The sequence below is a fragment of the Falco rusticolus genome, chromosome 6 (genome assembly GCF_015220075.1).
Source record: "Falco rusticolus isolate bFalRus1 chromosome 6, bFalRus1.pri, whole genome shotgun sequence".
NCBI classification, from domain to species: domain Eukaryota; kingdom Metazoa; phylum Chordata; class Aves; order Falconiformes; family Falconidae; genus Falco; species Falco rusticolus.
The window spans coordinates 3922581-4036791 of record NC_051192.1 but is presented as its reverse complement, the minus strand read 5'-3'; the positions used below and the strand labels follow the sequence as shown (position 1 = coordinate 4036791).

The window sequence follows — 114211 nt, the reverse complement described above, 5'->3', positions numbered from 1 at the left end:
TTTCTGGGAACAAAATATGGCTCAAAACACAAAACATTAAATTTTGGATTGGTACAAAGGCTGTGTCACTAACAGCATAGAACAGCTAATCAATTAATTGAAAGCTTGTAAGCACAGACAGATCTTTCATGAACACTCAGGAATGTCTCAATGAGGTCTTCTCACTGTTATTGTTGGTGTGCTAGTTAAAAATCGATTCTAGAATGTAAAATTTAACAACTCACTGCAGAAGCATTTTAAAGACAAATTCGTAATAAATTTCACTCAGTTACATAGATTTTACCTGTTTTTTACCATGAACTTTACAAAACTTCCTACTTTTGAGTCTTCCCTACCTTAAACACATTAATTTCCTTCTGATGGTAGAAAGAAGCTTCTAAAGTTTGTGAGCATTATTTGTTAGTTGTTTGTCTATTTGGTGTCTTATCAATAGGACCAACTACATCAAGTGTTAAAGTCTTGCTTACATTATGAGTAATTGACTGTTCCATTTGGCGTATCTTTACCAGCCCTAATTTCCCTTGGGCTTTGTATGCTTGTTGCATGTTGTGTACTATCAACTGGGGACAGCCCGTGTGTCTATTTTTAGCAGTGACATGTTACACAGCATACACAAGGAAAGATGCAATAGCTATTGAGCAAGAATACAATGTGATTGAATAAACATCTCCCACTGACCTGTCCTTTCTGGAAAAGTTACTGGTTATATCCATTTTCTCAGTGTTTACAGAAGAAAGGCACAGCTTTGCCAATCACAGGCTTTAAAAGCTTAGGCTGGAGTTTTCAGTTCACAGCCCGGTAAGACTGCATTTAGCCTGCCAGAATAACTACTGCAACATGTTTCTCAGGAAGCTTCAGGTTATTCCTATCGCACTTCCACATCTTAAACTACACCACACAATCTGTTTCTCGAGTTTTATGTTGATATTTCTATCAACATTATCATTATTACCTGCAAGGCTAAGCTGTAATTATTAAAATGTCCAATGCTGAACAAGCCTCGTAACCAGTATATACACATTCCACCTTAACAACCCCTTGTTACATCATCTACTGTGTTAATTAGTACAAGGTCACAAACCCTTCTGGATCAAAAGCAAACTACTAACTACAGAATACAACTTGACTGATCTCTGAATTCCAAGTGGCAAAATTCCTCATTAACTGGGTGTCATTAAGAACTAAGTTTCCTTCTGTTTGTAGTTGTTTGCTATGATTTTAATATAGTTAAGTAGTAAAAATGTAGGCAATTGCCATCACAGTCATGTAATTTTCTTTTACAAGCAGACGGATAGCAAAAATGATGAGAGCCATTAGAAAAGACTTGGCACCTCTGAAGTTACAATCAATATACAAGCTAGATATACTGATGCTTTAATATGGGATGCTAAAAGCCATTTTCTTGGCAACTCCTCTAAGAAACAGTATTTGAAGAGTAGAAGCAATACCGAAAAAGTTCTACTTGATAGATGTATCCATGTGGTTCATGAATTAAATCAGTCTTGGGGGGCGGGGGGGGAAGAAAGGACAAAAAAAGAAGAAAAAAAAATCCCCACAACCCCAGAGTCTGGAATTAATTGGAAGAATATGCTGTACCGTGGACCTTCCAATAAGTATGTAGTATGCATGTTCTAGCCTTCACCTCATCCAAAAACACGGATTCAAAGACAGGAAAACATAGGAAGAAATAAATCTGCCCAAATGCTTGCAGCCAATTAATGTAACTTTAAAAATTAATAACTTTATATGTTATATAGAGTTTTATAACACAAAACTATGTAAAACAACTGAACTGTGCAACATTTTTAAATGTCGGTGCTGATTTCAAACTACTTTTTATTACTTACTGTATCTGACACAGTAACTCAGTTGCAAATTAATGCACTTTCAGAAATGGGAAACTTCGCTATCCCACCAAGATAGAAAAGTAGTTCCTGTAAACCCTTCAGTCTCAAAGTTAGCATAAAAATCTTCCATTGTGAGAAAGTCTAGCATTTTAAATTTTGAGCAAATTTGCAGTTTTGCTTTCTCTTTAAATAGCATTTATGAAGGTTATTAAACTGCAAATATTTGCCTAAATTTATATACCATTTTCCTAGTTACAATTTCTGTCTTTGCATTTACATGAATCAAAAATAAGTGAAGAGATGCTAGCTCAATTTTCCATCAACATGTTGGGGAATACGGCAAAGGCAGATACGCAAAGGAAAGGAACACAAGTAGTACAAGGTTGGTTAAAAACAATAACTAAAATGCATCAGAAACCTTTATAAAAAATTTAAAATTTCAGTGAAAGTTTGCACTCAATATTATTCTACAGAAGCTTTAAACCTGCAGTAGCAGGAAGTATGGAGTAGATTGCATTAATTAATCAAATCCAAACCTACTTCAATTTTACTCCCCTGTATTCAGGTACACCAGAAATTTTCTTTTTTTTTTTTCCTTATCTCCTCTATTGATACCAAAACCATTGTTACAGTGACAGCTATTGTTCTCTACATTTCACATCTGTGATCAGGGCTAAACATATCGTTTACACATAGACTTAATGGCAGAGCTCTGATTAGCATTAAATCTCCTCATTTCGAGTCCCCAGTTTGACAATATTCGTCCACCTAACAGACTCCTGCTGTTAGCTTGGGAGTCTCTGCACTGGCGCAGTAAATGCTGTTTTCCAGCATCATCACAAAAAAAATCACAGCAGATAATTGCCTTTTTTCAGTACATTTGAAATGTTAGCAGCAACACAGTTAAAGAAGCTTATAGAGACAGTGGTGGTCTTATTATCTTATGCATTGAATACTTCTCCTGGTATGTTGATGTAAGACATGTCGCTGCAACAAGAGCAAGGTATTTGATTCAAGGTGGTGGTGACGTGGGGAGAATCAAACCAGGAGACACTGCATTCTTGTAGACCAGTAGATAACAAAGTTGTCATCTACTGAGACTGAAAAAAGGTGGAACTGCTTCTGCTAATGCAAGTTTGCCATTCATGGTCAATTTATAATGCAAGTTACCCGAAATAGTTAGAGATGTAAACAGAAAGAAAGCGTCAAACCTTCACGACCTACACCAGAACACCAGTAATGCTCCGAGACAGGCTGCAAATTAAACCTCAGCTTTCCCAGTAGTTTCATCATAATATTACAAAGGCTCAGCAGCAGCTTAAACAGATAGCTGCAGCCTACCTAGCAGAGCAAACCGAGGCTGCCTGAAGTAAGTTTTTCTTTCGTAGTAGGACCTGCAGGAGGAAGACAGATGAATGTTTGTCACATCTATACCTCACATTATACTTAAGAAATGCAATTCTTTGTTTGCATTGGTTTGGTCACTGCTGTTTCCAAAGCCTGAAAAAAACTCAGCCTTTAACAAAAAGGCATTTTATTAACTTGTGCTCTGCTAAAAAACCTTATTTTTGGCCTCAGCTCTTCCCAGAGGAGACAGCATAGATCAGAACTAGTACAGCCTGCCAGCACGTTACACGACGACACAACAGTTACATGGTAAGACAGGAAGAGAAACTAGGAACAGGTTGCATTATGGAGTACTATGACTAAAAAGAGAATTTTAATAGCGTATGGTTTTGAAGGAAGTTATTTTGTACATATAATACACATTAAACAAATACATATTGACAAAGGTTACTGGCAAGATGACTTTATTTTTTTTTTCCAAACTGTTTATACAGCACTGAATGTTCTGGTGACTTTGTTTTTAGACCTGAAATAAGGTAAAGCCTATATGCATATAGGTGTTCATGTATTGTAAACTAGAATGGGCTGCCCAGTGTTCTTTTCAAATTTTCGAAATTAAGAATTGTTATGACTTTTTCCCCAGAGATATAACAATCTTTAGTTTAAGAAAAAACCTCAATACCAACTTGCAGTTGATGTTTTATCATGATGTCATTACCTTGTCTTCTATTAACCCACCACTATTCATTAATTAAATTATATTGACTTTAGACTGCAAGGCTTTTCGATCAGGAGACAATACAACATATTCAGTGGTTGTAAAGACCTACATAATCTGGGAACCTGTGAAAGGATATTCAAACCACTGACCACAGAAATCATAATATTTGGTCTCTTATTTTTTGTAAATACTGTAAATACACAGCAGCGTAACAAAAAGTTCCTTTTAAGTGGTACATCCAACACAGCAGCAGGTCACTAACATGGCTCCTGGAAAAAAATGTAAAAGTGTGTCCATTCTAGATAGGATTGTGAGCAAATAACTGTGAATCGTTACTTTCATCCTGCGTAGAAGGTCTCTTGTTAACTGCTAAATTTATTTTCCTGTTTGGACAGGAAATCATCTAGCTGACAGTATCTCCGATTTCATTTAAATCATTTCTCGAAGTAATCTTCCAGAAGCAAAGGTGATCTTCCAAAAGACAGCAGCTTTAGATTTATAAATTTATGTTTCTTATACTTTCAAAGGCTTCATCATGGAACCAGGTTTCAGTAAACATACTAGAGTTTTGCAAAGCCTCAAAAAGGCGCTTATAGTCTTCTGGGTATAAGCTACGCGATTCAGCATTTTCTGGAATTTCTAGCTCTCTCAGTAATTTGCCAGCATTGTCCAAGCTCCATGAACTGAAATAAACAAACAAACCATAATAGAGCATTTCTTTCTGTGAAAAATTAAGACTAAGGAACAGTATCTAAAGGTCCACTCTTCCACAGCTTCTAGAAGTTAACACGTTCCTACAAGACAAGTTACTTTTTTGAGAAATTAAAGCCAAGGTCATTTTCAGGAAGATGATTCAGCATAGCAGGAGTTAGTGTGACTTACACCTTCCAGGTATTTTCTTCTATATATAAACAGACATATCCACCGCCTACATCACTGCTGTGAAAACTAGACCTTTTATAAATGCATATTTACATCAACTATTTCCCAGACAAGAAAATGGTGTATAAATACACAGAATATGCATGTTAGAAGCCTCCAAGGTTAGTTCCACTTCCTGGCCAGGGATCGAGTGGAGACTAGGTACACCACTGAGTTTTAAGAGAGAAATCCATTAAGGCTCCTTGCACTTGCCTTTGCTAAATGAGTTCCTAAATTTATTAGCTTCCTCACCACCCCACTTCCTGGAAATTAACTTTCATAAACTAGAACCAGCAAATGAGATATATATTAATTATTTTCATTAACAGGTTGAAGGTCAAGGCTTTCAGACTGCAAACACTTCCCATTTATGGGAAAGAGAAATCTACTGATTATAAAGTGAATAGTTCCAATGTAATACCAAAAAGAATAATTAAAGAGTTGCAAAATTGGTAAGTAAGTCTAAAGCCTAGGTTTTTAATTAGATAACAAAGTCATTTGAGGACATCCCCACTCCACCTTCAATAACCTTCAGTTGGTTTTGCTTGTGTTACTTTGATGCCTGTTATAAACTGAAACTCTTTTTCAGCTTTTAATTTCTATACCTGCAAAAATCTTGCTGACTTTATCATTATGTCTGTAAAGCGAGTGAAAACTTCTTGCAGATACATGACCTCACCTCCACTGGAGGTACAGACAATTACTGCACATCTACATTCTAAACACTTGTCAACCTTCCTGTCAAATCAAGTTTTTGTCATCTGTGAATACAGGCTAGAACAGTCCCTAAAATATTGTATCGTGGGTTGCAAAAATGAAACCTTCTATTCTACATGTAGATAATTACAAAATTTGTATTTCAGCTGCAAATAAATACTGCTTTGAGAATATATATTTTAATATTTTCCTGTATTTCTCTGCAGAAAAAAATATAAAAACTGTAATTCTTTCTTACTTACTTAAATTTATCCATAACTCTAGACCTAGGTTTAGCAAAACACTGTTTCACCATGAAAATAAAATTTGATGAATTTGTGGGCTTCAAGCTTCCTGTAAATAGGTTTTGCTGAGGAGTCAGTCGTATCAAGCATAAATGGTCATTTGGCAGCCACTGCAAGAAAAACAAAACAAGTCACTGAAAAGTCACTTCTAAGACAATCTCTCTCTTTAGCTAAGAGTAAGCATTTCATCTGTGCCACCAGTAACATTTCTTAAAGAGTTTTAGATGTCTTACCAAGATGATTTCATTGGGAGCTGAGGCTTTAAAATTTTCTTCTAGAACAAAGATGCTTTACCTCCCCCGCCCCCAAACAGGAAAGGAAACAAAACAGACGTACTATCGCTTCAGTTTTATTTTTAAGACTGAGCCTTCTTAATTGGCATAGGCAATACAGACTTAATGTGAGTTTTCAAGAGATTAAATGGCCTATAGTATTCCTATACTATGCAAGGTATCAGATCACATCACTTCAACTACCTGCCTTTTGTATATGAAGATGGAATTATTTGAGTGTAACACTAAGACAATATTGCAATTTGAGAATTTTATGAAACTGAGAAGGAGTGGAGTCTCTAATGGAAATAAATGTACTTCTGCATTGGCAGCAATGGATCTACTGTCCAACAGATCTCACATCTGTACTTCTCCTAAGGCTGCCACAATACATCTTACACAATCCACCCGATATGCCTCTCTGTGTGGCTTTACAGCAACACACCTAAGTGCGTAAGGCACACCCTACTCACTTAAATTCACTTAGTCACTTATACTGCACAGTAACATTTGAAACAACACTCAATAAACTGCCATAGCAGTTTTCTGGGGAGGGTGAAACCAAATACTAAGTAAACTTGCTTTTATTTTTTTGGTATTAAATAGAAATATTTTTTATATTATACAAAGGAACATCAGTACTTCTTTAAAAGACAGAAATAAAGAACTTTACACAAGGTATTTTTCCACTTCTCAAATTTAAGCTTTGAGACTCACACTTTTCAGCAATTAACTAGCACACGGAATCTACACCGGACATGTGAATAACCATTTTAATCAAAACCAGCAGCATACTGATTGTGCTATTAATGGTGGTAACACTTGTTTTGTTCAAGCTGGTAGATGGACCCTGTCAGTAAGTCCTTTTTCAAAACTTTATCCGTTCACATCCCTTTATACTCTTTATTCACTATATTTTTCCATCACAGACAATAAAGATACTAATTTCTAAGCTAATAGCATTAATTCACTCCACTTCTAATGCATCTACGTGCTGCCCATAAGTTTTAATTAGAAGAACACTTCTTAAAAAACACGTTTTATAACATTTATAAATGCTTTTATAAAATTATTTTAACTTTAATTAAAGTGGTTTAGTTGCATCTCCAAAAGAAGAAAAGTACACACAGTGATCTTACCATGGTTTTCGGTACCGCCAGTGCCCCATTTTTCAAATTAGTTATAAATGATGACCAAGGTTCCTATGGGAAGGAGCAAATATATTAAAGAATATAAGTGCTTTGATAGAACAGACCAGACTATTTCAGACGAATGGGACCTACAACGATCATCTAGGCCAAATGCCTGACCACTCAGGGCTGACCAAAAGTTAAAGCATGTTGTTAAGGGCATTGTCCAAATGGCTAAAACACTGACAGGCCTGGGGCATCGACCACCTTTCTAGGAAGCCTGTCCCAGTGTTTGATCACCCTCTCGGTAAAGAAACACTTCCTGATGTCCAGTCTAAACCTCCCCTGGCACGGCTTTGAACCATTCCCATGGGTCCTATCACTGGACACCAGGGAGAAAAGCTCAGCACCTCCCTCTCCACTTCCCCTCCTCAGGAAGCTGTAGAGAGCAATGAGGTCGCCCCTCAGCCTCCTTTGCTCCAGACTAGACAAGCTCAATGTACTTAGCTGCTCCCCACAGGACATTCCTTCCAGCCCTTTCACCAGCTTTGTTGCCCTCCTCTGAATGCATTCAAGGACCTTCATCCTCTTAAATTGTGGGGCCCAGAACTGCACACAGAAGTCCAGGTGAAGCTGCACCAACGCTGAATACAGTGGGACAATCACCTCTTTTGACCAGCTGGTTATACTGTGTTTGATGCACCCCAGGGTGCAGTTTGCCCTCTCGGCTCCCAGACCATGCTGCAAACCCATGCCGAGCCTGCTGTCAACGAGCGCCCCCAGACCCCTTTCTGCAGGGCTGCCTGCCAGCCACTCCTCTCCCAATTTATACTGGTGCCCAGTGTTACTGTCCTAGCTGCAGAATACAACATTTCTACTTGTTTAACTTCATCCCATTAAACACTGCCCAATGCTCTAATCAATCTAGATCCCTCTGCAAGGCATCTTGTCCCTCAAGAGAATCAGCAGCACCTCCCAGTCTGGTATCATCAGCAAACTTGCTTATGGTGCATTCAACTCCCACATCTAGATCATTGATAAATACCTTGAACAGGACTGGCCCTAGAACTGAACCCCAAGGAACACTGCTGCTGACCAGTTGCCAACCAGGTGTAGCCCCATTCACTGCAGCCCTTTGAGCTCTGCCCTTCAGCCAGTTCTTCACCCAGCACCGTGGACCTGCTCATCCCACAGATGGGCAACTTGTCCAGAAGGATGCTATGAGGGACTGTATCAAAAGCCTTAGTAAAATCCAGAAAAATTCCATCCACCACCTCCCCTTCATCCACCAGGCAGGTAAGCTTATCACAAAAGGATATCAAATTAGTTAATCAGAACTATCCTTTGTGAATCCATGCTGACTGTGCCTGATGATTGCATTATTCTTTAAATGCCTTTCAATAGTACCCAGTATAATCTTCTCCATATTTTTTCCACATACTGAAATTAGACTAACAGGTCTGTATTTCCCTGGGTCTTCCTTCACACCCTTTTTGTAGACTGGAATAACATTGCTGGTTTCCACTCAGCAGAAAAGCCTCCAGACTCGCAAGACCTCCAGTAGATGTCTGAGAGGGGTCCTGCCATAACATCCACTAGCTCCTCCAGTACTCTGGGATGAATCCCAGCAGGCCCTGTGGACTTCTGAATATTAAACTGATACAGCTGGTCCCTTACAAGTTCAGTGTCCACAAACGGGGAGTCACTGCTCCCACACTTAATAGTCCTCTGACTTAGGGGACTGGGCAGCCCAAGGTCTATCAGTACTATTAAAGACTGAGGCAAAAATGGCATTGAATGCCTCCACTTTTTCTTCATCCCTAGTAGTCAGGTGACCATCTTCAACAAGTATCATCTTATTCTTCAACTCCTTAATATATACTTTGTGGTGTAAGGTATTTGGAAGACAAGAGATAGTGAAACTTCTGATTTTAGATTAGCAAAACATTTCAAGTACAAAGGTAGTTCCTAGAAAAAGAGAGGACAAAAAGATAAATCTAAAAAGCATAAAGTTAAAGTTGATGGCCATGTGCTTATAGGAGGTGGGGGGTCAACATAAACTTTATAACTAAACCGTAGCACATCTGACAAGGTAAGGTAGTTATTGACTAACAGGAGAAACAGGCTTGCTTTGAAAGGAAAGGCAATGAGACTCAAAAAAATATTTCTGCGGAACAGTTTAGGAAGTCAAAAGCATGCATGATGGCAAAACACAGAGTACATAGCAAGGAGCAGGCTATGACAGATTGGAAGAACAGTCTTCGGGTCTCACACAACCCTCAGCAAGATGGAAAAGACTTTCCTGTTGCGCAAATGTCTCTTTCTTATTTACCAGCTTCTGAGAATAGATGTTGAGTACAGTGGCTTGTAATGAAAATACCGACATCACAGCTAAAAAGGACGCTGCTTAACTGAAAGAATTTTACACAAAACATGACTGTTCCAGGTTTTTACATCCAAAAGTTTTAAATAGTTCTCCAACTAACTTGAACACCAAATTAGCTTCCAATTAGTTTATGACAATAGACCACTACAAACTCTTTTCTAGAAACATATCCATAGCATTAGACCACACCAGCTGGTACAAACAAAACTTACGCTATGCAGCAGCTCAATTTCACATCCTACTTGCCAAAGTACAGTAAGTGCTTGGTAAGCCCTCACATCCCCAGGCTTTGCCGTTAATACCTAATGGCAAAGAAAGAACATTTGTGTTACAAAAACTACGATTGCTTCTTTATCTAAGCAAAATCCTGATCGATAGATAGAGATATATACATATAAAAAGTGGCAAGAAATTCAGTTACGTCTAGAAGTCCAAGGTGAAGTTAAATTAGGCCTCAAATACATAATCTGTCCTGTTTTAGTACACCTTGTCAGAACACATGATTAGAAGACATTCTGGCAGTCTAAGTATTTCTTTGCAGCAGTTATTTGGATAACTGAATTGTGTTGGAATTCCCAGCTTATACCTTCTGGTGCCTTTTAAGGCAGAGAAGTTTCACACAGAAGAGAACCAGGGATTCTATTTTGTATAAAAAGCTAACATGGGCAGAATTAACAGCTTGCACTGCTAAGATAATATTCCAAATAAGACATACAAGTAAAGCAAGCCAAACATTAGGTGACCTCACTGAGCATTAAGCAGCTTGCATAGTCATCACCTTCATCAATATTACAGATCAGACAACTCTCAGGGAAAAAAAAAAGAAAAACTTGAGGTTATACTCAAACAAGGCAAAGAAAAAAGTAAATTGTAGCATGGAGATTTAACTTCTCAGATTTAGAGAGCCTTGTCATATGATCAACCAAAAAAACCACTAACAAAACCACCCACAAAAACGAACCAACAGTGCCCACTAAAAGAAGGCTCCAATTGCTTTTTACTTAGGTACACAACTCTCATTTAACAGGGTTCACAATAAAACCTGAAAACTTAATTAAAAACCTACAGTCACTGCATTAAATGAATACGCTGCCCCCTATTTGCTCAAAAATCTGGCCTTTAAAAATATACCATTTAAGTGGATATTTCAGTGGTGTCCAACCTGTCATTTCACAGAAGAATAAACATTTGATTTTTTCAGTAGGGTGTTAGACACGAGAGCTTGTGCAAGCACACCTGCAAGTCTTTGCTTACTTCAAGTAATTAAAGGGTTGTGGCTCTGTATGAACCTCACAGTTTTAAGGAAAGAAAAGGTACCCTTGAACTATAAGCACAGTTCTAAAGGTTTGGGACAGCATCACTTAGAAACACATAACCCAGAAGGCTGCTCTGCACCTTAGTGTAAAGAACCTTAATAAGAAGGTGTGTAAATCACTCATTTTGCCTCAGTATTTTTCAGTACTGCACACAAAAGTGGCTCAGAGGTCAAGTGCATCTCACTGAGTATGGTATTTAGCAACTCTGAATTCTCTTCACAAGGAGGCATTTTAAATTCAGTCTTCATTGATTATTACCTGCAACTAGTAAACATTTTTTTGCAAAAGCCTGTTACAGAATTTTAACACCTCGCAAGTTACAATGTAAAGCAGGTAATCTGCTGCTGCATACCCTTCTCAAGCCTTCATGCTTGTAAGATTTGTGGTTATGTGACAGCAGAATGTTTCTTGACAGTGCTATGACTGCATAAAGAGAGCAAGTAGGAAACAAGCAAGACTTAAAAATTCTGGCAGAAAAAGCAATTCACTAGCAAAAACATGAACTACACAATACAAATGTTACTATATTCTGTGAAGTACTACTTATTCTTTACTACCTGTAAAATCTCTTACACAAATCTCTTACCTTGTACTCTTTTTCACTTACAAAGACGTTGAGTTCTACTCTTCCATATCTGTATATCGAGTTGCATTCATACAGGGCAAAAAGAAGTCTCCAAAGTACATTCCTCTCCTTTTTTTGCGGTAAAATTCCAAAAACTTTTACAGGTAAATCTGTTTCAATAGTGGGTAAAAGCATCTTTAAAATTTTGCAATATATACTAGATAATCTCATTAATGCTAATGTCTATCTCATTAATGCTAATGTCTAAACTATGAATAATTAAGAAAAGAAAGCACATCAGCTCATGTTCAAGAATGAATACGATTCAAGCTTTAGTCAAAGCTAAGTCCAGTTTGTTAGACTAAATCTTTAACGAAGACAATCAAATATCTGAGATTTCATATCGCCACAAGGTTTTCTTGAAGCTATTAAGAACCTAAATAAAGCTGAAATGTAGGAAGTAATATACATTAATCCAGCATGTATATAAAATAGAACATATACCTCAAGCAACTCCCAAAGATTTTGCCAAACTGCCTATGCGCCCTTCCAGTGTATTTGTAACATGCATGATCATTTACATATACCTGCCCTCCAAGGAACTGCTGCTACGCCCATGGCTTCAAAAAGTTTGTCAGAACACACAGCAGGTGGTTTCACCGTCCCAGTCACCAAAGGATCCAGTCTGAAGAAGTCACCATAAATTACCTTTAATTGTCCATCCAGGCTATTCTCTAGAGACTGAATAAAATTAGTTTCAGTTGAAGAAATCTGGATGCAGTAACCTGTCTTGCAAACCACCCCACCCAAACAAAAAAACAATGTTCAAGCCCTACTTAAAATTGTTACCCAGTCAACAAGAGTCAAACCTCAGAGCTGCTTCTTAGAGCTGATAAAAAGAATATTTTCCTTCATTGTACAGAGCATCTTGACATTTCTGTGCTGTTCAACTGGAGCTTTAAAACACATTCTTAAATTGTTATGATGTTTTGCAAAAAACCCTATACTCAGCTAAACAAAGCACCGCATTTAACGATTTACAGCTGGAATTCTCCATATACACAGAGAGAATGCATTTTATACACATTTCAAGTCAGGTGAGTCTTTGGTTCCAAACTTCTACTTTACAACGCCATAATACAGCCCTTCTAGCGCAACTTCTGCAGCTCTGTGTCTGACCACCCTTGAATCCACACAAACACAAGACAAACACTAGAGGACAACATGTGCAAGTGTCTTAATATCACCAGTCAATTGCAGGACAACAGATTAACACTGCAAGATAATCAGAATAACCAAGGCTATTCTTATAGGTTTCTTCAAGCTATATGCAGACATCTTTCTTAAACATACGTAACTAGGATGACTCCAATTAGCTTTAGCCACAAATTTATGCACGAAACTATTCACAGCAATACTACGAACTTGAATTTCTACATACACAAAATGTCACATCAGTTGATTATTAAAATGTCTGTGGCTGAACGTGCAATGTAAACTCAACCAATGCTTACTATTATTGAATGTTATTTCAAATGTTACAAGTAACAATCACTGGCTAATTGCTTTTTGATCCAACAGCTATTATACAATTTTATGTTAATTTCTTATTTTCCCTTTGATTGAATTTTAGCTATGCGCTACCAAATCAGAAGTGTACCTGTAAGTTTGGAAGAAAAGCTGAGTTACTCTCCAGAGCGACCACTCTAACACCTGCATTGAGCAGAGTTCGGGTCAAGATTCCAGGACCTGAAGGGGAAAAATAAAAAAAGTTTTTAAAACTGGATTTTTTCTAAGTCATTTTCCCAACACAACACTTGGAACACACCACCTTCAACAAGAGATAATTTGTGTCTGTTTAAACATACTTCAAGAGTTAGAAAAAAGATTTACAGGCAACCTGCCTGAGATTGCTCAGCAAATTACACATAAGCACAGCATTACAATCAGATACTGAGGAACATTATATCTGATATTTCAAATATTTCTACTCCTTTTTCTTCTGTCAACTGAAACACACTTTGAAACTTTGCCCATATTATCTCTACAGGAAAACTACCCTCTGCAGGGGTATTTTATCTGTAGATATGTAAATGCAAAAAAACATTAGGTAACTGCAGGAGGCTAGCTGTGTTAACGGCCCACAGTCCTAAGTGTGCTTTTACTGACAAAGTGTACCTACAAAACCAAAAATATTACCTAGACAGACACGTTACTTAATCCATACCCAGTTTTAACACCAGTGACTCAAGCCTCCAGCCTGAGCCCCCGCTCACTCCCCAGCCCTGTGCAAAGACCCTGCTGCCACCCAAACAGTGCCAGGACACCCAGACGGTCCCACCAGTCGCCAGCGTTCGCCCCGCGAAGGCACCAGGGCGACGGGCCCGGGCACCGGGGCAGCCCCCTGCACCCCTCCAGCCCGGAGCGTCAAGTACCGGAGCCCCGAAATCCCGGGAGCGGCGGGGTCCCGCCCGCTCAGCGCCAGCACCCCGGGGACCCGTTACCGCCAGCGGCGAAGGCGGCGGCGCACACTGACCCTGCTGGGGCAGGCCGAGCGGTGCCACGTCCCAGGGGACGGCGGAGCCAGCCGCCGGAGGGCAGCGGGAGGGCGGGTGGAAGGCAGCTTCGGGGCCGCTTACCGGGCGCGCACTCCAGCACGACGCACTGAGCGCCAGGCCCGGCTCCGCTCCGCAGGCAGCGCTGCACCGTGCGCGCCAGCTGCGGGCAGGCGATGAAGCGGCGCAGCGACGCACCGGGCCGGTGCAGCTCCTGCACCAGCCGCTCCGTCTCCGCCGCCTCCGGCACCCGCAGGCCCGGGCTGGGCCACTGCCCCGCCGCTCGCCTCGCCGTCACCCACCAGCACGGCGACAGCCCGCACAGCAGCGGCCGCAGCCCCGCCGCTAGAGCTGCCTCAAGGAGGCGGCGGCAGCCCGCAATGCCCGGCGGGGCCCGGCCTGCAAGCATCGCCATGCCGCCGGCACCCACCCAAGCACCGGGCGCGCGATCGCCGCGGCAACGGCAGCGTCACTTCCGCCTCCCCACGGCCTCTCTAGCGCTCTTCCGCTCTATCGTCGGAGGTCTCTCGTCCCGCCGTCCTCTCTATGGTGCCAGCCCTGCACCGCCGGGAGCCTGCGGCAGCGCGGCAGGACCATCCCCCTCACCTCCACGCCATGCCGGCTGGCGGGTCCCGGCCGCCTGAGCTGCAGCGGGGCTGAGGTGAGCCGACAGGGGCTTTAGCTAAGGGAAGGAGGAGGGGAAAAGGAGATGTTTCCCCCCGGCTCTGCGCACCGCTCGTCCCGGCCGTGAACGGCGGCTACGGGGCGGCAGGGGAAGGAGGGGTGAGGGCCGCTGGGCGGAGGGCGGGAAGGTGCGGCGGGGCCGGTACCTTCCCGCCCTCCGCCCGGCGGCGAAGCTGGTCTGTGAGGAGAGCGAGCGCGCGCGGGCGGCGGTTAAACAGCCGCGGCGCGCGGAGGCCGGTACCGGGCGGGCTGAGCTCTCACCTCACAGGAATTACGGCAGGTGCCGGCGCCTGCGATTCCTTCCCCCACCCCCCAGGAGCAGAACCTGAGGGGGAAAAAAAAAATAAATGCGTGGCGACAGGTACTCGTTGAAAGGAGGAAGGTTCCTGCCGGGTGGAGCGATGTCTGGTAGGTTTTGTTGGTGGAAGTCCCAGGAGCTACGTTATTTAGTTTGAGGTTTGCTTGGGTGTTTCATGGGAGGCTTTGATCTCCGCGTCTGCAGCTAAATAGTCACTTCGGGACTCGGTTCTTTCTATCGCCCTGCCGCCCTCAGCAGGTGCAGGATCCTGCTCGATCAGATCCACGACATCAGCCCCTCTCAGCTTCTTTCTGCCCGGTACCGGCTTGCAGCGGGGTAAAACCAGTAATTCGATAGCAGCGACATTATCCTTTCAGCAATTTCCCTAATGCCTTGACGAGAAAGAACTTTCGAAACGTATTCGAGGTCTGTGGAACTGGAGTTCATCCTTCAGGGATACTGTGCTCAGACCTGGCGGTGGCGGGTGAGTGACCGCGGTGTGATGGAGTTACGGGGAGGGGAGAGAAAATCCTCCCAAACGTGTTTCCCTGCTCCCTGCCTAGCTGCTACAAAAGGCAAGAGAGAGCTGGCAATCGCAGAGTGTACTGATCTTCGAATTAACGGCTTAAAAGTCGACTTTCTGCATGAGTTTGTGTAAATTGCTTAACTTCTTATATCTTGCTTCTCTGTAAAGTGAGAAATTAACGTGTGCCTACTTATTAAACAGAGTAATTTTGTTTGACGTATCTCTCTTATTAAACAGAACCTGGGACAGAAAATTGTGGCTTTGCTCTTCTGTGTTTGGTGGATCTGCATGTGGCATGAAGAGGGACTGGGATGAGTTTAGGAAAGATTGCAAATGCCTTGTCAAATGTGGCAGTTCTTCATATCCACAGTGTATTTTTAAATACTCAGCTCTTTTATACTGAATGCTGTAATAGTTTTCCCTGTGCCTTAAGGGAAATGGACAGACTGTTCAGCTGGGATGATGGGATAGACCTCAATCCATTTTTAAACGGGACTTTGTTTTTAATAGCTTTTTTCCTCTCTTACTAATTAGTCTGATAATTCAGTAATTCATAGGACTTCTAGAACGTCGAGCAGAACTTGGTTTTCGTCGAGCAAGTGTTTAGTAATGTCCTAATTTGACATTCCTTATCAAAGTTTATTGATAGCTATGGCCACAGAAAGGTTAGGTATAGTTACTGTATTATCATGTTGTATTCCATGTATTTTAAGATTAATTAAAGCATTTTGAAATATTTTGTTGCCTGTCAGAGCATTCAGGAGTGCTAGGGTTGTCTTTGAACCGGCTGTTCAGAGTAATTGAGATTATTTAGAGGGGTGTTTGCTAAGTAAAGCCAAAATGCCCTAACATTCTTCATACACTGGAAATTATACACTTTTCTTCATTTTTTAATTCACTTTAGCTTAGTGCTTGCCTGCATTGAACCATAGGGTAAATTTATGACTTTTTTTTTAAATCCTTGAGAAACTGTTGAAACATTAGGAAAATGGTAAGTTTTGTACATTTTATGTTTAGAATTACAAAGAAGAAAGTTGTTGAATACATTAAAGTGTATCCGAAGGACATTTGAACAGTTATTTTTAAGTTAATGACTTACTGTGGCATATATTTTCTAGTGTAATCCAGTTACTGCCGCATGCAAATATTTGAATTTACAGTCTTACCTCACAGAGCCTTATGTCTCTGTAATTTAAGTGCATTGTTGGGTACTCTGAAGTTGTTTCCTCCCAGTTAGTGTTTTTTGACGTAAATCAGGGAAGGAATCAAAAGGGTTACCTGTTTGATTGGATTCCATCCTGTGCTTGAATCAAAAGAGCTCATTAGTTGGATGGGTCAAAAAGATAAGTAAAGAGATAATTGTTCTTCTCAGTGGTTCTTTTCGTATTTATTTTTACTTGGTTCCATTTACAGTTTTATCTTTTGAGTTAATATTAAAGCATTGGTTCTTTATTGTTATTTTGCTAAGTATTAACCACTTAGCTGCAGTAAATATTGACAGGCATTTCTAAGTAAGGGGGAAAATTGCAGTAGTACATGGATCTTGATCTCAGTTTTTCAAACTCTTATGCTGATACTTTATTTTAAGTACAAATTCAGTAGCATTCTCATCTTGCACGTAAATCCCCAAGGGGTGTGTGAACAGAAGTTCGCAGGATCGTACTTTTTCTTGCCCCGGTAGCAATACTTAACGTTAGTGTCTGCTGTTTGGCTTAGAATACAGATTAAGTTTGTTAGCATCTAATTACTTCAGAAATTCTTTATCTTTCTATTTTATTCACTATATCTTGTTATATCATTAACTCATTTGTAAAATTTAAGATTTATTCTTCATATTGACTGTTCTTTTTTTAAATTATGCATATATTGAAAGGCTTACCTGTTACCAAATACCACTTCTAATGTGACTTTTTTTAAAAAAGCTTACAACAGAACTGATGTTCAGGAAAAGAGCTGAAAGATTTACTTAAGCGTAGTAGTTTTAGTCATGTGAAAATAAAATAACCTGCTACATGCTTGAATTGGCAGAAACATCCCTGTGCCTTGCTGAGATGCAGGATGTCACAGAATTCTTGTTTCCACTTATTTTATTCAGCATACTTCAATAATCTTGTTGTAATAGTGTGGATGGTGACCAAGGAAAATAGTAGGAGTGGTAAGAGATTTCTTCAAAAGTGCTGTAAGTGCTGTGCACTCAGGAAAATCGTCTCTAGGAAGAAGTGTTTTTGAAAAATCAGTCGGAGAGTGGCATTGTTCTTTTGTCCTATTCCCTCGTCATCTCTGACCCCCACTGCAGGGCTATACATGCACAAAGGAAATGTCCCAGGGACTGAAGTAGTATTTAATCCCATGTCACAATAAGGTTTAAGAACCAGTAGTTTGCAACCTGTGGGTTGTATTGGACATCTTCCTTCAGTGTGAAAATTGGTCTTTATAATGAGGTCAGCAGTTTTAATTATAGAGCCATTATGCTCTATGAACTTTAGTTTACAGCTTTTCTGTGTGCATTCTGTGGACAATGAAAAATGGCTGGACACTTGCATTTGAGGTGGGGTGGGGTGGAGTTTTTCTGTTGTTTGGCCAAGCTATTAGTATTAAGGGAAATAAGAATCCAAGGTTCCTTGGAAGCGTGCCTACTCCATGTGACAGTGTAGCTTCCAGCCTAGCCTGGAAACGTGATTAGTAGGCAATTGCTGTCCATTAAAAGTCTGCTTGATCAATTGTGTCTGGAGAGTGAGTGCTCAGGTACCAATTAAGTGAAACATAGCAAGTTAGTTCCTTGAGATTGTTTCTGAGTGCTAGGTATATGGTCATGTATGTTAATATAAGCTTATTTGGGAAAAAAAATTGTTAAACCACTCCTCCTTTGCTGTTTTTCTGGTGTAATAACATGCTATTTAATAGGAAAGCATTTTCACACCAGGTGCAAATTGACTTTGTAGCCTTACAAACGCTGCAGCAAAGTTCACAGCTCACAAAAGAGCCATTCAGCACAAAAGTAAACATTTTTTGATGAGCTGATACCTTCAGTTCTGTCCCTAGTGATGCTAATAACAGTGCCCATGTCTTATTTTCCTCTTTTAATGAACACTAAGCAGCAATATTTTTGACATTTTCAGTGGAAAGGCAAAGGGTTCTGTTGTGTGAAGACTGTTGCATAAGCTGTGTATTGTAAGGCATTTTGGCAGGGGTACAAACTTTCTCACTGTGCTATATCTGCTCTGTGTATACAGGGAGACTCAGTCCCTAGGGCTATCAATCTGGCATCTTTCATCAGCCGTAAATTTACTGCAAATATTTTTTGTCTGCATGCTTAAAGAAGTGCTATTAAATCTTTGTGGACAGGAGTAAAAACATTCAACTAGATGCATCTTCTGTTTACTTCTCTCTGAATTCCTCTTCGTTGAATTCTGATGAGCACATTCTGCTGACTCAAATTCACTCACCCCATGTTTGTGTATATGTCTTGTCCTAAGTCTTTATTTTGAACGCTTTGGCTATGTTATCTTGCTCAAGAGCTTGTCACGCTAAAGATTTTTTTACTTCTTTTTTCATTTTTTTAAAATCTACTTACTGTATAACTGTGATATCTTTAAACATGTGTTGCTAACTTATAAGGAAGGTGTAGAAGAGAATGATGTTAGTGTCAAATATTTCTCTAGACAAATTTTGGTGTGTTGCATGCTTGCTTTTTAGGAATGGAGTTGCTTAGGAGCGTGAAGTTTTTTCTGCTGTTGTTCTAATACACTGCTCCATCTGTCCAAACTGAATTGCTAATGTGTGGCCTTACGATGTGAGCTTTAACACTGCTTATCTCTGTCTATGGGATTGGTTTAATTTTCATGTTTTATTTTGTTTGGACAAATAATATTACACTGCAGGGCAAACTGAGATTAATTCATAATAAGTTTGGGATTTAAAAAAACCCTGAAACTAATCCTTTTATTTGTTCTATCTTTGCAATATGAGCATTTTAGGAAGACTTTTAGGGTTACTTGATGAATATCTCATTGAAATAATATGAAAATGTGGAGTACACATTTTGGAGGTTCTTTCCTAATGTTTAATACTTGGAATTTTGAGTGCTTTTAGCCTCAAAGTGAGGGCATGGTGATCTTACTACTTTAGACCAGTATTTCAGCTGGACCTGCATCACAGTTCAGGTTAGTTCATTCCATTACAGCATTACAGTTGACTCATGGCAAAATAAACAATTGGGGTGCATCTGTCCGGAAAGTTAGAAGTTTGTAAGGTGTTCAGTAATATTTTGGCATCTTCCTTTATTCATGTCTTTATAAAATAAAGGGACGTTCACAATGCAGAGCTTACACATTAGATCCCAGGAAGATTTTATGACAGCTGGCATATAAAAATGCCCTCTATACAATGTTGTCTTGGTAGCTGCTTAGTTTCTTAGCTGGATTTCTCTTTTTTTTCCGAGGAAGACTATTAAAGTCTACTATTTTAGCACTGACATCATTAGTACAAGGAGAAATGGTAATCATTCACTGTCTCTGTACGTTGTAAATCTCCTCCTGTCTTGGAATCATTTAAACTATCTCACTTTGGATTTTAAGTGAAATTAGTTTTTATCTTCTTACAGCCCTGATGATAGGTGTTATTAATGTTTGTGATATTTGGGACTTTCTAATGGAGAGATGTTTGTTTTTTAATGGAAACTGCTACTTAAAGTGGCCTTGATAATAAGAGTTTTCTAAAAAACTGATCTAAACCAGATTAGATGTCTGTAAACAGACATCTAATTACAAACATACATTTAAATTCTAATAGAAAAAATGATACCTCTGCTCTAGAAAACGTCTCCAAGATCTATTAATCAAAAGTATGTGTAAAGTATTAGATATATCTCATATAGTCAGCATCTATTTACACTATTAGAACTGAAATGAGTTACCTTAATAACTTTCTGTTGGAAAGGGGAGAGTTGAAACAGCACTCAAAAGCTAAATTCACCACCGGGTTCGAGTGGTTGCAGCTTCGTTGACTTCAATTAAGTTACACCAGTAATTAATTTTGGGGGGATTGTGATTTAACATCTTAAAGGTTAAAGGTCTTTTCCGGTTTATACATGATTGAATTGTCAATTGCACATTTAAAGGCAAAAAACTTGAACAAAACAGACACTTAAATTTGGTCCTCTTTACAGTCCTTCTATGATCCCCTTTACGAAAATATCTATTGCTCAGTTTTTTTAATGTACTCATCTTTGTTACATCCCTGTGAAATAAAACAGTATTTTGTAGTTAAGAACTGCATTAAAGATGATGTAACAGTTTGACCGAATTCACGGAGGAGGTTCAAAAAAAAGAAAGGATTGATCTCAGTCATTTGTATCTGACACTCAATAATGTAGAAACTAGACCATCCTTCTCTTCTGAAATATAAAACCAACTGATGCAACATTTTTGTAGAGCTGCTGGATATTCTAATTTTCTAATGATGACAATTATTGAGCTCTAAGAGTTTAGCTCTGTTCTTAATTAACCTTCTGATTGAACCTACAGGTTTGATAACAAAGGACTGCAGGTATGTAATACTTGCAGAAAAGAACTGTTTCATAAATTTTATGGACAGATTTCCATTCTATTTGTGGTTGCTTCTGGCCTTGATTTAGGATCTAACTGATATTTGACCATGCTAATTTTTTTTTTGTATTGATGAGGGCTATAAACTTGCTCATCCCTCAGGTAAATTGTAGAATTCAATCTCACTATGAAATTCAACTGTCAGAAAGTCTTGAATGCTCTCATTTCTAAAGATGGGCAGTTTTTAGGTAATTGCCTCATTCTTCTTGTATCTCCATTTCAAGGGACTGTATTCTGTCATTTCTGCCTTGTCATATATTTTAAAGTTATTACCTGAGATCATGAGGGATTTGTAGATCATTGTGCCTTTCTTAGCTAACTCTTATGAGGTTATAGGATGTATCAGCTTTCTCAGGACCTTGTAAAGTAAAGATTTGGATAAGAGTGAGCTGAGCTGAATAATTCTCATAAAATAGTCTGTACTTACTTGCAGGACTTTTGTTGGGTTTTTTTTCTTAATAAGGAAAAAAGTACTCATCCTAGAAAGGACGCATAAATTTGTCTAGTAGGAGTTTTTAATTTTGTTATACTTTGTAATCAAACTTGCATACATGTTCTGAAGTGTAACAACAATCTGAAGAGTTCTTCAATTCGAAGGAAAAGGTAAGAATCAAAAAGGCAAATTTCTTTCTCCTCATAAGACTTAAAAGGAGTTTGCGCACCCTGAGGCAGGACCAGTTGCTTATAGGTTATTCTTGACCAACGTTTGTCTAGACTGTTGATGAAAGTGTGGCAGTGATGAGAATTCTCCATCCTCCTAAACCAGTCGTTCTACTGCCTTTCTACCCCTACCTGAGATTTGTCTGCAGCAGATCACCAGAACATGAACAAAAAATGACACATCAAAGGGTGAGGTCCCCTTTTTATCCCTTTCAGTGAAATTTGTCCTAGTGAAGCTTGAAACTCAAAAACTCTCCAGACACTTGGGGAGCTGATCATTGTGTATTTTGAGTGCTGAAAAAGAGCTAGTTTGTGTGAAATTTTTGTCAGAACTCTGCTGTATGTTCTAATAAAAGATACTATTTGTTCCCAGACAAACCCCTTGTATTTAACTGCTGACTGAAACATATTTCATAGTAATGTTAAATGTGGAAGAGTAGGTTATGCCTGGCGGTATACGTTTATCATTGTTTATTAAAGCTATGAATAAGCAGTATGACTAGGAAGCGTAGAAGTTGAAAATAGCATGTGGAACTTCCTCTCAAAACCTCACCATTCCTGCTGTTTATAGTTGTAAAGATCATCATGCCTTGAAATGCCACTGCCACTTGAGAAATGTCACTTCAGTGTCAGAAAGTGCCAAACCACCAAAGTGTTCATGCTCGAACATTTCAGTAAATACAGTGAAATTTGATAACCCACTCTCACATCTGAATACTACTCGGAGAACAGCAGACTTAGCACGTTTGAAGAGATAGACCTCCGAAACTATGTATCTGACAGAGAAGCAGAAAACATAAAGATGTTTTACCTCTAGTGCATTATTTCAAAGCTGAGCTTAGGGCAAACTGAACAGTCAGGAGAAAATGAGATTCTTTCATAGCGAGGCTATCCAGTAATGGGATTGTATGTAAGACGATCTTGTGACATGACAAACTACTAAGGAGTCTGTGCTATAACACAGCACAACAACATGGTAGTTTTTTTCTGCAGAGATGGCAGATTGGGTAATGGAAGCATACACAGATTTGTATTTTCCTTTCTTTAGAAACAGCAGCATTTCTAACCATTAAGTGTTGCACAAAACACAATTCAGAGCAGAATTCTGCTATCTGGAGGTGGTCTGGCTTTGTGAGATGATTATAGCTAAATGAATTGCCTACCTTCTTCATCTGCTGTCTCTTTCCTTCTGCAGCAAATGGTGTGATGGTCATGTACGCCTTCTACAACTTGTACTTTTCTCTGGTTTTCTTTGTTGGCTGTGGTGAGGCAAGGCATTGTAATGCGATCTGGTGATAGTATGCAGGTTCTTTAGGTGTATCTTGTCTTTCACATCATCAGAAGCAAACAGATGTTTGCAGAAATTGCACCTGCATTTTCTCAGAAAAACATAGGGACTTTTTGTTTGTTAGCTCCTGTAACAGCATAGTAGGATTCCTCTTTTTCTTGCAGGCTAGTGCACTCGCAATGGTATGTTGTATGTAGTTTTCAGATAGTGCCATATAGCTACTCTGTCATGTAGAGTTCGCTGCATCTTCATTTTGGTAGTAAATGTAATTGTTCATAAAATGAGATCAACATTCTTACTTGGATGTGGAAACTAATGTGCAACTGTAAGAATTTGCAATACGTGTTTTGATTTTGTATTCACATTGGTTTGTATTAATTTTTAGAAGATTCATTATTAATACGGTAAATTAAATGTGGTCTTGTAAAGTATCTGTACACCAGCTATCAGGAAGATCAAGAGATTTATTCTTTTTAAGAAATATATGTTTATATATTTCAGTGTTTCTACAGTTTTCCTTTTTTGTTGTAGTGGTAGAAGCATCAACTCTGTAAAGACAATGGTATAAAAAAATCCTGTTTCCTTTTCACAGAATCAGTGTGATTATTTTTTTCTACTTGTATTTTTTTTTAAAAAGGGAGAAAAACAACAAAACCCCTGCAACAATAAAGAAAATTAAATTCTCTTAGTCCTAGGTACTATCTAGTTTTTTACCTGTCCTTAAACCTGAGACTTGCTTAGCTTCTTCTGTGAAAGAATGGGGATTCCACAACATCTCTAGACAGCCTGTTTGGTTGTTTATATGACAACCTTTTCTAGGCTAAATAACTGTTACTACATGTAGTGCTGTCCCTTCCTCTCTAAAACTCTTACCTGCCTGTGATCTAGGTTCTCATATTTGTGCACATCTTGTTTTGTGTATATTGTGCACGAAACAAAAATACGGGGCTGTAATTGATTAGTGTCTGGTAGGACATAATGAATTCTCTTGTGCTTGTAATACCTGCTGTATTGGATCTCAGGGGGGTGGGGGAAACTCTTGGACTCACAGTCAGTTTTCTGTTTGGTATCTCTTTACGATATGGTTTTCATCAGAACAGAATCTGTGATTCTATGGCTGGTTAATCTATATTTCATATAGATGTGCTTCACTTACTCTAAAATATACGGTGTGTTCTGTTTGTCCTTAGTGAATTTCACATTACTCCTTTGGAGCACATATTGCTACAATTAATTTTGAATTAAATCCTCCAAAATACTTATGACTGCTGTTAACTGCAGATTTACATAGCTACTGTGTTTTGTCATCAAAATGATGAAAGATTCAGTAGAAGCAACACTGGGAACCAATCTGAATGCCATTCAATTTGAATAGAGCAATATAGGTGATATAGTGGGGAAACTGGCTTTCAAAGAATTAATAAGACTTGAATCTCCCTACTTAACATAGAATAATTAAGTGGCATGGAATGAGAGAGGGAAAATAATGTCTTTGGCAGAGGACCTATATGAACGCAGTCAAATGGAATAAAAAATTATTTGTCATAAACTTCTTGAATGTTAGAACATTTTTAGCCTTTGCCAGCAGCTATGGTGTTACAAACTTGATCTCTAACATACTTCTGATATCAGTCAATGAAATAGTATGCTATATATCAGTAAACATTCACAAAAACCACCTTACAGGTTATCCAGCTTTCCAGGATAGAGGAGCTGTGTTAGTGTGAGGTATGGGGGATGCAGTGTCATTTGTTGTGGCTTTGGTTTGGTGTTTTTTAATGCTCTCTCAAATGTTGGCTGTGCCAGCTCAGGAAAGATCCCAGTTCTTGCTTTTTTTTAGAACACAGTCCACACACTGTATTAAGCTTACGTTTCCTTGGTAAGGATAGATGGAAGAAAGGCTCTGTACACACACAAAAATGAGCAATTAAAAAGTTGTTGAAATTACATAAGTTACATGAAGTACATGAAAGAGAACACTGAAGAGCTCAAGCTTTTTAAAATCGAAATTGACCTAAAACAGAAGTACCATGGTATTTATGTAATGTACATATTGTTTGTTCTAAAACAAAACGTTACAGCTATCTTCAACTCAGACTGTCTTGTAGCTGCTTGACAAGTATTTGCCACCTTATTTTCGATTTATGCTATAATCACCATGATTATACATGCCAATTGCATGAATCTATGTGGCAACTGGAACTGAAGCACTTTGATTCATTGGCATCTTTTAACAGAGGTCAGCACAGTTCTACTCAGTGTTAGCTTTTATTTCAATTTTGGGCATCCAGTGAAGGGAGGAAAGATGTGCCTAGGAAGAAACAGGTTTTATTCTTGGCACGATCTTTGTGTGCACAGTTCATTTCAATGGCAAAACAGTAAATTCAGTAACTGCATGTTAATGGTCGGTTAAATATAGTTCAAATCACTAGTGTCTAGTTCCGTTTTTGTTTGTAAATAAGTTTTCTACTTGTTTTTACACAGAGCTAAAGTTCATTCTTACAGGATTTAGTTTCACTTTGGTACCTGCCTTGTGCCTTGGTAAAGTCAGAAGGAATTGCAGATATCAACATTGAAACCAGGAAGGAAAAGAAGCTTCATCTGGGGAAAAAAATCCTTTTAAAAGATCAAGACTGATCTAAATTCTTTGAGCTGGCTCTTCCTGGATTTTCATTCTCTAAGGAGTCATAAGGGCTGTAGAAAGGAATATATTTTTCAGGGCTATTTATTTAGAGAAATACTGCGTTTCAAACAATAAACCAAGAAATGTTGATCTATGCTAGGTGCAGAAGCTCTCCAGCCTCTCAGCCAGAGAGGGACTATCATTTTAGCCACATGTTAAAAGGAAATGAGTTAATATTTTCTATCAGAATGCCAGCTTCCTCTATAGAAACTGTCACTTGTCAAAAGCATCTTTACCTCATTTTGTATAATCTAGTAGGAAACATTGTTCAAATGCATTCACATTTCTGTTTCCCTGTGATAGCTGTTGAAAGGATAAACTGTTGTCTACACTACGCAAGAGTGGTGGTAGGACATCCTGATTTTTAATTATTGCTGTTAAAATGAATTCGTTGTTGGCTTTGGGCAATTTAATTCAACCTCTTTTGTTTGATATATCATTTCATCTATGAGCTGGGGAGGGCAGCAGTAGTTAATATTTCATATGCTAGGAATAGTAAGTGAACCTTTTAAGTTCAACATAGTGTTTGGGGTTGTTTGGTTTTTTTGATGCTTTAGAACAGTATTAATAAATCAACATAACTATAGTGTGGGTGTCGTAAAGAGTATCTTCTAGTTCTCATTCTTGCTGGTTTGACTGAAGTTCTGTCCTTTTAACCTTTCATTTTGTGTTTATCTCCCTTTGAGAGAAAAGGGCTTGATTAAGAAACATCCTTCTAATGAACAGATGCATTCTTCAGATATGTATCTTCTCTAGAGTTCCCTTCATTGTCTTTCTGGTGCTCGAGGAAGGCAAGCCAATTCTCTTATTTGGTTGCCAAAGGAAAATACAACTTCCATCTCTAGTGTACAATTCGTTATTCTTCTAGAATAGAATAGACTAGACTATTTCAGTTGGAAGGGACCTACAGTAATCATCTAGTTGAATTGCCTGACCAATTCAGAGCTGACCAAAAGTTAAAGCATTTAATTCATTAAGGGCATTGTCCAATTGCCTCAAACACTGACAGGCCTGGGGCATTGACCACCTCTCCAAGAAGCCTGTTCCAGTGTTTGACCACCCTCTCATTAAAGAAACACTTCCTCAACTCCAGTCTAGACCTCCCCTGGTGCAGCTTGTATGTTATTGGACAGGCAGTATTTTTTGTTAAACTGGTACAGCTGGAAATGGTTAATAAATCCTTCAGGTTGGAAGCAGAGGTGAAGTTGTCCTAGTTGGTGCTGACTTTTGCGTTTCTGTTGCCTGGCTGGTGGTGGCTTGTCACCCTCTGCATGCTTCCCTGGAACTCCTCACTGTCTGTTTATGCAGCCTGGACTTTGTATGCTTGTTTGTGAGGACGTTATTGGAGACAGTGTCAAAAGTCTTACCACAGTCAGGGTAAACAGCATCCATTGTTCTCCCCTCCTCTGCTGAAGCCAGTCACCTCTTTGTAGAAGCCTATAAAGTTTATTAAGCACTATTTACCCGTCATAAATCCATGCTGACTACTCTCAGTGACCTTCTTGTCCTTTATATGTTTGAAAATGGTTTCTTTTTTCTGAAAGGATTACTTGGTATATCACCTTTCAGGGACTGAGATGAGGCTGAGCAGCCTGTAGCTCCCTGAAGCCTCCTCCTTGTCCTCCTTGAAGATCGCAGTGACGTTTTCTGTTTTCCAGGCCTTTTAGCAACTACAGAGGTTGTGGAAGAATAATATTGGGAAAATCTTTTTAGTAATCATTAACAGAAATATGTTTCTGTGTATGAAGGAAAACCTACTTATTCTCTTAAGGCATTTTTTCTGTTTTTCTGCAGTTTGAATTCTTCTAGCAAGTAAAATTAAACATTATCTTGCATATTTAGCAAGTTTGTATTTCAGTTACTTCAGTTGTATATACTGGGACATAAGACTGAAGAAAGCCTGGTGGAGACAGTTTTCCTTAAAATGCCTTTTCATTTAAAGGAAAGGATAGGAAGCTGCTGTAGGAGGCTTGTCTAAGCTTTTCTATAATACAAGAGTGCTTGCTGATTTTTTGGCTTCACTACTTAAAATATGTGAGCTAAATCTAATGAGATGTACATAATGGAGCTGTATTTCATCTATATAGTCGGTAAGTTAAACCAGCAGTACTGCCGTGCTTCTAAAAGCCAAAGATAGGAACTGAAACAATAACAGTCCTGTATAAGTACCATGTAACTCTTCTGCTAAGTTACCTTTTTTTTTTCCTGTGAATATGCATCTAATTGCAGCATTGATCAGAGGTGCATGTTCACAAAAAGGGAAAATTGACCCCTGCTGAGAGTAGGTGGGGGATTAGGTTTTTTTATTAACAAACCATCTGCTTCTGTGTATACTGAAGACATGGTGAATGTTTTCTTGAAAATAGTGAAAATCTGAGTCAATAAACAGGTTCTACTTGCATCTGATTCTTGTAACAGTTACTCTGTCAGCATATTTGATATGGTACCATCAGTGACAGAATTAAAGGTTGTTCTGCTTTTATTCCTCCCTGTTTTATTTTTATTTCATGCAAACTATGATCTTATGTGACAAGAATGCTTTTGGTTTAGCTATGGATTTAAAGGGGGGGGGGTGTCTGTTTATCTTTTTGTTTTTCTTGTTACCTCATCTGTAATGCTGAGCACTGCTGTAAAAATCAGGTCAGGTAACAGATTATAACTGAATAAAAATACAAGTTTATAGATAGTTCTTTGTATGTAAATATGCTTTGCTTTAAGACTTACAACAGGGCCATAGATTACCGTTTGAAATAATTTTCCCATTCTTTTAAAATGTTATCACTTGGCTAATGTGATTCTTTATTGGCTGGCATTAATATGAGGTTATTTATTCATTATAGTCTACATATTATAAATACTTCTTTTGTTTTTATGTTTTAGGTCTAAAAATATTTGGAGGGAGATTAAGTGGTTCAACAAGTAACGCTCTAATGGATGACAGAGAATTTTCACCAAATGATCTACAAATAGACTCAAAGGACAGTCTTCCTGCTGACTATAGGGTGGAAAGTTTGGCATCTCATTTGGTTTCTTCAGCGGATGAAAATGAAAATCAACTTGACAGTGATGGGAATGAGGTTCTGACTAGTAGCAGCATTGCTATGGGACGACAGGATAAAGGTGAGCAGGACAGCATCAATAATAATGAGAATATGGACAGTGGAGACTGTACCCCAAGCTGTAAAGAAAGTGAGACTGAGAGATCTGTGAATGTCCATATGGACCCCCAGCTGGAGGAAAAGCCTATTATAGAAAAACAACCAGGTGGAAAAAGAAGTCCAAGAAGCAAAAGAAGTTCCAGTAAAAAATCTAAAGGTATTTTATAAAAAATGGTTTTGTTCTCTTTATTGAAAATAATAGCACTGTAATTATAATCTGTGAACGAATAAGAAAGATATATTGTAGTTGTCATACTAATTATTTTAAAAATTTCACTAAAGGTGGTTTTCTGGTTTTGGTTTGTTGGTTTTGGGGTTTTTTTTCCCCAGAATTGTTAACGGTTCTAAATCAGATTCAGCTCTAGATGTTTTCACCTTCTGTATTTAAATGTTGGCTATGTAGCAAACGGAACATCAAGGAAGCACAAGTAGAGGGAGGTGCAGAATTTCAGTATGGAAATTGGGCTGACTTCCAAATCAGAAGAGCCAGAAATTCAGGCAGTATGGTTTTGTTCATTTGAACATTGTGCTCAAGTGCAAGATTTTGGTGTCTTGATTCACTGTCAAGGTTTTGAAATCTTGGTATGTGTACCAAATAGTTTCACCTTGGCCTGCTGTTGTCAAAATTTACTTACATTTTTCAAATTTTAATAAATAGTCCTAGGATGTTTTATTTATTACCCTGTTTGGGGTAATGAGCTGTTCAGAAATGGGTTTGTACCAATTTTTTGTGTTACTTCTCCTTCAGATCTTTTCAGTATGAATTGGATAAGGAAAATGCAAATGTTCATTACATGCTCTTATTTGAGATGCTTCTGCTGTTTTTGAATGAGTAGGATTTGTCTGCATCAACACAATGTGTTATTATATTAGGTTTTTGCCATAAATCATAAAGATTATATGTCATAGTGCTGCAAATATATTAATTAAAATCAGTGTATTTCATTGTATAGATGTGTTTGAAAGTTGCTTGAAACACTTAGAACAGCTGAATCAAGCCAGCTTTTTTTTCTTTTTTTTCTTTTTTCCCATCTAAAGATTGAGTAGAGAGGGAATTCAGCTACTTAAAATAGATAATTTTAAAATAAAATTTTCTGGATAAACAGCATTTTTTTATGGCCTAGTCTGAAAACTGATGATGATCTTAAAGAATAATAAAATAAGTAAAGAGAGAAAGGAAGGAAGCCTTGCGTTCCATGTCTTGTACATATAGGCAAAATCTAGAAGAGAAAAATTTTATTTTCTAGTAGAGATAAGAGGATCCTGAAAACTACCATCATCATAAGGATGATGAGTTCCCATTAAATCATGCAGAAAGTCATTAAGTATAAATTTCAACTGTATATTTAATGTTTAAAAATAGAAGAAAATACTTACTTCTGTCAATCTCTTTTTTTAATTAACTGAGAACCGGTCATCTGTATGACAGGTATAACAAAATAAAAAGTTGATGAAATGTGATTCAGATGTGTGGACAGAGATGTCTGAAGGACCACAAAAGGAAGAAAATGAGAAATTTGCCCAAACACTGGAAGTTAAACTTTGCTTGTATTGTCTCTGCATTAGTTTGTATTCCTGTTGAGAAATGCAATCAACTAATGCAGAAAAACAAGCTGTGCATAGTAGATCACTGTTTTAAGGCACAAAGAAGAAATCTGAAATACAGATAAGTATAATACCACAACAGAGAATGTCCTGCTTTTAAGAGTTTGGTTGAATACCTATGAACAAAGTTTTACTACTTTAACAGTAAGAACCTTGACTATTACAGAAAGGAAGATCAAAATATAAAATTGCATTTATCTCCCACTAATTACAGGTTAGTTTACATTTAGCCTTTTAGATATTCTCAGATGATGGTTCTCCTGTTTCCACACAATGCGGTGATTGTGTCACAATTTCTTGATGTTGCAAATGTCTTTATTTTAGTGAGAATCTTCCATTTAATTTTTAACACTAGCTATTTTAAACAATTCCTGAGTATTCCTCTACATAAAAGAACCAAACTAGCTTTCTTGACTTTATACCAACTCAGAGATAAAGGAGAGAATAATCAAACCAGAGTGGAAGATCCCTGAGTGGGTGACAGCAGAGTGCCACACAAGCAAGCTGGAGTCACAGACTAAATATCTGTATGGCATGTATTATGGTGATATTTTAAAAAATTTTATTAACTATTGAGAAATCACGGATGAGTTACTTGGACTTATAGCTAAAGAAGAGATTTATGAATCTTCTCTTTCCCTGTAAGCAAACCTGTTATGGTCTCTGTTAAATGTTGCCATTCTGGAAAATAGGAGATTTGACTTAAAAAGCATGTTGTTCATATTCCTTCTCTTGCTAGTGATTAAAGCAATGAGCCTGGAATATGGAAAACTACATTTTTGCTTTTTTTATTTATTTGGGACTTACTCAGCAGAAGATTGATAATTGTTAAATAAGTTAATCTTCAGAAGAAAGAGCGAGTGCTTACACGTGCAACATGTTTGAAACCCTCTAAATAGCTGCTTATAAAGCATAAACACTTCTAAGAATTTGATTATTATGTTTCTGTATATGCTTGGAATGTGTTAGGGCTAGAATTATCCTAGGTCCTACAATCATTGGACTGGAATGCAAGATTATGAATAACTATATGTGGTTGAAGGTTTACCTAGTTCAATACCTTTCTCCTGACAGTAGCCAATAAAGGATGGGTAGGTAAGAGTATGAAGGACAAGGCAAAGAGGTAGTGATTTGTTCATGTGCTCTCCTTGCCATCAGCAAGTATCCATTCAGGGCTCCCCCAGGTGGGAACTGCTAGACTGCAGTAGCTTACAGTGAATGTGTCACCTGACTTGCAGTTGGTTTCTTGAGTCCATTTCAGTGTCCTGGGGTAAGTAGTTCCAAGATTTCACCTATGTGTTGTTTGAAGAAGCACCTCCTTTTAGCTGTCTTGATGCTGCTGTAAACATACTAAGAATGAATTGACAAGTCTATAGCTTCCGGATCCCAAATTTCTCTCAACGTTCTTTTTGTATACTAATAATAGTTTTGAATAGACTGCGATTATATCTGTTTGAGGACACCTGATGCTCAAGAAGTGAGGTAAATTTAAATTGACAAATTTAAACTTTGACGATTATTCATACTTGATTTCCTTGTAATGAATTGTACTAACTTTAGTGCAGTAGAGATAGTGATTCATGAGGTGTCATCTGCTTCAATGTATTTTTGTAAATGTGGACTTCTAGTCTCTGTAAATAATTTCATATTTTTCAAAAGATCAGTCCTGGCATAACTAGTAACTTGGTGTTGTAAAATCAGTGTGGAATTCCTTAATATAATATAGCACAGTTACTTACACTTCATCATTTTACCCTAAGTTAAATTCTGCAACATATGCTTTTCCTGTAAATTATTCAACTTATTTCTTGAAGCAGCTTGAAGGTGGAAGAAGAAAGTGGAGTGACTGGGATGAATTTGGTGTTGCAGCAAATGAAATATATGAATATAAATTAGTCAAATTATATGAAAATTCTAGGAATGTTATTTTATTTAGGGTTCTGTTCCACACTAAACCACTAAACAAGATTTTGAGCTTGCTCAGGCAGAATTACATCTTTACCAATACTACTGTCTTAAAAGCTCTTTTTTTTTTTTTTTTAATACTTGCTGGTCTTTTTTTCTTTTTTTTTCTTTTTTTTTCTTTTTTTTCCTTTTCCTTTTTTTCCTTTTTTCCTTTTTTTCTTTTTTCTTTTTTTTTTCTTTTTTTCTTTTTTCTTTTTTTTTCTTTTTTTTCTTCTTCTTTTTTTTCTTTTTTCTTTTTTCTTTTTTTTCTTTTTTCTTTTTTTCTTTTTTCTTTTTTTTCCCTTTTTTTCTTTTTTTTTTCTTTTTTCTTTTTTTCTTTTTTTTTCTTTTTTCTTTTTTTTTCTTTTTTTTCCTTTCTTTTTTTTTCTTTTTTTCTTTTTTCTTTTTTTTTCTTTTTTTTTCTTTTTTTTTTTTAATGGTTTCTGAATGAATCAGTCTGAACTAGCTCTCTGGTATTGAGTACCAAGAACATTTAAAAAAAGGGATTACCATATGTTTTCTGTACTAGAAACTTCTGTTACAGCTGATTTAAGCTAATGCTACTGAATGTGAAAATTAAAATTTCAATGAAAAAAAGAGGACAATATCCATAATTTTATTTTGATAGCAAATACCTCCTACTTCCACCTCTGACTCATTCTCAGGCAGGTGGCAAAGCATCTCTAATTTCATACACTTGCAGTACTGACGAAACACAAAAAGGGTGGGACATACTGAAAAATGCATTTATAATTTTTATTCACAAGATCTGTCAAAATTGGATCTTTTTGCAAGCATGGCACTGCTTCGGTGAACTCTTAGGGAAGCTTTGAGAAAATTTCCTTCTCCCCATGTCTTGGGAAACATTGGCATACCCAACTGGATATGCCAGCTGAAACTCCTCTGAGTCTCACAGAACAGAAACCTGATCTCAGCTGTCTGCTACATTTCTAGTGCATGCTCTGGCTATTGGAAAGTTGATATTTTCGGTGTTTTTTCACACTTATTTTCATAAAAATAAATTTCCATTCTAGTGTGGAACCAAATGTTAAGTTATAGAGTAAATATCAATGCTTTGCAAAGTGAAAAAAACTTAATCCTTGCTTCTTAAAATATCAGAAATAAATGTAATTAAAAAAAAAATCTGCTTTGGACAGCAAGATCGATTGATTCCAGGAAGAAGCAGTGTTGTGTGCCATTTTCAAAAACATAGTGGAAAAAAAAATAAATAGGGTTCTTAGCCCATAACACCTTTATGATGAAACAGCATTACTAAGCATTGCTATCTCAAGGAAAATTCTTGTTACAGTGCCACTGAGGCACAAATGCTGTCTTGTGTTTAAAATAGAAGAAGGTAGAATTAACCTGAATGGCTGTAAGGCCTTGCTTCAGAATGAGGGGAGTAATTTGAGGGCAGAATTTGATTCCAAGTGAGTGATAGCTCAACTATATGTAGGAGTAATACACAGTTTATAAATTATGTCTTAGCAAAGTACCACAATAACATGAAAATGAAGGTTTTTCATGACAGTTGCTATTGAGCATGTTTCAGTCAATAGTCATGTTTTGATGTGACAGGTGATTATTAACTGCTTATTTTATATATATATATACTTATTATAAAGTGCAGTTTGAAGTGATGGGGGATTTTTTCTGAGAGAAAAGGTTTGCCAGAACATGTGGACCCTCTTTTCTGGTTTCATGATCATGTGCTGAACAGAAAGCTGTATTTTTAAAGACACCTTAATTCCATCTCTGAAAATACTTCCTGGTTTGTGTCTTGCAGCCAGTTATGTCTCTTGTTGCTTTTGGCCCACAGCAAGCCCAAATAAATACTGGAAAAGCAGGCATATGCATTAATATTGAAAAAGCAATCTTAAATTACACCCATATTTTGTCTGGCAGTAAGCCCTGTGAAAATAGCCACCCACAGAGCTTATTAGTACTCTTGACCTGGATAGTTTACTTAATAAAGAGTTTAAAATAACCAAGAATAAAATGGTTGGACCTTCAGTGGACAAGCTAGTGCCTTTCTTAAGCCCTAAATCTTTCAGTTGTGATGAATCAAGGGGTTCTGAAATACGCTGCATGCCCAAATGGTAGAAACAGCGTGATGGTTACTTGAAACTGTGTCCCCCACTGGGGAGGGGGATGACACTTTTAAATAACATGATTTTCAGAAACTGGGTGTAGCTAGGGAATAATAACATACTCATAATAACTTGAGTTTATAAAAGTCTATTGTGCACGCTTCAGTAGCCAAATTTTCTAAATTGTTTCAAAAAATTATGGGATTGTTTTTTAAAAATTCGAGTCCTATGTAAATGTATCAAGTTCGATGTAGTTTCGTGGAAAAAGAAATATTAATCGGTGGTATAAACTGTAGTTTTCTGGTTACACCTACGACTGTGTGTTACAGGAAGCCATCATTTATTCCTTTTATTCTGTGATCTTCATGAGAAACTGGTCCAGTCTGTATATGGGTAATTGATTTCTCCCACTACTACTGACTGCTCTACACTTCTCTAATCTCATTTAACATTTCCTGATAACTATCATATTCATGATCAGCAATATACTACAGATATTTTATTTCTAACAATAAAATAGGGGATTTGCACCCAGTAACATTTTTGTACTGTTAAGCTTTACATTATCTATTGTACATATTGCCAGTCCTCTACCTGCATGTCTGACTGTTTTGACTTCTGTAGAATTGGAGGCAGGCCACAGTGGACTGCCAGGGAACATACCATGGAGAACCTAGTTTTCTGCTTAGCAAGAAGTTCTGAAGGCTAAATTCAGTGTACGTCATTACTACCAATGTAGGTCACCACTACTGGCTTATTCCCTGGAGTCTCAAGTCATACGATCATTTAGGTTGGAAAAGACCTTTGAGATCATCAGCTCCAACCGTTAACCCAGCACTGCCAAGCCCACCACTGAACCATGCCTCTAAGCTCCACATCTGCACATTTTTTTAAACACTTCCAGGGATGGCAATTCCACCACCTCCCTGGGCAGCCTGTTACAGTGCTTGGCCACCCTTTCCATGAAGAATTTTTTCCTAATATCCGACCTGAATCTCCCTGGCACAGCTTGAGGCTGTTTCCTTTTGACCGTCTGTTTGTTACTTGGGAGAAGAGCCCGACCCCACCTGCCTACAGCCTCCTGTCAGGTAGTTGTAGAGAGCAATGAGGTTCCCCCCCTCAGCCACCTCCTCTCCAGGCTAAAGACCCCAGTTCCCTCATAAGGCTTGTATTCCAGTCCCTTTCCCAGCTCCGTTGCCCTTCTCTGGACACGATCCAGCACCTCCGTGTCCCTCTTGAAGTAAGAGGCCCAAAACTGACAGGGTTTCCTTTTCTGCCAGGCTGAATGAACCGTCCAACTATCTAGGGAGGTTTTCCTTTACACTTAGCAGGACAGTCCCCCTGGACATATGTCCTCCACAGTAGAATCCCCCTCTGTCATCATCTGCTTCTTTCTGTCCTTTAAGATCCTGTCGTCTTTGGGAGGAGCTCCTGTGTTATCATCTGAAGAACAGGTCGAATTGTCCTTCATTCCTTCCTTCCTTTCCTGGGACATCTGGCTGTACAAGGTCCTTGGCAGGAGTGAAGAGGCAAACTGAGAACATTCACACTCTCCTTGCCTGCCTTCTTTTTTCCCTTTTTGAGAAAAACTGTTGCAAACAACCCAGCTTTCTGTCTCTGCTATATTTCAGTTCTGTCTTAGTGAAGTTTATCCATTTGGACCGAAGTATTGGGTTTTGTAACTGAAACTAACACCAGTCACAACACTCTTTATTTTAGGCCATCCTGGTCTCTTATTAATAACTCTGTAGAACGGTTTAGACCAGGAGGATTTTTTTGCCCCAAGTTAAAGTCAGGTCCATGTTAGAAATGTGCAAGTATACTTTATGTATGTTACCTTGCTTTTTCAGGTAGGTGAGCTGACACTGAGACAGATCTACCACAACTAATTCTGACAAGACCAGCATTTTATTTACATGCAGGGATGTTATTTAAGATACTAGGGTTTTATTCATAGCTTTTATGTTGAAATTTCCTAAAAAAGCAACTTGATGTATTTTTTTGAGTTCTAACCTAAGTACTTGTTCTTTTTAAAGGAGTTCCTACAGTGGGAACCACAGCAATCAAGGAGGAAAGTACTCTTACTACAGACACAGATTCTGCGCATGATGAAGGTGCTATTGAAGCAAATGAAAACCTTAACCAAAAAGAACAAAAACAGACGTTGCAGTCTCTTTTCTCTTTGCTCCGTGAAGAGGTTGAGCAGATGGATTCAAAGATACTGCCCCTGTGTCTCCATCAGGTACTTCCTATGATTCTGGGATGTTGCTCACAATTTTGTTTTTAATTGAGACCTTTATTCATTAGGAAAAAATGCATTAACTCAACATACACCAATATTCATACCTCGACGGGTTATTTTGATTTATAATGGGTGTTCAAAGCAAGTATCTCCTCTAAGGTCTTCTAATGTATTTAAAACTATAAATTGCTTTGAAAGTGTATTCTGCAGTTAAAGGAAAGTCTTAAGGATGGGGTTTATAATTCCTCAAATGATGAAATTCTAGTTTGGCGTGATGATTTAGGAAAATCAGTCTTCATACCTTAAATATGGTTTGTAAGACACTGGTATACGTACAAGACAGCTGATGTCTAGATAACATTTTAAATCTGGAATTACTTTTGCTGTTGCAGACTTCTTTCTAGCATGGATTTCATCATGAACACTAATATTCAAGGTTGCTTATTGTATACTTTTTTTATAGCACAGTTGCCATACCTGTAAGGCCAGAGGAAACGCTGAGTAAAAGATTTCTTTTCAAATCAAAAACTGACCAGGAGTTTTTCTTTCTGGAGATTATGATGTGGGATGAGTATGTCAATAGGACTTGATGCAGTATTTATTGGTAGTTTAGTTGTGTCAGACCAGTGGACTAGAAGAGCAGAATGTTTGGGTGTAGGGTGTAATATGAGCTGTATATATAAATAGTGTACAGCCTGTGATTTGACTTAGTTGCATTATTTTTAATGTGAAAAACTGGATGATTGTGATACTTTAAAGTTCTGAACTGTGATGACACTCCTGCATTCTTATTATCTTCAATATAAATAAGCAATTATATTTGAGAAATAGGTTTCTCTTTAGGATTGCAAATTACAGATAATTTACACTTGACATAGAATTTTATTTTTTTTTAATCTGTTTGAATGAAAATATTTGCTATCGTTCCTTAATTTATTTGAACTCTTTATTTTTGTTTGTACTTTTAGCCATGCCAAATTGGGTGGCTGTGGCTGTTCATGAGTCGGTACAAAGGTCTGTTTTGGAAAACAACAGAGTTAGGGCAGAAATTTCAAAATGCATTGCAAATATTACAGAGTGATGTAAAACATGGTGGAGGTGAAATCTGTTTGCTGCTTTTTAGATAAGGAAGCCAAACTGTAAGGGTAACAACCTGTTGAAAGTCAAACAGGAATTGTGACAGAACTGAGAACAGAATCTGCATTTCCAGATTTAAACATGTAATCAAACACCAGCTCTTTTTCTTGTAAGAATTATCAAGCGTTTTGAATAGAAAGCTAACAGAATTTACAAGGATACAAAACGCTTCTTTATCTGGGGAAAAAATAAAGGATTTTAAAGATAGCATTCATGTTTTGGTGTAAAGTGAGTCTATCAAGATTTTTTTTTTACTTTTCCAGTGAATTAACCTGTCATCTTCAGTCTTTTTTTCAGATTGCTAATACAGCCTGCCAGTAACTTTCTTTTGTGCCAAGTCTAGCAAATACTCTTCTATCATATTCTGTTTTTATTCTGTATGACAAAATTCAATGTAAAATAAAGAGCTGCATCAGATGTTCTGGAGTATTTACAATCTGCATTGTTAGTGGGAAGCCTATATTAAATATTTAAAGGCTGTGGGATATTAGGGGCTGTTCTAAGGGTGAACTTTTAATTAAAATAGGATGTAATTTTTTTCCTGTCTCAAATGGGATTCATGTGATTTGTTTAGCATTTGTTACAGAATCTAAGAAGCGCTGTATATTTAACATAAGTACAGAGCTTTGGCAGCTCCAAAAATCCTTCAGAGACTGCTGTAGATAGCAGACAAAATGTGAATAAAACCCAATGCGAATAAAAATTAAACCATAGAAGTGACTTACCAATTCTCTTTTGGAGGTACTGGGCTCAGAATCGTACAGTGGTTAGAGATAAGACTGAGCCAGGAATACACAGCTTGTAATCTAGACCCACTATCAAGTTGCTGTCTTTTTTGAGCAGTCATCTTTAGACTTTTACAAAAGCGTCCACTTGATAAGCCCTTCAAATTATGAGTGCCTAAACTGATACGTCCCAAGGATTTTGAGACTGAATGTTTGTGTGCACCCACAGAAGTCATGGAGTGTCAGCTGTGAGGTGTCTTAACCTGAATGTTTAGCTATCAGGGTACCTGCAATTACTGCACATGTTTTACAACCATGGCCCTTGTCACACCGTGCATGGAAATAGGAAGGCTGCCAACATTTGCTGTCCCTGGAGATGGATGAGTTAGTGCTTGTAAAGGTCACTGATACCGGAGAATGCTGCTGAGCAAAATATTTTTACTTCTGAGGTTTATATTTTTTTATTTTATTGTATTTACAAACGAACATCAGTATTCCTCAGCTTTCTAGGAAAGCCTGTCCAGTTTTCTTGCAAGCACAAATAAGTTGTTGCAAATCTTCAAGATTATTTGTCTGCAGGGAGTAATTAGAAGAAAAATATTTCAGTTACCATGTTAGCTTTTCTCTACAGTGTTACACCTTTCCATTTCCAGGTATCAGCTCTACCTTTTCTATAATACTCCTCACCAGAGTCAAAGTGAAATTCTGATTAGAAACATGCTTATTTTCTGACTGTCTTTAGGTACTTGCTTTCTTTGAGCTGGTTGCATAGACTGTAGTACAGTGGTGTCTTTGCCATTCTAGTCCGAGAAACAATCCTTTACTTCAGTTCTGGGGGGAAAAAGCACCCAAAAAGAAATCAAAAACCCCCAAAACAAATTAAAAAAATGGTACCTGTACTTGATTAACAAAGTAAGTTGTTTTTTTTTTTAACTGGCATCTTGACTTTTCTTCTGGAGCCACTTCTGTGCTTATCATTTTGGCTTTGAAATAGCTGGTTGAAATAAAAAGCATCTCTAGGAAAGGGATAGTAAATCTATTTCAGTAGTCTGTAATTAAAACATGTAGCTTTGATCTAGCAGTACCTTGGTATATGGGAACATAATTTTCCCTTATGTTTACATGCCTGTGTTCCTGGTTTATACATAGCTTCTCAGTGTATAAACCCTTGGTGAGCATGTATTTGCAGTGATCTCTTAAACATAGGCATTATAAAATTACCCAGCCAGGGTGACGTTGTTTTTTAAGATGTTGCATCTGGACATCTTGCATGCTAAGGCATGGAGATCCCTTGTTCAGGTCCTACCCATTGGCTAAGATAGCAGCTGTTATAGCAGCATTTAATGTCAGTTTATGCATTTTGTTAAGCTAGAAGGGCTGGAGATTGACTTAGGTGTTCAAATATTCTATATGTAATCTCTTTTATGTTTGATTTTCCTGGTTCTCAGTAACTGCTTTGGAATGACTTTTGTTCTTTATATTAAACCTCCTTAGCACTTTGAGGTCTAAAGGCAACAAGGAAAGTTTGCTTATTTCTTGTGTCAACTCCCTGCTATTTCTTTGTTTTGACGTATCTGTATTAACTCAGCATCCATCTAAGAGAACAAGGCTTGGAGGATTGTTGTGATTTTTAGGGTTTTTTTCCAATGGTCATCTTAGTGGCAAAGCTGTCATGTTACAAATCCAATTTTAATTGTTCTGTTACAGAAATGTCAGCCTAAGGAGGAAGAGCTGTAGATTTGTTCCATGTCTTAGCAGCGGTGGTACAAATCAAACAACTGCTGTCTGGCTTAACTCTATGACTTGCTCTATTGTTGAAGAGCTTTGGCTATCAGGATGTTAGGCTTAGTGAACCGACACATGAGGCGGAGGGTCTTTAAATCTTTAACACAGCAGAGCAGCTTCAGGAAAGGAAGTGGTAGAAAGCTGATGCAATGGTCTGGCTTCTGTGGATGGACTAGAAGTAATACAGATGACAAGAACTTGAGTCCTTTTACATTTATCTCATGAATTTCAAATATTCATACTGTACATATTTCAAATTCTATGTATTTTTTATATGTGTTGTAATTATATATTGTAGATAGACAGTAAGCAGGAAGGTCGTTGGTATATCTGATGCTGTGATATGTAATACTTTTAGTGTCTTTCATCCGAAGATTGTTCTTTCTCATCAGTCAGGAAACCTCCATTTCTCCATTTTATCACATTGCACTGTAATGCTCAGGAGAGCTTGCAATGATCCTAATTTGGTCAAACATAAAGAAGCAATGGTCAATAACAGAATTCAGACTCCTCAACTTGTATCAGTAAACACAGTTCTTCTGTTATAGGTAATTTTAAAAGTTTTAAAGCATTAAAAAAAATTGTGGAATAATTTTTTGTTGTTGTAATAAGATAAAACCCAACTAACATTTGGGCAAATTCGTATTTGTGTGAAGACTTAATATTTCTTTGTTGTTTGATACTCTTTTTGAACATCTTTCCTAGAATAAGAATATATGTATTTAGTCTGAATATTAGTATTTCACCCAAACTAAATATGAACCTGCAAACCAGATGTTTAAAACTATGATAAAAAGTTCATGTTATATCCTTACCACTCTCATAAAAATTATAGAATCCTAGTTTTCTCTTTTTACTTTTGCAGATAGCTGAGACCTATTTTCAAGAGGAGGAATGTATCCTTTTACTTGTAGAAATCGTTATGCAATATTAAAATAATCTGGCATGATAAAACATAAAAAGATAAATGCTTTACCATTGACCCACAGGTTGTGGGTCAGGATTAGAAAGAAGTGAACAGCAGTAATTTACTCATGAGTGAATATACAGCATGTTAGCAAGTCCTTAATCAAACAGCTGTAATATGAGTTAAGCAAACTGATACGATCATTAGTGGTTGTGCATAAACAGGGAAGTAAGAAAATATTTTCAAAGAAAATATTTCTGGGTTTATATGATAAGTTCTATTCTAAGTGTTAGTAGCTGGGAATATGTCCAATCTAGATAGGGTATGGATTCCATTATATCAAATAAGGCACTGTTATAGTCAGAACAAAATTATCACAGCAGTTGATTAGAATATGTACTACAAGTATCTAGATTAGAATAAAAATATCAAGCACACTGAGCTAAAGGAGACCAGCAACCTGAAAACAATAGCAACATGTTGTTTGGCAAATGCTAATTAGTCAAAAGTATATCAAGGTAGTTTGAGAAACTGTCATAGGAAAATATGGGTAATTGCTTCTGGGAACAGCTAGTTCAATGGTCCAATTCCTTTTGATTGTGCCCAGATAATACAAACAATTTTAGTAAAAAAGTTACAGTAGTTGAACTTCTGCTAATTGCTCTCATATATTTCAGTAATTGCGGGAAAGAACAATTACATTACATCTTAAAGTGAAATTACATTTTTAGAAAAGGTGGACTGGGTTTTCCTCTGGTTGCTGTTAAGGGAAAACGATCAGACTATAAAAAGAAGAGGCAAGACTGGTAAGCCCTTCAGGTATATGTGGTTCACTAAGATGCATCATAAATTACAGTATTTGTGCATACATATTATTTCTTTATTATGTAATTTGTAACAAACAAAATACAGCAAATAGGCAATTGTAATGGTTAAATAACAAAGAATAAGAAACTTGGAAAGGTATCCTTGAAGCCTAGCCAAATTATATTAGCCTGTAATACAAACCCAGAGAAATAACTGTTGGAATATTATAGAAACAGTATATAAAATAAAATATCCATCACTGTCTTAAAGACTGTATTTCTTTCTTGGTCATCTTACTTCAAAAGCATCCATCAGAAAATCCAAAATAAACAGCATAAATTAAAGGAATGGAAAAATTAGGCATGTAGTAAATTATGGCTCTGCAGGGGCAAGTACAGTAAATCTAAAATGCATTCAACAGCATGATAGACAGTTTCTCTTCCATAGAAGTTTCTTTAATCAAAGGCACTGTATTTAAAGCTGATCAAAGGAAATATTTTTAATGCAATGTAGACCTGATGTGTGGAATTCAATACCACTATATAATACATATTTATGAAGGATATCTCCTCCGTCCTCACAACCATCAGTTTCCTGAGGTTAATAAAGAACTTACTTGATCGTGTTGCATGGTATTAATTATCCATGACAGACATTTTAATTCATCCAGCGTAGAACTTCATATTAACAATAATTGAGGGTTTGTTGCTGTGATCCTCTAAGGCTATCTCTGTGATCTGTAATTCTGTTTCTAATAACAGATTTCTTGAAAGCAGGGATTGTTCTTTCCATTAATATTGTTGTTCATAAGCCATGCTATGTATATGTTGCATGAAGCTAACAAGAATAACAAGTACTGGTTGTGTTTTTGTAATAATTACTCCAGTATTTTAATTAATATGAATAATGGAAAATATTTTTTCTAATATTACTAATAACCTCATTCACTGTACTTCTATCATCATTGTACTGTGGAATTAACTTTCAAATAGCTGGCAAAACATGGCTTTAAACAGAAGAACTAACAAGTTGGGCTTGATGGAATGACAGTTATCCTGATTATTACAAAATATGTAACTATCAGTATACCTTTGTGAATATATTGATAACCTAAGGGAGGGGGAAGAGTTCTTCATATGGAAGAAAAGTAAGCAGCATCTTCAGAAAGAAGACAAAAGGTGAACTCAGCTATCCGGCAGTGTTGTATTCAGTGGTTGAAAAGGGAAGGGGATTTTTGGAGTTTGAATTGGGGAAATTTTTTAAATAGTGTCTCCAGCTGGTCAGTGGAAAGGAGCCATATTTTCAGTTAGTTATGGTTATTGGCATGTAATTTGATTTCTTGAGAGATACATGCTGGTATTTGGGTAATTTATTTTGTTTTTCATTTCCCAGAGATCTCATTTTCTGGTAAGAGGTGTCAGCATAATAACATTTTGCTTGTTTCTTTTCTAGAAAAACTTCTGTTGAAGTTAAGGCATGTGGGAAGAGGTGACTGCTGAAGAGAATAGGATTTTCATTTTTGGAGCTTTCCTCAACTTATTTTACTTCTTACTTGCTGTTTTCATGTCTGCTGCTATTTTCTTCCTTGCACAGAAATCTAGATGCTAGCCATTATTCATTTGTATTCGGTTATGTCAAATTTCAGGTACATAACAAATATGGTGCCAAATACAAATAAATCATAACATGTCCAGATATGTGTGAATTTTTCTTTAACCTTCCATTCAGATGAGAAGGCAATGAAGTTCATTCAGCTTGAACGACTGTATCATGAGCAGCTGCTCGCAAATCTTTCTTCTATACAAGAACAGTGGGGTGAGTAGAGGCTAAACTGGTGTGGTAGAAGAAAGAGTTAATTTGGTTTGTATTTCTAAATAACAGAGTATACATTCTGCCAGCTTAAAATGTTATATAGCAAAAGCAGCGTTTATTTCAGAATTTCTCTGAATTTGTTACGAGAAAAGTATACCTGCTTTAGATTTCTTCTCACACATTTCATGAAAAAAGTGCAAATAGTTTGTCATTCATTATTCTAGTAATTAAGACTCTGATTGGTCCACAGTTGTTTTGAGCTTATTTTTGGTTTAGGGTTGATGAATCTGATGTGATGAAAATAAAGTGTATTGTGAAAAAATACAATGCTTTTTTACATAGCCTGAAACAAGATTGTAGAGCATACACAAAGAGTTGTTAAATATTTCTCTGTTAATTAGTTTCACATATATGTTTTATGCTAAGCAAATACTACGTCTATAATATTTTGGGTAAAAGTGATTTTGGTTCACTTTAGAAAGAAAATGGAAAACAGCAGTTCCTACTCCAGTTACAACGCTGAGGAATTCAGCTAAAGAACTGAGTGGTGAAGAGCTGGAAAAGCTTACCAGAGTTTGCTCTTCACATCCACAGTAAGTATAAGAAAATGTTACTACTTTTCCAGTACTAATATGTTAGTGCAGCTGTGTCTATTTGCCAGTATAGATGTTTTAAAATAGTCAATGTCAAAATAAAAGTTGAATCCCATTGACTTCAGTGAATTTGGTTATAAAGTAGTGGTTCTTTTTGATATGTAACTAAAATGTTTCCATTACCATCAATTTTCACTGTTTTTATATGGTTTGAGGAATGTATAGGGACTAGATCTGAACTATTTTCAGCAAATTATTAGTATGCCAGAAATGGAGGTTTGAGTTTTAGTATTTTCAGGCAATGTAAAAACTGAGCAGTGTTAATTTAGACAGAGAGAGACTGTAAAACTGATGATGGTGCTTGTGTCTAGTACCTATTATTTTAGTAATTGTTTTGAAAGGGAATTGTCCAGCACCTCAGACTCCAGTACTCCCATCTACCCTATAGGATTTTATTCCCAAATTTTCTACATTTTAGGACAAATCCCTAATGCTTCAAGTCATTCTTGTTGCCTTCTGTTGATTTCATATAGGTTGCCTAACCATTCTGAAGCAGCGATTCTGTAGTTTCCCTAGTGTGGCAGTATTCTGAAAAGTGGTGGAATCTTAGTTCCTACCTGCTTTGCTTGATGCATCTCAGCCTCCAGAATCAGCATGTCCCAGTATCACACTCGTTTGGATAGGGTGCTCCTCTGGGTAGTACACACAGGAGATTGTACCCATCAGGAAGCGGATCTGTTATTTTATGGGTGAATGTCCTACCTACTAGGCATTGAGTTTAAGGGACAGATGGAAAAGATTATGCCATCTGCCACTGAAAAATGATCAGCCAATGATGATAATAGGGAAACTAACCACGTTCAAAAGCTGTGGAAAGTCCAAGCTGTGACAGGGGAAATGCTCTCTATCGATGGGGAGAGAGAACCTTTTCAAATATATTTGCATTGGCTTAGGCAGTCTCGATGTAACAGAATGCTTCTGTTGTTCATAGAGAGTATGATTTGGCTTCCATGTGTTTTTTTTTTCTTCTGGGTGACTGTACAGAAGTTTGAAAACACCAAGGCTGACTGCCAGAACCCAGGCAGGGATTGTTTATTTGTAGTGTGAATGGTTTGGGAGGGAGCCCTTGGAAAGCCCGTGGTACCACAGGAGGAAGGGGCAGCTCTAGCACGGTAGCATCATGTTTACATGTTTACAGCAGGCTGCTACTGAGAGATGGCACTCTTGAGTACCTGCAGGGTTCCTCAGCCTGCATTTCCTTGCACACAACCTTGCAAGCCCTCTGAAGGATTAAGATTCAAGTCTATTGCTGCTCTTCAACTAGCACCACCTCCCTACTGTCACTTCAGTTGTCGCCCTGCTGAGAATAACTCTGCTTTCTCCTGCTAATACTTTGGTGCAGCCCCACTTCAAAATACAAAATTTCAGTCATGTAACATCATTCCTGGTTCTGAGAAACCCTGCAATTAAAAATTAAGGCTTCTGTTCATTGGCCATAATTAGTTGTCTGTATTTAATATCATTAATCTTCTGAACTCTAAGCAGAACTCTTATTTGCTTTTATTGTTTCATACATTTTTTTCCTAAGCTTTAATCTCAGTTTATTTTGTAATTAAAATTACACTTTATTTTTTAGTGAATAACATGCAGCTCTTTGAAAACGTGAGGATTTTGCTTTTGTAATTGAACGTAATGTAACTTCTTCTGATACTCAAGGTCTAGAGCTACATACTGGACATGGTTGTTCTTTAAAGATAGTTTTGAGTGTCTCTATTTGAAGTTTAAATGGTAAAATTTAAAAGTCTTCACAAGTTTTTTTTAGAGAGTATGAACATAAGTACTTTTCCCTCTTGTCCTTCCTACCTTTTTTTTTTTTTGGTAGCTTTAAACAAAGTGCTCAACGTTTTATCTTTATCGCTGTATGAAAGGCTGCGAGACAGATCGTGCATGATAAAACACATTGTGCATGAATCTCTACCCAGTTTGCAAAGTCCTTGCTGTGAGCAGTGCTGACTCACGTGTGAATCCCAGTGGAATCAGTGGGAGCTGCTGTATCTTAGAGTACTCAGAAAACATGTCCCAGTGTAAACAGTTTGTGGAGAAGGAAATAGATGGGTTTTTTTCCATTCCTCAATCACATTTATAGTGATCAGTATTTTTAATACTAGTAGATACTAAGTCCCTACATGATTTTTAAAGTTGGTAGAGTTCTTTCTGAGCATAAAGTGTTAGAAGATTTTAGATTGCTTGATATGTTGGAGTAAATTTTTTTTAAACTGCTTTCTCAATTAGGTGGAGCAATGTTTGGGCTCATGGGTGATGATATTCACATATGGTACAGATCTGTGCTTGGAAGTATGCTAGCATGCTGACACTGTTTCAATGTAAGAAAAGTTCTGTGCTAATATTAGAGCAGAGCAAGGGTTTATAAGATGTCGATGACATTTGTTATGAAGAATGTTGCTTCTTTTTTTTAAGTTGTTTCTTTTTTTTCTTATTGCTGCAGGCCACAGGCATCCAAAAATAAGGTAAGCAGCTGCCTAATTGAATTCTGCTTTGTCAAAGATTGCTAATGAATATATTTTTAATAATATTTGATACAGTCTTTCCAGTTTAGTATAGAAACTGTTTGAAGTTTGGATGTTTCAAAAAATCAGTGTTCCTGTTTAATTCCAAAAATTACAGGAAATACTATCATATTTTACAGCTAGTAGCTGCAGAAAATACATGGGAGAGTGGTTGTTTGCTTCAGTTAATGGAATCAAAAAAATTAAAGGAAAGAGAAGCTACTGCTTTTAAATCAGGTATGTGTGTGTTTATGTGCATGCATAAGTTTGTTTTAAATATTATACTGTAATGATATATTCCTACAAATACTATGAAACTATTTCATTTGAAGCTACAGCATTTGTTGGATTCCCACAGTTTCATCCATTTGTGCAAATTTTAATTTTTTTCCACAACTGCACAATGGATGTACTATGCCATTTTAATTAGTCATTGATATTCAGATTTGTAATTAAAGTAATTCTAGTCTCCATCAAAAAAAATCTTTTAAATGTGCATATTTTTATAGCAGCCTACATAAGCTACAAAACGTGTAAAACTAGAGATAAGATAAATAATTTCTATGTATAAAATACAAGGTAAACTATCTGATGACAAATATTCTGAGTTGTGGCAATTCAGTACCATTAACAGAATTAGTAACTATTATAAATTACATGCAATACACTGATTTTTAGACACATTTTTCTGTTACAGCAAAGAAAATTAGGAAGCTTTTGGGGGTCTTGAAGAGAAAAGCATACTTCAGTTAATTTTTTTCAATACACACTTTTGTATCAGCTTCATTATCCTCCTCCTGCCTTGGGACAGTGGCTGTTTTGTTTGACTAATTTGTTAGAATGGCTGGATTCTTACAAAACATTTTTAATTGAATGAACTGTTCAAATGGAGGCAAAGGGGGAAAGAGAATTGCTAGACTACCAGGCTGTGCTTTATGTGTCCTCTCTTTCAGCAAAATGTTTCTGGTTTTTACGATGTTCCAGTTGCCAAAGTTGACCTAAACTGTGCGCCTTTCCTTGAAAGCAGCTAGAATCTCTCACAAGATGAGGGTTGGTCTATGTGACCTCAGGAGGTCCGTTTCAAGCCAAACTATCCTACAAGTGTGTATCAGCCAGCAGTTCAGGAGAGTCAGGGGTTAATGAAGATACAGAGTCAGTTCTCTACATGTGTGGATCCTCCTCATCTTCAGCCTCTTTCACCATGACCCCTGTACTGCCTTTTCTCTGTCTTTGTTCTTGTAACCTAACTAAACACAAAACATTGAAAACACGAAAAAAATGTTGTACAGCTCAGAAGGCAGATCAAAAGAGCCCTGTGCTTTTTATTATTGGATGGTTGGAAATTCCCATGGAAAGAAATTAGACACATGTAATTTTTCCATAGTTTTTATTCCAGGTGGAAACTAAAGCTTTCTGGTTCTGAACATTCAAAACTTCTGAATTAAAGAGCATTTTGTGTCAATGTTAAAACACTGTAGTACAACATATAGACATATTAAACTTAATGTAAAGTAATTAATCATGGTTGTCATGGTTTAACCCCAGCCAGCAACTAAGTACCACACAGCCACTTGCTCACTGCCCCCCACCCCCACCCCTGGTGGGCTGGGGAAAAGAGTTGGAAAAAGGTAAAACCCATGCGCTGAGATAAGAACAATTTAATATGAAGTAAAATATAACAATAATAACAATTGTAAGGGGGGGGGGAGGGAGAGAGATGGAGGAATAAAACACAAGAGGAACAAGTGATGCACAATGCAGTTGCTCACCACCCACTGACCGATGCCCAGCCAGTCCCCCAGCAGCAATCGGTGGCTCCTGGCCAAGTGTCCCCCCCCCCCCCCCCCCCCCGTTTATATACCGAGCACGACGTTCTGTGGTATGGAACATCCCTTCGGCTAGTTGGGGTCACCCGTCCTGGCCCTGCTCCCTCCCGGCTCCTTATGCATTTCCTCACTGGTAGAACATGGGAAACTGGACAGTCCTTGACTTAGGGTAAGCACTACTAAGCAACAACTAAAATATCAGCGTGTTATTAACATTATTGTCCTACTAAATCCAAAACACAGCCCTGTACAGCCACTAGCAAGACAATTAACTGTATCCCAGCCAAAACCAGGACAATGGTGTAAATGGAATTTTCTAAATGTCATTCTCTTATTGTAACTCTTGTCAAAATGTAATCAAAATCTTTGGGTTCCTGTGAAATGATTGTGAATTAATAAATTCATGCCATCCCATAGAAGGCAGTTCTGCTGGGAATTTTCCAGCAGTGCTAAATACTTTTACAGTACAAAGATATGAATGTTTCAAGCCTAACTCAAGTTTAAATGCTTAAGATTTGCAAAAGATGGTGTTCACAAGATCAGTACGTTCTTGAGGAAGGAATGACTTCTCACCCTGACATGTCTCTTCATCTGTTAAGGTGGTGCGTGGTCAGTTAGCTGCTGCTGCCCCTCACCAAGTCAATGCATCAGCAGCATAGGGCTGAATGTTTTTCTTGCAGTTAGAAGGTTTTGGGTAGGGAAGGCATCGGTATGAACTAATAGAGAAATTGGACAGAGATGATCCAAAACTCAGAATTTGTATACACTGCTCAGTGCTGTGCGAAAAATGTTTGAGTTGTGGCTGAGTGATCCAGCTCAGGGCTAGAACCAGTATGGCCTTTTGGGGCTGGTTCTTGATTTTGCCTGACGTCCAGCAGAATCCTATATTATAGTAACCATACAGTTCCTAATACTTAAACTAACTTCTTCAGCATTAGCCTAAATGCATGGGCCTTCTCACTGAAAACTTAGAATGCTTGTCTTCTGCTTTTTGTGTGGGTTTTTTTTTTCCTCAACATCATGAAAAATGAGAAGTAAATATGTAAACTTTTTCTTCTTCTCTTAGAAATGTATCTGCCAGTCTGCAGGGAGAGCTACTTGACTCAGCTGCTGGTAGTAGAAGTCTGATTTACAGTAAGACAGGAAAATGAAAACCTTAGGTTGTTTGAAGACTGTCCTTCATATGAATTCATATGTCTAAAATAAAATTTATCTAGCAACTATCAATAAGAAGTATTAGCTGATACACAATATATATACAGATATATATACAGATATATATTATGTTGTAGAGAGTGTTGCACTGTACTATGGTAGCACTTTGAAGTAAAATCACACTTCTTTACTAATCTAAAGCAAAAATTACTCCATTGACTTATTGCAGGCATTTGGGAATATAGTTTGAGCTTTTGTAGGCAGTCAATCCTAAGAATTTGTGACTTCTGTCTCGTGGGGATACAGTGACAAAGAAGCAGCTTTATAAGAACTTGTCTAGTCAAGATTATGGGGAGGGTCACTGAATGAGTTTTCTGCCCTTCTGAGCAAGGGCTGTGAATGGTCTGTTCTGCTACATTTTCCTTTCTGGCAGATTTTCCTCTTTGAGTTACCAACAGAGGGAACCTACGTCCTTAAAGCTATGTGTGTATATTAGAAGATGAGATTTGATACATCCTGTATCCATTAATTTCTCCAGGTTTTGGCAGAAAGCCTTAATAGCTTTAGTGTTAACTAAAGATCATCAAATTCATGTGTTTCATGAAACCTTTTCTAATTAAATGGTGAATTTAGAAAAACCACTAGCATAAGTTTGCAGTGTGTACATAAAGACCTGTTTCCAAGGTGGGGAGAAACTGCTTATACCGTGTTTTCTTTTAGATCATATGGGATTTGTTTTTAAGTGGGAAGAGGGACAATAGATGGTAAAGTGTTAATTCTCCTCTGGTAGAATGCCATATGTCAGCATTATCTCTGCTGGACTGTCTTGGATTAACAGGATAAAAAGGTGGTGGCTACAGGTTTCTGTGATGAAGAAAGCAAGTGTCAATTTTAAAGTAACTGTAAAAAAAAAAAATCTTAAATTACAGTAACTGCTTTTGTTGCTAGAAGATTCTCAGTAGACACTGTTGTATTTCTGACAGGTAAAAATTGCTGCCACATTGGTGGGTATGTCTTCATTTAACTCAGTAGGAAAGAGCACCTTTTCTAATTACGTGTTCAAGTATTTGTCTTAACTTTAAGTCTGCAGTGGGTGTGGGTTGTCTAAAGCAGGTGTAAAGAAAACACTGAAAGCTGCTGAAAATTTGATGTGGAATGTAATGATGATCATTACATCTCAGTTCCTGTACATCTATAGTTAGATAACAATGCTAGGATTATTTATTACTTTTTTAGGAACAGCCCTGAGCTCAAGGGCCACCTTTCAGGGTGAGTAATTTGATTTAATTTCCGATTCCATTTAATCTTTGTTGCAGTTGGGGCTGCCAACAAAGATGTTTGTTGTAATGTGCATGTATCCACTAGGAAAAATTGACAGATGGTAACCAAATCTTGTACCAATAATCCAGGCAGTGTTTGAACTCGTGACCTATATGTGAAGGGCTCAGTATCCCGTTACAAATCCCTTGAGCTACCTCCTCATGTGTGTCTAATTTTCAAAAACTCCCTGTCTCATACGGATTTCTTCTTTCATCATTTTACAGAAGTTAGGTTTCCTATACCCTTTCTATCTGTTAGTGATGTTCTGTGGGGTTTTTTTCTGCATTTTGAAATGGTTGGATATTCTCTTTTTCAGTTTCCAAGCCTGTCTTTTCTATGCTACCTTGTACCTTCCATTTTCTTTTAAAATGGCCATCGTTTAGAATTTAGTAAAACTGTTCAATACGACAAATTAATGCAAACATTTCTTTAAAGACTGATGAATGTGACCCTGTTTCATGTAACAAGTTCAGGAAATTGCTCAGCTTTTCAGTGAGGTTTTAACAGATGAGGAAGGGTAAGATTGGCATATAGATCTTCAGTCATTCTTGTGAGAATGTATAGTTAATAAGGGCATTGTTTGATCTCTTTGTTAATCTATTCATAAGACCTTTCTGCTTTTTGCTATGACCAAAAAGTCCAAATGAGTGTTTTCTAGAGTTATTAATTTGTTGATTGAGGCTAATACTATTACTGTAATAATAGTCCTACTACAGCATAGTCTTAACTTAATTTTCATTGAAGTATGGAATAAAGGACAGTTACTGTCACAGCTGGCTTGCTTTAGTATACTAATTCTAAACACTCCCTTTCTTCATAAACCTAAAAGGGGAGATTTGGCTTTGAGCTTCTTGCAATGGCTAATGTCTAATAATTTTATTGACAACTTGCATTAGTTATCTATTCCTTCATCAGCAGATCACGCCAACAGTAAGTGAATTCACAAGCTATGTGAAGCTCCCCTTGTTTCTTTCTGAAATTTCAGATAAGAAAAATCAGTTTTCATTTGTACTGTAAATGTGAATACACAAATAAGCTGCATCCAATTGCATTTATTAATAGCTAAACTAACTTACATACACAAAAAGTAATATATTTTTATGCAGTCCATTATGTAAAATATGGTAACTGGTTGTTTAATTTAGCATTAACCAAAGGAGCTACTTTTAAAAGGATTGAATTTTAAATGTATTAAATTGGTACAATTTCAGCATCTTTAAAGGAAATGCAGGTATCTCCCTGTGTAATAGGTAACACTAGCATCAAAATACATTTTTTTGTCATTAAGTGCATTTGTCTGAACTCCAGACATCCAGAAGGTGCGCTCACATAAAATACGCTTTAGAAGAAAAGCGGCTGTCCAGAAAGACGTTTACATACTTACTGTGCTTGAAGTATGGGAGTAACTCTTTTCAGGAGGACACTACAGTATGTTCTTTGCCTGCAAGAATGTGTGCAAATACTTTGCTGAATCAAGAGTCAGCTTTTCAGACTACTAATGGAACTTTATTCTGACGGGAGCATAAATACCTGCCCTTTATGGGAGTGCATTTTAAAGCATTGGGTTACAACATTATCAAATCACAGTATACTCTTTCACCCCGGGCTGATGCTTTGAATCATTTAAAAACACTGGAACTGTTTTTCCTGTTGCACTTAGGTACTGAAACTTGTCCTGGCACTGGACCAAAGAAAGAAGATAAACAGCTGAGCACTAGTTCTCTGGGTGAAAACAAAACTGAGAGACAGATAGAGGCAGCAAGTCTTTGGGTAGCTGCAGGAAAGGACCACATGGAGGAGCAGCACTGCAGTGCTGAATCAACGTTGAAGCCACACACCCAGTCCACAGGGACAGTGGGCAGGCCTTCTTCGGGCTGTTTATCATCTGGTGATGCCGGTAAAGATAACAGTTTGCAGCTGAGAGAAAGACAGCTCTCTAAGGATGTGGAAAAAATAGAAGGCACAGCTGGTGAGCCTGGGCTGAAACTCCCTCTTGAGCCAATGGTAGATGCTTTGGGTTTAACAGATGCTGATTATATGCCTACTGATTTGGTTCCTACTGATAAAGATGTGCAAGCTGATAGAAATCTGCTCAGATCAAAACATGCTGCTGGCTCTTCAGAAATTGCTAGTGGCCAGCTTGGGAATAGTGATTTAAAGCAGCAACAGGAGCAGCCTGATGATGGTGATGAAAAGTCTTCACGGGACGGAACTGCATCAAATGTATGCTCTGGGTGTAATAAAGTGTCTGAGCAGGAGAGTACTGCCCATTCAGGAGTGTGCAAAGAAAGAGAGAGAACAGCAGGGCAGGAGGAGAAGGTAGATAATGAAGAACAAGAAGATTTATTTCTCAGATATTTAAATGGTAACATAATAGACACTGAAGAATCATTTGCAAACTTAGCGAACCAAGAGGACTTTGACACTGTTCCAGATATTTCACCTGAACGAGCATCTTACAGCTCACTGGAAGCTTTATCACTAGATGACAGCTTTTCGTCTCTTGATGAACTCGCAAGAAGGATAGAGATTGCTGAGGTAAATACTGTGAATCCTATAAAATCTTTCATGTTTATCTCAATTAAAATATTTTAGATACTTCCAACTTCAACATGTGTTAAATATTCTTTCATATATCACTTTATTTTTAATCTGAAAATAATTCTATACTTAATTGTTCTGAGTTCAGAAAAGTTTCTTTTAACCTGTTTGCTTCCTTCTTGACCAGCAGTGCTCTGTGTTTCTAAAAATCAGATTGATTTTTACATGAGTGTGAACACCTTTTTTTCATTTTAACAGAGACTGTTAGATGAGCTGACAATTCCTGCTAAATCACAGTTTCACATCAGAGATCTACATAATGTCTGTGATGTAACATGTGGTTCGTTTCTGTTCATAGAATAAAAGATGCTTTTCTGTGCCTCTTCCATATAGATTGGAACTACATATGTCATAAGCTCTGTATATGAATGTATGGGCCTCTCATTTTGCTCAGTTTAGGCAGTTTTGTTGTTCAACCAAAACTTAAGAAAGAACTTCTAAGCCTGAACCCACCTTTCTGAAGCACTGCTGATCGGCCACAACAAGAATGAGTGCTTCATAAGCTAAATTGCTTTTCTAAAAATACAGAAGATTTATTGCTTTGGGACTTTTTTGAAGACTGTATGATGAGGTCTTCGCTTTATTTGTCTTCTGGTTTTGATGCATTTGCAACCGTGGGACCTTAAAAGCTTTTTCTTTGATTGAAAAAGTGGTATTATTGTGAAATGATGTGATTCTAGATGCTGGAGGGGGAAGACTTATAAAAAGGTATCTTAGTCCATCTCTATTTTTAATGTATTGAACAATACAGCATCCCTTGGCAATAAAGTAACTACTTCTCTGTAGACCAGAAGCTAATGCACAGTGACCCAGAACCCCCACGATCACTCGGGGACAGCAGCCAAGCAGGGAACTAAACACTGGGGATCCATGCTGATGTTATTACATTTTTGGCACAGTCTCCAGAGCTGGAAACAGAGCATTTTGGTTTTTCTCACCACCTAAACATCTTATTTCCTTTCCAAGATCTTTCATCCTGACCTGTCCCTGAAACACCTTGTCTTTCTGTGGGATGTCAGGAGGCATACCACATACCAGGACTGAGGGCCTTGTGCACAAAGATGTACACAAACTCTTGACAGCATGCAGCTGTGGAAACCCACACACATGTCCATCCATGTAATCAGACTTTTGCACTAAATCCGTTGGCTTGTGTTTGCTTAGAGGATGGCTTTGAAAAAGAGCGTTTTGTTGACAGCCTGTGCTACACCCATATATGTGTATAACAGAAGAGTAATTTAAGTATTGTCCCTCAAGATTAGATTTGTGTTGAGCCCACTGAAAGTTCAGCATTTTAACAGGAGAGAACTGTTCTGTTTCATGTAGAAAAATCCTAAATTAATCCCATAGAAACTATTTCTCAATTGCTGTGTTTGGCCATTTGCATTTCAGAGGATGGGATAGGAAACAACATACTGATACTGTTAGAAAAATTATGCTTGAATTGATTGGCCCAGTGACCGATGATGATGCTTTACAGGGAATCTAGTTTCATTTCTAGTTTGCTATCCTGATGCTAGGACTGCCAGTACTCAGATGGCAGAGTTAACTCTCTGGGGAGTGAAAAGTACCTTGAGTCTTTCCATAGTACTTTTTCTGGCCATATAAGGCATCGTGTTGGCTAGCACTGGTAGGATTCTTTTTGAATCGTCCTTAGCAAGAGGCCTGAATTGTGTGAGCAGAAGGTTTAAATAGGGGAGAAGAGAAGGATTAATCTCAATACCGATTAAGTTTTCTAATGTGCAGCATCTGGGGGTGTTTTGCAATACCTGAAATTTCTGGGTGTAGCGGGGTGAGTTAAGGACAGCACAGAAGCTTGTATTGTTTCATTATAGAATTATATTTTGTTTTTCCAGTTAATCTTACAACCTGTCATTACCCTAGGGGTTGCTTTTGGGAAGTGCTGAGCACCTACAGCTTTCCTGGAAGATGCCAGGAACTGAGAGAGTTTGGCACCTCTCAGAAAGCGGCACTGTTAACTTGCTCTTGCTGGTTTTGTTTCAGTGCTAGAATAGTATTTCACCACCGTTTTGACAAGCAGGCTTATCTTTGCACCCAGCATAAAGTTTTTACCTCTCTTGTCCTCCTGAGGCTGTGTTCAGGCTGTGGCCATCTAATAAGATGACAGTGTTTTCACACAGTACTTGTGAAAGAAATACCTAGAAAATGCGTTGGTAGCCACATGAATGAAATGAAAATAATTACATTAAATGTACCAATGTGACGGTAAAAAAAAATATCAATTTGTGGTAAAACTTGTCATGGGGCGAGTATTTACAAAATTGCCACAAATAAGTTAGAATGGAAGGTGGATGTAAAGATTGTCTTGAAATAACTTAGGTATAAAAATAGTACGGTAGGACAAAATCTCAATATTCTTCAGTGGAGATGTAATATTAATTCATTGAAAATGGGGAAGGGTAAGTACTTCTGTATGTATTTAGTTAGGAAGTTTTGTTTGACCCCATACTGAGGTCAAACAGTCATCTCATGTAGTTCTCTAATTTAGATCCTTTATGTCACGTACTTTTAGCCTACCATTTACAGTAACTAGTTACAAGACTGAAAATCTACTAAATTCTAACTCTGGCTTTAAATAATTGCAAAACTAAAATAGTACTTTACATATTGTACAGTCCCTTATACTCGGTATTTCTTCACTAGTACAAACGGTGCATGACAACATGCAAATGATGGAAAATCACTGTCATTTTATAGAAACAAGATTCATCCAGCTAACAAAGAGCTTTGAAGCACAGTCGGCAGGTGGGAGCAACAGTTACCAGAAGTGTATAACCGCTTCTTAGATATCATTGCTGTCATTTCTGTGAGAATGCGACGACACACCAGCAGTCAAACAAATTTTAACCTCAGTAATGTAAGTTGCATTGGCCACATGAAATAAAAAATTATTACATAAGCTTTTTATCTGAGTGGTGATTAGGGAAAGAAGTAAGGTCTTAAAATCGAAAATTATAATGTGAAATTTCTTTCAGAAAGCAGATAGTGAGACTCTCTACCACACCACAAGGTAGTAGCTTTTGGTTGGCACTGTCTGTGCAGCAAGACTTCTAAAAAGTACCGAGTATGTACTGACTAGCAACTGATTTGATTGCAGAAATGAAGTCTCCACCTATCTGTACTAGGGCTGGAGACAATGCCTTTTTGAGATCCCCTCTTCTCTTGTATGGCTTGGGTCCTGTAAGCCTGAGTTTGCAAGAATTATGTTTCCGTATGAAATGCTTACACAGTATCCGAGCTATTTATTGCTGTGTAAAGGAGCCCTGGTACTTGTATGGCAAGCGTATCCACAGAAGAATGGTTAGTATCTTACACTGGGCTATGAATACTGAATCTGTAAGTTAGCTCTTTTTCAAAGTGTAGCTAATGTATTTTATTAGTGAAGGGGTTTGTCTGATGCTTATAGCTTAAGGCAGGACAGTCTTTCTTTTTCTCAGTTTGTCGTATAGTTATGCACTACCGCTTTAAAAACATCTGGTATTGCTAGAAATAAAACTATAGGCATTTGCCAAATAATTGAATAAGGAATACAGCCCACAGCAGTATAAACAAACAAAACTCCTCCTTGAGTAGTTCTCTGCATTCAGACCAAAATACTTCATACAATTAACTTTTCTTTCTAGAACTCAGTTTGCAGTGCCTCCAGTTTTGGGGGGTTTAGTTACTTCTGTATGCTACAAGTTATTCCAACAGTCGAGTTCAATGTGTTTTCTCCAAAGTCTTTAAGTACAGGACCTTATTTTCATTAGTTTTGTCCAATATATTTATAAATATATATACACACACATCATATTTGGCAAAATATGCATAATGTGAGAAGGTTTTTTAATATTTTACTGGAAAACGCTGTTTAAAACAGAGGCGGAACGGGTAGTTTAATTAGAGCTTATTGCTTTCTTATTTTGCAGCCAGGATATTAAACTTTATCCAAAAAACTTTAAAACTTTTCTGTGAAGCAGCATCACTTTGATTTAATAGCGGTAAAAAGAGAAAAGCTAAAATATTTAACAGTGTCAATTAACCAACAGTCATTGCTGCTTTCCTTTTTGACTGTTGGTCAAAATGCCACCACATACCTGTATGCCATTTTCAGTTCCTGTACAATAATTATAAAAGCACCAATGAAAAGATTTTGTGAAGGCCAGCAGAGCTGAGTGAGTTCAGTTACACAGACGCTCCAAGAACATCTTTTGTTAATTATTTAATTCAGAATTAAGAAAATGTTTGATGCTTCAATAGGATCCTTTATGCAGCTCTTTTATGTAACGCAGAGCTGTTTGTAGTGCAGCCTGATGCAAGCCTATGTTTTTCCTCCTGTGGTCCAAGTCGAGCAGAAGCTTGACTTGTGGTCAACTGCATTAACCGCAGTTCCCTCATCAACTTCCAATTTAAATAATGTAGTCTGCCTTTTTAAATTCCTTCTGCCTCCTAAAGACTGGGATGGAAAACTTCAAGTCTTACATGGCAGCTAAGTCCCTCTCCTTTGATATTTAATTAATGGGAGATGGATCTAATACAATCAGTTTGTATACTGCTTTGAAATCTTTCTAAATGAAAGTATGGTAGACAAATACATTTACAGTTGTTTTAATTGAATGAGATTGTATTTGTAGTAAGATAGACCCTATTCTTACATGACAATCTTACAGTAATGATGTTTTTATGACTGAAAATTAGAAAAATGAAATGTGATGTTTGTACTGAATATTTTTGAGCTGCAGTTGGGAATGCGATAGATGAGATGGTGTAAAATCGCTTTATGCAGAATTCCATATGTTTGTATTTTATCAATAAACTGTACCCTGATTAGGTGGCATAGCTTTGTAGGTCCTTTGCAGAACAAACCAAAAACCTTAATTACATGATTCATGAAATTCAGAGGAATGTGAAATACTCTAGGTATGAATTACACATCATGTAAAGGGGACTTGTGAAAATATGTTATGGCTTTTGTTGAGACAGGGGAGTAACACAAGCCACACAGATTTTATTGCAAAATCAAAAGCCCTTGCTCCCCCTTTTAAAGCAAAAGACGTTCGGAATAGAGAAACCTGTCCTGTGTCAATTAGTTCTTCATACATTTAGAAGTAAATGCTGAAACATAGCCAAGCAGGCTGACAGGGAAAGTAAGTAAACTTTATTGTAGCAAGACTTTCATTTGCAAGCCTTTTATGTAACTGTAATCATTGAAACACACATTTCCGTATAATCCTGTAAAAGATAGCCCTCTGGTTTTAAGCTTGGAGAAGACAGTGCTTGTGCCACAGTCATTCAAAGACTACCAAAAGCCAACGGGCAAAATGAAGTGTCTCAGTCTGAAATTACTGCTTGCAGCGCGGACCATCACGTACTGCTCTTAGAGCAGACTGGGACAAACACCCTGCTGTGTCACCCAGGGTGACATTCCAGCCAAGTGCAGCCTGAGCCGCTTGCGAACATGCGTGGCAGGCGACAGCTAGCCTGCTGCGTGGGTGCTGTGGGACAAGCCATTGATCCTCTTTATGAAAGCAATGCCATACACAGAGGCTTAAAATAATCTACTTTTTTAAAGGACGTAATTTCATCTCTCCCCTCCCAAATAAATAAGTCAAATTGATGCAGTCCTGCATGAGCCCCTTTCCTTGTCACAACAAGGAAGCGTAAGTGTTGATTTTCTGGCTGGCCTGATGAATTTTGATGGCTGTTCTGCAAGGCTAGTGTAATGTTACCAGTCGAAGCTTCACCCTAGTGCACTTGTCTGTTGTGATGACACACTTGTGGGCTATTATTTCTGCTTCATTTGTGTCAAATAGTGGTCTTCCATATGTTGACTTAATTTGTTTCCACCACCTCCCCACTTTCACTGCTTTGTAGTACTTAATTGCCTTGTTTCATTAAATAATCCATTAAGCTTTTGAGCAGATAATCAAAAGGGAAAGTGAGTTTCAAAAGAGGAAGTGTGGCAGAGATCAATTTTATTCTTTCAGTTGTGATTTTGGGAAAAATTGTTAGACGTAGGCATATACCCGTAGTGGCCAACTGTGTGAGTTGTTCAGAGCGCCATTATTTGTCCAGTTGAGCGCTATAAAATACTGCCAGACTGGAGACCTGCAAATGTAATTGCCACATTTCCCAGTTAAAATGTTGCAAACACCAAATGCCGTGCTTGTGCGGTGCCTATTGGATTGTGCTCTGGGTTTTGCTGTGTTCGGTGCACTGGCGCTCCAATTACAGCATGCATCAATGCGCTCAATAAGCTTGTAGCATGAAGCCGGTTTAGGAGCATAAGTTATGAAGTCACTTGTTTTCTGTTTTTCTACAGCTCTTACAATTGCTATGCAAATGAGTTTTCATGCATGGTCTTCTAACTTGATTAGATTGTGGGCAGAGTTAAGCAGTCAGTTGCCTGCAACTACATGTTTCCTAAAGTTGCTTTTTTCCGCTTTGAATTTTTGTTAAAATTATAGGCATTTTGGGTCATCTCCTACATAGATGAGTTGCAAATTTGAAGCGTTTTCTTATCAGTGGCACAAATGTATACAAATTTTCAATTTAATAAATGTTATTGCCATTCCACAGAATAAGTGTTAAAAAGCGCTACTCAGATTTCTGAAGAGATGACTAAGAATCTTCTTCTGGTAGAGACGATCTCAAGATCAAAAAGGGCATGTCTAAATATGCTTCCTATTTTCATTTCTGTTTATTTCTAGCACACCGGGAACTGCTTGCTCAGGAAGGCATCTTTCTCCTGGTATTTCCCCTACTTTCATTTCTCTAGTAACTAGGAAATTACAGACTGCTCAGGCTGGTGTAACATCCTAGTATGGCTTACTCTTGCAGCTAAGTCAAACGCTGTAGCAATGGAAAGAGAAGTTATGGTCTATTGACTTGTTGATGGTATCGCTATTTGGGTGACCAGCCTGTAGGGAAGGACTTTTGAACTGGCGCTGTATGTGGGGAGCTTATTACAATGTGGAGCTGGAATCTATCCAGAGCATTGAAGCTTTCTTTTTCTCTGTTGTTACCTCTTTTTCATTTTGTGGCCCCACTGTAGCTTGTTTCCACCCTGGGGAACCAATTGCAGTGCTGGAAAATTAATCTCACAGTAAGGATTTGGTTGTCTCTGCAGGTTTGTATCTTGGATAGTCAGTGTGTCATTGACTTCTCATTGCCCTCTGATGATGGTGGTTTTGACACGAACCCTCCTCACCACTGCCCCAACCCATGTGATTTAATGACGTGAACTTACAAAGGAGCTGTTACAGTGACTACAGTGCATGATCCAAACAGTAAATGTATGTGTATTTAACTTTGATAGCTGTTAAGGGCAAGTAGCAGAATGATACTGCAGCTGTCCTGCAATGTTAAGGAATTGATGTATTCCAGAAGGAGGCTTCACAGGTGCTGCAGTGTTTAAAAAAGTAGAGTGGAAACCATTATTCAACTGTTTAGCTCATTTCTTCCTTAAAGTCACTGTCAAATAGATCCTATGCTTGCATGCCTTGCATCATTTGTGCCACTCACTGTATTTCCTGATAGATTGCCCCAGCGGAAGGATTAGTGTCTATACTAAAGAAGAGAGATGATAGGGAAGGAAAAACAATTGCGCAAGTCCAGCAAAGGCAAACAAAGAGAAGAGTGCGATTCCAAGAAATGGAAGACACATTGGATCAAGGTAATTTAAAGCTGTTAATTCATGGGTTGCGTTCTTGCGGTGCAAATGATGTTGATCTTTTTGTTCACAAGACCAACGTGGGCATTCATTTTATGTACTGCCTTGTTTCTTTAAAACTTAAGTAATAAATGAAGGTGATGCATCAAAGATTATTCTATACCAGGTTTGGGTTACAAGACTACAGAAAGATACAGTAAGTACATTTCTGTTTTAAAGCTTGGTTGAGACTGAAGTCAGGTTTTTTCCTCTGGCTGAATAATTTGCAAGTGACATGTAATGGACATCCCCTCATTAATGTTTAGGGCTTAGGGGTGGGAGGTGTAGGTTTCTCCCTAAATGTAATCCATGTAGGTAAAGAGGGATGCGAAAGAAACAAGTCTGTTGTGCTTTGTCCACAGGTAGCTTTCCAGCCCTTCCTAGTAGACCACAGGATTGGAGGGTGTCAGATTTTTGATGGTGCTTTACAATTAAACATCCATATATATTTGCTTATTGTCATTACATTTGGCTAAACACCTTACTGCCTTTTTGATGTGCTAAATTGTCTCATAAGAAATACCATATATATTTTTTTTGTTATGCATTTTTTGGAGTTGAAGATCTCTGTCATTCCAACTCAAGAGATTAGTAACTTTTGGTTACTAATGATAGTACTTCCTGTACCTACTGTGTGTGTCAGCCACTAAATGGTATTAATGGAGGTCTTTTGTACTAAAGTGTATTAACTGTGTCTCATACACTGAAAGGAAAATCCATTCACTACCCGAAAGGGAACTTGTCCCATCTTTCATTAAAAAAAAAATTATTTTAAAACAATTTATGTTTTAAATAAAATTTAATTAAAATTTATTCTGTGATGTTCTTTTCCCCGGGGATTTAGTGATTCAAAAGGGAAGATTTATTATTATTGTTATCATCATTGTTGGTTTTGTTATTGTTATTTCAAACACAGAAAAAAGTGCTTGAATTTTTCTTCTTTTTTTCTTCTTTTCTCCTGTTTCTTATCCCAGATGTAGAGTGAAGGGAGTTCAGAAATTTTCTTAGAGCTTCTTCAGTCTGACAGAAGACGCAGATGTTGTTCATCCATACAAGTTATCAAGGACAAGTGAGGTTGTGGGGATGTAGCAGCACCTCTGCAACCTCTTTGTTGCTCTTACTCTAGAATAAACAGTCATGCAAAGAGTTACACAGAATAACTGAGATGTAAAATAACCCTGCACATTAGCCTACCCTGACTGCTTTGTCTATCCTTGCAGTCAAAATAGGAGAATAAACACCAACAGTTCATGGTAGTGGAGTCAGTGTCAGTACAAGAAGCAAGAATGTTCCCATTTATTGTAGTTTCAAAGATTTCATTTCATTTCTGCTATTTCCATGAAGGAAGCTTTGGCTGTGCAACGTTCTTATAGTTAAGTGTATTTTGCTTCAGTGTGGAATGACTCTGCAAGTGGTATCAGCAAGGACAAGTAAGCAGGTTGCAGAAATTAAGCTATTTAATTATTTAGGTTTCTGGAAAGACAGGGTAGAGAAACATACAGTTCCTGGTATGTTTTATGGTCCCTTTACACGGTGAGCATTAGGTATGTTCACCTCCTGACCCATTCATGGAAAAACCTAGCTCAAGTTTTCTTAGACACATTTGCATTTATTTTTATATCATCCTTTTCCACCTTTTGTGCTCTTATATTTACAGATGAAGTAGCTGGTGGTTCCTGTATTTTGCTGATCCTGCTGTGCATCGCGACTGTTTTCCTTAGCATTGGAGGAACTGCACTGTACTGCACCTTCGGTGACATGGAATCCCCTGTGTGTACTGATTTTGCAGCCAACATGGATTTCTATTATACCCAGATATTGCAGCGTATAGAAGAACTTAAACACTGGATAGCCTTCTCATAGCTGAAGTGAGCGGAGACAGCACACTGGAGCTCACCAACGGTTACTGGAGAGGGTAGAAAAAAAGTAGTGATTTCAAGTTCTCTAACACTTGCCACATGCAGGTGATGTGTATTTGATGATGTACTTACACTTTTACTTAGAAATCCAGAAAATTCTAGTTTAGCAATCAGGTGGCAAAATGTTCACATTTTAAACTGTAGCACTGTGGTATGGGAGAATTAAAACATATTCTCTTCACCCTTGTGAGAGTAGGCAAGTAGCTTTTCGACAACTTGGGCAAGGCAAGAAGGAAGAAGAAAATTGACTGTCTTCTATATGCTCTCCCATTGCCACATAATGTGTAAGCAATCTCTGGAAGCTTAGTAAAAGGACAGCTTTAATTTACAGCTGTTTGTGCAAAGGTGTTGCCTCCAGCTATCATGCAATAAGTCTGTGTTTCATGGAAACATTATTTTTCTTCTAAGTCTTACTATTTTTCTCCATTTTAATTCTCCTGGTGAGCCATGTAATTATTTGGGTGGAGTGAGAAGAGCGCAGCGGCATTCACGGAGCCCTCATTTGGTGTTTAACAGGCTGACCCTGTATCTTCTAGCTTACGGTGAATATCATGAGTGGGATAAATCTGCTGGCAGATTTCACTAAATTTCCTGGAACTTTACTCACAGTATTGTGTGGGCTGTTGTAGAAATGGAAGGTTAAAAAGGAAATCATGGGTCTCACTAAACACAGAAACAAAAGTAAGATGTTTAGTAAATTATTCATGTTAAATATTAAAGTGACTTTGGCCAATTTTAAAGCACCTGGTAGCAGGTGTGGAGCTAGCTGGGTTTTCTGTCCAGCTATGTCACTGACTTGCAGTAATCACTTTGTGCCTCAGTTTCTCCTCCATAAATGGGGAATAATGATCCTTGCCTTTATCTATGAATCTTCATTGCAATTAGGGCTCATGTCTGATTCATCCCAGATGAGTGCACAGGATCACTGCACTGTGCTGCAGCCTCTCTCCATGAGTGAGTGCTTGTGTAAAGCGGGACTGGTCCAGCAGAAGAGATTCAGAGGCTCACTGCAGATCCGCGGCATGTTGGTAGTCCAGGGCACTCGTTCTAGCAGATAAAGCACATTTGCATCTGTTTGCCCTGCAGTTCTGAGACCTTTATTGTGTAATCTGTTCTTTTTCTATCAGCCATACAAACCAATTTCAATCAGTACAAAGAGTGATTTTAAGTGGGTATTTCTGTCACTTGGTGCTCAGCCCTCCCCGTGGTATGTGACAGGAACACTGACGTGACTGTGAAGGTGAGAAGTCGATAGACAGGCCTTTGGCCCACACTCTGGTCAAAATGTGGCAACGGTTCTTGCACAGAGTCTGATGGCCTGGCCCTGCTGAAGGTGTTAGTGTGAAATGATTCCTTTTCACCTCAGGAAACAGCGTTGTTGAGGGGTCCACTTCACTCCGTGATTTCCTGCTTACTAACGTTGTATGATGCAGTGTGTTCAGGTTTAGAATATTATTTTGTAAAATACTATGAAGTAAAATCTTCAAGATATTGCTCAGAATTTTAACATTAAATGATCATGCTTTCTGGCATTTGCAAGCAATTTGTCCCTCTAGTGAGCTTGATTGTTCCTAACGCACTGTTATACTTCACGGGTTTTTAAAGTGAAAGTTAAAATCACTTTTTTTTTTCCTAGAATAAATTGCATGTATGATTTCTCTTTTTTTCCACTGTGGAGGCTTAGTTTATTTATACCTTAGGGAGCCTCATGTGCAGCTTTATATTAAACTAGCAAATTTAGAATGCCCAAATTAATGAAAACTTTTGCTTTCAGAATGAAACTTGAGAACAGTAGATTGGTATATTTTTTGGTTGTTGTCCTCAGAGTATTATAATGCTGGGCTAATCTAAAGGAGAAAGGGAGAGACACTTTTGTATTTTAAAGTGTTACTGGCTGGTTCAGTTTATTATTTGAAGTCTGGGTTTGTTTATTTATTTAGTTTTTTCTTTTAAAGATAATCTTAATTTTCTTTTTTGGTAATTTACTCACAGAGTAAGTAAAAAGCATGCGTTCAGTTAAAATATGTATTTATAGTGACTATGTAGTTAGACTGTATTTTGGGTTTCTGTAGCTTTGCATTGTGTGTTTCAGGATATTAAGTTTATTACTTAAGAGACAACTGTTGTTTTCAGCTTAAAAAAATTGTTTATAAGTTTTTGTGCACTTCATCACCAAAAAGATCAAGAGGTATATATAGAACTATTTATTCAAAAGTATATCAGATATGGAGATCAAAGAGCCTCTACTTCTAGGTTCATTTAATTAAAACTATTTTAAAAAAATTATTTTATTTAACTGTAAAGCTATTTAAAGTTAAAGCAATTTTTAATAAGCAGTTCGGTTTAAAATCGTACCAGATCCTGGTATGTCCACTTTGTGCAATATTCCCAGTGCAAAGACTCGCTAGTAGCAGCAAAACTGCCTACAAGAAGATCGTGGAGAGGCTGGGCACCACTTCACCGCCATGTACGCAACGAAAAATGAGCGGCCAGGCGTTCTGTGTAACTCCACCACCTTACACTTGTGTGGTAATGTGGAGCATCTCTCCAGCCTTCCCAGCCTATGCCAAGGTACCACCCCTGCAAAGTCCCTCAGGATTTGAGGGAGGGGAAGGGGCACATCCACACAGCTGCCCGGTTCCTGATAGGAGCTGCTCACTTCTCATTTGCAATCAAGTGGTTGAATCTGGATCTAATTTCTGTTGGCATTCCTTTATAAAAAGCTGATGGTAGCAATTCTTGTTCCGTGTGACAATTCGGTTAGTGCCAATAGTTTGCATGGTCTGTAGGACATTATCAAACTTGCAGCTGCTGACCTAACAACATTTGCTTTGCGTTGAGCTCCAAGGAGTGTGTGGGCAGTCCTGGTGCTGCCTTCCCGTCTGCTCTGTTCTCTTCAGGTTGCTGGTGATGTTGCTTCCTCCTGGGTGACCTGAGGGGTTAGAATCTTAATAGGTAAATCCAAGCTAAAAGAAATAGTTTATTTGAACAGTTATTTCCCTTGTCTGAGTGTTTTGAGGTAAAATAATGCTGAGCAACAGCTAAGATTGTTATAAGGAGGAAGAAAAGAGAAGGAAAAGGCTTCCCACGCACATACTTTGTGCATTTTAAAGCTCTTGGTATGTAAGTTTTTATTTATTCTGTTTCCTTCCCTGCCACTGTCTTTATGACTGTTCTCCTTGGCAGTAGGGGAAACATACTAAGCTCGTATAAAAACATTTGTAGTTGGTAGGAAGATGCAGGGAATGGTTCAGTACCTGACAGTAGTTAAAAGTAATTTCTTAAAATATGACTGGATTTCAGGCTGATGGTGTACCTTCAAAGAAGTTGTGGCCACTTAATCACCTGCAGTGCTCTGCTAGAAACCCCCACCTTCTGGTTTATTCTTTGAGCGTAATTCCTTTAAAGAGATTCTTATGATAGAGCAAAACCAACAAGACTTTTGATGTAGATTCAGCATATGCTGCCAAAAAGGGCTTTCTGATGATGTAATTAATACCCTAACCCCTAATAGCCTGGAAAGGCACTGTGCTACAGTGGAGCCCCCCTATACTACAGGCTTGTTTTCAAAACAGTGTCAGTAAGGAAGCAGATATTTCACGGCCCAGATATGCCAGCAGAAGTTTGTAATCTAGACACAGCCCATGCTTTACGATTTTTCAAATGTCTTTGCTTTCATACTTGGAAAATGGATAGCCCTGGTAACAGGCAGTAGAAAGTAGCCTAACGAAAAGGGAAACTCTTGTTTAGGGTTTTGGGTAGTAAAGGACAAGCTTGAACTATCAAGCAGAGTAGATTGCAAGTCCAGATTCTGGTGTGGCTAGGTATTATTCCACTCAGTAGCCTCAAGGGACGTTACCCTCCTAAGAAAACATGTTTGCCTACTTTGTACTGTAATGTAAAACCAAGACCATCTGAAAGGACTAATAACTATTTGTAACAAATTTAACTTAAGCTTCCTTTAGCAAAAGGAGTAAATAATTGTGTTTGAAACCGGCACCCAAGCTTGTAATTTAAATACTGTAGCAAAAAAAAAAAAAAAAAAATAAAAACTGTCCCAAAGAAAATACATGAAGCTTTTTGGGTACTGTGATTTCTAAATGCGTAAAAATACTGAAAAGATTTTCTGTGAAATTCAACTAAATCAGCAGTACCTCCAATAAGAATTTCATGGTCAAACCCAAACTAGAATGGAAAATGAGGATAAACGTTTTGTTTGGGTTTTGGTGTAATGTAGTTTTCCTGGGTGGATTGGTTTGGTTTAATAGTCAAATGAAACCCCAGCTTCCTCACAGAGCTTGGTTCCTCTAGACAGGTGAGTTTAAAGCACTAAAATGTTGCCTTACTGCATCGTTCTGAAAATAAATTGACAGGTGGTACGTTTCAGAATTCCTAGGAACTGGGTGGGTGACCTGGATAGTGGTCACACGCCAGTCTGCTCTTTGAGTTTAATTAAATACATAATAAAAAAACCAAACAATTCCAACTCAACCCAACCCATCAGCCTCTGATTTGAACAGGAACATGCCAACACATTTTGGAGCACCCCTCTACTCTTGACTCTTCCCCCAAAAGCCATGGAATGAGGCCATCCAGAATTTTAAACTGCTGAAGAAGCAGCAAAATCCAAAGAGAAAATGAGGCGGTTTCATACATTTTGTTCTGGTTTTGTCAACTTTGTGTCGTTTTCAAGTTGGTTTTCACAGTCAAAAAAATTAAGAACTACAGTGAAAAAGTAGAAAAAATTGAGAATTTCATAGAATTTCATTGAAACCTGTGAGATAACATCTCACAGCACCAAACTATATTGTATGTGTCTGGGAGCCTGGAAGTGCGGCCAGGTTATGTGTAGTAGTAAATTGCTGTTGTAAACTGGTCTTCTGTAAAGACAGGTACCTGGTTTCAGGAAGACAAGCAGCTGATCTTCTGCTTCTGAGTCTTAATCTGACCCCTGACCAGAAGCACTGGCAATCTTGAGGAACCTGGATGGGCTTCCAGAACCAGTCAGTAAACTCTTGCCCAGAAGCCAGGCTTTGGCTTCGTAGACACAGCTGTGCTGGTTCCGTACTGCTGCAGACCGAGGTCACTGAATCTGTCAGTCACCATTTTCATCCCTTGGTTCTCCTCAACAACCTTCTCATGAACAGCCTTCTACCCCTGCCCTCTCTATCCTTGCCTGCGTCCCAATTAGTCCCCTTTTATTCCCTCTGTCTCCCTCCCCCTTTACCATTTCTTTGTATGAAATAGCATGTGATTTATCATTCATAGGATCGTAAGTTAATTGAGTTAGGAAGGGACCTCAGAAAGCCTCTAGTCCAACCTTCTGCTCAAGGGAGGGTCAGCTGAGATCCGACCCAATTGCTCAGGGCTTTACCCAGTCGGGTCTTGAAACCCTCTGAGGATGGAGACTGCACAACCTCAAACTTACACTGATTCTTGTATTACTCATAAACAGCTGGTGTTTGAAGGATCAGATGCTGCCTTCCAGGTGCCTTAATGAAACAATCTAAATATTTTTCTGTAAGATAGCTACCCAAGGAATCCTGAAGTCTTTAACTATAAAGTCCTTTTTTTTTAAATGAAATTTTTAGATGTTGGTTCTTTGAGGCTCCCTGATAGCATTTGAGGATTGTATTACTTTGAATTAAATATCATGGTAATTCTTTGGTGTAACATGAGCCTAGGATTTACTGCATTCAGTAGTGTCCAGAGATGGTGGTCATCTCTTGAAGAAGATGGTGGTGGGGAGTAGATGCGTGCTGTTCTGCAGAGTTGCTCTGTGACAGCTACGATGTTACAGAATTGATATCAGTGAATTTCATTCAAGGGTCTGATTCTGCACTTGGGTTCATCCTGAGCTTGTTTTTAATGGCCAACAAGCTAAAACAAAAAATGTAGAGACTGCACTGAAGCACACCCAAATTTCAAAGGCATGTCTAATACCAGACCAAAGTTCTCCGTGAATCTAAAATTGTTGAGCTGCACTTTCTTGAAAACAAGTTTGAATCCAGCTTCGCATGGCAGTAGATCAGTTGGCTCTCTCCTTTTGCTTCTTGCCAAGAAACTGTCTGGCAAAGTGTCATCTTTTAGCCAAAACGGGCCCCTGATATTGGACTCATTTGTAGGCTGTTGGGGAAATTTCCAGTAACACTTCTGTCACATGACAGTCAATGATTGTGTCCCATTGCATTGCCTGGCCCTGAAAATGAGTTGAAGTCCCACAATCGTGCTTTCATAGACCGATCGATGTTAAAGCTGTTACCAAAACCAACTTCCAGAGTGAGAGTTACAGGGTGTGTGGGTTTTTGTTTTCCAGAAGGTGCCACGTGCCTAGTACTGCAGTGGGAAAACTTTACTGGTTTTCAGAGTTTTGGGGGAACACGACCAGATTCCACAACTGCTCTTTGCAATGCACGGAGGCAGTGCCAGCGCGGTGCACCCTTTCTGCTGGCCGGTGTTCGTTCTGCTCTCGCCAGCCGGCAGCCCTGCACACGGAGGGAATGGTTTTGTCAGAAGTGGCAGTGAAACCATATATGCACTGGAAGTTGAGCAGTGTGAGGGTATTGTTACTTCCACATAAACCTTGCACCTAAAAATGTACTTTTTAAAAAATGTACTTTTTTTTTTTTTTTTTTTCACTTTCATTTAGGAACCATTCATCAGTTTACCTTGACATCTTTTTATTAGAAATAGACAGCATTAACCACTGATTCTCCAGGAACTGGAACTGATGCTTTTTGCTAGAGGTAACATGAGTCTTGCCACTTGTAGGTGATGTTAAAAATCCTTATGTTTATACAGCTTAGAACTTCTGGCTCTTCTGCCAGACTTTGTAACGAGATTGGTAGATAGTCTCTGAGGCTATGATAATAGCAAGAATGTTTTCACGCTACTTTTCCTGAGCTAGCTGAATTCAGTGCACTATAGAAAGGACTCAGAAGAGAGCATAAGGTTTGAATTACTAAGGATCTATACAGCCTATTTCAGTGAAACAAAATGTCAGCATCTACCACCATAGAAACTAGCGATTGCTCCAAAAAGGCTCCCCGTGATTAATACACAAGTATATTTGAAGAATTACAAGGAAAAAAATTACATGCTGAGGTTTGTCAGTGACTATTCAAAGATTGAGGCTTTACGTACACATTAGTAAATGAAGTAAGGGGAAACAAATTCTCAAGGTTGTACAAAGGTAAAGACTGAGTATATTATGGGCAAAAGGGCTGCAGAAGGTATGTAATAAAGACCTTTGATCAAAGACGATAAAAAAATTTTATTGGTAAACAATGAAGAATCTTTCTGGTAATTACATGTATCTGTGATGTGTTTTTTCCAGTCAGATTTTATAGAAACAGAAAAAAAATGCACAATACTTTAATGACATCAGGGAGGAGACATGGTTAAAATATTGCTGAATTCCTTGTAGCGCTCCTTAGGAGGAGTTTAAGTCGTTTGTACAAGGTGACATAGCAGGAAGAAGCAAAGCAGGACCGGAGTTTACAAATCCTATCTTCTGATCTTCTGTCTGGTCCCAGTTCCCACGAAGACCACACAGATTAGGGAAGATAAATGAGTACCCTGTTGTTCACATTATCTTTGACTTCAGGCAGCTTCGAAGGCTGTTTAAAGGTATTTTTATATTCTCATAAATTTTGTGGCGATCTTAATCGATTCGAGAGATGAATTTCCTTTCTAGTATGCAGCACTGAGTCCAGATGCCATTTTAGCGTATTTTTAGGGCTTGATATCATCAGACCCGTGGTAGCTGGTTGCTATTTATATGTATTAAGGCAAATTGTATCAACAGTCCATGTGGGAACGGGAACACATAGTATAATGGCAGCTCTTGTCGTCAGAAAATGAGGCTCAAGCTGTCTGTAGTCGCTTTGTGTTTTGCCAGCTAACCCTTACTACTCATGCTCTGCTAACTACCAGGGAAGCAACAGTGCTCAGCAGAGCAGGCACTATTAAGAATCCTATTTAAAAAAATCAAGCCACAATCTCACAGCTCTGTTGGGCTTCACACAATACCTGTTGCTGTGCCAAGAGTGAGGAAACAAAGCGATGTGGAAAGCAGTAGCGGTCACCAGATTCTGCCTCCCAACAGAAATGAAGCTCTTGTGAGGCAAAGAAATGTTTTGACCATGAAGTGGATGTTGTTGTCACTGTCTGCAAATGTGAAAGATGAAAATAATTTCAGATGTTCCCTCAAAATGCCTTTAATGACCTCTTTCCCCTTTCAATATTTGTGTTGTTGAAAGCTTGCCCTTAGTTGAAAGCAAAAGGGAAGAGTAAGCAATCGTAAAGTGGTATTTGTTTGTTTGTTTGTTTGTTTTGGCATGTACTGCCTGAGATTTGTCTATAAATAGGGCATTGCTTTTCTGAGCCAATTCACTGCTGGGTAATATCCCACGGTTTACCTACAAGGGCAAAATAGATGGCCATTAGCAGTGAGTGACTCATGTATTATAAAACGGCCCCATTAAAAAGAACCGCCTCTATCGACTCATGCAGTAGGGTGATGAAACAGTATTTTCGGTAAACCGGCTGCATTTTGCAATGCGGAGCAAGCCTTGCACAGCCCACCCACGCTGCCACGCAGTCTGGCGCTCCGCTGGGCTTTGTACCGGGACCTTTCACAGCCGTGATTCCTGTTGCGGAGCAGCCAGGGAGGCACCCGCTCCTGCCTCTGCTCGCTTGGCCACTGAGATGACCAGTGGCTGTAGGTCTCTCAAAACCAAGCGGAACAGCCGTGAGTTGTCTATAAAGACACCTGGAGTTTCAGTTGTGAAACTCCAACAACCTGTCCTCTCGTACGCTGCCGCAGCGAGAGAGGAGGCAGGCGGGAGGTGCCTGGAATGAGTCCGTGTCCACCGGAGCCTGGAGGAGATGCTCTTCACATTTCCCTCTGCGAGTCGGATATTCTGCTTGCAGGAGATAAAGCAGAGTCCTTCAGGACTCAGCCTGAGGTTGTAGTGCCTGCAGTCCAGCACAGAGGAGACTGCACTGGATGTCCTGTGGCCCTTGCAGAAGTATTTCAAAGTAATAGCTATCTTGAGCGCTCCGCAAAAGGCTTTAAGAATCCAAACCTGCTGGTCTTCCTTAGGTAAAAATATGTAGTATGAGAGACTGAAGGCTTTAGGATCCCACAACAAAGGCACCATGGAAACCATAAAAATGCTTGCAGAAAGTTTTGAATGTGCTGCCGAGACTGCCTCAGGATTTCAAAATCATTCAAATATGAAAAAAAAAAAAGGGCAAACTTTAAATAGTGTCTTAAGGAGAAAAGGTTATGCTCTGTGGTACTTACCATCACAGAGCACTTAGCATCACAATCATGAAATTAAATATGGTTTAACAGGAGATGGGGCAAGTTTAAAATTAATTTTTTTCTGGCTGTTGTTCTGAACTGCACTGTTAAAGAGCAGACCACTTGCTCTTCAGTTCTGTCCTTACATTCTTTTCTATTTTATTTTCCTCAAACCTTTATTCCTGACTCTGAATGACATCCCTTTTAACCAATTAACTCAGTAGGGTTTTTTTATATGGCCAGAAAAAAATATTGGCTGTGGCTCAAAAAGGCTGTGCTGTGACATGATTTTAAGTAGTTGGGAGAGAGCGTTGATTAGATGATAAGAACTGGAACTTAGGAGGATTTGATTTAATTGCCTGCCCTCACGAATTCCCTACGTGGTCTTAGGCACATCACTTAATTCTCCCGTGTTTCAGTACCCCACGTATGTCATGGGGACAGTTCTTTGATGCTCCCTGGGGCGATGCAGCGATACACGTTCCAATGTGCCTTATGGCACGTGGGGTCATGGTCACCTCAGAAGTGAAGCATTTCGAGCAATATCAGCAACTTGCTAGTCACACTTCGTCTGAATTGGTTACCCTGCCTTGTCACAAGTAACTGCAACGAACCCCACATCTGAAAGAATAAGAGAAGAAAACCCTTCTTGTTATTCACAGAAAACTCTATAAAGAACGTGAAAATGATAGCTGTTTCAGAGGGGCCGTAGGAAAGAAGTACTGAAAAATGGGAAATACACTGTAGTATTCCTGTGAGGTTTTTTGCTGTGCCATCAGGTGAAGAAATTGCATCTGGTTTTATTTTTTGTGAGTTTTTTATCATCCTGATGACTATACTGTGAGATTTTACAGCTATTTTTAAACTACTTGTAGAACTACAAACTGCTTTTGCATCTTAGCAGATCTATAAAACTTGGTAAAGCTCCCTGTGGGAGGGAGGGGTAAAACCAGTTGCTTGATGGATTTCAATATCTGGTGTCTGCAGTATGTAGGTTTGTTAGTGCCTCCCACTTTAGACTATCTGCAATGGGTAGAGCTTTTAACGGTCTTAGTATTACCAGTAGTTAGCCGGGGGGGCAGGAACAGACTGTGGAAAATTCAAGCAGGTTGCTTTTGAAAGTGTTCATACTGGAAGCTTTGAGAGAGAATCGGAAAGTCTGTCCCTCATACTATTAGCATTTATAGCAATTAAGCTTTTTGCTGCGTAACTTGGGGTAGTGACAGGATTAGTGGGGATTTAGTGATTTAGTTATATTTAGCGATTTAGATTCTTGGGTTCACTGAGCAATTGCCCATCGTAAACTATTCTCTGCAAATTTTGAAAACAACGTGGGAAGGCTGACATCAAGGAAAAAACGAGCCAAATTAAGGCATGGCTTCTGGTCCAAACACAAGCTAGAAAATCCCTAGTGTGACCACCTCTAGAAGCACCCTTCTGCTGTAGGTATTAGCTGTGGAAACGGCCCTTACCTGCAGAAACATCTGGGCATCTTGCCTGCTGGTTCTGGGTTCTTTTCCCTTTTTGTAAGTGACTTTCTTGTGGGGTTTTATGCGGAAGGTAGAGGTTACAGCTTTTGCCCGTTTCCTTGCAAATACGTACGCAGGTAGCAGCAGAGAAGAGCGATGCTATTGTAATCTATTACTGAAATAGAAAAAGAATATGCTCGCAGCAGGTTGCGCCCATTTTTCGGTGCTGTCGTTACCTTTCTGCGTACCCATTTTTCAGACCCCTGCCTCTCCTACTCTTTTCAGTTGATGCTGGGAGTATTAAATACAGAGAAGCCACCATTTAATGCTGCCTCTCCCTATGTCACAGAGACATAAAATCAGAAATGGACATTAGATGAATAATCCTATCAGCCTTTATTAAAATTAATTGTTAGATCTGCATAGCTGAGGTACTTATCTCAGCACATCTCACTGAGGTACAGCTTTTCTGCACGTGTCATGATTTCCCAGACACATGTGAGTAAATGGTAAAAAAGCCCTTTGGTGGGGGGAGGGGAAGGGTAGGTCATGTAATTAGATGAAAATAGGTCATATGACTGGGATTCTCCTTGTGATGAAACACTCGTTGCTGCCAATTTATTCAAATTGGGGAGAGCGAGAGGAGGAAGCGATGTAACTGTATTGTCCTTTCTTCAGGCTGTTTCTTGTTTCTCATTGTCTCTTGACCTCAAATATCGCATTCTACAAAAAGTCACAGACTCCTGCTGCTGCTGCTTCTGTTACTGTGAGCAGCATTGCCTTTTTAAAGCAAATTGCTGAAAGTCTAGGCTTAAAATGTCACCAAGGCTGCATATTATTAAGGGAAGTTATTTGCTTCCTTTTGAGTTTTCCTCCTTCGGCAGAAGATTTTTCTTCAGGTGTACTGCAGATTCCCAGTGTAACTAAATCTGAATTTCAAAATCACTTCAAACCAACAAATGGCCCATGCATAACTTGGCCCAGCTTGCACTACTTTAATGTGCATTGTACAGCAGCCTGCTCTCAAATTATGCAAACTTGTTGGCAGAGATCAAGTCTTCTATGTTTCGAAGGCAGTACCTCAATATTTACAGGAAAGCCTTCAAACACTGTAGTTAAATTAGCGCTAATCCATCACTTCAAGTTAATAGTTTCATAAGCAGAACCCGATGTGGAGGAGGCATTTTAACTAAGACCGGAATCCATTCATTGAGTAAGGAAAGCAGAAAGAATACTGAATAGCTTCCCAGTGACTGCATGAACAGGAATCCTTGGAGACAACAGGGTATGTTAATGTAATTAAAGACAACATCGTAATATATAGGTACCCAAAGCCCAGATCACAAGGTACAAGCAGCCTTATTTCTGGGATTTGAGGCATTGACTTTACAGTCTTAATAAATAGTGCTCTTCAGAGAAGCAGCAAGAGAGCTGCATTACTTTGAAGTAAGTGGCTTCATCAGAATCAGAACACTTTCTATTTTCTTCCAAAACAAAATCATAGCAAAAAGGGAAAAAGCCTTTTGGTAGTCTTGAAACATCACCTCTAGCTAGAGCAAAGCTAGATTTTTATATTCTCACAACTTTTCTTGTACAGATTTGTTATTGATCTTCTAATCTTGGAGGTATGCGCTTTATTACTATTATAATTAGTGTTTAAAGCACAAGCAGTGTCATACTGCTTGGTGCAGAGGTCCTGATATCATGAGGCTTCTGCATATGCTTCACTTGTAGTGTATGCCTACATCTCCATGAACAGAGCCACCGATAGGCAGCCAGACCTTGCTCCCCCTTCTTCCGCCCTCTGGTACCTTGTACTTACCCACGGGGGATACCAGGGTACGAGCAGCCCTGCTCCCCGCACGCTGCACCTTGAGCCATCCTTCCACAGGACATGGCTGGGGTGGAAGGCTGCTTCATTTCCCTCCCACCGTTACAGTGCAGCCCTGTTGAAGAATTGCATTTCCAGTAGATTCGACACCTACCTAAAACCAGTTAAATGCTTTGAGACACCCTTTACTTAAAAAAAAAAAAAAAAAAAAAAAAAAAAAAAAAAAAAAGAGCTAAGGAAGAGAAAAAGATCTCACTGCTATGATTTGACAGCAACATGAATTAATTTCAGGCTATCTATCTCCTATTTTTCCAGTAACAGACATACTGAAAAAATTCCATAACTGGCTGCAATAACTTTCCTGTTGTTTCTACTGTACTGGTGTAAATTTTATCTCTGGTTCTTATACTGTTGCAGTTCAGAAACTGGGAAGCAGCACAACACTGCCTCACTCCTTCTCACAGCACTGACATCCTGATACTACTGGTTTTTCCCTTCCAGGTAGGTTAGCAAGAGAGGCTGGAAATCTATTTTAACAGCAAGTTTTAATTTTCCTGCAATTCATCTTTTTCATGCTGGCTGGGTAATTTAATTTGTTGTTGACCTAGTTCCAGTTATGAAAGATTAGACTATTCATTATCACAGAAGTTTCATCCTTTGGCCCTTAAAATAATTAGACTTTCTGAAAAGATATGCCATAGATTATTAATATATGTTAAAATATTTTGCTTATTGAGTTCCTTGTTTCATATGAAAACATTTTATTTGTACACAGCCTCGGTAATGATTCTTTTTCAACTGTAAGACGTCATTACCACCAGGAAGGGTGACACTAGAATTTAGCCATGAACTAGTATTTGATGAGCATGGCATGTGATGATGTTGTCACAGACACCGTGGCTTCATTGCACGAATGTTTCCATCCAGCGATATTAAGGCAGAAACATCCACTGTAATTAGAGGTTTGAAACTTTTGTTGTGTAATTGGTTCTGCTGTGCTGCGCAGAATGAGTGTCCCCTTTAAAAAGTGGAAGGAGAACAGAAAAACGGGTTATCTGAGTGATTCTTGCTAGCTCTCTGCCTGTCCTGCCATCCCTTCTAGGTGACCGATTCTTGCTTGCTTGCTGTCACTTTGGCAGTCCTGGGAGGAGAAATGAGTTCTCTCAAAGCTTCTTGGCAATTTGTCCAACTTCTAACAGGTTTTGGGGAGGAGCCGGATCCAACTGACCTTGGACAAGAGGTTGCAGCTGTGAGGGTGATGGCTGTGAAATTTTTTGTTCTGCCTATAATGGGAATTTGCCCCAGTTCCATCAGTGCGTGACTAATTTCCGGGGCAGCTGAGCCAGCATAAACCTCTGGGGTAGGTAAGGACAACAAAATTGTCACTAGTTATAAATTTCAGTGGACCTAAGGTAAGTTCAGCTTTTTTTGACTGTGCTTGGGATGTGGATGCAGGTCCAAGGTATTGCCGCTTAGCCAGAAGTTTGATGGAATCTTGGATGAATTCCCAAAGTGCCTCTGGGAGGTATCTAGAGTGGCAAGATCTGCAGAGCAACATTCCTGGAGCTGCTCGGTGATTAATGCGGCAGTCTGTAATAACATGTTCACTACAAAAGTTTCTGCTGTTTTCCCTTCTAAGCATGTATTTAGAAACAGTCCATGCAGACCTTTGTGCCACCCATACCCACCGGAGTCCTTCGCCGCTCTGCTTGGCTGCCGCAGGGAGCTGTGTGATGGGAGGGCGGCAGCTGTATTTAATAGCGCAGCTCGCTCAGCCCGGGAGGAAGCAAAAGGCCCCGGGGGAATGGGAGGGAGTAAAACTGGAAAAAGCTATGGCTTTTGGGTTTGAACGAGAGAGAAACCCCTCATGGGCCTGACTTGGGAGGGTCATTCAGGGATATCCTTTCTGCCGTCCAGAATCCTTATCTGCTGCTAAGCGGTTACACAAGATGCTAGTTGAGATTTCAGACATTTTATGCAATCAGTTGCTCCTAGGAGACTGACAATCAGAGCTGAACGCCTCCTCTGTTGTTATATTTCCAACTCTTCGTGTTTTATCCCAGGTCCAGTTGTATTTTTGTTGTTTCGACTAAGGGGTCTATATTCTTGCTAGAGTCTAAATTTTTTAATGTAAAAATTTCTGTCCCTTGTGGCTGCAGAGAAACTAATATTTTAAGAAGCTTGAAGAGTCAGAAACTAACAAGCTAAATATAAAAAGCCTCATATTCACTAGGTCTGTTTGATTGGTTTTGCTACCTGTTAGTTGTATTTTAATATTTCAGGGTCAGTATTTATTGTCCATTACAGTGTCCATGTACACAGACATTACTTGTTTACATCTATAAAACAGGGTTAGATCAGTCAGCCAGCAAACCCAACATTGCAAAGATTAAGAGCTTATTAAGATGTCACGCATCAAACCCTAACCCCAAAGTCCTTGGGAGATCCTCCAAGTGTTATCCAAGGAAGACAATTGCCATGCACACAGGAGGACTTTTTAGTTATTTGCCAGAAAAAAATTATGCTTCCAGTTTTTGAAAGATACTTGTGCAGAATCAAAATTAATTCTTGGTGATATCTTGCCATGTCAAACTAAGATGTCCTCCCCCGCCTTGCCCATCAGTAAAATGCGGGTAACTGTGTGAGCTCACGTGGTCAATATTCTGTCTGCAAATGTGGCACTTCCAGGTGCACCAGAGAGAATGCAAAGAGGAAGCAAATTAGAAGAGGACACAGGTGGAGGATGAGGACAGAGGGAGTGAGCCCTGGGCACGCCTCGATGGCTTCCAGGAACTGAAGGGAGATCGAGGCAAAAGCTAGAGACAATCTCATTTAAGCAAGAGGCCAGATGTAACAGTGCCTTCTCATTGTGTTTAGTCTAGTTGTGTGTGTGTCTTCAGTCTTATTTTTGGCAGAAATTGTTATTTTTCACTTTGATTCCTTCCCTTTCCTCTGCTGTCCCTTCAAGAGAGAGAAAACGGAGCATGTGTGTGGGCTGATGATTTGAGAGCCGAGAGTATTGAGAACTCCTACAAAAAGGAAGTTAACTGTAGTCTCTGAGAATGCTTGTAAACAGACACCTCAAAACCAAACAAGCATCCAGATTTTTCTTTCAAAACAAGTTTTGACCTCTGTGCAGCAAGTACTTTCCAGACTACTGCTTTAAAAATAGAAACTTTTACACACTTTGCCCTCCTTTGGATTTTTCCTATTCCCTCCCTACTTCCATCAAAAGAAAGAACAGCAGCTCTGCAGCCGTGACCCTAAGGACGGAAGGCTGTCCTCAGTGGGCCAGAGCGCACACGTGTGGTCCGCACCCCAGCGCCTGCAGAATATGCAACGGGGAAATCGCTGAAAACCAGAGGTGGCACAGGGGAGCGGTGCTGCCTGCTGGCTTTGCAGCAGCTGGGCTCGGTCCTCAGGCACCGGAGACCCCCAGGACCACCACACAGGGGGGGGCGTATGAGTGAGAGATGTCTTGTGTTCAGTGAAGCAGACTGATGGGTGCAGCTGAAACAAAACTGCTTGAAGTAACGATATGCTGTGCTTCTGTCCGTATGTGTTACAAATTACAGGAAAAGATTAAAGTGTTAATGAGAGGAAAATAAGTCCACATTGTGTGGCTGTAAGAGCTGATAACAGCACGGGTCTGTTCCTCAGATCTAAGCAATGCTTAGTGATTTCTCTGCTCCAGCTGATTTCAGTGCCCAACCATGTGATCATCAATTTATTCCATTAATGATTGAAAGTAAATTTCAGGTTATTTGTAATGTTCTCTGAACCAGACGTGCAGGTTGGAGCATCTGTTTGTAACTGGTAATTCTGATGAGCACCTATAGCTTGTCTTCAGGTGACTTACATGCTTAAATCCTAATGAGTTATTTTTATGCTAAAATGTCCTAGTTTCGGTTTCAGCTTCGCCTGCCGGACCTTGTTATTTATTCCTATAAAGAAGACTGGTCAGCTTTCAGAAAAAGGCAAAATCTGGTGTGTTGGATAAAAAAGTTAAAGGACAAGAAGGACAACCAGAGCTCTTCATATTTACTGTGGGTATGGAACCACTATAGGATGTAAGAGAGTGATCATTAGAAGCCACATTTCTTCTGCAGGTATTGCTGTTAGGTATATCACGAAATGCAGGGGCACGCTGTCTCCAGGCCCGCTTAAGAGCCTTTGGTGGTGCTGCATCAGCACTTACTTTGTTTTAGTGGTGCGTCGGTTTTTACCAAGGCCCTGGCATGCTGCCACTGACTCAGGTTTATGCCTCTTTTGTGTTTTCATAGCCGCAGGCCAGATGGTTTCAGCATTATATGCTTCCTCTGATACGGAACCTGACCACAGTGCTCCAAATTACTTGTAAGGTACCTTTCATTCCATGTGCTCTATTTCTTGTTAGGTATCACTGTGCATTCAGCGTTACTCATTTCAATTAAAACCCAGACAATTCTGCATGTTGTAGGCAGCACGTAGAGCTGGTGACTGAGCACAGATGTCAGCGGGGCTGTAACTCTCCTTGGAAGCCTCAGTTACCACTGGATTTGTAGAACTGTGTAGAATAGAATCATAGAATCGTTTACACTGGAAAAGACCTTTAAGATCATCAAGTCCAACCATTAGCCCAGCACCGTTAGTCCACCACGAAGCTATGTCCCTGAGTGCTGCAAGCTAGCGCTTTGGAAAATTCCATTCAATCACTTGGTGCATGACCAAATGGTGAGCTAGCCGGGGAGGTGGAGAGACACTGCGGTGGTTTCTGCTACCACAGCCTTGGGGTGCTTCCTCTCCTTCTGAGATCCTTTGTAAAAACGAGTGAGCAAACCTCCTGTTGGTGAGCCTGTGCTGGGCCTGGTGTGGTGGGCAGGGAAGTATTGCTGCTTGGCAATGTCAAATGCAAAGCTCTGGCTCTTCATTCTCCTTCTCATTTGGGTAAATTAACTTCCTCTGCAGCTTTCCCTCATCCTTGGCTGATGGGATAACAACTTCTCGCCCTGCCCTGATTAACTTTCTGGCTGCTGTCATGCCCACTCCTAAACATTTACCTGGATTTGAGAACAGAAATGAGTTCTGCGTGAGGCAGGGCAGTGTGAGGACAGGAGCTATGAGGGAACGACTTCTCTGCCACAGCCAGAAGCAGGTAGGACTGTAAAAGGTTGTTAGTGCCATATATCTAGGAGACAGGGATTTTTTTTGTGGCACAGGAATCCTGAAAAAGGATGACTATATGAACAGAATAGTTGTGGCTGAACGATGCAATAAAATGCAGTCCCGTGAGCACAGCAGAAACAGTAACAAGCCAGAGAAGAGCAGTAGCAGCAAACAGTAATGCTGGTGTCCACAGCGCGCTGCAGCAGCGCTGCCTAGAAGGAGGGCTCAGCCAAGCCAAGGGGTCCTGTGTGCTACAGGCACAAGTGAAGTGAACTCACAGCAGATCACCAGCAGAGCTGGAGGACACACTTAGGCTGACCGCAAGATGCTGAGTGTTGGTTTAATAAAAGTATTCTTTTTTTCCTCCCATTGTGGGGAAAAGCATAGGCAGATGGGTGTGCCTGCGTGAAGGAGCGGGGGCAGCACTTCACAGCCTCTGTAGCTTAAGCCCATTGCGTGCAAAAATGTCCCTTCTATTCCTCATTCCAGGAGGAAATAATTAAGGTGGCAGGCAGAGAAATGCCGTCAGGATGAGCATACATGTCTCAAGCCGCATGTTCCATGAGGAATTTTTTTTAAATGTCTGGTTTAGTTTTTTTAAAAAAAATCCTTTCAAAATGGAGCAATTTAAAAGATTTTTTAACATTTGCAGAGGGGATGTTACTGGGGGAGGACCCCAAATCCTGACACTTAAATGAATTGTACAGTCTTCTTTTTAGGCCTACGGTAGCTGTGTTTTTGATCACATATCACATAGAAAACTGAGTATCCTGAATTTTTAAAAAGAGTTAGTGATTCACCTATTTCCTTATTCCATAGGCTATCAAGTGAACTGATGTGTATGCCAGCCTTATTTCTGACAGTTGTTTTGCATTCATGATGGTAAATGCCCTCTACCACACTCGCTTCTGGGTTTTAGAAAATATTTATGTTACCTGCTGTAGGAAGTTACACAAGCCTGCTGCTTTTGTTTTACAAGTGCTTCGGAAACTGTCTAATTCCCATTTGTCTCTAACACCATTAAACCCACTTTTGTTCTTTTCTATGTTCCTGGAAACATCTGAGAAGAACAACTTAGCTTTGTGAAGCAGAACTGATGTGAACTGTCACAGGGCACGTACAACGATTCTTTGCCTGTTTATTTGTTTTTGAAGTATTTGGGTTTGAATTGAGCTGTTCAGTCCCTCGGTATGCGGCAGCCAGCAGCCGGCTTTGGCCGTGGGAACCCCACAGAACTCACTAGAGGGAGCTCAGACCCAGCGCCTGAGCCCAGCTGCGGCACCTCGCTCGCTTATTGCCCCGTATTCGGTCGGTACATCTCTCCCGCTAATTAACTTAACAGTTTTCCGTGTGGGCAACTGCATAGCCTGCGTTAGGAAAAGTACACTGAGCTTTTAATTGCAGGTAATTTGCAAAGCGGTACTGAACTGGGGCAGGGAGGTCTCAAGCTTTAATTTGTTTGGCAGCATTGGTAGATATTACCAGAATACTTTTTTCCAGATGATAAAAATGGGCGAAAAGAGGTTTGTTTCCCCTCTTGCCTGCCTCTTCCCTCCTAGTGCATTCCTTCCCCTTCGTTAGATCCTGAGATCCATGTACTGACATCCTTCTGCTGCATGTCCTGCTCCTACAAACCCGTGTATCTACCTCAGATGCTCTACTCTGGTGTCGGGGTAACACACCTCACTCGGATCCCAACCTTTTGCCTCTGCCAGCCTACAGCATGCTCCCAACCGAATCTACTTGCCTACCTAAAGCACATCAGGTTTCATCGGTACCCTGTGCTTTATCTTATTTTTCCCCTTATCTTTCCTTGCTCCAGCATCCTGAGCTGCAGGTGCAGATTCAGGCACCCCTGGGTTGTTGCTGGAGGCATTTTGAGAGGAGCTGTTGAAGGCACTGTGTCTAGCATCGAGGTTGTGTTGACTACCTGTAATTGCTGTTGTGAAAGTGTTTGTGTGATGTTCAGGAAGCGATTAATGAGTAAAGTCCCTTGTAAAGGTGCTTTGTGGTCGGGTAGCTCTCTGCCATCGGGCAGCCCTCCCCACATCACAGGGCGGCTGTTCACTTGGAGGTGTTTGTTCCTGCTCAGGCAAGAGCCAGCACACAGCAGACTTGGAACCCGCTGCTGCTGCTGCTACATAAGTGTGTTTTTCTTTTAAAAAAACACTTGTGAAAGAGTTTGTGTGACACACCTTGGGAGTCTTTTTGCTGGAGAACACTAAAATATACCAGTATGAGTTAGAAAAATCATCCAAACCGCTTAGGACAGTCTTAGGCGCTGTGCTAAAGAGGAGGTGCTACAGGAGGAGGTCACAGAGGATCAGATTGGAGCCTTTTACCCTTATCACCCTGCACATGTTCAGCAACGTAGTGAAAATGGTTAATGAGGTCAATTCGTTATGTTGTATGAGTTGAGCAAGCTTTGGTAGGTAACAAATAAGATGGTGTTACTGAAGTAAAGCCTTAAATAACTGATTCTCAGTCCAGGTTATACACCTTGACGCTATCCCAGAAATTCAGAAAAGTTTGAGAGAACTGTCTCTGTGTTGGTCAGCGAGGCCCTGTCCTGACACAAACTGAGGCAGAGCCCCACACATGCCTTCAAAGAGCTACCTGGGGTGCTGGAGGTGTGTCAAGAACATGGCAAAATGTGCTGCACTGCAGACATTCCCTGCGTTGTGGGACCGTTCAGTATTTCTTGAAGTTCAGTTACTGGCCCTGCTCGCTGCTGAGCAGGCCAGCTCTGTAAAACGAGGGGCATCTGCTGTCTCTGCATTACGTTCTGTGGGTTTGTTCTTTCCGTCCTCACCGTGAAATGCTACATGTGCTGACTGCTCAGCTCTAAACTCAGTCCTGAGACAAGGCAGTGGTCTGAAAGCTAAACTTCTGCTTTCTACAGAATGAACAAAAGGATACAGTTGATCTGTCTTGTGGCAATTTCAGAAAACCTCCTTGATGAGATGTATTTGTCAGCAGCATTTTGGAAAATGTGCCCCATTCCAAAATTGCAGACACTGGAGACCTGTTAGGATCTTTCCTGTGAGGAAAATGGAAGACATCTGTGCCTTTGTCCGTATTACAGACACGTCTAAATTCAATCACAGCGATCCTGTGAGAAGCACAGTTAGGGAGTATTGAATAGTAGCTACACAGGAGACACAGTAAAACAGCTTTGCAGTGTTGCTTCTCACCCAGATTTCAGCATAGAAATACCTCTGCAGGTTATGGTGGCTGAGAGCACAGGACACCCGGCGTTCTGCTCTCACCCCCAAAACTCTGCAGCAATGCTGCTGCACAAAACATCCACACAGAGTGAAAGCAGCTGCACAAAACTAAATGGTGTGCTCTCTTCTCCCACTTTCATTCACAGGAGCAAGAGGGAGAAAAGCTCCACCACTGCACCATTTCTTCTCCCCTTACCAGGAATTCCCTTCAGTCTGTGACAGGTCATGAGGAGGTAGCATTGGTGAGAGAGGGTGGCTTCAAGGGGGAGTTACGACAGTGTGAAGGTGTTAAAACTGCTGTAGGGTTAGAAGGAGTAGCTATGCGCTCTGCTTGCAGAACGAGAGAGAGTTTTGCGCAAAGCTGCTGTAGTTTCTGGGGTGAAGATCAGTTTGTGGAGTACCACCCTTCCCAACCCTTGATGTAAAGGAAGCTGGTGCAGTGGATAGATGGCTGCACATAGGAGCTGCTCAAGACAGTACTGGGAAAAACAAGTCTTTGGAGGTTGAAAATAGAGCATATTATCAACTCAGACAGCTACAAGGCTTTTGGGAACAGTAGTAGTTCAGCTGTGATTTATAAATGTGACAAAAATGAGTGGTTGTGGTTTTGCCAATGTGAGTGTCCTCCTTTGAGTGTGAACAGACAGTAAGAAAGTAAAAAAGAAAAAGAAAACCACCAGACCTGAAAGGAGAAGAGTACTTGTGGATACTCTGCATGAGCTCTGACAGAGTGTTCAAATGCACTGAACAGGCACCTGGCTGTCGGGCCAGGCCTTGACTGGCCTCCAAGAAGTTCTGTAGGCAACTGAAATTGGTAAAGTACGGAGAATAACATTAAGGAACTGTATGTTTTTGTCTGCAAGCAGTTTTAGCTAATGATAGCATACAGATATTTGTTCCCTTTAGAATGACCTTACTTAAATGAGGTGCAAGGAATACTTTTTAAGAACTGTTAGACTCTTGTTATATTCACAATGTAATTGAGGGACAAGAGGCTAGGGAATTTTACAACTCATTCTGATACTGAAGACTGCAGGCAGTATCTAGCCATCCACTTACTCTTCTGCATCTTATGGCTTCCTCACAGCTAACGTTCTGGTGCTCTGTCCCACCTCGAACACGCTCCGTTTCAGGTGGCCTGGCCATTGGCACTCATCAAATCCCCGGTCCCATGCTCCTATCCACACCTCCCTTGCTGGGAGGAATGGGGTTGTGCTGGTCTGCTCAGGTGCACGCCTCCTTTTGTGTTCCAAGTCCTTCACCCATCCCTAGAAGTTACATCCTCCAAGACTTGCAAAGTGTTACCGAGCCTTTATAGCTTTTTTTTAGCCTAATAATACATACCTTGAGCTTTGGATTTTTTCCTGGAAGCCGTCTTCATTCCTGCTCCTGGGTCATTCATTCTTTCGTGGATAATTTTCTTGGAACTGTCCACAATTTCTCTGTTCATCGTAGTGAAGTGGCTGAACTGGAATGCAGTGTTTGAAATGAGACTTTCAAATGGAGACAGACTTTTTCCTTCTGTGCAATCCGCTGCTTCTACACTGCTAATATGTCCCACGTTTGCCATCCACTGGGCAAAACTTTTATCCCTAGTTCTTTTAGTATAGCTGTATTCCAGGTTTTAACTTTTTCAGTATCATTAGTTTGCATTTTCTGAATCCTTTCACTTTTAATTTCTTAGTTGCCTTTAAAGGATTTCTCTACAGCTATGGGAGAAAGTTTCAAATCTTTATTTGTTGTCATCAAAATGACGACTGAGCTGTGAGGTAGGGCAGAGAGCCCTGCAGTACCTAGCGAGAGCACTCTGGCATTTAACTCTTTGTCTTAATTTACTGTGCAGCCATTCTTGGTACAGAGTGTTCTAGTGCAACGTTGGTTATTATTTATTGTCATCAGAAAAATATGCTCTTCCCCTACACTTTCTTGTTTGGTCTCCATCTACTGGAAAAACTGTACATTTATCTGTCTTCTCATACCTACCTGTAAGTGCTTCAGGCTCAGTGTGAGAATTGACAGCCGCAGTCAGTGTTGAATTAAGAGCCTGAACTCCCATGGCATTCAAAAGCTTTGATCTCTCCGTACTTCTACGGGTCAATGGTGCCTTCATTTCATCTGTTAAGAGGTTGGTTAGAGTTCTGTGTGAGTGGGACTGTGCATACAGCTTATTAAAAAATAAAAGGGCAGCATATGCAGGTGTCATAGGCTGCCATCATTTGTTTTGTAGTTTCCTGATTTAGAGATAAGCAAAATAGGTGGAAATAACTTTGTTCTTTTATTATTTGGCCAGATATTTATTTGGTTGAATATATATATGTATACAATATACATATTACATATGTGTAATAAAATGAGATATTAAGATGGTCCTGCACTTGGGTCACAACGACCCCACACAGCGCTACAGGCTGGGGCAGGGGGCTGGGAACTGCCTGGTGGGAAAGGGCCTGGGGGTGCTGGTCAGGAGCCGGCTGAACAGGAGCCAGCAGTGTGCCCAGGTGGCCAAGGCGGCCAACAGCATCCTGGCTTGTAGCAGACACAGCGCGGCCAGCAGGACCAGGGCAGTGCCCGTCCCCCTGCGCTGGGCACCGGTGAGGCCGCCCCTGGACCCCTGTGTTCAGCTTTGGGCCCCTCACTGCAGGGGGACGTGGAGGGGCTGGAGCGTGTCCAGAGCCGGGCAGGGGGCTGGGGCAGGGGCTGGGGCACCAGCCTTGTGAGGGGCGGCTGAGGGACCTGGGGGGGTTGGCCTGGAGAGGAGGGGGCTCAGGGGGGCCCTGATCGCTCTCCGCAGCCACCTGACAGGGGCCGTAGGCAGCGGGGGTCGGTCTCTTCTCCCACGTAACAAGCAATAGGACAAGATAAAACAGCTTCGAGTTGCACCAGGGGAGGTTTAGGTTGGATATTGGGAAAAATTTCCAGTCAAGCACTGGAGCAGGCTGGCCAGGGAGGTGGTGGAGTCACCACCCCTGCGGGTGTTTAAAAAACCGCATAGGTGCAGTGCTTAGGGACGTGGTTTAGTGGTGGGCTTGGCAGCGATGGGTTAACAGTTGGACTTGGTGATCTTAAGGGTCTTTTCCAACCTAAGTGATTCTATGATTTATCTACTTTTTTCCCGAAAAGGTTAGGTGATGCTTTAATTAAAACAAAAAAACATTACTGAACTGCCACATATGGATAGCAACTTTCTGTTGGATTCTCTGCAGTTTTTAATTTCAAGCTCCTCTTTTTTTTGTCCCTGTCTAAATGGTCTAGTTTATTATAAATTCTTAAGTCCTGTATGGGGTGGGTTTTGGAGCCTATTGCCTCTTGATTGTAAAGCAATATTCTTTCAGAAATTAAGGATAAGATACACCATAGCACTAAGAACTGTTGGCTTTGTTGCAGAAACATTTGTTCTCACAGTCTTACACTACTAACTGTAACAGGTACATAGATGTCTGCCTTTTTTTTTTTTTTTTTAATCCCTTATATATTCACCCACATAATTCTTCATACCCTGCAGTGAATTATCCATGCATTATTAGTCAACCTTATTTCCCAACACTTCTGCCTACTCTTATGCTCTATTTTCTTGTGTTCTTTAGTAACTTTTCAATGACGCAAGCCAGTGTATCTTACTTTACCCTTTGGGGTAGAAGACAATTACCATGTTGTGTTTACAAAAATCGCCTTCACACAGCATTGTGCAATTGACATCTTTCTGCTACCTTATTATTATTTTAATTAAATAGTAGTCATGGAACAGCATATGCATTTCCACTGTAATAAACAAAAAGTACCCTGAAGTTATAAATGAGTACCAAAAACTTTACCACAAAGATTTGGTGCCCAAAATTCCTAAATACTGATGGGAAAGATTTTATCAGAACATCTTCTGTAGGACATGAAGGGACACACAAGTGCTTATATAAGTGCTTCCACAGATTCCTCAGATCCTGCTGGAGGCTCCAGGTGGAACAGGAGAAGCGAGCAAAGGGAGGTATGCCCCTTTTTATTTACGGAATTTGAAAAGACAGGCCTTGTGTGTATGTGTGTGTGCATGCATGTGTGTGCTTCTCTGTCCCAAAGAAATTGGCAGGGACCTCTAGTAAATTAAATTATTTTAGACTGAGGCAGCCTGGCTAAACGAGGCTTTAAGTGAAGTACTGAAATGTTTAAGCGCCTGTATGCAGATATACATGGAAAAAAAATAAGTGCCTTCAAATCTGAGAAGCAAGATTTTAAAAGAAACAGCAGTATCTTTTTTTTGTGAGCCTCTAAAGCTGATCCAAGTGGGAACCTCCTTTGCAGAATTGCACTTGGCAGCAGATCTGGCATGACTTGTCTTCCTATTGGACGAGGAAAAACTGTAAATCGTCCTACTGCTTTCCCACAGAGTAACTTTTGCAATCTTGCGTCGGTGGCACTAACTGGGGAGACAGGTTAACCTTTGCCTTTAGTGAAGACTGCTGTAAGCTTTCCATTTAAAATCAGAACCTTGACACTGCCTTGATGTTTGCTATTTTGAAACCTACCCGTCTACTTGTTAGTTTCACAGGCAGGAATGTAAACTGGCTTAGAGACTTTGGGTTTTGTTCCTTTTTGGAGAACTGGGAGAGCTGGAGTGGAGCTGGAGACGTCTGCAAACACAACTCTTCCACTTGCCAACAGATCTCTTGAGAAAAATGGGCTGGAGCTACAATAATGATATTTTATGTAAGCAAAAAAACCCCAGGTTTGCCTGGTGTTTTGATGTCCCTCGAGTCATTACTCAGTTATCCCTCTCAGCTCCGAAAGCCTGATTTCTTGCTTCTGTATCCTGTATCTGATACAACTGACTTGTATCATCTTGCTCCAAAAGGTGTGTTTTAAAGAATTACAGCTGAAATTGAAAGAATGGATGACACCTTAAGAGCTGTGCATTGATAAAAGGGGTAAGTCTGCCCCATTTGGTGTGACATTTCAGTCACTGAGAGGAGCCCGGGCGCTCAGCACTGCGTGCAAGCTCGTGCTTGCCAAGCCACTGCCTAACGCCACAGTGCAGGTCTTGTCACATACAGCCTGAGGAAGCTTGTGCAGTCCTGATTCTTTACAAATGGTTGAGTCAAGAGGTTTATAAATTGCCTTGTTTTCTGGGAGTGATGGAGGATTAGATGTGAAAAGGGGATAATATGGAAGAGGGAGAGAAGGCAAGGGAGGCACGCTTCTGGAGCAAAGGGATGGAGCAAGCAGGCTGAGGAACCCTGCCAGCCCTGCAAGCTACATCAGAAGCCCTCTTCAATTTGCAGGCTCCTCACAGTCACCCGCCACTGCACAATTTTAACTCTTAATGCAAAGCCTGAAGAAGTAACAATTTATGTTAACTTCAAATTGAGGGGGAAAATATTGCTCATTGTTGCAATGTTTTTTTAAAGCTTTTGCAAAGGAGAGAGTGGAAGTCCAAAGAGAGCAGCCTCGAAGAAAACAGACTTTGCTTTGAGAACTGGTGGCAGAAGAGAAAAGTTGAGCATTGGAGGAAAGCAGCTCAGAGGAGTTCAACAGCTGGAAATCATCCCAGTCAGTAGCAAGGACAGGAAGGTAGCAAGAGACCAGCTTGACTAATGAGATGTTCAGTGACCTCAAGCACAAGAAACGGGTTTTGCAGGGTTGCTCTATAAATCTGATCAACAAAATGATCCGCATTAAAAAAGAACACAAAACCCGTCTTTGTCCTCCCCTCCCCCACTCTTTGTTTTTTGTTAGACTGAGTTGCGTCACTGATACAGCTGATAGTGGAGGCCTACCAACAACTGCATCAGCACTACTCAAGGAGAGGATCTCCCGCTGCCTCGGAGATGAGCTGTTTAGAATGTATTCAGAAAGGACATTAACCTTCAGCGCAAGTCTGAGATGGGGAAAAACTGGCCAGGCAGCAGTGATTTGAAAGAAACTCTGTGGTGGAACAGATTGTGAGCTGCAGCTGTGTCAACGATGTGACACCCGTTAACAAAGAGAAAAAAAAAAAAAAGGCAAATGTTTGGGGCATGTAGAAACAGATAAATTCTGGCACAACACGTAACCTCAATCGATTTAGCCCTGACAATGTGAATGTGGGGCCTAGCAGCGAACACGAGATTTCAAGAAAAAAGTAAACCAGCTGGAGAGAGTTCAGAGGAAAACAGGAAAAATGTATGTACGATGTGGCCCGTGAGGCAAGATTGAAAGAATTGGTGCTTTCTCATCTAGGGAAGACTAAGGAGATGTGTGGGAGTTTCCGTGTTTTTTATATACTCCTCAGGGATTAACTATTTTGCCAATGTCCTCTACAAACAAGAGAAATAGTATGGTGTTGAAACTATGGGATGTGGAGATCTAGCTCTTGTCCCCACCTTTATGTATAACAAAGCACAGGAGGAGATTCCCCGGGGACAGCATGAAAGCCTCTAGCACCAAAGGTTTTAAAACAGGTTAGACGGGCATCTGTCAGGAACTGTTTAGATATGGCACATGCTCCCTGGGGAGAAGGAGCCAGCAAGCAAGGCTGCTTCCCAGGTGGCTTCCTGCCAGCCTCTGGAATCCAGGCACTCCGGTAGCCTGGCCATGAGAAGCACAGAGGACACGCCTGTCCCTCACTGTGCCACGCAGCCAGGGATGCTCCTTGCCACGGCCACCGCTCCCCGCTGCAGCGGGGACTCCAGATTTTGTGGTGGGCTGCTTTTGCTGTTCAGCGAAACGCAGTTGCTGTGATTGTGGGGGAAACGAGAGTGCTTCATTTCACTTCTAGGTAATTAAGGTTTTCTTTTTGATTAGTAACAACCCTCATGCCATTTCAGTCACCTGTGCTGGAATGCTTAGGGCAATAACTCCTAGTAACGAGCTGCGCTCATCGGGAGAGGTAATTGTGCTGTGGGGCCGGTAATGTCGGCCCCTCCACAAGTGCTGCTTACACAGCTGGGCTCAGCGCCTCTCGGCGGGCTCTTGGTGGAGTCTTATTTGTTCATGGTATGTCAAAAATCCGCTGAGCCCTTGAGAGAGGGAGATAGGACAGCCGCTCGCCCTCCTCCCCAGCTGCTGCAGGGAGAGCAAAGGTGCCTTTTGCCGAGGCCTGGGGGGGCTGCCCTTACTGGGGCCTGCGGGCCCTGAGGGGCTGCCAGCGTCCCTCTGCCCCCTCAGCTCACCTGAGCCCCCCTGCCCCCTCAGCTCACCTGAGCCCCCCCCCCGCCCCCTCTGCCCGCTCAGCTCACCTGAGCCCCCCCCCGCCCCCTCTGCCCCCTCAGCTCACCTGAGCCCCCCCCCGCCCCCTCAGCCCCCTCAGCTCACCTGAGCCCCCCCCCGCCCCCTCTGCCCCCTCAGCTCACCTGAGACCCCCCCGGCCCCCTCTGCCCCCTCAGCTCACCTGAGACCCCCCCCGGCCCCCTCCGCCCCCTCAGCAACCCACTCGGGTCCCCTCCGCCCCCCTCAGCGTCCGCAGCGGCCCCGTGCCCCTCCCCCTGGCGGCGCGGGGCGGGGGCGGGGCGGGGGGGCGGGGCGGGGGCGGGGCCGGCTGATAGCGGCCGGTGCCTGGCGCGGGCCGGCACTGCGGCACTGCGGCGCGTGCTGATGGCGGCCGGCGGGGCGGGGGCGGGGGCCGGGGCGCCCCAGCGGCCCTACGAGCTGGTGGTGTTCGGGGCTTCGGGCTTCACCGGCCAGTTCGTGGTGGAGGAGGTGGCGCGGGCGGCGGGCGGCCGGGCCCTGCGCTGGGCCGTGGCCGGGCGGAGCCGGGAGAAGCTGCAGGCGGTGCTGGAGCGGGCGGCCGAGAGGCTGGGTACGGGCGGCGGCGGGGGGGCGTGACGGGCCGGGGGTCGGGGTGCGGGCGGCCGAGAGGCTGGGTACGGGCGGCGGCGGGGGGGCGTGACGGGCCGGGGGTCGGGGTGCGGGCGGCCGAGAGGCTGGGTACGGGCGGCGGCGGGGGGGTGTGACGGGGTGCGGGCCGCGGCGGGGGCCTGGGTGCGGGCGGCGGCCGGGCGGCGGTATGGGCCGTGCCCGAGCGGCTGGGTGCGGGCCGCGGCGGGGAGGGGGTGCCGGGCCGCGGCCGGTGTCCCGTGGCGGCGGCGGGCGGAGCGGCCGGGCCGAGGCGGGGCTGGGCCGCGGCCCCGGGGCGCGGCGGGTGACGGCGGTGCCCGGCGCGCAGGCAGAGCGGCGCTGGCGGCGGAGGTGGCCGTGCTGCTGTGCGACGCGGGCGACCCGGCCTCGCTGGCCGCCGTGGCGAGGCAGACCCGGCTGGTGCTCAACTGCGTGGGCCCGGTGAGTGCGGGGCGGGAGGGGCTCCCCCGGCGCCCCCCGGGCCGGGCCCGGCCGCCCCCCGCAGCCCCCGCCCTGGGAGCGGTGCGGGGCCGGGCTGGGGCAGGTGGGGGTTGGGCTGGGGCCGCTGTGGGTGCGCGCGCTTTTGGTTGGGTGTTTTTTTTTTGTTTTTTTACCTGTTTCTTATTTAAGTCTTTCACGGGCAGCGTTAAGAAACGGTTTGTGAAGTGGGGAGGGGCGCTGGGCCGGGCCGGGGTGGGTGCGAGCTGTGCTGGGGTGGGAGCGGCTGGGAGAGGAGCCCCCACCCCGCTGGGTCAGGCCTTGGCCCCTTTGAAACTGGGGGAGGGGGTCGAAGGATGAGCTGGAAGCCGGGTCCTGGCACCGTCTTACAAGAGTATTTAAGCAGGGAACGTGCTACTAGTATGAGTGGAGGAAGCATAAAGTGAGACGGGCTGTCTTAAACTGGCCTGGGTGATTTTATGTTACAAAATAGGGTTGTCAGTGCCACAGACTGTTATGGGCCATGAAACTGTGCTGCTCCTCCTTCCCACTGGTGCTGTGCCGTTTGTGCCCCCCTTGGCAGCATGAATAGCCACCCAGTGTTTGCTTTTATTGTGGGTACATTTGTTAAGTCAAGCACGCTGGGTGAGTTGGGGGGTGTGGGGTTTATTTTGCTACGTGCGGTGTTCTCGCCTTACTACAGTACAGGTTCTTTGGAGAGCCCGTGGTCGAAGCTTGTGTTGAGAATGGTGCGAGCTGCATCGACATCAGCGGAGAGCCCCAGGTACGTGACAGTGGAAAAATGCTGCCTTATACCAAGGATCCATCAAAGGAGTCTCTGTGGTATACATTTTGTGTTTCTGCTCACGCTTTTGAACGTGAAGATGACTTCTGCCTCCTAAGCTATGGTTTTTCAGATGCCTTCGTTATTTTAACAACCTTTACTGTGTATTCCTTGTATGCTTTTCCTACTCTCAGGCGAGAGCCTCTTGGTTCTCTCTAGAAATGCAAAAATTTTTGAGTTCTGCTTCAAGTCTCAGTTGTGATGCCATGTAGGAGTTTGGTGTAGCTCACATCCTGCTGCCCTGCTGTGACACTTTTGTGCCATAAAACAAGAATCATATGTATCTGTCTTAAAGATGCCTGTAAGTGGTTTGCCGTATGTAGGGTGCTATAATGTGACAGTAAAATGCTAATGGCTAATACTGAGTATGGCCAGAGTTCCGCTTAAAATACTTGTTCTGATTGTGTTTTAGTTTCTGGAAGGAATGTACCTGAAATATAACGAAAAAGCAGCAGAAAAGGGAGTATATGTCATTGGCAGCTGTGGCTTTGACTCTATACCAGCTGATATGGGAGTCCTGTACACCAGAGACAAGCTGAAAGGTGAGTGACTGGAGCGTGACCCTGTGTTGAAAAAGAAGGGCAGGTCATGCCTTCACCTCGCTTCCTAAAGCTGCTGTGTGTACATGGAAGCTCTTTTCTGTCTCTTTTTGCCTGCCTTCACCAGCTGACCAGTTTCAGCCAAATCCAGTAGACAGAACTTCAACAGTAAATCGTATTCCCATTAGACTGGACAAAGCTGGTCATTGGGTGGAGGAGGGGTTCCAGGCAACGCTGCTGACCGAGAACAGAGCCCACAGGTCCCAGCAGCCGGCTGTGGGTGTCCCTAGGCAAGCCTCAGCGCACTGCCGCGTGTGCCCAGGGTCTCATAGGGAAGAGACAGTGGGTCCAGCAAGGTTGCAGGAAAGGGCTCGAAAATCGGTGGGTGATGGGGTGTCCGAAGTTTTTCCTACCGTCAGCACCAAGAAGCTGCTGGGTGAGTGCAGTAGGTGGTGCCACACGGTGCCTTTTTCTTTAGGGGCTGCTAGACAGTAACTGAAAGAGGGCAAATATATTCAAGAAAAGATGTGAGATGATTTAATTCTATGCAAATAGTACTCGATCCTAATCTCAAATGAGGATAGTTTGTTCATCAGGTCTGACTTCACATTGGAAGGGCTAGTAAGAGTACGCAAGTGCTTTGCTTGTATGTACCATTAAAACTGCTATTAAGTGGGATTGCTTTACATTAGAGTGTATCATCAACTTTTCAGTTTAAGAAAACTCAATCTGGATCCGATTGGAGGGAGAGGCAAGGAAATGAGTGTCTGGTTGTTCATGGGATTATGATCTGCTGTCTGATACTTGTTTTAAATACAGATGGGTTTTATCTCTTCCTATTTTGACTTTATGGTTATTACCACCTTGTTGCTTCCTCTGCTGAAATTTGCCCCTACAAGTAGTTTTACAGTCTCTGAAGGAACTGAGCAAAGCAGAACAAAGCAGAATTTGGAGGAGTTGTTTTGCTGCTCATCCCAACTAAGGATTCTTTGCAAAACACAGGCTGTTGGAAAATGGAATGTTTTAGGATACCTTGTGTGTTTCAGGCTTTTTGTGGGTTGGTTGGTTGGGGTCTTTTTGTAGTTAAGGTCTACCAAAATCTGTAAGCCCATCTCAGTCTTCACAGCCAATGTCACCCTTTATTTTGAAACTTGGAGAAAATTTAAATATGGCTTCTAATAATATTTTTTTTTTCATTGATTACTTACATGATCTCACTAACTAGATATGACAAATGAAAACTGTAGTGGGTAAAGATAATATTTGTGACCCTTATTGAAGTACTTTACATGAGAAATTTGGTATTTACTAACTCAAAGAGCTGCGGAACTTCATCTTATGTTTATTTTACTTTGAGAAAAAGATGCGAGATTGCCTTTTCAACTGCCAGTGTCAGTGGCTGGCTGTTTGAGTCTAGCAGAGCGTGCTCTGGCTTTGTGAACTGAGTGCATATGCCAAGTCATGTTTTCTCCTCCCTTAAAGGTACCTTAACTGCTGTTGAAAGTTTTCTGACGGTGAAGTCTGGGCCTGAGGTTAGTTGCTTTATACCTACTTGGAGACTCGGAGGTATTTATGATAACATCACCATAGCCTATTAGAGTAAATGTTGTGACATTAATTCAGACGAAGGAATGAGCTGGCAGTACTTTGATGATCATGAGTCCAAGAACATTATTCTTTAGGAGCTAATAAAAGTATCCTAAGCAAGCACCCTTTTTTAAGGTTGGTTTGCATTGTCTGTCGACCTAAAGCTTGTTGTGTTAACCTGTATGAAGAGATGCTTAAGTTTGTGCAGAGATGTGGGAAGGAGTCGCACACAGTAACAGGTACATAGTGTGTTGCCAGCAATCCTAGTGTTTGGCTGTTTGTTTTTTTTGTTTGGGGTGTGTGTGTTTCATTACAGTTTAGTGCGTGTAACGATAATACGTGTATGTCATAATTGTAATAGTGTCATAATTCTAAGGACACTATTAAAATAGTGCAACGATGACCTAAACCAAGCTGGTGTTGGTGCCCAGCAGTTGAACATGCTGCTTCTCCTGTCCTGAGCACCCATCTTGACAGATGGAGCCCAAGTCACAGCCTGTTCTTATGAACATCTGGAGGAGTGGCAGAAGTCCATAGAATGGCAGAGTAATACCCACCTGTTAAAGGACAGAGGAGAGCAGTTAATGAGAATATATAAATCTGTATGTTGGCTATAAAGGTGGTTTAAGTCTGTAGTATAAGTTGTAATTGTTGACAAGAAGGAATTTAAGTAATGAGAATTAAATACAATGGGATGGTTAGGAGAGAGAATTGCATACCTATGTGTTAAATTATGTGGGACCTGAGCATGATGCAAATTGTATGGAATAAGGGGTGGAGATAGTGTTGGGTCTGGCTGAGACGGAGTTAATTTTCCCCGCAGCAGCCCCCACAGTGCCGTGCTGTGCACTGGGAGCCAGGAAGGTGCTGATAACACCCCAGGGTTCTGGCTGCTGCTGAGCGGTGCTGGCACAGCATCGAGGCTGCCTCTCCAGCATTCCCACACACACAGCCAGCAGCCGGGGGGCGGGCAAGGTCCCGGGAGGGGACACAGCCAGGACAGCTGACCCACACTGACCAAAGGGATATTCTGTCTCATAGGACATCTACTTGGCGATAAAAGCTAAGAGAAAGGAGGAGGGGTGAGGGACATTTGTTACTGCGTTTGTCTTCTGGAGCAACCGCTATGCATACTGAAGCCCTGCTTCCCAGGCAGCGGCTGCGCTTGCTCGCTGATGGGAAGGAGTGAAAGGATCTCTTGTTTTCCTTTGCTTCTGCAGGCGGCCTTGGCTTTTGCTTTATTAAACTGCCTTTATCTTGACTCACGAGGTTGGGGTTTTTTTCACCATCTTACTTTCTCCCCTCCCTGTCCTACAGAGTGGGAGGGGGGAGTGATAAGAGTGGCTTGGTGGGCACCTGGCGTTCAGCCACCATAACCCACCTTGGCTGTATTGTGTATGGCGTATTGAAATACATATTTCAATATAACTTCAATGCATGTGATCATAATACACGTATGTGGCAACTCTAAAGGCCATTACGAAAACATGTGAAAACAATACGTGAAACTGTATTATTTCTGATACTGAATTAATGACTGGTTTATGGTGTGTCACCAGGGTTCTTGTGTACATGATGGGACCTGGAAGTCAGCTGTTTATGGCCTCGCAGATCAAGACAACCTGAGGAAGCTTCGTAAAAGGATAGGATACACCCCTGTTCCAGTAGTTGGTGCAAAACTTAAAAGAAGGTATAAGAAACATAAGATGTGAGACATGCCGTCTTCTAACGGTTCAGTATCTATTACAGAGATTGTTGACATACCATTGAATACTAAAAAGATGCATTTAGGACTTAGCTATAATATGAACACATAGATGCTCATCTAATAGAATTGAAGATAAGCTCGTATTTCACTGAAAAAAGAACATGACCCAGCATTTATGGAGTCTCAAAGTTACTTTGTTCTAAGAGACTTCTAGTGGCCTGGCAAACTTCTGAGTTTGATTTCGGAAGCGAGCAGTAGAACAGAAGAAAGAAATGTGAGAAGAGTGTTATTCTGGTCATCGAATTCAACCTTGCTGTAGTGCATGGAACCAGGGATAAATTTGGAATGGTTTGCTTTCAATGAGAGAAATGATGATGTCCTAAGAATGCTTGAGAAAAAGCCAGTACTGGTAGGGCTGTTAGGATCAGTTTCTTTCGGTTTGCGTGAACATTAACACTTGAGGACTTTTTTTCTGACCCCCCCCTTTTTTTTTTTTTTTCCCCCATTTGCAGAGGACTTGTGTTTTACAGTCAGGAATTCAAACAGTACTGCATTCCATTCATGGGATCTGATGCTTCCGTTGTGAAACGGTCTCAGCGTTACTTGCACACAGAGTTGCAGGAAACACCTGTAAGTTACAAGTATGCTATGTCTTTATTACACAAATCCTTCCTTTATGTATTAAGTGTTCTTAGTGCAGATCTGTGTAATAGGGTTTCTGTAGCAGGGTAAATAGTAATGAAGTACAGCGTGCTTTTCCTTCTGATCACCTTTGGAAGCTGCCTGACGTGACGTGGCCCAGGTTCTGGGTGTGTTGGCCTGTTTCATACTGCTTGATACTCTGCCTGATGTGCTCACTTCCTGCTGCTAGCGAATAGTTTTGAGCGTCTCTTGTAGGTTTCTCATGCTGTCTGATTCCTGGGTGTGTATTTGTAGGGAACAGAAGCCCTGAGTCACAGAAATATTTGAAAGGTAGGCTTCCTGATTTTGGGGAATGACAAATGCATTAAATTCTGTTCCTGTGCAAAGCCTTTTTTTAGTAGTAGAGCTTCCACAAGCATCATAGTCTCTGTAACCCTAGTCAGGCCAGTATAGTGCAGTCAGCATTCTGATAAAGAATCCATATGCTGCTCACTTGTATCTGGAGATGACTTTGACGCCTGGGTCTCTGGCGTGCAGAGTAGAGGCAGTGTGAAGCGGTGGTGGTGGAAGAGATGTTTAGGTTTTGTTTTCTGTGGTTCCCTGAGAGATCAGCCCCCACAATCTGTGTAACAGCTGTGCAGAATCACAGGCATCAGTTAAGGGATGAAGGTGAGATAAGGCTCTAAAAATGTACTTGGAAACTACCAAGGAGCAAGGCTTGCTATTGCTCTTCCAGAATTCTAAAGGCAGGCCTCAGTTTCTCTTTAAACTAAAGCACAAAGAGGAGGAAAGGAGGATACCTGGAAAGAAGCCTGAAGTCGGATACCAAAACACATCTTTAAGGTTTCCCACTCTTACTTACTGTGCTTGCTCCCTCATACTGTCTTCTCATAGGATTTGTAAAGTGAAGCATTATTCAAAGAGTTGTTTAGAACTAAGACAGTTGTTTAAGGCCCTATTTAAACAGCTATCTGTTGTGTCAAACAACTGCATCCTAATTTGGGGATATTTATTTTTACAGATGAATAGATATAAGAATTTTCATGTAAATTCTATCACTGAAGGTGTATCTTTGCCTCAGGTGCAGTATGGCGCTTATGTGAATGTGGGTGGTCTTGGCTCTGTTATCAAGCTGATGTTTGCTGGCATTTTATTTCTTCTTCTTGTGAAGTTTAGCCTTGGAAGAAAACTTCTGACAAAAGTAAGTAATCAAAACACAAAAGAATTGAGTGTGTGTAGATTTTTTTTTTTTTTTTTTTTTCTCTCTAGTTTACTGTTGGTCTCCCTCCATTTCCCCTCTTATTATGTAGTACCCGGCTTTTTTCTCTGCTGGACGCTTCACAAAGGAAGGACCAACTCAGAAACAGGTAACTGACTGTTTTCCATCACAATTATTGAATAAATGTGTTATGGTAACGGTAGAACAGTGATCTAGAGGCAGCTGCTGGGCCTCAGAGAAACAATTCCTAGGTGCACATTGTGTGTGCCTGTTCAGATAGCTTTGACTATTAAATAATCATGCCTTCTTTTATTACACATTGAAGTGTGTAGAACTTATAGGAGGAAAAAACCAGATCATGTTGCTGGGTCTGATGTATTTATGCGGACGGATCACAGCACTCAACCTGTCATAGGTGATGGCAGAGTGAGACTGAGTATCAAAAACCCAGGACTGAAAGCACTGAGAGAATACATGGACTTCAGTAACAGTTCCAACAAAGTGGAAGTGATTAAAAATTTAATGGGATTGCACCTTTTAAGCAACAGCTCAAAATAACTATGCTCATGTTTAGATAGCTCATAGTATTTGGTACGGTAGATACTTGTATTTACTGCTTGTGCTTGCCTGATACAAGGGAGTTACTGTTTTGGTGACCATGTGTCTTGTCGGCTGCAGATGGACGGAACCTCGTTTACAATGACTTTTTTTGGTGAGGGTTACAGCGAGGGGCAAGATCCCCAGAATGGCAAACCAAACGTCAAGATCTGCACTGAAGTGAAAGGACCAGGTACATACGTTAGTAGCAGCTCACAGCTTTTGTCTTGCGTTCTCTGCTCTAAAATAGGTGTATGGTTCCACTGCTATGCCTTTGTCCATGCAGCAAGCACTCCTGAGGGTTAAAGTCAGCAGCCTTAGCAGAGCGTCACCTTGGACACTAGCGTTTTTTGAAATGGCCAATTTGTGTGCGTTCTTGCCCTTCTCTTTCCTTCCTTTCGCTGTTGCAATTTTCATTTTTGCGGAGTAGAGCAGTTAAAGGGAGAGTGCTTTAATAGTTTTCAGTTGTTACAGCCTAGACTTTACGCTTGCTTCTCTCCAGTCTGCTGTGAGCAAACTGAAATCAGATCTGGCATGGTTTCATTTCTAGCTACAACATACTTACGTTCATATCATTCCTTTGAGGGGAGAGACACCCAGAATGTATATTCAGGAAGGAGTTAATGAAGCTGAGTTTCCTTAAATACCTAGAGCTGTCACTGAATGCAGCAGTCTCACAGAGAAAGTCTGAGTTTAAACACGGGATGGGGAAAGCTCTTGCTGTCAGGAGGAGCCCTCTGTCACTGCGCTGTGGTCACTCAAGGCTGTTGGGTGGTTAGAGCCCTGCCTTTGAAGCAGGATTTGTCCAGATTAGATCTTAAGGATTTCATCAGCTACTTGGAATGAGTACCAGGTAAAAAAGTTGGTTTTAAATGGAGAAGGCTATTTCATTGCCAAAGAGATCATTCTTCAGCGTGCTGTAGGTAAACCACATACAGTGTGTAGAATATAATCTTGGTTTTGGTTTTTATTTTGTCAGAGCCTGGCTATGTTGCCACCCCAATTGCCATGGTTCAGGCAGCTCTCTCTCTTCTGGAAGATGCAGCTTGTCTGCCTAAACAGTAAGTACTTTCCCATGCCAAACCGCTTGATCTCCCTTAAACCTACTGGGCACTTTCTCTTTGAAAATACAGACCTCCTAACCCTGTGGATTTCTGCATTACCACAAAAATGCTTCACCACATGCTGATTCAAAGCCACTTACTCTTCATCTGCCCACCTTACAGTTTGAAAGGATGTAGTCACAGGTGTTTAGTAGCACCTAGTGCATCAGTGTCTGTATTTCCAGATAACAGAATGATTTCTATTGAGTTTGAAATGAATAGGTGCAGAAATGAACCTGTGACTATAACCGGTTTGCCAAATCCCTCGTATGCTCTCCTATGGGACAAAGCGGCTTTTTCTTTCTTAGGCAGAGAAACACATCTTTGACTTCAAAACAAGGTGTCAGTTCAATCACTGCACCAGTCATGTTTTTCTCTTTTCCTTAACAGAGGTGGTGTGTATTCTCCAGGAGCTGCCTTCTCCAAAACAAAACTGATTGATCGTCTCAACAAACGTGGTGTTGAGTTCTCTGTTATTAGCAAGCCTGAAGTCTGAAGTCCAAACATAACTGTATGAACTACGACCCTTCCTGGGTGTGACTCCAATAAAACTCATTTGGCTGTAAAAGCCTAATCATAAAATAGTTTCACTGTGCTATTGTTTACAGAAGAATGAGGTAACAGTTATACCACTATTTGCTATAGTGAGCAAACCCATCAACGGTATTGAGTTTTAATTCACAAGCGCATTAAATCAGTGACTTCCTGGGTACTAGCTCTGGACTTCTGTTTAATCTCTTATGTAAGTTTTAAGTTAATGAAACCACCATAGCATCTGCTTCACAGTTAACCACAGCCTTCTCCCTTCACCCGGTTCTGCAACTGTGACAAGCAGGCAGGCCCTGGATAACAAAGTGCCTTAGCAGATGAAACCGCTAGTTACTCCTCATGCCTGTTTGGGAGAGGCGCTAGTACTCTGGGGTGGTCTTGCTTCCAAAGACTCAGTGCCTGTAGTGAAATAAAGGAGTAGTTGTGGTTTTCCAGAGTTTAAAGGAATAGTTTTGTCGTCTTTTCCTGGGTTATAATAAAGATCAGCTGACTCTACTGTTGTGTTAAGGTCTGTTGACTTTCACCTGTATTACAAGTGGGCCTGGAGGGAGCTCTGCTAAAATGGAGAAAAAACCCAGTAGGTCTGTTACTACAACCACGAAAGGCAGTGTTGTAGCCTCTGGTGTGCAGGACAGGCAGTGCCGGGGGGGGGGGAGGGCTATTTATGGGCACGGTCTTTTTTTTTTGTTGTTGTAGGAGTAGAGCTTCTGAAGTACTCTCAAGACAGAAAGATCTCCCTCTTGCAGTAGCATCATATGCACCATTCTCTATTAGCAGGCAAACTGCATGCACACTGGTGCTCTGCAGTACTGGAGCTTGCCCAATGGATGCAGTGCGCTGTCTCGGGATGCTACAGGTGCATCTTCAGAGGTTCGTACCTTAACTGTGGTACCATTGCTAACCTGAGGGTCAAAAATGTCTGCCATACAGCATGGAAAGGATCAGGGTGTTTATTGAAGTGGCAAAGGGGGATACTGAGGGGGGGTAGCTACATAGTAAAAGAAATTATTATAATACAAATATATTTCAATACATATCATACATGAAAAAACTCAAAACTAAATACACGCAATATGATACAAAATACATACAATACAGCGTACTATACAAAACACAGAAAACAAACAAAAAAATACAGCACAAACAATCTGAAATGATAAATATTATACCACACTACAATGTGATGCATATAACATGCTAAATGCTGTAATTGTAGAGTACATACACTACATAACGCAAAGGAAAATACAGCACAGTTCAATTCATACAATAAAAATATAATAAAAAAATATATGATAAACAAAACCCAAAGCAAAATACATAAAAATGTAAACAATGTATGTTACATATAAGAAAACACTGTACAATAGGATACCAAAAAAACCGTGATACAATACATATGATACAGAACACACCACACTACAAAACACAACAATACGACCACCAACAGCTCCTCCGATGCAGCAAAGGGGCATCAAACAAACTGCTCCTCCGGCGCTCCCTGCTACCCACTGCTCTGCTGGGGCGGCACAAAGCCATCCTCTGGAGAGGTGCCAGGACACGCTCCTCCAGCGTGGTGACACCAGGACGCCCCGAGGATGGCAAACGCCAAGAGCTTTGCCAAGCACAAAGCAAGAAACGGCTCCTCCACAAACGGCTCCTCTGTGGCCGAGCCGTCAGGAGCTCCTCAAATGCTGCACCATCAACGGCTCACCAGCGTGGCACCACCAACGGCTCCTCCGATGCAGCAAAGGGGCTCCAAGAAGAGCTGGGCATCAAACAAACTGCTCCTCCGGCGCTCCCTGCTACCCACTGCTCTGCTGGGGCGGCACAAAGCCATCCTCTGGAGAGGTGCCAGGACAGGCTCCTCTGGCATGGTGACACCAAGGACACCACCGGGACGGCGACACCAAGGGCTCCTCCCGCGCAAAGCAAGAAATGGCGCCTCCAGGGCACTACCACCATCCGCTCCTCCTCGGCAGCGTAACAAAGTGCTCCACTGCGGTATGACGAGGGGCTCCCCGGGCACTTCGCCACCAGCCGCTCCCCTGGGGCGCTGCGCTATAGGGCTGCTTTGGGGCAGCGCCACTGGGGGTCTCCAGGGGCAACAGCATCAGCACCTCCTCCGGGGTGGCGTGAGCGCAGTACAGCACAACTCATACCAAGCTGGAAAGAACAGACTTGAAATACAATCCGTCATACGACGCATTACAAACAGCCCAACAGAAAACACAAGATGTACCGTCGGATACAAAATACAACCCGACGCACACCATACACACGAGGCAGGAAATACAAGATGCAACTCAAGAGACCCTCAGTACAAGAAGCACTAAACCATGCAAAACCAAAACAATACATACAGCACCAAATATAACCCAGGCGAGAGCACGCAATACACAGTAATATACGACTATGCAGCGCATACAATATGGAATATGGAACACAAAACCAACTACCATATGCTCCACCAGGTACACCTCCCCCCACAACCCATCCCCGACAAAGCACACTGTGCAGGCCACGTAAGACACACACAAGGCGCCAGACAGTCGAATACACCAAACCCAACGCCGTACAGAACAGCAAACGCAATGACGCAGCCGTGACCGGCTCCCCTGGTGACGTGTGCCGAAGGGCTCTGCCGGGGCGCCGCCGCCATTCAGGGCTCCTTCAGCGCGGGGCGACGAAAGGCTCCACAGAGACGGCCTGGGCTGCGTGTCGAACGTGTCCTCCAGGGCTGGCACGATGCAGGGCTCCCCCGGCTAAACAAGCCCAGCCCCTGCAGCCTCGCTCAAGACACACACCACCAAAGAAGTGGCAAGAGCCAGGACATGACAAACCATAGCGCATGCCACAGGACACTTGCAGAAACAGCGTGCAAAAACAGACGCAAAAGACAAGGCAGGAAACGCAATCTGCGGGGAAAATACCTCAAAAGACAATACGTACCAGAAAATACAGGCAAAACCCAGTAAAACACACGCAAGAGAAGGTACTATGCAATACATATAACATACAAGAGAGAACAAAAAATGAATACATACCATCAAAATCATCCTGCAACAAAGACAGCACAAAGAATATGCAGAATACTTAACAGACAATAACAAATACTCTACAGAAAACAAAACCCAAAGTAAAAAAAATACAAAATAATGTAAACAACATATGCCACCTATAAGAAAACACCGTACAGTAGGATACCAAGAATACCATGACACAATATATATGATACAGAACACACCACACTACAGAATACAACAGTACAACATTAAAATACATGTAATACAATATAAATTAATTACAATACTTGCAATAGAAGAAAACACACTACGTACAAGACAAGACATTACAATACCACGCACCATTACGAACCGCCAATACAACCCAATACATACAATACTTTGCATGCCATAATTTAGAGAAAATAGAATACAAAAGTAAATGCATGTAACGCACATAAAAATATAAGGCAATACATAGAAGACAAGACACTACATATAGTACCATACAAATCATACACCTTGATATGCTCCAATACGTCGGATAAACGTCATACCATACAATACGTACAGGACAGAACAGAAAACAAACTACGGTACAACACAACACTACAATGCAAAGTACAACACCCACAGTACTTAATAAGAAAGGCAATAGAAAATGGTAAACGCACTACAAAACAGAGAAGATTCTGCAATACAAATATTACAATACACTCAATACCACAAAATACACACAAGACACACTGAAATGCAAACAGCAACAAACAAGATGACACAAACCACCGTGCAATGTAATGCCTGCAACACAATAAAGCACAACCCACACCTGCGAAACAGAAAACGGACACTCCCAGTGCCTCTGGCACGGTGCGGCGAAGGACTTCAAGACCACCTGGGTGCTGCGATGAAGAGCTCCTCTGGGGCTGCTCCGTCAAGGGATCCCCCAGCGCGGTGCCATGACCGGGTCCCTCCTGGGTGGCGCAAGGACGGCTGCAGTACTACAGAAATTACTGGACAACACTACAGCACAGTACAAAACAAAGTGCAGTGCAGGCTATCAACCATACAATTCCTGCCATTCAACACACAGAATGCAATAACAAGCACCATGCGACTTACAATACGGTACAAATCACAGCGTAATACACAATGCATTACAAAACACGTTACAAAAGACAACACAATATGGAAAACCGATACGATAAATACCATACCTTATGTTCCATGCAATATGGGCAATACCATACGTACCATATCACAGACAAAATACAGAAAACGCAACACAGTGGAATACACACAAAAATTGCAAAAAATTCAGTACAAAAGACATACAATACAATATTTGCTACAATACCTACAACACAAAATGCAGTCTCAGACACGCAACAGGAGAAATGCAATCTGACACACGCAACCTGATAAACGCCATACCATGCAATACGCAAAACACCACAAAGTCTGGTACAAAATACAGAAAAACCCTACGGTACAAAACAAATACTATACAATACATGGACTGCAATACACAGAATACATACAATGCAATGAGCACAAGACAATCAGTATCGTGACATACCATGCAACAGATAGGACACAACATGCGCGATACAATACAACACGTACAACACTTACAACGTTAAAGACAAAATACAGAATACAATACATACAACTCCGTATGTCACATAGCTTACCACACAATACACACCCTACATAAAATACAACACGCATTACAAGGCATACTGCATTACAAGAGAAAATGCATTACAAGGGAAAATACAGTCCAACACAAAAAAGCACTGAAATAAAAAGGTACATTGCAGTACATACAAAATACATTACCACATCTAAACCAAAACACACTACGTAGAATACAAAACACATTACAAACCCTCGTACGTTACAAGCCGTGCAATACAGCTCCATACATAGAAGGCAGCGCAGACCACAATATACAGAAAACACAATACAAAAAGAATACAAAATGTAAGACAACACATACAACGCAAACTACAATACCAAATACATGACAATACAAACAAGACAATATAGGTAATACAGTATGAATAATGTGACACCATACATACAATACATGGGACCGACGTCATACCATACCACGCACACAGGAGACTGTACAAAACAAACTGCGGGACCGTACAAAACGTTCAACTCCAAATACCACAATGTGTGCAAAATACAATAAACAGAACACAAAATACAATACGAAAGACTAAATCATAGAGAGTACAAGCAATACTTTGCAATAAATGCCATACCAGGTAATAGGATACAAAAAAATCAAGTACCACCATGCAATACTCACCACGCTGCTAACACCACCACAGAATATGACACAAACTAGAAACAAGACATACAATATCATGTAACACAATACAGAAAACATTTACAAAACGATACAACAGATGACAAAACATACAAAATATACAAGACGCAGCAATAAAAACCAGAACACGGTACCCACCACACAACGTGTACCACACCATACAACACAAACTACAGCACAGGAAAAAATACATCATGAAAAAAAAAAAAAGGGGGCAATACAACAAAAGTTATCATCAAAAATTCATCAGAAAACATGGACTAGAATACAAAGCCATATATACAACAAAATAAAATGCCACATATCCCATTCCGTACTTCAAATACAACTCCTACTACACCGTATTTCAAATGCAATACATGCAACACATTAAAAGCATTCCAACAGAAAACACATACCACAGGCTACAAAATACTGAACAGACCATACACACGATGCATTACATACGGGACAAAATTCAAGAGATTATAAATACAATAAATCAAACGTACAAATAGAACACAAAATAAAATACGTACACTACAATACAAAATACAACGCAATACATACAACAGGAGATAAAGTACAAGGCAAACAAGACAATACCTACAGTACAATACAAATGATACACCAACACATACAACACAACACATGGCAGAAACATCATACCATACGGCATACTCCATACAAAGCAGACGACAGTACAAGACAAAATGCAATATGTACACTATATACCACACAACATACGAAATACCAGGTAAAATATGAAATACAAAATGCAATACAAAACACTAGCTATTGCATACTACAGACTGTGATAAATACCATAGCGCACAATAGGATACAAACTGTGGGCACTACCATACAATGCACGCTAAAACAGAAATAACAACACACAATACGACACAAACTGTTGCACGCTACCATACATCAAATACATACAATTAAACAAAATACAGAGCAAGACAATGCAAAACAAAATACAATACAACAGAATACATATCATACAATTCATACTATTCAACACATACAAAACAACAAAACTTGTAACACAATACATACCACACAATGTATATGAAACCATAAAATACAGTAACACAGACTAAAACCACAAAATACATGGCGATACAAACAACACAATACGCAGTATCCTTTAAAGATAAACAATACACCAAATAGAATACTATACACACTCCAAAATACAGACCATGCATAAAATACCATACCTGAAATATATAACACACAATACGTGAAATACACTCCATGAAATAAAATACACAGAATGCATTACAAACAGCGCAATAGCATACACAAGGCATAGCAGAGGACATAAAACACAATACTATGCACAGCTAAAAACACCGGCAATACCACACAAAACACAGTACTACACAATGCATACACCCCATAAACTACACGGTACAGAACAAACTACAGTGCAATACAGTACACATCGTGCAATGCACACCATACCGTACAATACACGCAACACACAATACAAGGCATACACAACAGAAAATACAATCCGGAACGGAAAATGCAGTATTCAATAAAATACAATGAACAACAGAATACGTAACAAAATATAACCCACACAAGAACAAAAAGACTGGACAATACATTACATACAATCAAGCGGTACGTTAGAACGCATACCTTACATACAATAAAAACTGCAATACAATACAAAATGCAAGCTACAGACAAGATAATTAGAAGGACATACAATAAATACCATACCACACAATAAAAGACAACATACACAATACATAAAATACAATATATAACGCAACACATACAATATATACAGTTCAGTCAAAGTACACACGGTACGATACATACAAGCCAACACAGAATATAAATGCTGAAACATACAGCAGAAAATACAAGACACTGCAACACGTACAATACAAAATACAACACACCATAGAATAGATAGCAGATACCCATAGCAGAACCGCAATATATACCATCCAATAAACACCAAACAATACCATACACCCCACGTAAGACACACACAAGGCGCCAGACAGTCGAATACACCAAACCCAACGCCGTACAGAACAGCAAACGCAATGACGCAGCCGTGACCGGCTCCCCTGGTGACGCGTGCCGAAGGGCTCTGCCGGGGCGCCGCCGCCATTCAGGGCTCCTTCAGCGCGGGGCGACGAAAGGCTCCACAGAGACGGCCTGGGCTGCGTGTCGAACGTGTCCTCCAGGGCTGGCACGATGCAGGGCTCCCCCGGCTAAACAAGCCCAGCCCCTGCAGCCTCGCTCAAGACACACACCACCAAAGAAGTGGCAAGAGCCAGGACATGACAAACCATAGCGCATGCCACAGGACACTTGCAGAAACAGCGTGCAAAAACAGACGCAAAAGACAAGGCAGGAAACGCAATCTGCGGGGAAAATACCTCAAAAGACAATACGTACCAGAAAATACAGGCAAAACCCAGTAAAACACACGCAACAGAAGGTACTATGCAATACATATAACATACAAGAGAGAACAAAAAATGAATACATACCATCAAAATCATCCTGCAACATCAAAGACAGCACAAAGAATACACACAATACTTAACAGACAATAACAAATACTCTACAGAAAACTAAATCCATTCCCTGCAATGTATACCAGACAGCGCACACTGTACAAGAACGACGATAGAATACACACAAGACATACGGTACAATACGAAATGCAAGTACCAGACAGCACACAAATACAGGCCAACTACAATGCCAGACCATCCCAGACCGGACTGGAGATGCCATAGGCAGGGACCAGCCCTGCAGTACCTACCGTGCAATACCTACCACACCAGCAGCGTCAGGAAGATCTCCCGTGGGCGCTGCGATGCACGGCTCCTCTGGGGCTGCGCCAGCCACGGCCCCTCCAACGTAAGGTGACACAGGTGCCCTAGCAGGCAGCGCAAGGAGCGGCTCCTGCGGGGCGGCGCAAAGAAAGGCTCCTCCAGGGCTGCGCAACCAAGGGCTCCTCCAGCACAAAGGCGTCAACGCCTCCGCCTCAAGGGCGCTGCCACCAAGGGCTCCTCCACGCCGCTGCCCTGACGGGCTCCACTGCTGCTCAGCGACGTGGCACTGCTCCACGGGACTCCTATGAAGGGCTCCTCCAGGCTGCCACAAGAAACTACTCCTTTGGCACGGGGCAAACAACGGCTCCTCCCACACAGCACGACGCAAGGTGCCTCCGGGCACCACAATTAACAGCTCCTGCGGGACGGCGCAGCCAATGGCTCCCCCAGAGCAGCACCACAAAGGCCTCCTCCGCCACCAAGCCGTCAGGGGCTCCTCAAATGCTGCACAATCAACGGCTCACCAGCGTGGCACCACCAACGGCTCCTCCGATGCAGCAAAGGGGCTCCAAGAAGAGCTGGGCATCAAACAAACTGCTCCTCCGCTGCTCCCTGCTACCCACTGCTCTGCTGGGGCGGCACAAAGCCATCTCTAAGCCGGCGCCAAGACACGATCCTGCGGCGTGATGACACCAAGGACGCCTCCAGGACGGCAAACGCCAAGAGCTTTGCCAAGCACAAAGCAAGAAATGGCTCCTCCAGAGCGGCACCACAAAGGGATCCTCTGCGGCCGAGCGCTCAGGGGCTCCTCAAATGCTGCACCATCAACGGCTCACCACGTGGCACCATCACGCTCAATCGCACCCCTGCAGCGCTGTGATACCGGGCTGCTCTATGACAGGACAGCACAATCAGTATCGCGCTTGAAATACAGTACAGAAAACAACACATTTAAAATACCACAGAAACAACACATCAGACTGGAGCTCCTTGAGCACGAAACTCCTGGATAGTTTCTGCATAATATTCCACATGAAAAACTGCCTTAATAACACGTTCTGAATGTGCTGGCACCTATGAACCATCTTAACTGCCCCTCACTTCAACGGCACACCCTTAACCAACTCCGTTAGTTTTCAAATGCCGAGGGGCGCATGCGTGCGTTCAGCCTTCTCTTTTGAGGTGGAAACAGGCAGCACCAGAGGTCCCTGGTCCCTGACGCCAGGCTCAGCCTCTCAGATGTGGGGCCTGACGCTAAACCACCCGGCGTGAGCGCCACACTCGGGGCCTGTCACCGGGCCGGCTCCTCACGGCAGGGCCGCGCACAGGCCCCAGACCCGCAGGCAGGCTGCCCGCCGCCTGCCTCTGCGATAAAAGCGCCTTTCTCCCCTCACCAGTCCCGCCGGACGAGGCCTTGGCTCACCCGGCCGTCCTCCCCGAAACTGCCGCCGCCGCCTCCTAACGGCAGCTCCGCGCGCGCCTCGCGCCGGCAGTTACCGCCCGAAGCTTCCCGAAGCCGCGCAGGCACCAGCCAATGGGAGGGGAGGGGCGGGGCCAAGCGGAGCGCAGCGCAGCGGCTGCCCGCAGCCCCGGCCGGAGCCCAGAGCAGCCCGCCCGCCGCTCTGGCGGCCCGAGGGAGGGGAGAGGCAGCGGCGCCCGAGGCAGAGCCCGCCTGGCAGGGCAGGGCTCCCCCGCCCGCTCCCACCCGGCCCCCCTCACCGCGCACCTCAGCCCCGGCCCCGGCCGAACCCCACCTGAAGCCATGCCTGGGGCGGCTCCGTCCTGACGCAGCCCGGCTCCAGCCGGGCCCTGGGCAGGGTCTCCAGGCCGGCTCTCCCCAGAGCGGACGGGTTGCGGCGGTGGCCGCTCCCACCCCCGAGGGCAGCTCCCCGCCGAGGGGGCTCGGCCACAGCGGCGGCAGCAGCGGCTGCCGGGCACAGCCGCCCGCGGGGAGGCGCCGAGGCGCACTGCCCTCGCCGCAGCCAGACGCGCTCCGGGGAACCCCGCCGATTCCCTCTCTTATGACAAGGCGCCACCCCATTGGCCGGCGGCCTCGACGCCTCTGGGCCCAGCCAATGGCGAGCGCCCTGGCGCCTGTTGCTAGGCGACAGCGCCCGCAGCCCCGGCGGGGCCCCAGGCCGCCGGCAGCCCCGGGCCCGGCCAGGCCCAGCACAGGCCCAGCGCGGGGGGCGGCGGGCTCGGCGCTGCGGAGGCCACGCACGGCGGGAGCCGAGGGGCCCCCTTGAGCCCCCCTCGACTCCTTCCCGAGAGGAGCCTGGTCACAGGGGGACGACCACGTGAGCTGCTCCAAAAACACGGCGGGGGTGTTGCACAGGGCACCGCGTCCACCAAGGCCTCCTCAGGCGCCCACAGGGAGGACAGCGGGCCTTCACCCCGCTGCAGGGAGAGGGGACTCGGCCAAGCCCTGTAACGTGCTTCCCTGTCAGCATCAACACCGCTCATGTTGACTCCCTTCAGCAAAATACATTGGGCGATAAACTTGCAAGACACTTGCAATAAACTTTGTGAGATTCCACAGCTGAGCGTATGGAAATCTCTTACTCCCTTGCCGTCTGCCCAGATGTCACGGCAGGATACTGAAGAATTAAGAGGCAAGCAAAGCAGACAAGAATTAAATTCATTTGAAAATTAATTCATTTAGGTTAAAAATGAAGTCACATTAGTTTAACTAAAGAGCTGCATTGCAGGTACCACTCCAAGATTGTCATTATCCAAGAGTTCATGTGTATTCAGGCAACCACAACAAAAAATGGCAATAAAGAGGGGACTGCGCGACAGGAGCAACAGAGCAGCTCCCTCCCCTTAAGCCCCTGTCAAGGGCAGGTACCTGGGCACGGACCCCAGATGGCCTCCGCACGCCCTCACCTGCCGTGCCCATGAACAGGCCAGCAGAGGTTTGTCTCAACCCAATTAGTGATGGTCGGTGGAAAACCCCTCCCAGGGTCATGCCTGGGCTGGGGTCTCCTCTCATTCTCACCTGAAACAGTGTCTGTTTCTGAGGATCACTCCTCCAGAAAGACATAAGCCAAGGAGAAAGCAGCCAGAGGCTATGGCTAAGAAGGGTCAGGGCTTCAGGAAACAGGGTCTCACAGGATTAATCATCGGGTGAATGGACTTGTTTAACATCAGCATCTTCTTAACAGAAGAGCTGTCTAAAGGCCTTTAAATACTTCAAAGGATGCTACAAATCAAAAGGTAATTAACTTCTCCCCATGCTCTGTGTTGAGGACGGACACTCCGTGTTGACCAGGCTTTAAATGAAGGCAAGCAAAGGCATTTGAGCTCTTACAGAAAGAGTTTGGGGGCAGGTTGAGAGCTGCCTGTAGCACCACGAGATAAAAGGAGGGAGGAGTTACAGTCTGCAGCCCAACACACAGGGAACAGAGGCTTACACATCTTATAGCCAGATTAGTAAAGCGGATGGGTACCCTCCTCTCAGGTGACAGCTGAAGAGAAGCACTTCTTATTCACTTCGTTTGAAGTACAGTATTTAAAAATGCGTTTGCTGGGGAGGGGCAGGGGGGTAAGCATTTCACCAGTCTGGTTTTTTTCAGAGCAAAAAAGCGTGTATTACAGGGTAATGTGATGCAGGCTCTGCATGGTGAAATGTCACCCTCTGCCTTTTGGAGGCAATTGGCACAGACAGTCAGAATGTGCCTTTGATTAGTTCAACAATGTATTTACAGAATAAACTGTACCCAGAGCCAGTGTCACCACAGGACTACCTCTAGACTCAGCTCACTGAGCTGCGCTGCATTCCTGACTCACTGAGCAAATACTGGGTAACTTGACATTTGAGGGTCTGCTGAGCACCTGGGTACTCTCATCTGTATCTGCAAGAGTAGTTTCAATCAGGATTCCGGTAACCTGGAGGTACCAGTTCATTCTGCCAGAAGAATAAAAACGCATCCTGCTGTTAAGAAAAGGATACAAGAACAGGGAAATGCACTTCAACAGAGAGAACTTCAACCTACCAGCACAGAGCAGCTCAACGACGGCTTTGACTGTCCCAGTGTGCTGCTTTGGTCACACGCAAGTTTTTCAGTCCTGATCATGCAACATCAAAGTTTACTTCCAAACGTGCTTTTGTGATTACAGATCTGACTGGGAGCGTCCAGCGATAAAAAGCTATTTCTGCTTTCAAAGTAAAGGCTAGTAGCTCCCGTGAGCAGCTTAAATAGCCATTCACAAAATAATGCTGTGATATAGAGTGCTTTGGCTCGAGGAAGGTTATGGTCACAGAAATCACCAGACACTGTACAAAACACCAAACGGATTCTTTCTGCATGGAATAACTTTAGCAAACAGTAAGCCATTGGCCAACA

General features: G+C 41.2%; 3 protein-coding genes across 9 annotated transcripts; 2 read left to right on the top strand and 1 right to left on the bottom strand.

Annotated features, from left to right (window-relative positions):
- Positions 1-3545: 3545 nt before the first annotated feature.
- TFB2M (transcription factor B2, mitochondrial) lies at positions 3546-14539 on the bottom strand. Its single transcript, XM_037393200.1, has 8 exons — positions 14146-14539; positions 13167-13255; positions 12094-12247; positions 11528-11676; positions 9838-9927; positions 7249-7311; positions 5796-5947; positions 3546-4598 (listed from the first exon to the last, which is right to left on the bottom strand). Exons 1-8 carry the CDS (start codon positions 14474-14476, stop codon positions 4412-4414), a joined length of 1215 nt encoding a protein of 404 aa, XP_037249097.1. The 5' UTR covers positions 14477-14539; the 3' UTR covers positions 3546-4411.
- A 61-nt stretch (positions 14540-14600) lies between these two features.
- CNST (consortin, connexin sorting protein) lies at positions 14601-67779 on the top strand. Of its 7 annotated transcripts, none has more exons than XM_037393194.1 (13): positions 14605-14722; positions 15299-15527; positions 28687-29121; positions 36640-36845; positions 41358-41388; positions 43935-44021; positions 44497-44611; positions 47118-47139; positions 47319-47415; positions 51396-51428; positions 53140-54017; positions 61620-61755; positions 63449-67779. In XM_037393194.1, exons 3-13 carry the CDS (start codon positions 28737-28739, stop codon positions 63652-63654), a joined length of 2196 nt encoding a protein of 731 aa, XP_037249091.1. In that variant the 5' UTR covers positions 14605-14722; positions 15299-15527; positions 28687-28736; the 3' UTR covers positions 63655-67779. The 7 variants fall into 7 exon arrangements, with proteins under 7 accessions (XP_037249095.1, XP_037249091.1, XP_037249096.1 ...); XM_037393199.1 differs by having other exon boundaries at positions 14621-14722; positions 15421-15527; XM_037393196.1 differs by having other exon boundaries at positions 14647-14722; positions 15302-15527.
- A 24433-nt stretch (positions 67780-92212) lies between these two features.
- On the top strand, positions 92213-102213 carry SCCPDH (saccharopine dehydrogenase (putative)). The gene is made up of 12 exons (XM_037392598.1): positions 92213-92454; positions 92821-92933; positions 93634-93714; positions 94187-94316; positions 95796-95845; positions 97460-97590; positions 98121-98238; positions 99332-99451; positions 99561-99617; positions 100148-100259; positions 101046-101127; positions 101560-102213. The coding sequence occupies exons 1-12, from the start codon at positions 92250-92252 to the stop codon at positions 101663-101665; spliced, it is 1305 nt and encodes a 434-aa protein (XP_037248495.1). The 5' UTR covers positions 92213-92249; the 3' UTR covers positions 101666-102213.
- Positions 102214-114211: the final 11998 nt, after the last annotated feature.

Coding starts and splice junctions, on each gene's coding strand:
- TFB2M (XM_037393200.1), bottom strand. CDS start 14,476: ATGGCGATGCTTGCAGGCCGGGCCCCGCCGGGCATTGCGGGCTGCCGC. Junction 13,256..14,145: donor CGTGCTGGAGTGCGCGCCCG/GTAAGCGGCCCC, acceptor TTTCCCCTTCAG/GTCCTGGAATCTTGACCCGA. Junction 5,948..7,248: donor TGGCGGTACCGAAAACCATG/GTAAGATCACTG, acceptor TTTTTCTTGCAG/TGGCTGCCAAATGACCATTT.
- CNST (XM_037393192.1), top strand. CDS start 15,093: ATGCGTGGCGACAGGTACTCGTTGAAAGGAGGAAGGTTCCTGCCGGGT. Junction 15,154..28,686: donor GCCGGGTGGAGCGATGTCTG/GTAGGTTTTGTT, acceptor TTTATGTTTTAG/GTCTAAAAATATTTGGAGGG. Junction 51,429..53,139: donor CTCAAGGGCCACCTTTCAGG/GTGAGTAATTTG, acceptor TGTTGCACTTAG/GTACTGAAACTTGTCCTGGC.
- SCCPDH (XM_037392598.1), top strand. CDS start 92,250: ATGGCGGCCGGCGGGGCGGGGGCGGGGGCCGGGGCGCCCCAGCGGCCC. Junction 97,591..98,120: donor GGTGCAAAACTTAAAAGAAG/GTATAAGAAACA, acceptor CCCCATTTGCAG/AGGACTTGTGTTTTACAGTC. Junction 99,618..100,147: donor AAGGACCAACTCAGAAACAG/GTAACTGACTGT, acceptor TGTCGGCTGCAG/ATGGACGGAACCTCGTTTAC.